The following is a 144,179-nucleotide window of genomic DNA, read 5'->3' on the forward strand; positions in this document are numbered from 1 at the left end:
ATCTCAACAAGAAGGAAGGAGAGTCTAGAACAGAGACTGCCTCAAGGGCAGGCTCTTGGTTAGGGTAGGGGTAGGGGTGCTTGTAGAGCCCATCCAGGTATCCCTCATGGCCCCAAGACAGGAGCAGGCAGAATGATAAAGAACACCCAGGGTCCTGGGCCTGTAAGGTAGAGGGAGAGTCTGGAATTCCTGCCCAGAATACACATAAGTATATTGTACAAAATGGTATGACTGGCTTAGGATATGGTATTGCTGGTTTAGGATATTGAGATCTCACACTTAAGGAAAACTCTGTTAGCAGGCAATTCTCCAATGCTGATTTTAATAAGGTGTTACCTGCTAATTATGTAAAGATGATTGTTTTCCACTGAAGACAAATTAGCATTGTGATATTACTGGAAACAGCATGAAATGGATATCAATTTCATTATTTCTGGGACAGAAATTAGAAATGGAATTAAAAGGGTTTTTTAATGTGGTCATTGCCATGACCACTACAGTTGTTGTTATTGAGCTGCAGCAAGTCAGCACATACACAGACACACACATGGGCCCCCAACATGAATCCGGTTCTGTCTACTTCAGGGCAGGTTCTTTTGCACGTTGCATGATTTGTTCTCAAATTTCTCATGTGCTTATTCAATTCACTCTCCACTTTTTACTTTCAAATTCCAAAAAAACCTAATTTGACCTCATGAGCATAGACACAAACACTGATGCTGATATCATGTGATCATAATCAACTAAAGATCTTCTAGAGCAAAGGTAGTGAACCCTTTCTGTAAAATACCAGATGGTAAATATTTTAGGCATCGTGGGCCATACACTTTCTCCACTATTTTCAGCTCCACCATTGTAGCATGAAAACAGCCATAAACATTACATAAACAAATGAGCATAGCTGTGCTTCAATAAAACTTGCTATACAGGGACCTCCCTGGTGGCGCAGTGGATAAGACTCCACACTCCCAATGCAGGGGGCCTGGGTTCGATCCCTGGTCAGGGAACTACATCCCACATGCGTGTCTCAACTAATAGTTTGCATGCCACAACTAAGGAACCTGCCTGACACAACTAAGGAGCCCACATGTTGCAACTAAGACCTGGTGCAACCAAATAAATAAATATTTTTTAAAATAAGTAAAACTAAAACTTGTTATACAAATAAACAGGTAGTGGGCCAGATTTAGTCCATGGGCCATAATTTGCCAACCCCTGTTCTAGAATATCCTTAAACTATCCTAAATTTTATGTTATAACTAAAATGGTAACATGAAATTTTAAAGTGTTCTTGGAGAACTGTTGAACTCTTGAGAATGTGGATCTATGGACTTGTTTGAGAAAAACTTGCCTGAGGAAGCCAGAATATAAACACACAGACCAGGAATGGGGAACCCTGGCCCAGTTTGAGAGACAAAGTATACACCATGAAAATAACCTCAGGGACTTCTCTGGTGGCACAGTGGTTAAGAATCTGTCTGCCAGTGCAGGGGACGCAGGTTCGACCCCTGGTCTGGGAAGATCCCACGTGCTGAAGAGCAGCTAAGCCCTTGCACCACAACTACGGAGCCTGCTCTCTAGAGCCCACAAGCCACAACTACTGAAGCCCACGTGCCTAGAGCCCGTGCTCCGCCACAAGATGAGCCACCTCAGTGAGAAGCCCACGCACCACAATGAAGAGTAGCCCCCGCTCGCCGCAACTAGAGAAAGCCCGCGCACAGCAACAAAGACCCAATGCAGCCAATAAAATAAAATAATAAATAAATAAATTTTTTTAAAAAAAAAAAGAAAGAAAATAACCTCAGATGGTCCCTGAGGATAGAGGCTTGGACTGGCTATGCCTGTGTCCCACACTAGATTAAGTATAATGTCCTAGCAACAGATAGTGCTCAATAAATGACCATTAAGTGAATCAAGTGAAAATCTAGAGGACCTTCTGGTTCAAACTCTGACATTTAAAGAGCTTGGAAGTCATCAGTCCTGTACTCACAACAAGAAAAAAAAAACTAAGCAAATTGAAAACCAACAACTTTTCTTAGGAACATAAGAGTATTTAAATCACAGGACAAACTATCATCTTGAAATCTGGAGAGACAGGTGCATATGGAAAATGAAAGCTGAGATCAGCATACCTGAAGCAGAAGCCACTAGAAGCAGTGACCAGTAGGAACACTTTAATGGTAATTTTGAGGAATTAATGGAGGCTGAGTGTGGACAATTTGAGATTTAGAAACCCTGGTGAGGGTTGGGGGCAGATTTCGGGGGAAGGAGGTTAGGCTACCTTTTCATGGTTTTTACCTCAAAGATTCCTACCAGGTTCTCACAGTGAAGATTGGAGGACAATTCCCTCCTGTTTCCAGCAGAGGGAGGAGGGAAGTAACCACTTTTAATTATACCAGGGGAAAAGTAACCCTTGTGACGTAAGTCCAGAGCATTCTCCATAAGTAAGACCTGTACTCTAACAGAAATTGACCTAAGAGGGCTTCCCTCATGACGCAGTAGTTAAGAATCTGCCTGCCAATGCAGGGGACATGGGTTCGAGCCCTGGTCCAGGAAGATCCCACATGCCGTGGAGAAACTAAGCCCGTGCGCCACAACTACTGAGCCTGTGCTCTAGAGCCCGTGAGCCGCAACTACTCAGCCCACGTGCCACAACTACTGAAGCCCATGTGCCTAGAGCCCGTGCTCCGCAACAAGAGAAGCCACCACAATGAGAAGCCCACGCACTGCAACAAAGAGTAGCCCCACTCACCACAACTAGAAAAAGCCCACACACAGTAATGAAGACCCAATGCAGCCAAAAATAAATAAAAATAAAAAATAAATAAATTAAAAAAAAAAGAAATTGACCTAAGAAAAGGGAAATTAGCCACCTCTAACCCCCTCTAGTCTTCTTGTCTCATATAAGGGGAGGGAGAAGGCTAAGGAACATTTCTGAAGGCCACAGCCCAGGGACTCAGGCCCACTAAAATCCTGACATTTAATCATAAAATTATAAAACACCTCCCCCCACCTACATCCAATCACTACACCAGCAGGGCTCCACTACAATTACAGTGGCATACAACCAAGAGCTGCAAGACAAAGATTCTATTTAAGAAGTGTTTTGGGAGACATAAAAACAACACGAGAAGGAAAAAAAAAACAAGGAAACCAGAAGAAAATGGAGTCTCTGGCACCTACAGTGGCAGAAGACATTAAACATAAAACAGCTCACGCTAAAAGCCTAATTATCTCAGTTTCTTTACCCAATATATCATGTCCAGCTTTCAGCAAAAAAAGGAGATGACATTCTAGAAAGCAAGGAAAAACATAGTCTGAAGAGACAAAAGAAGCATAAGAGACTCAGGCATAACATAGTTTTTGGAATTATCAGATAGGGAGTTTAAAACAACTATGATTAATATGTTAAGGGCTCTCAAGGAAAATGAGACAACATGCAAGAACAGATGGGTAATGTAAACAAAGCAATGGAAACTCTAAAAGGAATCAGTGAGCTTGAAGATATGTCATCTCTAAAAAGAAATGCAAAGAGAAAGAATGATTTTTTTAAATGGAACAGAATATCAAGGAACTGTGGAACAAGTACAAAAGGTAGACCAAATGTGAAGTGGAAATACTAGAAAAAGAAGAAAGAGAGAAAGGAACAGAAGATATATTTGAAGTAATAATGGCTGAAAAAGTCTCAAAATTAATGACAGACATCAAACCACAGATCCAGAGAAGCTCAGAGAATACCAAGGAGAATAAATACCCAAAAAATCTATATCAAACTACAGAAAGCCAAAGAGAAAAAAAAATTTTAAGAAAAAAAGAAACCTGATCTGTAGAAGATCAAAGATAAAAATTACATTGGGGGATTCCCTGGTGGCGCAGTAGTTGAGAGTCCGCCTGCTGATGCAGGGGACACGAGTTTGTGCCCCAGTGTGGGAGGATCCCACATGCCGCGGAGCGGCTGGGCCCATGAGCCATGGCCGCTGAGCCTGCGTGTCCAGAGCCTGTGCTCTGCAACGGGAGAGGCCACAACAGTGAGAGGCCCACGTACCACAAAAAAAAAAAAAAAAAAAAAAAAAAAAATTACATTGCACTCCTCTTCAGAATACATGCAGGCAAGAAGAGAATGGAGTGAAATATTTAAAGTATTGAAGGAAAAGCCATCAACCTAGAGTTCTGTATCCAGTGAAATTATCACTGGATATACAAAGAACACATAAAACTCAACAATAAGAAATGAACAACCCAATTAAAAAATAGGCAAAATATCTGAACACACCTCTCACTAAATAAAAATACAGACTTTAAATAAGTACATGAAAAGATGACATCATATATCATTAGGGAATTGCAAATTAAAACAACAGTGAGCTACTAATACACATCTATTAGAATGGTTAAAAACAAAACAAAACAAAAAAAAACTGACAGTACCAAATGTTCTACACTAATGCAAGATGTTAATAATAGGGAAACAGTTTTGGTGGGGAGGGACTGCATATGGGGACTCTCTGTATTATCTGCCCAATTTTTGTGTAAATTGAAAACTGTTCTAAAAACTGAAGTCTCCTAATTTTTAAAAAACCAGTACAGGGTAAATTGAGGATGCATGGAAGATTCACAGAGCAAAAGAATGACAAAGATCAAACGGGTTCAGAGCTAGAAGAGACCTTAGGATTGGTCATTCGTTCATCACATATTTATTGGACACTTGCAGAGTGTCACTCTCTGTGTGAGGCATGGCAGGTACAGTGAGAACACGATGGCCCCATAGCAGTAGAGAACTAAGTGAACAAGGTCAAATTATCCCATTTTGATACGTGTGTGTGTGTGTGTGTGTGTGTGTATGTGTCAGGGGTGGAGGAGAACTTTGAGAGGATGGTCACTAAGACATTAACAGTAGTTATTTCTGGATGGGCTTTATTTCCTTTTACTGGTTCATATCATTTCGTAGTGTTTCTATGATATGCATGCTTTGCCGTTGTAATAAGAAAATAAAATGATAAAAGTAATTTTTCTTTTATTCTAAAGATGCCACTTTACAGAATACTCCCAGGCAAAGGTGAATTTGGAGCCAGGATTGTGAAAACATACGAATTGGAGTGGGGTGAGTAGGTGGGTGGAGAAAGGTCCTTTCTTGCAGGGGAAGTACACAGCGAGAGCCCTGGTACTGCACAGAATTGTCTTTGGTGGCCCCAGAGGACAAGCCCAGTGGCTTCTGCAGTGGATTTCACTCATTGGCAGCAACCCTTGACCACCACTAACAACAGCCAGCTTTGTGATCCTGAGAGGTTTTTTTTTTTTTTTTTTTTTTGCGGTACGCGGGCCTCTCACTGCTGTGGTCTCTCCTGTTGCGGAGCACAGGCTCCGGACGCGCAGGCTCAGCGGCCACGGCTCACGGGCCCAGCCACTCTGCGGCATGTGGTATCTTCCCGGGCCGGGGCCCGAACCTGTGTCCCCTGCATCGGCAGGCGGACTCTCAACCACTGTGCCACCAGGGAAGCCCCTGAGAGTTTTTAACACTTGCTAATTTCCACTGAGTTTCCTCTACCCGTGTTTCCCAAAGGGTGTTTCACAGAAAACTAGTCCCCAAGGTATCAGTAGGTGGATTTCCATGGTTAGATGCTTTTGATAAATGCTAGATCAAACAAAGAAGAGCACAATTATTGAGAGCAAAACCTATCAAGGCCCTTTTTATTCTATGATACAATATGTAACTCCAAAACAGAGTATACAGTATTTCCCAAATTTATTTGAGAAGAAAGTCACCCTCTCTACTTTGTTTGTTTGGGTGGGGGCAAGAGAATTTTAAGGAATGGGCATCATCATTTGTTACACACTTTGAGAAGTATTACTCTGCCATACGTCACATCAGTGATTCATGCACCATGATTTATCTTCTTTGTCACTATATCCCCTAGTACCTTCAGCACCAAGCACAGCAGCTAGTACACAGAAGACTCTCAAATATTTGTTAAGTGAATGAATGAACTTCATTAAGAAAAACTGACTTAACAAAACCCTACACCTTCTGTTTCCCTTCCAGATTTTACTTACACTTCCCTACAGAGACCATCCCAACTTGAGCAATCCACATAGGCGTGGAAGAATTAAAAATCTAGACCCTTTCATCAGGACTGTCTTTCCCAGGGGTTTCTGTCACTGACAGATGAAATTCTCTTCCCAGCTGAGAGTTAGGGACAAATCAAGGAAGATGGGTCTGTGGTTCATCTTACTGCTCCCCTTCAACAAATTCAACTTGCTTCACGAGAGTCAGCTGGGCATGGCCTCCAAAGAAAACAACCAGTTGGATTATATGAATGCGTGACTGTCAGAGCAATAAAGCCTTGCTCTTTCCCCTTCTCCTTCAAAAGTTTAGCAAGGACACGCTTTCCCCACATAGCCTGCATAGCCTCATAACAGCTGTCCCAGAGGATGGATTGCATATGGATTACAACTAATTGGGGTCAAGAGAGATTGCCTACAGTTTTGCCCAGAGCTCTTCTTGGGCTGAGAAAGTGTGTGCTCCCTCAGATATTTTCCTACCCGCTATGGTACTAGTTCCTACCTTCTACGGATTTCTGTCATTGAACAACTAAGAAGCTATTAATTTCATTTCTTCTAAGGACTGAAGGAGCTCCTTAGTCCCTCAAAACACAACAGAGGAAAAATCTGTTCAGCCAAAATTCAAGCCTAAATTTAAAATCCAAATATTTGAAGTGATCATGATGTCCACATGCTACAAAATACAACTTTCTTTTAAAAAGAAAATGCTGGTGATTGTACTATTTTATGTAGAATGCTGTTCAGTCTAGAGCCATTTCAAACTCTAAAAACTTTATACATGCAAGGAAAGCAAACTGAAAGTGAAAGTCACTCAGTTTACTCTTATTTCTAAGATTAGTTTCAACCTCCCTGGTTTTCAACATTCATGCCAGGGTCCAGACTACTAGATGCAGCCACAGCAAGGGATTTCCTCAGTCACATAGAGAACCTGGAATAAATTACTCCGGAGGAATGGGTGCCATTTCTAAGTTTGTGGTCGGCTTCACTGTATTTAAAGTAAAGGTTATTAGACACTAATGCTGCACAGATTTCCTAAATACTTTGTATTGCCAATGGCAGAGCCAGATGTGAACCATATCAGGAGAGACATGCATGACAGCATTTTCCTAAATGCCCGTGATGAATTATAATTTGCAAAGGGGAAAATTGCAGCTGTGTGGTGCCAGGGTAATTTCCTCCAAATACCACTCCCATCAGGTCATTTTCTCATCAGGGAGAGCTAGGGCTCTCTTTTGTGTGAAATCTAAAGGCTGGTATTAAAGACCTCAGTCGTCTGCCTGCCCTACCTTGAGACCAGCCAAAAGAATCCATACACCCCAGGACGACCTCTTTATTCTCCTCCTATATACTTTGCTTGGGTGGCTCCCTCTGGAATCCATAGCTCCAATGTCCATCAAAACCTGGCTCAAAGCTCATTAATGTCAAGGCGCCTTCCCTATCCAGCCCGTCTCCGTGCTGATCCTTCTGTACTTGGCATTCCCCATATTTATCTGTAAGTCATCACTATGACTATTGGTGGGGCCACTGGAAAGCTGAGCATGGAATCCGTGACCCCTTAAGGCAAGTGTGTGGAATGGACTCTCTGGTGTGCATTTTCTGCACTTCCTCCTTACCACCTTCACTGTAAGCCTCACCCTTGATTTTGCTTTGCTTGTTCATCACTTCTAAGTTGTTACTTTGCTTTCATTTACCTATTTTATGTGGCATCTTCAATCTTTTCTGGATCGAAGCAGAGGGTCAACGTGATTTTTTGGACCTTATTAGCATGTGCTTTTCCCTTAGTACATGTCCTCTTGGAGGGTCTTACCTCCCACTACATCATATGCTCCTCTGAGGAAAAAATTATCTCAGAAGCAAGTTATCATCTTCTGTTCTTAGTTTTTTGGGGGGTTTTTTTTGTTTTTTTTCTAAGCATATTAAACACGAGGTTTATTTTAAGTACGAGTCCACTATGTGCTATACTGACAGTAGATACAGGGCCAGAATACGTTTGTAAATATTCATACACGTGTAAAAAAGACTACAACTTACACATACTTTTATTTACTTGATTGAAAGCCTTATTGGTACATAAAGTGCTTTCTATAGTTGATCTCAGCTTTGTTCACACGGAAGTGAGCTGTATCTGGGTTTTCTGTGCTCAAGACTGCTCAATTGCTGTTGCTGCCGCTGTTGTTTTCTTTCAGGATCAAGGTGGGTACTTTCATATAAAATCTTGTTTTTAATTCCTTCTCTGGCAAGTCTTTCCTGGATTCTTAGCTTTGCATAATTATACCTACAATGGAACCAGCATCCTAAAGTCACCGAGATAAATCCTCCTACTCCAACGTCACATGACCTAACTCTACCTTCCCGGTCCGGGGCTCCCCGGGCTCCGGCGCAGCTGCCATGGGGATGGATAGTCGGCGCCTCCGCCCCGCCCCGCCTCGGCACTGCAGCTCTGTTCTAGTTTTCTGAAACTAACATTTTTTTGTTGTTGTTCTTCCTTTGATTAAAATATTATATGTATATGGGCTTCCCTGGCGGCGCAGTGGTTGAGAGTCCGCCTGCCGATGCAGGGGACACGGGTTCGTGCCCTGGTCCGGGAAGATCCCACGTGCCGCGGAGCGGCTGGGCCCGTGAGCCATGGACGCTGAGCCTGCGCGTCCGGAGCCTGTGCTCCGCAACGGGAGAGGCCACGGCAGTGAGAGGCCCACGTACCTAAAAAAAAAAAAAAAAAAAAAAAAAAAAAAAAAATTATATGTACAAGATCCTTTAAATATATTATCTGAACTCAGAATTATCATCTTTTGTTATACCCGAAGAACCACGTAATCAGGAAAATTAAATGGTTGGCCCAAGGTCACCCAGCTAATAAAGACCCAAGACTCAAACCCAGGTCTGCCTGACCCCATATCCCTTGGCTCTGCATGCCCTGAAACTGCCCAGCCCCACCATAGGCACTCAGTGCTCGGTACTAATTGATTTTTGAAGTACCACCAGGAAAACATGGTCTAGAAGGCAAAGCTATGGAGAGTTGAACTTGGAAAACTGAGTTGTAAAACAAATTGGCTTCATAAAAAGACTGAAGAGACCCTAAGCAGGTCTCTCTGGGAAAGACAAGTCAGACCTATGAAGGGAACCAACATGTAGGTGAACATAATACTGAAAGAGATGCCATGTGCTGATGTCCAGGTTTGGATACAGAGAAAAGAATGGATGGGGCATACTCGTTTGGATTTAAGTCCAGGGCAAACTGATCCCACTGTGCAACTATCACAAAATTTCTAGGGTTTCAATGAGGGTAACCTTGGTGGTTATCTCCTGAGGGGGTCTGACAAAATGGGATAGACAGACTTTTTACATCTGAAGCCAGAATACAGAATCTTTGTTCACTGAGAGCCTTCACATATGTTATCTTCTCTATAACACTTTCCCTAGCTCCTCCTCTGTTTCATGTTTATATAATATTTACCACATGGTATTATACCAATGTGTCTGTGTCTGTCTTCCCCACTAGACCATCAGCTATTCAAGGACCATAATATAATCTTTTGGAAACCTCATACATATGCACTTCTCCCCAAACTGCTCTAATGATTGGATACAATGCCTATTAAAAAAGTCAAATAGAATTGTTGAGGAATTTGACCAATAATTCTCAAATTTATGTGGAGAAGCCAAGATCTAAGCGTAAACAAGGCACTCCTGAAGAGGAATATCAAGACTTATTACAAAGCTGAAGTAATGAAGACAGTGTTTGCTGGCACAGATATAGACAAACTGCTCACTGGAATAGACTAGAGAACCCAGAAAGAGTGACAGAAAGAGGAGATGGAGGTGGGTGCTTGAGATATGATGGAGAAGGCACTGCAGATCACTAAGGAAACAACGAATTCTTCAGTAAATGGTACAGGATTCACTGGTTACTATATGGAAAAAAAAAAAAAACAACTGTAATCAGATCCTGCTTCATACCATACAGAAAAATCAAATCCTGGTGGGTCTTCAGACTCAGATGTAAAAGGCAAAACTCTAAAATATTTGAAGAAAATGTAGGAGAGTATCTTTAGGACCTCATGGTGGCAAAGATTTCTTAAACAAAACATGAAAGTACAAACTACAAAAGAAAAAAATTATAAATTTGGCCTCTTTCAAATTAAGAATTTCTGTTTCACAACAGATCCATGATGAAAGTGATCAGAAAAGCCACAAACCAGGAAAAGATATTTGCAATATGTATAACCAATAAAACATATGTAAAGAGGATTTCTTTTAATCTTCAAAGTCCAATAATTAAAAGAATAAATACAAAGCCAACAGCCCAGTAGAAAAATGGGCAAAAGACAGGAACAGGTAGTTCACAGAGTAGTAAACTTGAGGCGTCCATAAATACATCAAAGAACACTCAATCTGATTAGTAATCAGGGAGACAAATTAAGACACCAGTGAGATACCACTTTTTGCCCACTGGATTGGCAAAAATTAAGAAGTCGGACACTGTCAAAATCTTGGAGTGGGTGTGAGTCAATCGGAATTTTTATACACTGTTGACAGGAGTCTAAACTAGACCAACTCCTTTGGAAAACATAAATTGAACGTTCACATACTTTATAGCCTAGTAATTCTACCCTAGAGAAACCTGCACACGTGCCTAAGGTTCATTTGATTCTACTTCTTTCTCAGTATAAACTCTAGAGAAGCTTTTGCACAGCATTTATGTATAGGAACATTCACAGCAATATTGTAATACCAACCAGACAACCCTTGTCCAAAGTAGCTGGAGAATGAGAACAATTATTTATTCATACTTGTGCAATAAAATGTTACACACCATAGCAAAAATAATGAACTCATTGCCACATGGATGAACCTTAGAAACATTAATACTGAGTGAAAAAAAAGCAAGTGAAGGGCTTCCCTGGTGGTGCCTGCGATGCAGGGGACACGGGTTCATGCCCCGGTCCGGGAGGATCCGATCCACATGCCACGGAGAGGCTGGGCCCGTGAGCCATGGCCGCTGAGCCTGCACGTCCGGAGCCTGTGCTCCGCAACAGGAGAGGTCACAACAGTGAGAGGCCTGTGTACCGCAAAAAAAAAAAAAAAAAAAAAAAAAAAAAAGCAAGTGAAAAGAAGACTGGGTATGGTATAGTATAATACCATTTTTATAAAGCAAGCAAAATTAAATAGTATATTATTTGATGTTGTATACGTATGGGCTTACTTACTTTTTAAAACCAGGGGTTTACAGAAATAAAATTCAGAATGCTAGTCACTTCTTGGGGTAGGCAGGGCGTGGTACAGGAAGGGAGCCCAAAAGCTGAAACAATGGTATTGGCTGTGATCTCTAAGGCCCACAGATCTTCCTGTTGCTATTCTTATTCATCATTACCTGTGTGATAGTTACATTCTTTTGCCAATATCAACTATGACATAATAATTATAAAAGGAAAAATCAGGTGGCCAGGCTTTTCTGAGAACACGGAAACAAGATTCTTCCAGTAACTGATGATTTTGCCGGTGCCCACAGGCCTGCCAACATCTAATGTTAGAGGTGGCCGGGGCAGCGAGGTCATCTAGGCCCATCACTAACTTTACAGATGAGGAAACTGAGGCTCAGCAACCATAGGCGACTGTTCCGTGATCACCTGGCAGAGGCAGGAGCCACATCCAGCTCTTCTGACACTTCCTGCCTTGCACCAAGTCCCCAGGCCATTCCTTTGGTCTGGTGGATAATAAAAAGAAAAGGAAGCTCTAATCTTCTTTATCTTTGCCTCTCTAAGACCTGAAACAAGGCCTGACAATTTGTTGGCTCTCAAAATATCTGTTCACTGGATATTACGGAATTCTTGATGGATTGTCCACAAGGTGTCTCTCAAGTGGTAAAAGGTAATTCTCTCTCCTGGTTCAAGAGCTTCAAACCAAAAAAAAAAAAAATTCCTGGAAGCAAAACAGAAGAAACTCTCAGTCCTGTCATTAGCAGGCATTCCCGGAACTCACATGTGTGGGCACACGGGAGGAGGCATCTGAGGGAAGAGAGGCCAGAGATCTCAGCAGTAGCCATGGATGGATTTCCCAGCTGGTTCCAGCAGGCCAGCCTCGCGTGACTGACTTCTGTAGCTTGAGGTGTAGATTTCGGAAGAAGCCAAGCCCTGTGAATGTGTCTTTGTTGCCTCAGAGGCAAGGAGTTGCCAGGATCTGTGGTTTGGCTGCAGAATGAGCAGTGGAAGCACTTTCTCTTCCATTAGATCTGCAATAACAGCCTGGCTGATCCCAGTCATGTAAGTTCCTGGCAAGGCAAGCGGTTTCCATCTTACTTCACTGATGGCTTCCCTGAACCTCGGGTTTCCCCAGTCCCAGAAGTCTGTGTGGAGAAAGTCTCCTCAGGTATCATCATCATTATACTTTTTTTTTTTTTTGGAAAAGGTTTATTGAATACTCACCTTTTATTCATTCACTTAAAATATTGTTGGAACCCTACTATGTTCTATATGTTTTAAACGTTTATTTGTTAATATGATTACAACCACAAGTTGATTTTATCCACACATTACAGATGAAAAGGCTGAAGCCATGTGAGTTTTGATAAGAAGTCCGCAGCTGCGGAGTTGAATCAGTTACTCTTGCTGTGGAATAAATTGCCCCGAAATACAGAGTGTTAAGATAATAGAAACACGTTAAGCTTAAAACTCTGTGCATCAACCATTTAGGATGGTTTCGCAGTGTTGGCTAAGTTATGTTGTACGTTGGTGGTCAGCTCTGGGTTGGTTAGGCAAGAAGCTGAATGGTTGACTGGCTGGTAACTGGAGTCCCTCGGGTCTCCTCCACAAGATCGCCTAACTTCCAGGAGACTGACGTGGCCTTGTTTTCACTGTGGATGCGAGAATCCAAAAGCAAATCAGCCTAATTCAAATATCATTATTCTTCCTCCCCTGGTTTTTCCAGACCTTTCCTATCACCAGAAGGCTGAGCCAGGATCCTCGTTTGTGGGGACTTGGCAGCCTCCTTCTCTAACTCAGCAAAGGCTCTTAAAAGCTCTAACTTCCCGTGGATTTTATTTGGTCACTTATACCTGTTTACATTTCAGCAACTTTTGTCGTTGCAGCATATTTCCCCCGATCTTTTGTATCTCTACCTTGGGCTCTTGATTACTCTTGAAATTAATTCCAAAATGTTTTGTCCTAATTGTTTAAAATAGACTCTATTTTTTAGAGAAGTTTTAGGTCCACAGCAAAATCGAGTGGGAAGTACAGAGAGTTCCCTTATACCCCCTGCACTCACACGTGCGTGGCATCCCCACTGTCAACATCCGCAACCGGAGTGGCACATTTGTAACAGTTGATGAACCCACCCTGACACATCATTATCACTCAACGTCCTTAGTTTACATTAGGGGCCACTGTTGGTGTTGTACATTCTATGTGTTTTGACAAATGAATGATGGCACGTATCCACCATAATAGTATCATACAGAATAGTTCCACCACCCTAGAAACCCACTGTGCTCCATCTATTCATCCCTCCCTCCTCGCTAGCCCCTGGCAACCACAGATCTATTTTTCACTCTCACCACAGTTCTTCATTTTCCAGAATGTCATAGTTGGAATCATACAATATGTAGCCTTTTCAGATTGACTTGTCTCACTAAGTAATAATATGTATTTAAGGTTCCTCTAAATCTCTTCATAGCTTAATTGTCCATTTCTTTTTAGCACTGAATAACATTCCGTTGTTGGGATGTACCACATCCATTCACCTACTGAAGGATGTCTTCATTGCTCCCAAGTTTGGGCAATTATGAAAAAATCTTCTATAAACATCAGTGTGCAGGTTTTTGTGTAGACATGCGTTTTCAACTCATTTGGGTAAATACCAAGGAGCACAATTGCTGAATCATGTGAAACTGCCAAACTGTCTTCCAAAGTGGCTGTACCTAACTGAGTCACTTTGCTGTAGAGCAGAAATTAGCACAACATTGTAAATCAACTATACTTCAATAAAAATTTTTTAAAAATGGCTGTACCACTTTGCATTCCCATCAGCAATGAATGAGAGTTCCTGTTGCTCCACACCCTGTTCAGCATTCTGTACTGTCAGTGTTTCGAATTTTGGCCATTCTAATGAGTGTGTAATGTTGTTTTAATGTCATGATTTTATCAGCTAGACTGTAACATTTTTCTGGAGCTTGTACTTTCCTTGATATTTGTTTTTCCTGTTCCTTTCCTTCTTTCCTCTTATAATATCTTTGTACATTACAAGATGTTATGGTGGTTCCTTTTTAATTTCTTTTTATAGAAGCAGGTGATATTTTCCTGTATTAGATTTTTGCTTTCTTATATATGTTACTTGCCTGTGTTAGTCCACCATTTACGCTGAAAATGGTGACGCAGGAGGAAGGGGAGAGATAAGGCACTTCCATAGTTCTTTTCCTTTCAGTCCTTCCTTACTCATCAGGAAGTTGAGAGTGTAGGTAGAATGTGTGCATGTCAGAAGTAAAGTGGGGTACTTCCCTGGTGGCACAGTGGTTAAGAATCCACCTGCCAATGCAGGGGACACGGGTTCGAGTCCTGGTCCAGGAAAATCCCACATGCCGCAGAGCAACTAAGCCCGTGCGCCACAACTACTGAGCCTGCGCTCTAGGGCCCGTGAGCCACAACTACTTAAGTCCACATGCTTAGAGCCTGTGTTCCACAACAAGAGAAGCCACCGCAATGAGAAGTCCGCGCACCACAACAAAGAGTAGCCCCTGCTCACCACAACTAGAGAAAGCCCGCGTGCAGCAACTAAGACCCAATGCAGCCAAAAATAAATAAATAAATAGATAGATAAATAAATTTATTTTAAAAAAAAGAAGAAATAAAGTGAAAAGAGCTGAGCTCATTGTGTGCAGTGTTTCTACTGTTCTGGTAAAGACCAAATATGTCTGCATGTGTGAGCTACAAAATATGAATTGTGTAATTTCAGTAATTGTGCATATAAGTTAAATGCGCCTATATTTAATAACTTAAAACAGGCATTGCACAATATAAGGATGAATGGTAAAATTCACACTAATAATATTAAATTTTAACTTTACTTACAAAAACATTAACCAGTAAATAAAAAAATCATAAGTCGAAAGAGAACACAGGAGAAAGGAAAAGCTTTATATTTTAGGACCTTTAATGGCACTTTTCCCCTGATTTTTGAACAAGGGTCTTGCATTTTCACTTTGCACTTGGCCCAACAAATTAGGTAGCCAGCCCTGCATAGGAGGTTAGTGCTGAAAAGACCCTACAGATTATCTAGCTCAATCCCCTCACTGGACAAGGAAGATGAGGCCCAGAGAAGTGAAGTGACATCTTGCTCAGGAAATGAAAAGGGAAGGGTAGGTTGGGAGGCACTTCATCCATCTTCAGACCTTGAGGAGTGAGCTAGGGGTTTACTGAAACACGCTAAATCCAGAGGGACCCACATCTCCCCATCTGTCCTTGTCCCGGTTTCCTGGTGCCCACCGGCTTCCATGATGATCCGAGGGTTCCCAGAGCCAGCCTTGTCTCCAGGGGTCAAGGGCAGTGGAGCCAAGTTCCCAGCAGTCTTTGCAGCTCTGCGTACTTTGGCCACATTCTGACCATCCTTGATTCCCCCGCTAGGCATCACTCCCACACATTTAACGGCCAGACAATATCTTACATCACCAATTGTGTCCCGCCAACCCTGGGCACCTGGGGACTTTCAACAGACGTGTTCTGTTCTTGGGAATGTTAGGCTTCTAGTAAGTCCATAAGGCTTTTAAAAGTTTGGGAAATGCCGTATAGCACAAGGAACTCTTCTCAATACTCTGTAATGATCTACATGGGAAAAGAAGCTTTAAAAAGAGTGGATATATGTATATTTATAACTGCTTCACTTTGCTGTACAGCAGAAACTAACACAACATTGTAAATCAACTATACTCCAATAAACTTTTTAACATCTTTATTGGAGTATAATTGCTTTACAATGGTGTGTTAGTTTCTGTTGTATAACAAAGTGAATCAGCTATGCATATACATATATCCCCATATCTCCTCCCTCTTGCGTCTCCCGCCCACCCTCCCTATCCCACCTCTCTAGGTGGTCACAAAGCACCTAGCTGATCTCCCTGTGCTATGTGGCTGCTTCCCACTAGCTATCAATAAATTAAAAATAAAATAAAATAAAATAAAATGGATACTTTAAAAAAAAGTTTGGGAAATGAATTGTTCAAGGTGGGGTTTAGGGGAGAACAGGGAGTCCTGATGCCGTGTCCTGAATCTTCCTCCCTTGGATAAATGTCTTCTTTTCTATGAAGAAAAAGCAGTAGGGGAATGAAGAGAGTGCTAGGAGGACTGAATTCGGAAAGATGTGAAGTCTTTTCCTGTTTTTCTGGTAAAATCCTTGTTGTGAGGCTTGGAAACGCTGATTTTGAAAGATTTAACAATTACTTTGCTGGCAACTGATTGAATAACACATGTAACAGGAGTCTTTTATCAGATGTCATGTCATATGATATTCCAGCCGGCACCACACACACACACACACACACACACACACATTTTGTTTTCACTTCTACAGGGAATAAGAAAAAAATGGACGCTTTCCCTCAAATTACAGTGAGATATTTTTTCCCTCCCCTACATCCCTAGAGCCCATGTCATTCCCAAAACACAGCAATGTTTGAAAGGACACCATGTACCATTTCATTCCTTTGGGTGGAAACATGATTTTGAACTCCACCCGGCCTTCCCTCCACCTTCATTAAAACTCTAGAAGTACATTTTCTTCGAATGATATGTTTTCTGGGATTTCCTGATGTTGCCTGAAAACTATTTCTTTCAAAACGTTTTGGCCCTGGCCATGGCTAGCATGCAGTGACAAAGCCGACTGGGACCGGGGTTGCGTAGAAGGGAAAAGGGCCTCCTCAGGGGCCATCACGACCTCTCTCAGCTTTCAGGCTGCTCATACTTTCTTGGGGAACGTCTTTTCCAGCCACCACCAGCCACAGGGTTTACAAACAAGCTCAGAGCCTCTGGCTTCCATGCTGTGGGGAGAGCTTTAGGCTCCACCCCTGACCCTCTGGCCCTGCCTGGATCGCACCTCTCTCACGCAGCCCTCCCACCAGACCCTTCGCTTTGGTCGGGCTCTTTCTGTCCACCGGCTCCTGCGTGCTGGACTTCAGGATTCTCATTCACTTCCTGAGCTTCCTCACCAGGACTCAGAATTCAGTCCTTCCGCCCAGTTCTCCTCATGCTCTTGCAAGAACCAGTTCAAGGGAATTCCCTGGCTGTCCAGTCATTAGCACTCGGCGCTTTCACTGAAGGGGGCCCAGGTTCGATCCTGGTTGGGGAACTAACATCCCGAAAGCCGCCCAGCATGGCCAAAAAAAAGAAAAAGAACCAGTTCAAATGCAATGGCCCCTCCAGGCCTCCCTCGTTGCTCCCAGAACCATCCTAGAGCATCTGAGCAAGGCCAGGATTCTAGCAATTATCTTCACCTCATCTTTGCTTCTCCCACTCAGGAGCAAGGACATATTTTTCTATGCCTCCCCGTCCACCCCAATGCCTAGCTCAGAATATGTAGGTAGGTGCTCAATAAAGACTAGCTGTACACTACCAAATGTAAAATAGATAGCTAGTGGGAAGCAGCTGCATCGCACGGGGAGATCAGCTCGGTGCTCTGTGACCACCTAGAGGGGTGGGATAGGGAGGGTGGGAGGGAGACACAAGAGGGAGTAGATATGGGGATGTATGTATATGTATACCTGATTCACTTTGTTATACAACAAAAAGTAACACACCATTGTAAAGCAAGTATACTCCAATAAAGATGTTAAAAAATAAATATAAAAGATAAAAAAAAAAAAAAGATAAGCTGTACAAATTAAAAGTTCTCCACTGCAAGCACAGAGTTCTTTAACATACCTGCACAAAAACTCAGTAAACATACGTGGTGGGAACTTCGATTTCAGTTTGATAAATGTCTCTCAGTTTTGTTCTCAAACGCACCCACCCACTCCCCCCAGCATCACTGCAAAGGCCATCAGGGAGGTTGTCACACCCCTGAGATCTGAAAAGTCACGTGGGCTGCTCTGCCCAGCTGTAGGGCACTCAGGGCTGCTGTTGAGCTTTGAACAAATCCTGGGATTATTTATAATTGAACATCAGGCTCGGCGAGCCTTCAGAGCCATGAAGGAGTTTATTATTCTCCACCCGACATGCTTCCCTCTGTCCTCTGGCCTCCCCCTCCGGCCTGACATCCTGCCACACTCACAGCAGGCTCTCCGGCTTGCAGGGAGCTCAGGGCACCTGGGCTGGCCAGCGGCCACCTTCCCGCCGGATTGTTCCAGGAGTCCGGAATCGCAGACCACCCGGAACGCCCACACATACCCTTCCGACTGGGATGGAGCATCCAAGGATGAGAATGGCCAGCTGAGGCGGAAACTCCACAAGACTGACTTACTCCAGGCTTATCTCAGCGGGGGCCTGCAGAGTCGGGACAGAAACGGACGCCGCTGGGAGGGCCTGGGTGGGAGCTCGGTCCTGTCCCCAGCCACGTGACCACCTCCCTCCGCATCCCCTGGGCCTGGGCCTACCCCGCCCGTGAACATAGCAAGCTCTTAGGCCTCTAACGTGAATCATGCCCAGGCCAGGGGACTAGGAAAGTGAAACCATAAAGAACATTAGCCCTGGAGAGGCAGGTAAAGATCCTCTAAGAGGGTGAACGTAAAACTATTCTAGCTGCAGAGCCCTTTCTTCAAAAGGATCTTACCAGAAAACCCAATGAGCAAAACGGATGAAACCCCAGGAAGAAAAGCCCTCCGCTTTCGCATCTATGGAGCCAAGGTGTTTTGATTTTATCTCCCTTCCATCTTGACCAGCTGGGGCCCCTGACATCTCGGAGCCCACCTACGGTGTGCCCTCAGAGACTCTAAAGCCAGGCCAGCAGGCAGCCTTCTCTTGCCCGTGCAGGAATGGTGTTTACGGAAAGCCATAGAAGATGGGCACATTGATGAAAGCGTTAGAATGTTCTCTCTTGAGAGTGGTAGAAGCCCAGTACAAACAAGCCTAATTAAGGTGCAGCTTCGTTGTAAAGACCCTGGAGCATCCAAACATGCGTCTGGGCTCTCAGTGCCTAGAATTGGGCCTCGACGCCATGAAGGCCCCTCTCTCTCCACCTCCCCTCTCTCCTTACCGCTACTCGGCTTTATTACTCCAGTGAAGATGGATTTTCTCTGCGTGACTGAAAACATAGCCTGGGGGGCTCTAGATTCCCAAACATCCCTCCAACCTCCCTGAGTTAGGAGGACTTCACCACTAGCTCTTAGAACAGGGCCTCCGATTGGCCCAGATTCTGTCATGTGCCCATCCCTGAACCAATCACTGTGGCCCAAGGGATGGGTACATGCCTAAGCCCTGGCCAAGAGCATGGAGTTCTGGGATTGGCAGCCCCTCAGAACCACAGGGAAGGGGGACTGGGAGAAACAGTTCCCCAAAGAAAGTGGGGTCCCCTGTTAGGTTAGTGATCGTGAACAGCCCAGATTCTCAACATTTGTGACAAAAACTCTCTTGGAAACAGGGCCCTAACCCCAAGGAATGATCCCCATGAGTTCAACTTAAAGCATTAGAGACCGGGGCAAAGAGGGCCTCGCAGAGCCCCCGGAACCACCCACAGAAGGCGCCCGCTACCCTCTCTGCCCACACCACTAGAGCTAAACCCAAGCATTAGCTGGGAGCATGTGTGTTACTTTTCCATTTAAACTTAATTCAACTTGAAAGGACTCTTCATCATATCTTGTGCAAGTGAGCAAGGGAGAGTGTTGGTTCAGTGGTGCAATAAATAACCTCTCGTTATGAGAAACATGATGCCTCAGTCCCTAAGCCATTTGGTAACCATAATCTGATATTACAGAAGCTTTTCTTGTGAGACCAGAGATATCTGAGCCACTTCCCTTCTCAAACAACTTCAGCTAATGGCTTTCCATGCTTTTAGTGGAATGAGTTCAAGCTCTCTTTGATTTGTGGTCACTTGTTTGGATCCTGAAAGGGGAGGCTCAGATTTGCAAGCAGGAATAATTGCCTGGGAACACTGCAGAGTTATACAATTCCTGTGGAGTTGGAGGAACCACTCATTTGGAGAAACTTGACTCCTCTACAGAGATGAAAATATTTGTCAAGGTTTCTCACTCCCATGCTGGCCCCTTCCTCTCTCTGACAGCTCACTTCAGCCCTCTCTCTGTCCCCAGTGTTCCTGATGCTGAGAATGTTTTCTTAGAAAGGAGGGGGCTCTTCTTGGATCCTACTACACAATGCCAGAAGCCATTTAGAAAGTGATGCAGAGGCACAGCCTGGCTGGCAGGTCCAACCACCGTATCCTTAGGCAAATGTCAGTCCTGGGAGTGCACCTAGAACTCTGCCTCTGAATTGCAAACTCCAGTCACTGGAGGGCAGGTAGAGTGGGAGCACAGCAGTGTGTGTGGCCATTAAACAGAGCTTCTCTTTCTAGTAGAAAGAGAGACACCATTTTGTAAAGTTGCCTGACCACCTGCAGGCTTCTGGGCTAACCTGCAGGCCCATTTTAGGAGTCCTTGGTCCCATTTGATCTAAAAGAAAATGATACTAGAACTTGCCACTGTACTAAGTACACTTCACAGGGAGGGAGGGAGAACACCAGTGGGACAGCATTTGTTTTGACACTAGAAACCTGGCTTCATTTTCTGAACCATAACAACCAGAGGTTATCTCAGGCCTGGAAGGGACTTTTTCTTTTTAATAAGCTTTTGATTTTGGAATAAATTTAGATTTACAGAAAAGTTGCAAATGTAGTGCCAACATTTCCCATATACCCTTCTCCCAGTGTCCACTAATGAAAATATCTTTCCTGACCGCGCTGCATTTGTCCAAGTTAAGAAATTAACATTGGTACCCTGACATCAGCTACACTCCAGACATTAGTCAGATTTCACCCATTTCTCCATTAACGTTCCAGAATTCCACGTGGCATGTAGTCATCATGTCTCCTTCGTCTTTTCCAATCTGTGACCGTTTTTCTGTGTTTGCTTTTTATCATGACCTTGACCATTGTGAAAAATTACTGGTCTGGTATGTCATACACTGTCCCTTGATTCAGGTTGTCTGATGTTGTCTCAGAATAGACTAAAATTATGGGTTTTGAGGAAGAGACCCAGAGGTGAAATACCTGGGAGGAATTTTTTTAAAGAACAGGTAGCTCAGAAGTTACAAATGAACCCGCCTTCAAATCAAATCATGTTTTGCTCGTTCTATCTGTATCTTTGAGAAATTTTGTGCCAATTTTGTGCCGAAGTTTTTCAAGTTAGCTTTTCAGCTTCTCTTAAAAAAATAGAAAGAGCTGGTGACTGCGGGCTTCCATGACAGTTAGAGGTGGGTGCCAGGAAGCTATGGCTCGCTGTGGGATGCGTCCTCTCCAGGCACAATCAGTCCTGTGGCCTCCCCAGCTCTGAGCCTCAGCATCAGCTCCCATTGGTCATCATGTCCACAGTGTTGATTTTCTTACAGTAAAGAGGTGGCGTCTGTGTTTCTATTACAGCAGAAATGAACCCAGATGGCCCCATGCTTCAAGAGAAAGAAAGCAAGAGCAAGAAATGTGGTGAGTCGAATCTCAAAGAAACTGCATGTTTCCTAATGACAGGAAAGGGTGTGAATGCACACCCTGAAAACTGCCTGTGACCCTCTGTGACTATCATTCACATGACACAGCCCTCACCACTCATTTGGCAGCAAAAAGTGGGGGTGTGGGTCAAGAGGGAAGCCAATCAACAGGGAAGTAGGTGTACGAAGGGAAAGGATGCTGCCCTGGGTTCCCTTCCCCAAGATCAAATTCATGTCACTGCCCAGGGATGGCCCTGTCACCTACTGGACACGGCCATGCAGTAGGGTCTACGCAGCTGGGCCTACCCTGGGCAGGAATTTCCAGCACTGCCAATTCCACCTCAGAAGAGGTCCTGCTAGCAGAGAGAGGACCTTCCACATCTTTTGTGCCCTCCCTAAACTATGGGCCTGCTGGAGGCACAGTGAGGCTCTGTCTGATTATCCTCTACACTCCACCCTGCTGTCTGTGAGTCAGACATCCTCTGGCACATCAGCTAGAATTCTGAGCCCCAGCCTTCCCCGCTCCCTGACAGGTCCCCCAATCCGTCCTGCTTCTCCTCCTCCCCCCTTTCCTGTCCCACCCCGTCACCCCAGCCTTGAAGGCTTTAGGATCTGAAGAGTGTGACCACACCAGGTGTTGGGGTGGTGACCAAACCAAGTCTCCAAGCGCTCCACTAATGTGCTGAGTCCTACCTGCTGCATCACCAAAGCAAACCTGGGGGGAGCAGGACCTTGAGTGAAAGGAGTGAGCACTAGACCAGGAGTCAGAGGATCTGGATCCAGTCTTGATTCCAGTGCTGTGCAGTGTTGGGCAAATCACCTAACCCCTCTGAGCCTGAGCTATCTCAGCTATCAAGTCCAGTGACATTTCTGTGATGTATAACTATGATCGAGGGACTTCCCTGGTAGTCCAGTAGTTAAGACTCTGCGCTCCCAATGCAGGGGGCCTGGGTTCGATCCCTGGCCAGGGAACTAGATCCTGCATGCCACAACTAAGAGCCCTCATGCCACAGCTAAAGATTCCACGTGCCACAACTAAAAAAGATCTTGCATCCTGCAACTAAAGATCCCACATGCTGCAACTAAGACCCGGCGCAGCCAAATACATAAACAAACAAACAAACAAATAAATAAAGATGATCGAGCCACAGAGTCAGTTTCATGACTTGTTTCCTTTGCTCTCAAGCCCGAGTTATACCCTTCTCTACATGCCCAGAGCAGCTCAACTTTCTCCACCAGTGCTCCAACCTCACATCCCCTGCACCCCTATTCCTAATAGAACTGCCTGAGGACAACATACTCACATTGGAACATGGGGCCCAGCTCATACATGAGGACTCGCCTGAGGCAGGGGTGGGTCTGAGGGCTCCTTTGTGGCCCAGGACAGACCCTAAATCCCAGAGTTGACAGTGGGAGTGGTGACTCCCTAAGCTGACTCAAAGATACTTCTCTCAGATGAGCAGAGAAGGCTGAGCCATAGGCTTTAAAAATATTCCAGAGAAATAAACCTTCATTGTTATCGCTGGAGCTGAGGCCCAATAGTTAGTGGCCAGATCAGGAGGCCTCCCAGGACTCTCCGTGGACATGGGCTGCCTCTGAAGTGCTGGAAATTTACCAAACCAGGAGATGGCCAAGCTCACAATAGGCAAAAGGGCAAACAAATCATATGAGCAAAGTGACAAAACCAAGAGAGGGAGACAAAGCCCACTTTGGGACTGGCCAGCGGGATCCTGGTAAGAAAAGATTCCTCGTCCAGGAACTCGGATGGTGTTTGTCATAAGATTATGAAACACTGTGGAACTTGTTGTTCCTGTAATTTGTCTGCTTCAGAGGAGCTAATGTTTATTGATTTCCTTCTGTAAGAGGCACAATCATCAATTTGGGTTGCTGCTGTTGAAAGTTCTCAGGTTTCTGGAAGAAGCTTGAACAAAAAGAATTAGGCATCTCTATACTGGGTTGTTTTTTGTTTTTTTGTTTTGTGTGTGTGTGTGTGTGGTACGCGGGCTTCTCACTGCCGCGGCCTCTCCCGTCGCGGAGCACAGGCTCCGGACACGCAGGCTCAACGGCCATGGCTCACGGACCCAGCCGCTCCGCGGCATGCGGGATCCTCCCGGACCGGGGCACGAACCCGCGTCCCCTGCATTGTCAGGCGGACTCAACCACTGCGCCACCAGGGAAGCCCTCTATACTGGTTTTATTCTTTTTTTTTTTTTTTTTGCGGTATGCGGGCCTCTCACTGTTGTGGCCTCTCCCGTTGCGGAGCACAGGCTCCGGACGCACAGGCTCAGCGGCCATGGCTCACGGGCCCAGCCGCTCCGCGGCATATGGGATCCTCCCGGACCGGGGCACGAACCCGTATCCCCTGCATCGGCAGGCGGACTCTCAACCACTGCGCAACCAGGGAGGCCCACTGGTTTTATTCTTAATCACAGAGGTTGCTATCGTGACAGGCTTCGCAGACATCCAAATCCTTATTCTTTTTCAAATTCTCAGAGGTTGAAAGTGTCAGAAGGAATTAACATTTGTGGAACACCGAACATATGTCAGGCACTGAGCTGGGCCCTTTAACAAGACCGCAGGAGGACTTCCCTGGTGGTCCAGTGGGTAAGAATCCGCACTCCCAATGCAGGGGGTCCGGGTTCGATCCCTGGTCAGGGGCCTAGATCCTGAGTGCCTCAACTAAGACTGGCGCAGCCTAAATAAATAAATATTTAGGCACTCGGGATCTTCGTTGAGACATGTTTAGTTGCAGCATGCGGACTCTTAGTTGCAGCATGCATGTGGGATCTAGTTCCCCGACCAGGGATCGAACCCGGGCCCCCTGCATTGGGAGTGCAGATTCTTACCCACTGGACCACCAGGGAAGTCCCAGTAAATAAATATTAAAAAAAAAAAAGCAAGACGGCAGGGAATTTAATACGTGCAGGATCTCCAAAAATTATTATTATGCCTATTTCACTGAAGAGAAAACTGAATTATAAAAAATTAAATAGCTTGCCCAAAGTTCCACAGATAAAATGGAGCCAAAGTGAGCTTCTGATCCATGTCTGTGCGTCTCAAGTTCCTAATCTTTCCTTGGCTCATACCGCCTCTTTGTGACTGGTTTTTCTCCAACATTTTACATATTTTATTGTCCTATTGCATTATTTGAAACTTCCAAAACAATACTAAATAACGATACAAGCGGTCAATGCTATTTGTTCCAGATTTTAAAATGGCTTCTCTATTTCATAGTTTGATACAGTCGTCAGCATGTTTAAAAAGTTTTATTCTATCCCTAACTTACATGGAATTTTTATTAGTAATTGTTGCTAGATTTTATCAAATGCTTTTACTTTCTACTGCTATAATAATACAGGTTTTTTCTCTTTTAATCTAACACAGTAAATTTTTTTGATGAATTTCCAAATTTTAAACTATCTTTATAAACCTGAAATAAACATGGGCTTAATTTCCTTTCATTCTTTTTGTAACTTTCCACTGGATTGTCACTAATTCTTACTAACTTTTGTTTAGTATCTTAGCTTCTATATTCATAAGGGAAATTTTCTAGTTTTCTTTTACTATCCTCATCAAGTTTTAATATTAATATTACTTGGGAGCTATTTCCACCTGTTTCTCTGGCCTGTGATAGTTTAAATAGTAACCTACCGCAGTTTCATGGAACCTGGCACAAAACTCCTGGATCAGAGACAAAAGGCAGTTTGTTACTCACAGCAATAGCAGAAGTGACAGATCAGCATTTTGGTGCCAATTTCCTAAGGGCAATGTGAAAAGGACCAGATGACACCTGCACATGCAGCGGTTGGACTACAGGAGAGAAGAACCCTGGGTTTAAAGAACCTGATAGTTTCATAATGGGCACTAAGCATACCTGTCATTTGCTCCACTGCGAGACACACTCTGTCTTCCAAGGTCATAAGTAACCTGCCCTTTATTCTGAAGGGAACCACCATCTCTACCTTCCACAGTTGTTCACCATCCAAACATCCTGGAAAAGATGGCCCAGTAGTTCACTCGCAAATGCACAAAAAGGTGAGAGACCCATGGAGAACTATTTCCCAACAGTGGACAGCTGAGACCAAAAGGACAAAACATTAGTACTTGTTTATTCTTAGACAGTGGGCATGTGAAAGTCATTACATTCTTTTTTATCTTTTTCTATATTTTTTAAACACCCCTTGCAAAAAAAAAAAAAAAACAAGGAAAGAAAGAAAGAAAAAAGAAAAGAAAGAAAAAGGAAGAAGAGCTTTCTCGTAATGGAATCACTACTTCAAGATTTGGTGAGTGTTCCAGCAGAATATGGTGACTTCCTTTTAGGGACATTGCAGAATTCCTGAACTGGATGGGTGGGGCGGGGTAAGGCCCTTCTAATTCAAGGAATCTACAATATTAAGTCAACTTAGAAGGCATTTCAGATCTCCTTAGCTATCTTACTCAGTACCTCTGCATTTCATCATATTCATAGGTGAACAGGGACAGATGATTGGAAATCTCACACACACACATACACACACACACACACACACACACTATTTCCAAATAACTCATGGCTGGGATTATCCACATTTCTTAATCTCTTTAGTCTTTTCTTAATGAGGTCAGTGGGAGGGCTGTTATTTTTGCTCCTAAAGCACTGGTATATGAAAAATGTCATGGTCACAGGAAAGTCAGTGGTGAATAAGATAAACATGACCCTGTCCCACAGAACTTACTATGTACAGGAGAAGAGAAATAATTCAACAGAATAATAAGATTTGATTGGCTCTCAGATTCACAAGAAATTGATTTAGCCCTCTCCCCTCCCACCTCTACTCACCCACTGACTCTCTAAGGAGCCTTTGCCAGAGGGAGTTGGTGTAGTTTTCCTGTGTTTGTCCCATAAAGAGTAATAGAACAGGAGGCCCAGGGAAACCATAGATTAATAAAAGATCCAGTAAGGTGCTGGTTGATAAAAGGTATCTGCTCAGGTAACTCTCCTCTCTTTAGCTCAAATTTTCCTTTTCATAGGAAATTTCAATGTCTAGCTTCACAGCTCAGTTGAATACTTATTGCTTTAAAGGACCCAGCAAACCTAACATACCATTAAAAATCCAAAATTAGGATATTCTCTCGACGTCTTTGCCCAAAATGCAACATCCCACATCCTTGGTCCTTTCCTTTCTTCTGCCCCTCTGATGCCATCCTTGTGGCCATAACAGTATGTCAAAAACACACACACACACACACACACACACACACACGCGCGCGCGCACGCGCGTGTGCATTTGCTTTCTCTACATTTCTAAAATTTCCTCTTATTCACTCCAAAAGGATGTAGGAGTGGCTACTAATTCTGAAATAGGAATAAGATTAGCTAATGAGGATGGTCTTTTTACCCATCCTCTCAGCAAAAATCAAAACACAGCTACAGTTCAATTTAAGCAAATACTTAAATGAAAATTCAGATTTATAGAAAATATTAAATTGAATTAATGTTAAATCCATTGAATAGTCTTTATTTTTGAAAGCATCCAGAGTAGAATTCCTTTACTTCGCAAGCATCCCTCACAGTTATTTCCCCAAAATATTTACTCTGAAAGAGAAAATGTACCTGCAGTTTGGCTTTTTCCCAGATTTGATACCAGAGATACCGAAAGTCAGATAAGCAATGAGCAAAATGCAAAACCAGATTCTAGTTTCCTTCAAAAACTGAAGCGACAATTCTAATCTGCTGCCATCTAAAACGCTGGGCTGCCGCAAATGATTTTGAACGATGGACTTTATCTGCCCCCTGCTGTATTCTGAGTAAATGACAGGACATCCTAATTTAGCAGCAGGAGACAGCCAGACGTGGTGTGTACTAGCACCCCTTACTAGAATAGAAAGGTTATGGCAAAAAGACCCTGCCTGGGCTTCACCACTGTGTCTCCAGAATGAAGTGTAGCTGGAACGTAGCAGGCATGACATTAATATGTGCCAAATGCATGCACATACAGGAAAGGAAGCTGTGTTTACATACTCTGTTTGCATAAGCATAATACCAAGCACATATAGGCCCAAGGGGGAAAAAATATTTTGCAATTCTCTGTTCATAAGTGTTTGAAATAAACTGGTGGCGATCGGGCATGACTGGCGTCCTCTAATAATTCCACTGGGCTAAGCAAAATAATAAATTGGAATATTCAGACTTAACAATAAAGATAGATTTTCTAAATGTTGCTTACTGCCAAGAAATAAATCTTTGAGAGCTTAGGATCTAAAAGCCACAAGGTTAAAAGACCATATGATTATTTCCAAGATGGAGGACTGGTTGAGATATCATAAAATTCGCTGTGTTCTCTCTTTCATCCCTTTCTCCAGAGACCCCTCCTGCTACCAGCCCTCTAGTCATTATCCGTATATCTCTCAAACACTAGTGAAGGCAAGGACAAAAATAATAGGCGTCTTCCTTAGTTGGGGGTGGATTTATTGAATACGAAAGAAGTCACGTTAGGGCTAAGATTTAGACATTTGATATACCTCCATACCTACCCTGAAGGTTAGGCTTCTCCGATGACTCAAAAAATCAGTGTATGCAGAACAGTTCTAAAAGGAAGATAAATAAGTGCCAATGGATGTGATATAGAAGATGTCGAAAGAGAAATGTTTCCACCAGGGGAATCTTTCTACCAGTTGAGACTGGCACTTGGCCATTTCAGGTTCCTTGCACCACGCCACTAAATCAGCAAATAAGATGGGGTGCAGTGGGGAGTGCTGACTATTTCAGCTGAGGTCGTTGATCTTGGGTGTTAGGGAAAATAACAGTGCTTCCTTAGACCGGAGCAATGTTCACAAACTGAGGGGTCCTCCTTGTACCTCCCCACGGAATGCTGCAAGTTAGCAGGACCAGAGCAACCTTAGAGAAGTAGAGGGCCACCAAGAACTCAGATGCTCAGGAATAAAGGTTAGGGTCACTCCACCAGGTAAAGGCAGACCAAGTTGTGGCTGAGGGCAAAGGTAACATGCAGTGGGTAAATATCAACTATAGCCTTATATTTCCCCTTGCAGGTGAGTTATGTTATATAAGAATATATGTTAAATTTTCCCCCTCTCCCTTCCCCACATATATCGTGTATATAGCCTCTGTGGATTTATTTTACAATTTATCCATGGCTAACAGGGCATTAAGAAAAGAGTGTGTTTAAATTAGAAGAATGAACATCAGAATTCTGATTATGGAGCTGAATGCAATCAACTGAAATTTGGGGCTTCCCCTTTTGAGGAGAGAGTAGCATATTTTGTATAAGGGATTGTTGCATTGTGTTCTGCAGGCTAGAGATTTAAGGATGGAGGGAGGGTGTACATTGATGTTGGGCCTCCAGAGGGTGACTGCAGTGGACATCTGTCCCTACCCTGAATCTTTTAAACAGCTTCTTCTCACTTGGATAATTCTCCAAGTATAAATCCTACCTCCCTCATCTGGAATAACTTTTTAAAAATACATTGAAATTTTGAAATTAACACAACAGGTGTGTTAGAGTCTACCAATCAGATATACATGTGTAAGACTTTGTTTTGAAAGTGAATTTTCTGAGAAAACAGAGAAGGTCCAGGCCAGCAAAGGCAGCCAGTTCTGAAGTCAAGTGGTGACGGGACTGTCTCCACCATCCACAGCAGAGTCCAAGTGTTTTGGCTGGGCTCCGTTACATGGTCAAATCTGAGGTGTGGTTCTGAGAGTTGTTCCTAGAAGCTCAACCTAGCTTCTCCAGAAATTCCACAAATTTCTAATCGCCTTTGCGAATCCCTTCCCAAGTAGACTAGCTAGAGAGGATTCTATTGTTAGAACTAAGACGTCTGATTAGAATAGAAAAAGTTAGTAGCTATGTGCCCAAGGCAGTTTGCTTTGCCTCTCTCAGCCTCAGCTTTGTCATCCTTGAAAACTTTCAAGCACTGTTGTAAAGACCAGAAATAATACAAAATGTCTTATATCTAAAAAAAACCCCTATGGAGAACAGTATGGAGGGTTCTTTAAAAACTAAAAATAGAACTACCATGTGACCCAGCAATCCCACTCCCGGGCTTAATTCAAAAAGACACATGCACTCCAATGTTCATTGCAGCACTATTTACAATAGCCAGGACATGGAAGCAACCTAAATGCCCATGAACAGAGGAATGGATAAAGAAGATGTGGCACATATATACAATGGAATATTACTCATCCATAAAAAGAAACGAAATTGAGTTATTTGTAGTGAGGTGGATGGACCTAGAGTCTGTCATACAAGTGAAGTAAGTCAGAAAGAGAAAAACAAATACCGTATGCTAACGCATATATATGGAATCTAAAAAAAAAAAAAAAGTTCTGAAGAACCTAGGGGCAGGACAGGAATAAAGACGCAGACGTAGAGAATGGACTTGAGGACACGGGGAGGGGAAAGGGTAAGCTGGGACGAAGTGAGAGAGTAGCAGCTGCATAGCACAGGGAGATCAGCTCGGTGCTTTGTGACCACCTAGAGGGGTGGGATAGGGAGGGTGGGAGGGAGACACAAGAGGGAGGGGATATGGGGATATATGTATACGTATAGCTGACTCACTTTGTTATACAGCAGAAACTAACACAACATTGTAAAGCAATTATACTCCAATAAAGATGTTAAAAAAGAGAGAAAAAGAAAATGGGGTTAGACTAGGTAGTGGTTCTCAGTCCTAAGTGCACAATAGAATCACCTGGGGAACTTTTAGAAAATGGATAACCAACAAGGACCTACTGTATAGCACAGGGAACTCTTCTCAATGTTATGTGGCAGCCTGAATGGGAGGGGAGTTTGGGGGTGAATGGATACATGTGTATGTATGGCTGAGTCCCTTTGCTGTGCACCTGAAACTATCACAACGTTGTTAAGCAGCGATACTCCAATATAAAATTAAAAGTTGTAAAAAAAAAGGAAGAAGGTATCAGTGTTTATCTCCAACAAGTTCAAAGTATTCAAGATAATTGGTTTTTATATTTTCTAAATTTCTTGCATTTTATAATGAAAGGAAAAAAAGATGTTTTTATTTGGGGGGATTGTTTAAAGAAATGAGTTTATAATATAGTCCCAATTCCCACTGTTCACACGTGGAATTTGGTCTGTCTGACCCAGTCTGTTTCTGGTGACAGGAGCATGACATAGGCCTTGAAGTATTAAGAAAAATCATCCAAAACTTGGAAATAACCAAAAGACAGTTACAGCATGTCCTTTCAAGGTCATACTGGTACATTGTTTAACATGCCTGCCAGGATATTTCTTAATCTAGGGCAGTGGTTCTCAAAATGTAATCTAAGGACCCCTGAGGGTTCCCAAGACACTTTAGGGATTTTGCAAGGTCCTCCCTTTCCAACTACATAACTGTGTGAGGCCAAATTTTCCTCATATACTTCAACCAAAACAACATATTGCAACATATGAATGCAGAAATTGATATAAGGCTTCAGCTGTCTTCTGATAAGCCAATTAAGTGTTCTATTTGCAAAAGTGTAAAACAATGCCTTTTTTCTCAAAATATATCTGAAGTTATTTTCCATTAAAAAATGTTAACATATAGTGGGCTTGTTATTTTTATTTTTAAAATACAGTTGACCCTTGAACACACGGGTTTGAACTGCGCAGGTCAACTTATAAACGGATATTTTTCCTTAGATACCAACTGCTGTGCTACATGATCCATGGTTGGTTGAACCTAGAGATGTAGAACCCAAGACAAAGGGTGGACTGTAAAGCTATTCCTGGATTTTTGACTGTGGGAAGGGTGGGTAACCCTAACCCTCACCTTGTTCAAGGGCCCACTATAACTAATACTTAAACATTTGTGTTTTAGTTTCTAACAAAGTTAATATTGATAGATCATTGGGATCCTCAGTTTTTAAGAGTATTAAGGGATACTGAGAACAAAAGTTTGAGACTCACTGAGCTACATGCTTGACTTTGCTATTCACTTTGGAGGGCTCAGATCACTCAGCACACTCATTTCAAAACACCCTTCCTGGTAGACTGCATAATTCCTGTTCCTCCGATTCTGCTTCAAACCAGCTTTGCCATCTTATCAGTTTCCTCATTAAGGAGGTGAATAAATTTGACTAATACTCATATATGTATGACAGTCAAGTTTGATCTTTTGAAGATTATACTTTGATAGGAGGTGTAATCTCTGCTGATTCATAAAGACATTTACGATTTAGCCCTGGAGTTCTTTTCTTTGCATTCAAATGTGGATGAAGCAAGGAACACTATGAAAATCTCTTACTCTTAAACATTTCCCTAATGAAATGAAATAAGACAACTGCGATGATCAGCTGTGCCTAAAACTACTTTGTTCCTCGAGGAAAGTATTTAAGACAGAACCAGTCCAAAGCTTGGGAAGCAGAGCGGCAGGGTTTTTTTAGTTTTAAATTTTATTTATTTATTTATGGCTGTGTTGGGTCTTCGTTTCTGTGCAAGGGCTTTCTCTAGTTGCGGCAAGTGGGGGCCACTCTTCATCGCAGTACGCGCGCCTCTCACTATCGCGGCCTCTCTTGTTGCAGAGCACAGGCTCCAGACGCGCAGGCTCAGTAATTGTGGCTCACGGGCCTAGTCGCTCCACGGCATGTGGGATCTTCCCAGACCAGGGCTCAAACCTGTGTCCCCTGCATTGGCAGGCAGATTCTCAACCACTGCGCCACCAGGGAAGCCCAGGGCGGCAGTTTTAAAAGAACATCTAAGGTTAAAAATGGGTCTATAATTTGGGAGAGACAATATTCACTTTAATATGGAAGAATATACTTTTTTAAAAAGTAAATTTTATTTTTGGCTGTGTTGGGTCTTTGTTGCTGTGCGTGGGCTTTCTCTGGTTGCGGTGAGTGAGGCTACTCTTCATTGCGGTGCACGGGTTTCTCATTGCGGTGGCTTCTCTTGTTGTGGAGCACGAGCTCTCAGTACGCGTGCTTCAGTAGTTGTGGCTCGTGGGCTCTAGAGCGCGGGCTCCATAGTTGTGGCGCACGGGCTTAGTTGCTCCGCAGCATGTGGGATCTTCCCGGACCAAGGCTCGAACCCATGTCCCCTGCATTGGCAGGCAGATTCTTAACCACTGCACCACCAGGGAAGCCCTGGAAGAATATACTTTTAATCTACTGTTAATAGCTGTCCTTTCCAACACAGGCTCCACCTCCCTCTCAGGTAAACAACATAAGAACATAATTTCAGCTGTCTGCAGAAAACTTTCCTAGTCAGTATAAAATCAGCAGAAATTGATCACCCTACTACCCATTAGGAAACACCTCTCAAATCCTTCAGCTCCAGTGCGCATCAGAATGATCTGAGAGGCCTATTAGACATACAGATTTGAGTTCATTGTACAGTGTGGGGTGGGGCAATACTGTGCATTTAAAACAAGCACTCCGGGTGATTGATTTAAAAATACATAAAACCACACTTTGAGAAATTATCTAGACAATTAAAACCTGCTGAACGGATCTCTTCCATTTTTCTAAGAATCACCGTGTATGCTTAACATCTACATGCCAGGTCTGTCTACAGGGTCCGTAAGGCACTTCACAATCTGACTGGTGTCTCACAACTTCCTCTCCCACCACTCCACCCATCTCTCCCCTACAACCCCCTCCCATCCCGGAGCCCAACTGGCCCACTGCTGCAGTCCTCCTTGCTGTTGACCTCTTCCCCTCTCCCTTCCCCTGCCTGTGCAGGACTGTTTATTTTTCACAGCAGTGCAATAGCGTGGACAGTTCCTGGCTATTTGGACTCTAAAGCCAGTAGACCTGGCTTCCAATCCCAGAACCCTTTGGTAAAAGTGGCGGACCCTGGGGGGGCCTGCCCCTACATAGCCACCGAGTCCCTGTACAGGAAGCACTGTCCTGAACAGGGGAAGCAGCAGCTGGAGTCGCAGGAGGCAGACCTGGCTGAGGAGTTCCTGCTCACTGACAGCAGCGCCATGTGGCAGACGGTGGGAGAAATGGGCTGCTTAGAAGTGGAGGCCGAGGCCAGGATGGAGAACTTGCGAGTGGCAGTTCCAGGTCAGCCCCCAGCTCTGACTGCTGCTGGGGGCCCAAAAGCCAGCCAGCCGGCTTATCACCACGGCAACGGACCCTACAATGATGTGGAGATCCCTGGCTGCTGGTTCTTCAAGCTGCCTCACAAGGATGGTAACAGCTGCAATGCTGGCAGCCCCTTTGCCAAAGACCTCCTGCCCAAGATGGAGGACGGCACCCTGCAGGCTGGCCCAGGAGGTGCCAGTGGGCACCGTGCCTTGGAAATCAACAAAATGATTTCTTTTTGGAGGAATGCCCATAAACGTATCAGGTCCCAGATGGTGGTGTGGCTGCCCAGGTCAGCTCTGCCCAGTGCTGTGACCAGGCACCCAAATTATGGTGAGGAAGGCCGCTATGGGGCCATCCTGCCCCAGGGGGTGACCGCTGGCACCATCACCATCTACAGCCCATCACGTGGGCTGTAGCGCCCACATGGCTCATTGCCAGCAGAGCCCGACCTGACCGAGGAGGCAGTGAGTTGAAGGCCCTGGTGCAGGCCCCACCCGGCTACGCCCTCGTGGGTGCTGACGTGGGCTCACAGGGGCTGTGGATTGCAGCTGTGCTTGGAGACGCCCACTTTGCTGGCATGCATGGCTGCACGGCCTTTGGGTGGATGACACTGCAGGGCAGGAAGAGCAAGGGCACCAATCTACACAGCAAGAGAGCTGCCCCAGTGGGCATCAGCCGTGAGCACACCAAGGTCTTCAACTATGGCTGCATCTATGGGGCGGGGCAGCCCTTCGCCGAACGCCTCCTAATGCAGTTCAACCACTGGCTCACGCGGCAGGAGGCAGCTGAGAAGGCCCGACGGATGTATGCGGTCACCAAGGGCCTCCACAGGTATCGGCTGTGAGATGAGGGCGAGTGGCTGGTGAGGGAGTTGGACCTCCCTGTGGACAGGCTGGAGGACGGCTTGGGTTCCCTGCAGGATCTACGCAAGATCCAGAGAGAAGCTTCTAGGCAATCACAATGGAAGAAGTGGGAGGAGGTTGCTGAATAAGCCTGGATGGGGGACACAGAGTCAGCAATGTTCAAAAAGCTGGAGAGCACTGCGATGTCTGACACACCACGTACCCCGGTGCTGGGCCGCTGCATCAGCCGAGCCTGGAGCCCTCTGCTGTCCAGGGGGAGTTTATGAGCAGCTGTGTGAATTGAGCGGTGCAAAGCTCCACTGCGGACTACTTACACCTCATGCTTGTGGCCATGATGAAGCGGCTGTTGGAGGTGTTCGCCATCGATGGGCGCTTCTGCATCAGCATCCATGATGAGGTTCGCTACCTGGTGCGGGAGGACTGCTACGTGCTGCCCTCGCCCTGCAGATCGCCAGCCTCTCGACCAGGTGCATGTTTGCCTACAAGCTGGGTCTGAACGACTTGCCCCCAGTCAGTCCCCTTTTTCAGTACAGCCGATATTGACCAGTGCCTCAGGAAGGAAGTGACCATGGATTGTAAAACCCCTTTCAACCCAACTGGGATGGAAAGCAGAGACGGGATTCCCGAGGGTGAAGCACTGGATATTTACCAGATAATTGAACTCACCAAAGGCTCCCTGGAAAAATGAAGCCAGCCTGGATGGTAGCTCTGCCTGGAGGCTCTGTATTTGCTCCCGTGGAGTTTCATCGGGGCGATGCAGGCTCCTAAACTCAGGCTTTCAGCCGTGCTTTTGGCAAAAGGGCTTGCCTAAGGCCAGCCGTTTTTCAGTAGCAGGACCTGCCAAGAATGATTGCCTCTAATTGACGGTGCAATTGAGTTCAGAACCAAGATGCCAACCTTGGTGCAGGCTGTAGGACAAGGGGGCATTGTTGCTTGTTGGGTAAAAAGAAAGCAGAAGCCCCAAAGTTCCCATTAACTCAGGCATTTCACTTCTTTTTCCTTTTCTTCTTGGCTGGTTCTTTGCTCTGTCCCTCATGCTCTGATTGCAGTGCCCTAGAAGGGGAGAGAAGTAACGCTCTAAATGGGGTAAGCCTGCTCGGAGGCAGTGGAAATAAAAACAAAGATCCTTTATCTTCTCACCAAAAAAAAAAAGTGGGCAACCTCTGTGAGCCTCAGATGACTCCTCTATCAAAACGGAGGTTAAAATACCCACCCCAAGGTTATTATTACACCAGCACTGGCGGTATTTCGTTTAGATGCTAAATGTGTTCGTTTGGGGGTTTTGCCTCCTGTAAAACCTTCAATCCTCCCTGGAAGAACTAACTGCTCTCTCCTCTGTTCTAAGCAGTGCTAGCAATCCTAGAGATACTCGATGTATATAAAAACCCTTATCTCCTTACTGCACAGGTCTGTAAACCCAATTCTGTTAAGGACTTAAGAGCAGATACTTAAGCAGCTGCATTAGATCAAATCAGTATACTAAAGTTCTAAAGATAATCCAAATCCTTAAGGGTAACCTAACCTCACTCTCCCCCAAAGTTATTATACCAGATACTTCTTACTTAATGATCATGTTCCTTCGCATTTTGAGGCCAAGGGGAAATAATGCAAAACACTGATACTTTCGGGCCCACAGCTGCCACGTAACCACCTCACTCATGTACAGCGGACGGTATATGTTTAAATACAGAAGGTGGGTGAAGGCGATGAAGTTGAACAGTCCAGCCCATGTTAAAATACTCTGAGGGCTTCCCTGGTGGCGCAGTGGTTGGGAATCTGCCTGCCAACGCAGTGGACACGGGTTCGAGCCCTGGTCTGGTAAGATCCCACATGCCACGGAGCAACTGGGCCCGTGAGCCACAACTACTTATCCTGCGCGTCTGGAGCTTCTGCTCCGCAACGGGAGAGGCCGTGACAGTGAGAGGCCCGCGCACCGCGACGAGGAGTGGCCCCAGCTCGCCGCAACTAGAGAAAGCCCTCGCACAGAAACGAAGACCCAACACAGCCAAAAAGAAAGAAAGAAGCTTTCATTAAAATAAAAAAAAAAATACTGAGCATTTACCATATACAAAAATACTAGATAATATGAAAGATTAAAAGATGCATGAAGTATGGTTTCTTCTTTCCAAGGAGCTTAATCCAGTTGAGGAAAAAAGAACTTACTGATATTGCTTTTCTCCATAGACAAAATAACAATGACCACCACCCTCCAAGATTCATCATGTTTTTTCTCTTCAGGAAGCAGAGGGTGTAACATTAAGCGTAGGTATGGTTTGGAAGGATAGATGCACGGTTCACAAACATCATCCCTGTAAAAGGGATTCAGAAGAATGTCTACCAGGATTTTGATACATGTTCTCATCTCATCCTCCTCACAACCCTGAGGTAGGTATTATCTCCATTTTATAGATGAAGAAGGTGAGGCTCAGCTGTTACCTAAGTGTTTGCCCAAGTTCACAAAGCTTGGAAGTGGTGGTGCTGGGAACAAAGCTCTGTTTTTAACTCCAAGGTCCATCTCCTTTTCCTGGAGTTGAAATTCAAGTATTCGTCCAGTTCTAGGTTACATAAGTGTTTAGGGAGTCTTCACACTTTGTGTTTGGGAAATCTAAACTATGCCATTTTAGACGACCTTTCTTGCTTGCTCTGTCAGTAGCTATAGACCCATTTTCCTCCACAATGACCATGTTGTTGGCCATATAAACGTATTTGTCAGAAAGCTTAAAATTAACTGTTATTTAAATAACAGCCCAAATTACTCCCATGACCCACCAAAAAAAAAAAAAAAATCGTTATGGACAAGCTTCAGGAAGTAGTTACCAGCAGATGGAGACTTAAGACAAGCAAAACTGAGTACAAATTTTCTATGCTACCTGCTTCTTTTCATATTTGATTCTCTCACCAATCCTGTGAGAGGGCAGGAATTGTCATAAAAAGTAAGGAAACTGTTAGCAGAGATCCAAGGTCTAGTGCTCTCTCCTCAAAACCCCACTTACCCTCAGAAGGGTCAAAGCAACCATGTGAGCATTAAAGAATTACTTAATGGCCTAGAATGTCAGTTATATGAAAAAAAAATATATCATGTACAGGGTAATTCTATTTTTGTGTAAAATAAAAATTGAGTATGTTTTATGCAATATAGCGACGTGTCAATAAGCACAGGGAAAGATTTCCACAGCACACACACCAAATATATGGTTACCTCTGGGGTGTATCAAAAGGACCAGAAGATTTTCACTTCTTGCCTAATGTGACTTGTTTTTTTAATATAGTATTATGGGTAATTTTCACCTTGTTTCAGTATTAACAGAATCTTTTTTCTCCACATTTAGTACTTTTCAGAATGCAGCTAAGACAGAGCTTTGAGTTAGGAATATTACTCATCTGTGTCTGAAACATTCCACTGACTCAAACCCTTGGAGGTGTGGAGTTGCAGAATCCTGGTTTGCAAGCCTGAGATACCCGAGACACCTTTTTTGATAAAGTGGTTTCCTACCACACGACTGTTGTACAAAAAGTGCTAATGTATATTTAAGTGCTTGATTGAGCTATGCAAAGGCTATAATCCCGTCTTCTCCTAAGCTTTTTTACACTCTTTAGGCACTTTTGACCTGGTCAACTGCTAGCTCTGGCACTGAAGAATCGAAAAAGTCACAAACCTAAAGAGAACATAATAGGAGCTGTATCGCACTCAAGTATGTCAAGGGTAGATCAATTCTTCAGCCTAAATTCCAGCAAACTGCAAACCTGGAGAGAAAAATTCCTAGGATCTGATAGAAGACTTAGGTAGAGAAGGTGGCATTTCTCTGTCCTGCTTGGGAAAGCTCTAATGTAGCTTTGTTTGCCCAAACGCCAAGTGGAAGGATTCTCTCTGACAGAGGCTCCAGACTGAATCCAAGTAAGACAGTCATTTGATTAGTAAACTCTGGCCAAGTAAGATGGCTGCCTGAAACAGCTGCCAGCTCTGCAAGCTGATTCTCACCATCACCCCACAACTAGGACACAAACGGAAAAACATTTAGGTGCACAGATCAATTATGATCAAAGTATGGGAAAATTCAAGCCAGGAATGAAGCTGCTGAAACCTAAACGTGTGTGCAACAGACCCAAGCAACCCGCACTAGCAGAGAAGCAGCTCATCAGAAAGCTTTCCATAAGGCCGTTTGACCTCAGTGGACCACTAACAGCAACGTCAGTGTTTTCTGAAATTTCATGGTATATTTTAATAGGTTCTTAACCAAGTTAAGACCAAAAAAATTTTTTTAATCCCACAATAATGAAACAATGTAACTAACACCAGCAGCACTCACACCTACAGCAAGGGTCAAGTCCCTAGCTAGCCCAATTCTGGAAGTAAAATAACTAAAGGAAGCCCTGCTCCAAGTTCACTGAAAATATAAACCCTCAGAAATTAAATACTGCTTTTCAGCTTCACAAGTAGAATATGTTCAGTGAAGCAAGGATGACTAACTATCTTCATGAGAGACATACAAGGCATACTCAATAGTAGGGTCACAAATGATTGTCCCTTCCACAAAAGTAAATTATTTATGTCTTAATTAGGAAGATAGACTGTTTGTTATTGTTTCTTTTTTAAAAACCTACCTTATAAATTACTAAAAAATTATACCACAGAAAATATACTAACACAAAACTGATTTCAGCAAACAGTTTTGAGTTTGTCTTTATTCCCTTTTATTGCTTCTTGCTTAGCAATGTCCAGAGTCTTCCAGCTGAAACCAAAGTACTTTCTTAGAATCCTTTATAGAATTGTATCTTTGGGGAAAACACTCTTTCCAACAAGAAATACTAAGAAATCCAATGGTTTAGATTTCACAACACTTTTGCTTAAAAATAAATAAATAAATAAATAAATAAATAAATAAATAAATAAATAACCAACCTGTCTTTAATTTCAGAAGAATCGCTATTATACAACAAACTTTTTATTTTTTTCCATTCATAAAAACAGTCTACAGCATTCATAAAATAGGGTGGTAAAAGAAATAAAAAGAGACACATTTCAGGTGGATTCTGTTTAAGAACAGATGAGTTGGTAGCAGTTTAATACAGATGGAAACAAATACAATCCATATAAAAACAGGATTTGAAGCAGGAGGCAGGTATATCAACCAAAGTAAATTTAGAGCTTTCGGCCATGCAACTCAACATCTGAGTTCTCTTCACTTAAAAACCAAACTAGACGCTTTAATAGGTGTTCATAGAAAAGGCTACAAAAGTATTACAGAATGTTAGCCTTACATACACCACAAAAAAGAGAGAAACAAAATTAATAAATCCCCTAGGCTAATCACAAGTTTTCCCTAACAGAGACAGACACAGAAAAATAACTTTTTACAAGCTTAGATTCGAGGTATGAGGTACGATACCTTACAGCTCTCACTTGGGTGTTTCCCACTCATGCTCTTTTCAGTATAAACAAATAGGTTTATGTAATGGAATACATATTGGAAGAATTCCTTAAAAAAAATCACAAGTTCCATTTTATATATACAAATTTTTAATTATGTACTGAAAATAAATTACAGGAAGGAACTTTAAAATGCAACAGAGGACAAAGTCACGATAAACATTCCCATTGAATTCCCTTGGGGGGAGGGGGTGGGGGGAGGGTGGTGAGATTGCAGTGCTCAAGATAAATATCACAAATATATCAAAAACTTCAAATTGTCTATGCATTCACACACTGACATGAGCCACAAACATTCCTTCACAGGGACTGTACTCATTAGCCTACCACAGAACCAGATTTTGTCATAAACTACAAAACTTTTAATACAAAATCGTATTTATATATTTATAATTCATATACATGCCCTACCTGTGATTTTAGAAAATAAAAGCTACACACTGTATAGACACTCTTAACTCATAGCTGTAGGCAACATTTTTGGATGGAATTTCTCCCCCAATAAATTAACGGCATATTTTATGTACATGAAGGCTAAACTGCATAAAGACAGTTCAGTTTCCCAGATATGCATCTCCTTTTAGGGCAGGTTTATAAATTTAAAAAGGCAAGACAAATGTACACCTCAGAATCACTTTCTTAGCTATAAGATTTGTCATGTAATTTCTGTGAAGTTTCTGATACATGCATTTATGTAATACTGGTATTGAAGGCAGTAAAGCAATATATACTTTTAATGTCGTGGCTCAATAAAGGCTTCATTGTCATTCCAATCTGATTCTTGATACAGTGATTCATAACTTCTCTAAAAATTAAAATTTCAATGGGACACTGTGTTAAAGAGACTCTAAATAGATTTCTTAAAATATTTCCCTGAAATATCCTTTACATAAGACAAATTTCACTAACATTAGATTAAGTAAAAAGGGAAAAAAAAGAATTAAACATGGTACAAGTGTGCATGAAAACTAATGCTCCTCAGCCAGTCTTCATGTTTTAGGAGCCATGAACAGAATGCTTAAAACCAACAAACAATTTCACACTCTGTGGCAGCCATCTGTGAAGCCAGTTATACTAAACTACTTCTACAGTTGATTGTAAACTTTGGTTTATCTTTGAGTTCTCATTGTACAGCAAGCATGAAAAAAAGAAAGAGGAGTCCATGAGGAGATGAACTGTCAGTCTGTCTTTAATCTGGCATGATGAGACACCTGGTCAGTCAGGCCTGCTTTGATAGAGTTTGTTACAGACTGCCTTATGTTTTCCTCCATCAAATTATCACCCAGGGGCTTCAATACCTGTGGTATGAGAAATGTGCAAAACAAATAAAAACATGAGGTAAAAAAAGAGTTACATATAAAAATAGATATAAAAATTCAATTCAAAGCAATGAAGAAAATAACCAGGAATGTGGGAAATAAAAAGGTGCTTCTCCCAAAAAAAGTTATGATGCTACAAATAATGCAGTTAGACATTTTATAATGCAACAAAAATTACTTTCCTCCTATTCAAACCATTTACAATTCCTATGAGATGGATGTGCAATTCCATACCCTATATGCAGCATCAAATCTGGTATGTATACAGCATTTATGCAGACCGGCCCAGACGGTCCTGCTTATTGTCCTACATGTGTAAGTGTGAACACTTCGGATAGAGAAAAAAGTTTAAAATACTGTCTAATTTTTCTTCTTGTTATTGTTGGATGACAGTCTCTGTCGCTGTGCTGATGAAAGAGCACGATGAACCATTCGACGTCTAGTAACTTCAAACAGTTTGGAAAACACCTAAAACATGGAGTGATTCGTTAGGAGAATGACTCAGAGTGCCTCGAAGTTAAAGAACTTAAGACTACAAGAAATTGAGACTTTGTAGGTTTCTCACCTTCCTGGGACTCCTCTGAAGCAAAAGAAAAGAGAAATGCAAAAAAATTTAGACAAGTGTTGACACAGCACAGATCTTCTGACTAGTGATCATCTTACCTCAACTATACTGAAAATAATTTTATACACTTTAGATTCTTCCATTTACATGTTTTGTAATAATGGCACCTCTAAAATCCTAGAATCAATGCTGTACGGGAGATGAGTGGTTTTCAAAAGAAGACAATGTACAACTATCGAAATTCATGTTGCAGAAAATTAGTAATGGTCCAACATTTTTAAAGTAGGTAATATTTTAAGTGACATTGTGATAGCTTTTTTTTTGAGGTTGTGATAGCTTTTAATCCATCTTCTGTCAGAAGATATCAAAGGAATATAAAGAATGAGATTTTTAAGACATAAAAATTTAAATTTTACAAACATCCAGACACAAGCTTCCCAATCAGATCTGAATAGAGCATTTCTATAAAGAAGAAATATAAAATCCAAATTAATATAGTGGGTCACTGTATAAAATAATAATGACATTATTAATAGAAAAGTCAACATCCAATCAACTTCTTCAGTCTTTGAATTTAAAGCCAAAACCAACATGGACCTGCATATCTTAGATCTTCAAATAAGCCCAATACTTCATCAGCCCAGAAATGGTATCTGAAAACACCTTTTCTAACTGTCCATCAGTAATAACTGTAGTTTTCATTCTGGTCCTTGACATGATGCTCAAGTATTTCACGATGATCATTTTAATGACAACATCCTTAAATGAAATTTTCTGAACACAGGCAATTCCAGACAACAGTTGGCTGATATACAAGGCTTTCCTTAGTAGATACTTGTCAGGCACAACTGTGAATTCTGGTTTGAGGTAAAAAATCATGATTTGAATTCTGGTTGAGATAATGGATTATGATTAAGAAAAGCTGGTTCTCTGTTTGTGGTGCTTTGCTTTGTTCATTAATATTTCCATAGTATAGAGGTCAAACAAAGTTTCTTTGATGTAAGAATTCCCTATAAGATTGTTCCTTGTAGTGCATCAGTAAATCACTACTAACTTCATGGAAGGCAATGAAGACCCAATATTTTTCCTGGAATATAAGCATGCCTTGGTTCTTGCCAATATTAGTAAGAAACTTCTTTTGCTTTTCTAAAGCAGAAGAATTACACTTCCAAACTTCTTTCCTTACCTTCATAACTCTTGCACTAATTATATTTTCTTTTCTTAAAAAAAAAAAATCCTTAAAGACTCTGGTCCTGCCCACTTGTCTGGTATAATCAGGCCTATGACTAAGAATCTATCCAAAGGATATTACAGATGTAAGCCAACCAAAGCACACTATAATTACAACTTTAAAGGGGAAAAAAAACAGCTCATACTTTATATTCAAATTATGCATCTAAACAAAAAGGAAAATATCCTTTCACCATTCTCCATAAGGAAAAGTAGGTGTGCAAATACTTGGGGTGGGGAATGGGGCACTGGAAGGAGGGGTAGGGAGTCACAGGGATAAGATTAGTCACTGAAAAACCAAAAGAGATACCAACCTGTTCCCATAGTGTTTCAGCAATCTGATCAATCACTGTTCCAATTTCTCTGAACTCCCCAGAGTATTTAACATATGCCCAAGTACAAAGAGATGTCAGTGCTAACCCCATGACAAGGTTACACAAGACGGCTATAGAGTTTAGGCCAACGAAGCCAGTCAGTCCTGAGATTATATACATAGCAAACATGACTGCAAATAGTGTGGCAGGGGTACGAGCAGCATAGAAGATATTTTTGCCATCATTGTGCTTTATAAAATTTGCATAGGTTTCTTCTATTTCAGCCTCAAGCTGGTCCTGATAACGACGGCAGAATTCATCTCCACCCATTTTTTTTACTGAACGAAACTGTTTAATTGCCACTTCCTTGAAATCCAGGTGTCTTCGCTCCAGATCTGAAGGTGCAATGTAAGGCTTGTCCCCACCACATACCTGTACAGGCAGGGTTACATTAGGACAGATTACATGCTGGAAATAAGTCACACTTGAAAGCAATTCCCTGATCATAATTTTTAATCTCAAAAAGTCAAACCACCTACATGGTTTAGTTTTAAATCTGTTCATAATACTTCACCCATTTTCATAACCTACTTATTTCTTATATGTTTAACTGACTCAAGCAAAATGAACTTTCCAAAATTAATTATATTGGTATTAATTATATACCAATAAAGACAAAAAGAATTATACTGCAATCTGTACCTGACTTCACCTGGCCCAGCAATACACCAAAAGAGTACAAAAGATTGCTGGCAAGAAAGTGGGTAAAAGATAACATAAAAAAGGTACTTTAATGTTTGAGTTAGCAAGCTTAGCAAAGAAATTGCTATTGCCCTTAAGCTGATGTTGCTTGCATCAGAAACTACTAATAACAGCACTCTGAATCATGTGTCAGAGAATATTTCAGTGTGGTCTATGTAATAACTTACTACCCATATCCTGCACTCTAACCATGGAAATTATATTTTTAGTTTACTTCCAGCAGAGATGATAAAGGGAAATTTGGGAATGATGTAACATGACAATGTATAAGGAGCACAAATTGGTTCAATTATTTTAAATATAAAAATCTTCTATCTTACTCTAGTGTAAAATTTAAATTTTAGTTACAAACCTGCTCCATACTTTTGCAATAGATCTCTCTTGCTCCTGCTACTGCAGCAAGATTATTAGCTTCAGCTGTTGCCTAAGAAATAAAATAAAATGTGCCAATTTTATGTGAAATACCTGATAACTATGAATTCTGATTAAGACAATAAATTATGTACAATGACCAAGTCTGAAAATGAATCAGAGAAAATATTATCAACTTCCAGTTTTCCTTTCTAATTGAAGGAAACACCAGTATAAAGGATATAATAATTGCTTCTAATAGGACTACCTGCTTAATTTTGTTTTGCTTAGGTTTGTTAAAGTGGGTTTGTAGAAAATACCATATATGCCCAGGAAATTATAGAGAATTAAACAGATACAACCCTAAAATGTGTCAAGTCCCCAGGTGCAAAGAATCAAGAATTACTCATATGGTCCTCTCTCTCATAATCAGTATTACACACAACATACATTTTAAAATCCACAAAACTGCTTATTGTATGGGTTTTATGAAAAAACAGTTTAATCCACTATAAAACTGAGAAACTGCCCAAAGCAGCAAATTTTTTAAAAAATGAATTAGGTTAAATTAACATTGTCCCTAAAGAACACCTTTTTTAAAAAAAGAAAAACAAAATCTACATTCACTAGAACCAGACGCGAATCATTAATATCAAGAGAAAATAAGCCTTATTTCAAACAACATTCATTGTCAAAGACTCAGAAAGCAGAAGCAAGGCTCTTGGTTTGGCAAGGCCCATATGAAGCTATCTTCTGAAGCAGAAATTCTCCTACACTTTTTGAGCAACTGAAGAGAAGGCACCGAGGACCCTCATTTCTGGTGTGCAAGGTGTGCAACCTGGAGTTACAAAAACTCATTAAAACTTCAGGGCCCATGCCTTAAGTATCTAAAATGTATTTGCATGGAAAGAAACACTACCCCATTTCCAACATTTATCTCTAAAACAAAGATTTTTTTTTCTCCTTCGTAAGTAAATGTATGTACAACACACACACTACCTGAAGCATGGACTTTGGATGTGGAAGTTCCTCTCCTTGATAAATTTTAATGTAAGCCTAAAAATACAGAAGACTCATTACATTCATAGGTTATGCAATTTGGCTCCACATCCCCAAAGAAAGAAAAATCATTAAATAGAAAAATGATTCACACTATTATAAGGAAAGTCTAGGCCTTAAAAATCATACACTCTCATTCCAACAGAGTTAACCCTATTCTCAACATTATTGTGTATGTTGCTAAATAATATCCTAGAGAAATGTCTCTGAATATAACTCCAACTTGGCATAAAAGTTATGTCTCATATTTAAACGTTATATATAAAATGCCATCTACTTTATGAAAAGAAATCCATAATTCTCCCCTAATGCCAACATTTCAAATAAATATGTAAGAAAATATTTTAACTCAGTATTTGACTTTGACCAGCTTAAAGTATACTTCAGTTCAAGGGAAAAAAAATTACTGAATTTGTGGTTTAAGAGTAAGAAAGAAAGATGAAAAATTTGGGGGTTTGGGTTTTTTTTTTGTTTTTTTGCAGTACGCGGGCCTCTCACTGTTGTGGCCTCTTCCGCTGCGGAGCACAGGCTCCGGACGCACAGGCTCAGCAGCCATGGCTCATGGGCCCAGCCGCTCCACGGCATTTGGGATCTTCCCGGACCGGGGCACGAACCTGTGTCCCCTGCTTCGGCAGGCAGACTCTCAACCACTGCGCCACCAGGGAAGCCCAAGATGAAAGTTTTTAAGTAAGTTCCATATAGGAATCTTTCACCTCAACTTTCTACTGACTCTAAACTCATAACTGAACAAAGATAGTATGAAAGTGATCAACTGTCCATTAAATAATACAAAAATACACTCTTAGTTAACTGTATTTCCCTTCCGTCTATTTACAACTACAATGAATAAATACAAACCTCTACAATAGTCTTGCTCTGGCAAGCAAGCTATAAAGACTAGAGAACAGGGCTTCCCTGGTGGCGCAGTGGTTGAGAGTCTGCCTGCTGATGCAGGGGACACAGGTTCGTGCCCCGGTCCGCGAAGATCCCACGTGCCATGGAGCGGCTGGGCCCGTGAGCCATGGCCGCTGGGCCTGCGCGTCCAGAGCCTGTGCTCCGCAGCGGGAGAGGCCACAACGGTGAGAGGCCCACGTACCGCAAACAAACAAACAAACAAACAAACAAAACGACTAGAGAACAGCAGAGGGGGAAAAAAGATCTATGCATAATTTACTTGAGCTCAAACCCAGTCTGGATACTTTCAGCTGCTCTTATCAAGTCCCAGACTCCGAGAGAAGGCTTTTGAGAGAACTCAGGATACAGAATTATGCTCCCAATACCTATTATCATCCTCAAATGATAGAGTGGTATTATAATATTATGGTGAATGGTTCTTCTTTCCATATCAGAGTTGGAGAAAAAGTAGGATAACTCTACAAAGAATAAAATCACTGTCTAGAAGATACATGTTGTCTGCTACAATCTTAAATATTCTTAAATACTGATACATCCAATTCAAGGCAAAAAATATATAAATTTTACTTTTTTGCTTTAAAATAAAGAAATTTCTTGTACATACAGATGAGTTTTAAGTCAGCTATATTTCTAACTTAGACAAAGCCATTTAATGTAAGAATTTTCCTACCTTAAAGTATTCTACAAGATCTCTACAAGTGACTTTAGATCCACTTATCTCTTTTTCTACCAAATTTTCTGGGGCAAGCAGCAATGGAACCAGATTTCGAAGCTCTCGTTTAAACTCTTCATCAATATCTAGTGGACACGAAATTAGTCAACATGTTAGTAAAAAAAAAAAAAAGTAAAGTCCCCATTGGTAAGAGTTAATAAAATTCTATTTCATAAAATAAAAATATGCTACTTAAGCATAGATTCATTTCAAAAAACTCATCCAAACACGTCACACTGTCACATCTCCTAGGAAAAAATATAACCACCCCTCCACTCTACTACCCCACTTGCCTCATCTCCCAATAATTCTTTCAGCCCAAATAATAAATAAAACTGTGGCCTACCAGAACAAACTCCATATCAAGTATTTTAACTAAACTATCCTTTCCAAATGGCAAGCAATTCATGAAATTGTATTAAATTTTAATACTAAATTTTGTTTCTCCAGCCATACTGTTAAAAGTTTAGTCAATCCTCAAGCCTTTTGCCATCATGCTCAAAATAATCCTAAAACATATGCAAAAAATTACACCATCACCCCCAAACAGACTTAAATCTAATTACATCAATATAATATATTGGTAATGCTTTTTAGCAGACTGCAATCAGATGAAATACTGAAATGTTCTTAGCCTTCAGTATTTTTAGGACATCAGTGCTGAGCAACAGACCACCTTATAAAATGTTAATCAATATGCCAGGTGTTTGCAACAAACCAATACATTACAATCACACCATTAATAATGCATCAAAATGTCCTCCAGTATAAAAGAAAAAATTTAAGGAACCATGTATTTTTTTTAACTTTCAGCCTCTAAAACTTAAGTTCTGATTTTAGCAAGAATGGGAATTCCCACCTTTCAATCTCCCATCAAAACTAGGATTAGTTGCAACTTTAAGACCAGGATGTGGCAAAAGGAAGCAACCAAGATTTGAGAAACAATTGTGAATGTGCTTCCTTACATTCTGTAGCTCTTCATGTTGATTTTGTTTTACCTGGGGACAGAAGGGGCAAGGTGAAGGTGCAAACGAGAGAAAAACACATTTTTTTAAGAAAACACACATACGTACTCACATGCATGCACACTAACTCAGATGCTAGTCTAGATGTGTGTCTCTTGACAATAAAAGTTTACTGAATACCTATTTCTAACCATTTGATAAGACCCCACTCTGTCTTAAACCAAAAAAGATTTTTCCCCATGTTAGCTGCCAAGGATATGAATAAATACAAATAATAATTAATCATAATATCTAACACCAGAACAACAGGTGTGGTTGTGATTTATAAACCAGTAAATAAATTAAGAATTTGCCTTTAAAGTACTTATAATGGCAAAGAGAAAAACGAAGTACTAATTTGCCTACAAATAAAAAGGTCAGCCCCTGAGCAAACAACAGATAAGGCGAAAAGCTCCAATGCAGTCCAAAGAGACTTAAAAATTTATTAGCATTTCGGCACTCACTCCAAATGATTATTTATGATTTATGCTAGTTTATCAGTGTTTTGCAGAAGAGAGACTGCTATGTATTTCTGGAAGGAAATCCTAATGTTAGATTTTTAGTAACTACTTATCCCAATATAACTCACATATTCTCCCAAACTCTTCTCAAAAACCATTCTAAAAAACATGCACCAGGGGCTTCCCTGGTGGCGCAGTGGTTGAGAGTCCGCCTGCCGATGCAGGGGACATGGGTTCGTGCCCCGGTCCGGGAAGATCCCACGTGCCGTGGAGCGGCTGGGCCCGTGAGCCATGGCTGCTGAGCCTGCGCGTCCGGAGCCTGTGCTCCGCAACGGGAGAGGCCACAGCGGTGAGAGGCCCGCGTACCGTAAAAAAAAAAAAAAAAAAAAAAAAAAAAACATGCACCATTCGTAATCAACAAAATCTGGAAACTACCTAAATCTCCATCAAGAGTAGAATGGAAAACCTGTTGCCTGTTCATACAATGGAATACTGCATAGCAATGAGAATAAGTGAACTAAACTACATGCAACAATATGGATTCATCTCAGAAATGTAAGACTGGGCAAAAGAAGCTGGACACAAAAGAATACATACTGTATATGATTCCTTTCATAAAAAGTCCAAAAACAAAGCCTGTTGGAGGTCAAAAGAGTAATGAAGGGTTTGGGGTTGGGGGGCAGGAGTTAGTGGATACAGGCAGTTGCTTCTGGGTGGTTACATGGCTATGTTCAATTTGTACAACTCCTCAAGCTGCACACTTATGATCTGAGTACTTTTCTGTATCGCTTCAATAATGTATTTTAAAACCCTTATCTTTGAAGTACATAATTCTGAATTTAGTTAGTATGCCTGATGTGCTGTGGGTTAATTTCTTCTGAACAAACCAGGGAAAACGCTGATGAATGAAATTATCTCTGACAAGTCTAGAAATGCCTTTCAAATAATCCAAGAAATGAGGAGTTGGTTTTGATCTCATTTTAGGATTAAGAAAAATTACATTATACCCTAAGTCTTTGAATGTGGCTGCGAAATTAAATGCATTTTTCCATAGGAAACAAACAAAATTTTATTACCCCAAAGAGCTAAACCTCCTACTTATGAATAAAGGTATTTTTATGTACCTTTTGTGGACGTCAGTAGGTAGGTAGTATCTGACCTGAGGGTTTCCCAAAGTACTTCCATGTTATTTTCCAGGAATGACTTGGTGTGGCATTTTGCATAGGCCAGGCCAGGAGTTTGGATATTTGGGTCCTACTCCCAGTTATCAATGATTACTTAAGTGACCAAAGGCAAGTCACTTTTCTGGGTCCCAGTTGTGTGTGTGTGTGTGTGTGTGTCCCAGTTGTGTGTGTGTGTGTGTGTGTGTGTGTGTGTGTGTGTGTAAAGCCTATACTAGATAATGTTTAAGACCCCTTTTTTCTCTATATGCTGCCACTCTACGAGATAGTATTCCTTGGAAAGAGAGTCTCAAATCATCTGTGTTCAACGCATCCACACTAGATTATCCAGCCTGTCCCAAATGCTCAGAAGCTCAGCTGGGCCAGAAAGAGAAATGCATGCAACCTGAGCAGATCAAAAAGTTAGTCTACTTCAAACTTTTATCCTTTGAATATTGATTTATTGAAGGGGCAGTTGGCTCTGGAGAGAAATATCCATTCCTTAACTTCTACTTGAGGGCATTTCTATTGTGCTCTTGCACAGGAGTGCTACCAATTTACTTCTCATCAATTATGTATGCAGTTATCTGGGTTAACTTGGGATACTCAATTTGTTCCAATGACACTTAGAGGTTGGTAGTCTAAGCAGCAGTCCAGACAGTCCACACCTTCACCTGGGGCTTGGTGCTTATGCTCTCCTCTCTAAGAAATGGGGGCTTACCTGCAATCTCTTTTCAAGGAATTGTTTTCCACCTTCCAAACCATATGAATGTTCATAAGGGTAACTCCAGTCTCGAATCAAAAACATGAGTGTCTACAGAAAGGGAAAAAAATTGAAATCATTTCTTATAAAATTTTACCAACAATTACTACTTTAATAACTGAAGCACCCCTTACTCCATAAAAACAATCCTTATCAAAAGTTATAGTAACCAAATGGCTTAATACTACTCATAGTTATATCAAGAGCCTACATAAGCCAACAATACTCCCAGCTCCTATACCAAGAAACTACCTCCATTTCAGAACCTCACTGTATATAAAGAGTCACCACAAGCAATAATACAGGATATTTTAAAAAGAAACAAAAGACATATCAGGGTATACAGATCATAATTTGAAGTCAAGATTGTGTAACTAGAAGACCAACTAACTTAATTCTAGACCAATTAGTTCTTTTCACAGAATTTTTTATTCCTATATGCTTAAGTTCCTCAACTCAGCACTACTGACACTTTGGGTCAGATAATTCTTAGTTGTGTACGGCTGTCCTACATTTTGTAGGATGTTGAACAGCATGTCTGGCTTCTATAAACTAGATGCCAATGGCATGAACTTCCTCCCCAAAACTGTGACAACCAAAAATGTCTCCAGACACTGGCAAATGCCCTCTGGGTGGCAAAATTACCCCAGTTCAGAAAAACTGATAGAGGCCAAATAGAGTATATTTCATCATATACACAAAATTACATGATAACCTGCCCAAATATTTCATAAAAGTGATCACCTGAGCCAGACAAGACTGAGGCAGAATCAATGTAACCCACTAACAGAATCACCAGTGATGCTATCACACAGGAAGGACTTCACACACTGATGAGCAAACAGGGTGGAGTCATTCTCACCTACTATAACACAACTAACCAAATAGTACGATGTCTACTTACAAATTACACTCATTTCAAAAAAGAATCTATCTGAAATTAACTCTGCTTTTTTTAAAATCTCTAACAATAAGACTCCACAGAAGCAAGCAGAGCATATGCTTCTCAAACCAAGGTTAATTTCTGACTTAATATTATGTACCTAGCATTTAAAAGTAATGAAAAAACACATGGGGGAGAGATATAATAAATTCTGAAACTTTTCTATTTGAAACAAAAATAAAGAATTAACAGGTCTAACCTCAACTTGTAATATACCACACACACTCACACACACACACACGCACATGTACAACCAATAATATTTTCTAGTAGTTTACCACATATAAAAGAAATTTACATGACTGTCTCAAGTTTTGGAAGTAATATCCAGTTAAGAGAAATGTTATTAACCTCTTTAAGTAAAAGTATTAAGAACCAGTCTATATTCATTTGTTCTATTTCCTACCCTGTAAGCTGCTACTGATAAGATGGTGATGACATTACCATAAATTAGTTTCAATTCCACTAGATCTGTTGCTAAAAATGAGTTTCACATAATGTCCTCATATCTCCAGAGATACAAGATGATAGCTTTTCATAGATAAATTTTTTTTTAATGATAAAATATTTATTTACCTGAAATGGCTTCTGGTAGATTTCTTCCATTGCAAGTCTGCCGTATTCTGTAAATAACTATTAAATCAAATTGTTTAAAATAATGCCCCCAAAGAGGTTGAAAGAAGACCTGTGTAAAGCTATTCTATATCAGACGACTAGATGTCAGAGCCTTTAAAATCATTTGAAAGCCAAGCATTTAATTTTTTAAGACTGTGTATACTTTAAAATTTCTTCTAGTTAAGAAGTTGTACATCTGTTTAAAACTATATAATGGTCAATCTTCTTACAATATTACAGGTTCTTGGTGTAAAGTCACAACAAAGTGGGAATTAAATTTTCAATACTTTGGCACATATTCTTTGAGACATACATACTTGCAAGTGTTGAAGATCATCTTCTTGAATATTTTGAGACAAATTATATACCTGTTAAAACAAATTTTTGTTTTTATTAGTGTTTTACTTTGAATACCCAGCCGTGAATAACTTTACTTGTGGAAACGAAGGCTATTTTACACCTGAGCACAAATGAATGACTCAGTCACTATCTTAACCAGTGGTCCATGAAAAGAATTTTCTTTTTTCTTAACAGTCAGGATAAAACATTAAGGGGGAAGCAGTGGTGGTAAACTATGTAAAAATCATGAATATACACATATGGGGCCAAGAAGGCAGCAGACATTTCAAAAAAAAAAGTATATTACATAGTAAGTTTCTTTAATGTTACGACATGATTTTTTTTTTTTTAAGTGAAGAGTTTCCCCAACTACCCAACTGTTTTTCTAAGTCAATGAATGTGAAGGGCATAGTTCTCTTGGTTTGGCCAGAAAGTTCGTTCGGATTTTTCTCTGTAAGATGTTACAGAAATCCCAAACGAACTTTTGCATTCATAGCATATAGTTTATGGTTTATTCAATGGGTGCCTCAACTAACTTGACTCTAATATTACGGTTATCGTTTTACTTAAGCAAACTCAGTCTAAATAACGTAACATGCAAATTTTACCTAACACACACACACACACACACACACACACACACACACACACACACACACACACACACACACACACACACTTAGGTAGCACTCTTCCACCTTCCAAGGCCCATAGACCAGAGCTGATAACGGAAACTTAAGTACTCTCAAGAAACAGCAACCGGAGAAAAGATTCACTAGGTCCAATCCTTCTGAGTCAGGTCTTTAAAAGATGACCTAGACCACCAAAGGAGAAAAGTGGATGTCCACAGTGGTCACCTCTGCTAGGAAATAACTTATATCTAAGAAAATAGGGTTATTCCAAATATAGAACAATTTGTTCTAACAGCAAATAAGTGATAATCTACCTTAATCACTTGGAGGTCAAGAATATAAACAGCCAATATAGCCCGGCAAACCTAAAATGATATTCTCAGTTGACTAATTCCAAACAGGTTCTTAAAAAGTAATGAATGATGAGGTGATTAAACTCTAGATTTAAACTTAAAAACTGAAAGAATAACCAACCTATTCTCACCCATATGGGCCTTAGCTTTTAGAAAATAGGACCAGATCCCTTCATTGTCAGGGCCAGGTTGTAAATAGCAAACAGAAAAGAAGATTTGTTTATTGTAGATCATTAGTACTTAGCATATTGTGTTGTACTTAATAGATGCTCAGTAATTATTTTTTGAAAGAATAAATGACAAAGGGATCAATTTGTCATTGATCTATCAGCCAGATAACTTATGTAAGGAAGGAGAGAAATCTAGCCTCAAGAATCAGGAAAGAAGCAATAATAAAAACTAATTTTAGGGACTTCCCTGGTGGTCCAGTGGTTAAGACTCTGCAATCCTGGGACTTCCCTGGTGGCGCAGTGGTTAAGAATCCGCCTGCCAATGCAGAGGACACAGGTTTGAGCCCTGGTCCAGGAAGATCCCACATGCCACGGAGCAACTAAGACTGTGCGCCACAACTACTGAGCCTGCGCTCTAGAGCCCGTGCTCTGCAACAAGAAGCCACCGCAATGAGAAGCCTGCGCACCACAATGAAGAATAGCCCCCACTCGCCGCAACTAGAGAAAAGCCCACGCACAGCAACACAGCCATACATACATACATACATACATACATACATACATACATACATACATAAAAAGACTCTGCGCTTCCAATGCACGCGGGCACAGGTTCCATCCCTGGCTGGGCCGCAAGGTGCGGCCTTAAAAAAGAAAAAAAAAATTAATCTTCTTGATTATTTAGTTTACAAACCGCTTTCTTATGCATTATCTCATTTGGATCTCATTTCTGACTGCCCACAAAACCACATGTGAGATAGGCAAGATGGGCAAAATCTTTGTTTTACGATAAGAAAGTGGCTGAATGGCTTTACGTGTTTGTCCAAAACCAGTTCTCTTGCTATCATAAAGTTGAATAAACAAGAGAACACCATGGTATAAGTTTTAGGACAGAGAACTTATAATTTAATGCAAGCCACAGAGCCAGCTAATCTGAAGGGCTATAATGCGATAATATAAACACAAAGATGTGGCTTCTGCTTGCCTCAAGAAAATGGCAGTTGTGCTGCCCTGCAAGATCAGAGAAAAAGAGGTAGGACAAACTGAAAAAAAGAGACTCTGAGGGTCCCCAATAACATCACTTAGTTTGTAGTGACATATTCCCATCCCTATAATAAAAAGAAGCCACTTCTCTTTTATCTCATAATAATTCCAAAACTTGTTTCCACTCTGACAGCTAGATACACTTCAAATTGAGGAAGAAAGGAAATGGGAACTTTAATAGAAACTGGTCATACATTCCAGATATTAATGGAAAGCACAAAGATTCCAAGACACTGTGATGGTATCACCTATAATCTACCATCCATAAGAAATATTTATCTCAGGAGAAGCACATACTTTTTAAAATATCTGCAAATATACATCTTGATACATCACCAGCTGGACCTAACCACCATAATTCAATAATTCATTTTTCAGCCAGAGAAGTATCAACCACAGATGAGCTCAGGAAACAGAAAGTAAAGAAATAAAAAATGACCTGTGGTGGTTTAATTCAGTGCAATTAGTCTAAATTATACAGAAAAGAGATGGCCTAGCTTGAAGAGACTAGAACTTGACAGAACCCAAACATAACTCTAGGGTACAGCGTAAGTGAAAAAAACAGAAAGGATTTTACCCCATTCTAAATGAAACAGGTGCTCTAAGTCCTTAGTTTATTATATAAACATCATTAAGGTTTCCTAAATACGAATTATTATGCCTCTACCTCCATTAGTTCAAATAATCATGTACTAGTTGTCATACATATCGAGTAGAAAACTAAATTTAATTACTTGGTTTTGTTGTTTGTTTGGCTGGTTTAGCCAAAAAACAAAGAAACACTCTATATTTTACTGTATATGACTGAATTCAATTGAATTCAATATCAACTGAATATCCTTGAATTCAATTAAGGATAACATGCAATAATATATATTCCTTTAAAAAGAAAAAAGCATAGATGCTATGATGAAATACCAAAGGGATTGGCTATTTTTTTTTTTTTTTTTTTTTTTTTTTTTGGCGGTATGTGGGCCTCTCACTGCTGCGGCCTCTCCCGTTGCGGAGCACAGGCTCCGGATGTGCAAGCTCAGCGGCCATGGCTCACGGGCCCAGCCGCTCCACGGCATGTGGGATCCTCCCAGACCGGGGCACGAACCCGTGTCCCCTGCATCGGCAGGCGGACTCCCAACCACTGCACCACCAGGGAAGCCCAGGATTGGCTATTGGTTCACTGCTTCCCTGGTAAGCACTAAAAGTATGAAATTTCACATTGTAAGCCAGAACAGCAAGCATAGAAATGTAAATGACCAATACTAAATGTAAATAGTTTCTCTAATTTTAATCCTTTTTTTTCCTTCAATCAAAAGGCATTCTGAGGAAGAGCAAAGGTATTAGGATTGTCTGACCTGATCATACCACAGCATCTCTGTATCTCACCTGGACAGAGCTAGTCATAGTGCTCAGAGCAAACACTGTTGCACAATCTTTGATAGTTGACTGGCTATCAAAGGCACCCTGGGTATCCATTAGCAGCACAGCCACCTAGGAATTTAAAAGTTTAAAATACTAAGTAAAAAATTCACCAATAGTGACTATAAAAGTCAAATATAAAATGGTTAATATCAAAATCAGTAATTAAGTCAAGAAAAGTCCTCTAACTTAAGTATCTCACACATTTTGACATAATAAAATCCACATATGTTAAAGTTATCAAATATTAATAGTTCTGTGTTGTTTTGCTCAAGAAAGAATATGGAAGAAAAAAACAGTACAAAACTATAAAGAGAATCTCACTTTTGTTCCATTAGGTCTGTCGATCACAAACACTTCGTTCCAGACTTGTATGCCTGTTGTTTCTCTTTCGCAACCACCTCGCCACGTAAAGCCAGTCAATGGTTCATTGTTTCCACCAATCCAACTTTGAGAATCCTGTTAAAGTCAAGCATAAATAGAAAATAAAACACACAAAAATAAGAACTCAAAAGGAATATAAGAAATCACCCGCTCTTCACAACACTGTAAATCAACTACACTTCGACAAAAATTAAAAGAAATCATCCATTCATTTTATAGATGAGGAAGGCACATCCAGGGAGATAAAATATACTGTAACATTACACAAGTACTTACAAAAACAGTCCCAAATCCCATCTAGGGCGTTTTGACTAAGAGAGATGTGGTCTTCCTCCAAACCTGAACCTTCTTGAATAGCTCACATTTTCATACTCTAGGTTTCTAATAAGTGGGGTCACACCCACTTCCCGCATTTTGGGAAGATTTCCTATGTTTAAAAATCATAAAAAATAGATACTAGGGCTTCTCTAGTGGCACAGTGGTTGAGAGTCCGCCTGCCAATGCAGGGGACACGGGTTCGTGCCCCGGTCCGGGAGGATCCCACATGCCGTGGAGTGGCTGGGCCCGTGAGCCATGGCCACTGAGCCTGCGCATCTGGAGCCTGTGCTCTGCAATGGGAGAGGCCACAACAGTGAGAGGCCCGCGTACCGCAAAAAAAAAAAAAAAGATACTAGCTATTTTGATACCTCCTTGTACAAAACTAAGTTCCAGACAGAATGGCTGTCAAAACAGCGTTGCTCTCTTAGAATAGCTTATACTAAAATGTTTTCACACCGCCTTAATTTTCTCTTTAAAAAATATCAACTTTAAAAATAACCACAAGACTTGTTTGAAACCTGATTCAAACAATCTAGTTATAAAACTCTTTTTCGAAATCAAAAGGGAAATCTGAATCCAGACTGGGTATTATATTAGATGGTGTTAAGTTGGGGTAAAGATGATTGCTTGGTGTGATAATGGTTTTGTGGTTGTATTAATAATAACAATAAAGTCCTTAACTGTTAAATATTCAAGTATTTATGGTGAAAGAATATGCTCAGCATTTGCTTTAAAATATTTCAGCAAAAAAAAAAAGAATAAAAGGGCAGAGAGAAAAACAGATGAAACAAGACCAGCAAAATGTTGATAGGTATACTGGGGTTCATTATACTCTACTATTTTGGGGTATATTTAAATTTTTCCATAATAAAATGTTTTAACGTACCTCACAGGGCTAGACTGTTATAATTAAATATCATAAAATTATATAAAAGTTACTATACCATAAGGTAATTTATCTAGAAAATTAAATCTGGACTATAATAAGTGAGTTAACTTTGACATATATTAAGAGCCCTAGGGAATTCCCTGGTGGCACAGTGGTTAAGAATCTGCCTGCCAATGCAAGGGACACGGGTTTGAGCCCTGGTCTGGGAAGATCCCACATGCTGCGGAGCAACTAAGCCCATGTGTCACAACTACTGAGCCTGTGCTCTAGAGCCAGCGAGCCGCAACTTCTGAAGGCTGCATGCCTAGAGCCCGTGCTCCACAACAAGAGAAGCCACCGCAACGAGAAGCCCGTGCACCGTAACGAAGAGTAGCCCCTGCTCGCCAAAACTAGAGAAAGCCCGCGCGCAGCAACAGACCCAACACAGCCAAAAATAAATAAATAAATAATTTTTTTTTAAAGGAGCCCTATACTTTAAGTATACTTAAAGCCCATATACCCTTTTCTCAAAGTACCTCTCCCCACAGGAAAAACTCCTTTGTTTCAGAAATACTTCTAATAAGCTTTACTAGATAGTCCAAAATAGATATCAAAGCTCAAATTAGGGGTGGAAAAAAGATGGGTATGGTAGGCTCAATGAGGGATGAAGCAATTTATGAAAACGAGATACAAGGTGGGGGAAAAAAGTGTTGTCCAGACCATCACTACCTAATGTGAAGATCCGTCTTAAACTTCAAACCATCTATAATTATTATTATCCCACAAAATTCCCATCCCCAGTAGGTTACCAATCCTATTAACTACAAAATTCTCTTGGATTCTCTTCTTCACTTTCAGTATCTTCAACTTTTGACCCTCATCACTCTGTTGGTCACAAGGCTGCCTGCCACGTGGCACAATTCTATTCACATTATATACTATGCACTTGTGCTTCAGGAGACACCCTTAACAGGGATTATGGTCTGCCCCTGGGCTATACTTTAGATGCCCCAAATAGCTTGGAACCTCCCTGTCGCACTCTTCAACCCATCCTTCCCATAGTCACTTAATTTTCTCAACAAGAAATGTAATCTTGCCACTGCCCTACTAAAAAGTCATCTGTGGCTCCCCATTTATTTACAGGACCATCTAGAGACCTGCTGCATACAATCCACCTTTAATTTACTTTTTCTATCTCTGCTCCTGATAGTACTCATAAGTTCCCCCAACACACACACACACACACACACACACACACACACACACACACACCCCTCGTCCAGTTTCTACCACTCCAAAAAGGTCACTATTCCCAAATACGTATGTTGTTTAGCATCTCTATACCTTTGTTCCACCCGCTGTCTGCCTAGACTAAGCCAGCTGTCAAGAAACTCCCTCGCTTTGTCACAGCTGTGACAAAGCGAGAGAGTGGCATGGACATATATACACTACCAAATGTAAAATAGATAGCTAGTGGGAAGCAGCCGCATAGCACAGGGAGATCAGCTCGGTGCTTTGTGACCACCTAGAGGGATGGGATAGGGAGGGTGGGACGGAGGGAGATGCAAGAGGGAAGAGATATGGGAACATATGTATATGTATAACTGACTCACTTTGTTATACAGCAGAAACTAACACACCATTGTAAAGCAATTATACTCCAATAAAGATGTTAAAAAAAAAAAAGAAACTCCGACTTTTGTGGACTCTTAAAGCATATTACCGACACTGCAGGTGGTTATCTTTAAATAGCTTTGCACTGCAGTTCTTGTGTGAATACCGAGAGCAAGGGCTGTAAACTCCATTTTTGTTTACAAAACTGTTCCTACCAAAGTGCCTTGCCCTATTCTAGGCTCTCACATGTGGCATTTCATTCCCCAACAATGTCAAAGTGGTATTTAATGAACTGATTATTTTTAAAAGGTCCAACCTACACAAGTAACTTAAAAGAATCTACCCTATTAGAGAAATGTTTTTATTCTACATCTTGTTTCCCTATCTCTCCTATGAGAATGTAAGTTCCATGAAGAAAGAAAGTTTTGTCTTTTTTTTTTCTCTCAAAACATAGAATAGTACTCCCAGAAGAGAGAATAGTGTCTGGCTTGCAGTAGGCACTCAAAATATTTGCTCAATAAATAAATACATTAAAATTTTTAATTATTAAGCTTCAATGTGTTCCCTTTTGAGCATGTGTAAGAGATACCTAAGAAATATGATCCTTTTGGGGACTTCCCTGGTGGCGCAGTGGTTGGGAGTCCGCCTGCCAATGCAGGGGACACGGGTTCAAGCCCTGGTCCAGGAAGATCCCACATGCCTCAGAGCAACTAAGCCCGTGCACCACAACTAGCCCGTGTGCAGCAACAAAGACCCAATGCATATATACATAAATAAATACGTTTACTAAAAAAAAAGAAATATGATCCTTTTAATTATTCCTAGAAACAATTACATGAACAAGAGAGTAAAAATAAATTTTAAAAAGTATAGATGACTGATATCATAGGCTAAGATGTTTGTAAACCTTTCCCTCTCCAAAGAAACTTTAAAAAGAACTGGTGTCTCATTTAAAAAATCTATTGACTATATATCATCTCTTCTTAGTTTACCCTGTAATGGAAATGTTTACTAAACTGATGAGTCAAAAAAAGGATGAAAGAAAAGGTAAGTCAGAGAACCTAGCTAATTAAAACCACTAAGTTTTGATATTTCAAAACATGAAATTAAGAAGTCTTGCTATTTCTCTAACATATTGAATACAGATAAATTTAATATATTCATATATACTCATTCAACAAATATTTATTGAACCCCTACCATGTGCCAGCCACTGTTTTAGGTTCTAGGGATACAGCAGTGAAAAAGAACAAACATTCCTGCCCTCAAGGAGCATTCTAATGAATTCTAGAAGCAGCCTTGCTGATAACAGATACTATTTGCTGTCATAAGTTAGTAAAAGCAAACTTAAGAACTTGAAAAACAGTAATCTGATACCATTTACTACTGTAGGGACAAAAAAGGCCTTAAAACTCGAAATTTCTAAAATGATTTTAATCCTCCAGTAAAATTAAAAAATCTTATTGAATAAATCTCAGTTGCAAAAGGCAATATGAAAACACCTGAACTTTTTTTTTTTTTTTTCTTTTTTGCGGTATGCGGGCCTCTCACTGCTGTGGCCTCTCCCATTGCGGAGCACAGGCTCCGGACGCACAGGCCCAGCGGCCATGGCTCACGGGCCCAGCCGCTCCGCGACATATGGGATCCTCCCAGCCCGGGGCACGAACCCGTATCCCCTGCATCGGCAGGCGGACTCTCAACCACTGCGCTACCAGGGAGGCCCCACCTGAACTTTAAATGTAGTCAAATATTATAGTGAATAAACATAAACCCTTGCCAAGAAGACTTACCAATGTAATATAATTATCAACAATAAAGAACCCGGGCTTCCCTGGTGGCACAGTGGTTAAGAATCCACCTGCCAATGCAGGGGACACAGGTTCGAGCCCTGGTCCAGGAAGATCCCACATGCCGCAGAGCAACTAAGCCCGTGAGCCACAACTACTGAACCCACGTGCTGCAACTACTGAAGCCTGTGCCCCTAGAGCCCGTGCTCTGCAACAAGGGAAGCTACCGCAATAAGAAGCCTGCACACTGCAACGAAGAGTAGTCCCCACTCGCTGCAACTAGAGAAAGCCCACGTGCATCAACGAAGACAACGAAGACCCAACACAGGCAAAAATAAAATAAATAAATTTAAAAAAAAATTTTTTTTAAACAATAAAGAACCCCTACCTACTCTAAATAATAAGAAACAAATTCTTATTTCACCATAGGAAAGATAACATTCTCTAGCAACAAAGTGAAACAATAGCTGGTAAACTTGAAACACAGACTTGGTGGTCCAACCAAGGTCTACATGTATCAGACCATATACCCTGTTCCCAATCTTACTGACTCCAACAATGGGCAGGCCAGAAGAATAAAGGCCCATTCAAAAGCCATAGTAACTCATCACAGCGAGGAGGAAAAGGGACAAAAAGGATGAAATTACAGACCCAAGTAACTATACAATAAAAGACCAGATCCTTCCTAGTTATGAAGCATTCCCCATAAAAACATAACAGATGGAACTTTCCTGGTGGCGCAATGGTTAAGAATCCGCCTGCCAATGCAGGGGACACAGGTTCGAGTCCTGGTCTGGGAAGATCCCACATGCCGCGGAGCAACTAAGCCCGTGTGCCACAACTACTGAGTCTGCGCTCTAGAGCCCATGAGCCACAACTACTGAAGGCTGCGTGCCTAGAGCCCGTGCTCCACAACAAGAGAAGCCACCGCAATGAGGAGTCCGCACACCGCAACGAAGAGTAGCCCCCACTCGACACAACTAGAGAAAGCCCGCACACAGCAACAAAGACCCAACAGAGCCAAAAATAAAATAAATAAATTAAAAAAACATAACAGGGCTTCCCTGGTGGCGCAGTGGTTGAGAGTCCACCTGCCAATGCAGAGGAAAACGGATTAGTGCCCTGGTCCAGGAGGATCCCACATGCTGCGGAGAGGCTGGGCCCGTGAGCCATGGCTGCTGAGCCTGCGCGTCCGGAGCCTGTGCTCCGCGACGGGAGAGGCCACAACAGTGAGACGCCTGCGTACCGCAAAAAAAAAAAAAAAAAAAACCATAACAGATGAAAATCTTAATCTGTATAAAACTAGTACATAATTCTGGAGATAGGTTATTAACATTAAACACACAAATCAGTGGATAGAATGAGTTAATATACACATTCTGACCACCAAACATAATTTACAGTTTTCATTTGAATAGGTAAGAATACTCTACAAGTCCTGGAACAAATTAAGCAACACTAGACTCTTAAAACAGTTTTAAAACTGTCTAACATCTTAACCACCCTCATGTCCAACTCCTCCCTTTTGGGGCTGGACAAACAGATGACATTATGACTGACCCAAGGCACTAGCTCAAACAAGGACAACTATATCAACTTAGGTACACACCAAAGTAGTGTAAATAACCTTTTTTTTAAGGTTCTGGTTAAAAGGTGACCTTGACCTGGAAGACATTATGCTAAGTAAAATAAGCCAGATACAAAATAACAAAATTGTATGATTCTGCTTATATGAGGTAACTAGAGTAGTCAAACTCATACAGAAAGTAGAAAAGTGGTTATCAGGGGCTGGAGGAAGGGGAGGAATGAGGAGTTTAATGTGTACAGAGTTTCAGTTTGGGAAGGAAAAAGCTCTGGAGATGCAGTGGTGATGATGACTGTACAATAATATGAATATACTTAATGCCACTAAACTGTACACTTAAAAATGATTAAAATGGTAACTTCTGTTATGCATTTTTTAACCAGTTTTTTTTTTAAGTGTACTTGAGTGCTACTAGAACAGAAAGGCGAAACACCTCTAGTTATTAAATTAAGGTTTGGCATGGAGATTTGACTTCACAGTCTTCCACTGGACTTCCAGCCTCAGTGCTCCCATATATAAAGCTAATGTGAAAAGCACACCAGCCTCACAACAAGAAAAAAGCTCAATACGAAAATCAACAAACTTTCTTTCTTAGATCAGAGAATTGAGGTCACAGGGCAAACTGCGCACCAATATCTGAGAGACAGGCAAATACAAAGAATCACAAGCTGAGGTCAGTTACCAAGGAGCAGAAGCTGCTGGAGCAACTGGAAGAAACACTTAAATGGTAATTTGGACAAACTGCTGGAAGCTAAGAGTAGACTAGCCTGAGACCTAAGACCTCTCGTGGAGGTTCAGGCTTCATAGGCCCCCACTTTCTTGGGTTTTACCTCAAGGAGCTCCCTGAGGTTTTTTTTGTTTTTTTTTGCCATGGCGCACAGCTTGCAGGATCTTAGTTCCCTGACCAGGGATTGAACCTGGGCCACAGTGGTGAAAGCACTGAGTCCTAACCACTGGACTGCCAGGGAATTCCCTGCAACCATTTTCAAATAAATTCAGGAAAGTAAGCACTGATAGCAGTCCCCATTAACAAAGGCCTGCCCTCCAAGACAAACTACCTTATCAGAGCTTTATCTAAGCCTGGAAAGGGCAATTCATCAACTCCAGCCCCCTCTATCCTTCCTGTCTCAAGTAAGGGGAGAAAAAAAATTGTTAAGGCTAAGAAACACTGCTGAAGGTCACAGCCCAGGGACTCAGGCCCACTTACAAAACTGAGACTTAATCATAAAATGATATAGCTTTCCTCTCCCACACCTTACCACCACATCAACCAGGCTCCACTACGATGACAGTGGATTACAACTGAGAGAGCTGCAAGACACATTCTATTTAAGGAGTTCTTAGAGAAACCCATGGATAATGGGGGAGGGGGAGAAAACTGAAGTCTCTGGGACCTAAAGCAGCAGGAAACATTAAACACATCTCTGAGCTAGAGCTAGATTAACATAACACCTCACACTAAAAACTTAACTGTCAGTTCCTATTTTGATATTTCATGCCTGACTTTCAACAAAAAAATTACAAGCCATGCCAAAAGGTAAGGAAAAACAGACTGATGAGACAAAGCAACCATCAGAACCAAACTTAGATATGATGCAGATTTTGAAATATGAGGTAGTAAATTTAAAATAACTAGGATTAATATCTTAAGGGCTTTAATGAGAAAAGTAGAAAATGTGCAAAAACAAGTAATGTAAGCAGAGAGATGGAAACTCAAAGAATTAAAAGAAAATGCTAGATATAAAAAACACTGTAATAGAAATAAAGAATGCCTTTAATATACTTATCCACAGACTGGACACAGCCAAGGAAAGAATCAGTGAACATGAATATATATCAATAGAAACTTCCCAAATTGAAATGAGTAGACAAAAAAGGATAAGAATATCAGAACAGACCACTCAAGGACTGTGGGACAATTGCAAAAGGTGTAATATAGGTGTGATGGAAATACCAGAAGGAGAAGGGAGAAAAGCGTAAAAGAAACATCAGAAGTAATAATGGCTGAGAATTTTCTAAAATTAATGACAGATACTAAAAAACAGATCCAATAAAGTCAGAGAACACCAAATAGGATAAATACCAAAAGAACTATACCAGGCATATCACAGTCTAACTGCAAAATAACAAAGACAAAAAGGAAATCCTGAAAGAAAACAGAGACAAAAAACACTTTACCTGTAGAGGAACAAGGAAGGATAAGAATCACTTTGGACTTCTCACACACAAACAGGAAGAGAATAGAGTGAAATATTTCAAGTGCTGAAAGAAAAAAGCCACCAACCTAGAATTCTGTATCCAGCAAAGTTATCCTACAAAAGTGAAGGAGAAATAGTCTTCCTTAGACAAAAACTGAGGGAGACTGTCACCAGTACACCTGCCTTGAAAGAAATGTTAAAAGTTCTTCCAAGGGAAAGAAAATAATATAGGTCAGAAACTCAGACATATATATAAAAGAATGTCAAAGAAAGACAAGAAAGTAAATCTTTTATTCTTCTTTCTCTTAATTCATCTAATAGACAACTATGTGTATGAAGTGCTAATAGCAACAAGGTATTGGGTGATTATGGTACATAACACAGAGGATATTAACAACATCATAAGACATAGGAGGGAGGCATTGGGAATACTCTGTCATAATGTACCTGCTCTACCCATGAAGCAGTACAGTAATATTCTAAAGCAGACTTAGACTAGTTGTAAATGTATATTGCAAACTCCAGGAAACCAGTTTTTTTTTTTAATGTTTAAAGAAGTATAATAGATATACTAAGAAAGAACAGAATGTGGAATCATATAAAATAGTCAATTAAAGCTAGAGAAGACAGAAAAAAATAAAAAAGAACAAACAAGTACAACAAATAGAAAATTACAAACGTAAGAAATAACAATCCAATCCTATCAAAAATCACTTTAGATGTGCATGATTGAAATAAACCAATTAAATGACAGAAACTGTCACTGTGGATTAAAAAAAAAAGACCCAAATATTTGTTGTCCACAAAAAAAACCAGTTTAAACATAAAGAAAAGGAATGGAGGAAGATATACCATACTGACACTATTCAAACAATAGCTGGAGTAGCTATACTAATTTCCAACCGAGCTGACTTAAGGACAAGGAAATTATCAGGATAAAGAGTGGTATTACATAATAATAAAGGGGTCCAGAAAAACTTAACAGTTATCTTTAATGTGTATGCACTTAACAACAAAGCATCAAAATACGTGAGGCAAGAACTGAACTGCAAGAAACAAGACAAATCCACTATTATACTTGGAGACTTCAACACACCTCAATCAGTAATTGACAGACCCAGAAGACAGAATATCAGTAAGGATATAGTTGAACTGAACAGCACCAACAATCAAGTGGATCTAATCGACATTATATTGGGTTGGCCAAAAGGTTCATTTGGTTTTTTCCATAAGATGGCTCTAGTAGTGCTTAGTTGTCTTTAACTTCATTCGAAACAATTTTGTTAGACTGTATTGTGACAGCTGTCATACCAGCATGCCTTTAAAAAAAAACTTATCAAAGTTGGTGAATTTTTGTGTAGCCATTTTAATACTGAAGATGGAAGAAAAAAAGCCACATTTTTGGCATATTATGCTTTGTTATTTCAAGAAACGTAAAAATGCAACTGAAACGCAAAAAGATTTGTGCAGTGTATGGAGAAGGTTCTGTGACTGAGCTGACGTGTCAAAAGTGGTTTGCGAAGTTTCGTGCTGGAGATTTCTCTCTGGACAAGCTCCATGTTCGGGTAGACCAGCTGAAGTTGACAGTGATCAAATTGAGACATTAATTGAGAACCATCAACGTTATACCACACGGGAGATAGCCGACATACTCAAAATATCCAAATCAAGCAATGAAAATCATTTGCACCACCTTAGTTATGTTCATCTCTTTGATGTTTAGGTTCCACATAATTTAAGCAAAAAAAACCTTCTTGACCATATTTCTGACGTGATTCTCTACTTAAACATAAGGAAAATGTTCCGTTTTTAAAACAAATTGTGACAGGTGATGAAAAGTGGATACTGTACAATAATGTGGAACAGAAGAGATTGTGGGGCAAGTGAAATGAACCACCACCAACCACACCAAACACCATTCTTCATCCAAAGAAGGTGATGTTGTGTATATGGTGGGATTGGAAGGAAGTCCTCTATTATGAGCTCCTTCCGGAAAACCAAACGAAAATTCCAAAAAGTACTGACCAAATGAAAGCAGCACTCGACGAAAAGCAGAATTAGTCAACAGAAAATACATACTTTTCCATCAGGATAACGCAAGACCGCATGTTTCTTTGATGACCAGGCAAAAACTGTTACAGCTTGGCTGGGAGGTTCTGATTCATCCGCCGTATTCACCAGACATTGCACCTTTGGATTTCCATTTATTTTGGTCTTTACAAAATTCTCTTAATGGAAAAAATTTCAATTCCCTGGAAGACTGTAAAAGGCACCTGGAACAGTTCTTTGCTCAAAAAGATAAAAAGTTTTGGGTGGATGGAACTGTGAGGTTGCCTGAAAAATGGCAGAAGGTAGTGGAACAAAACGGGGAATACGCTGTTCAATAAAGTTCTTGGTGAAAATGAAAAATATGTCTTTTATTTTTACTTAAAAACCGAAGGAACTTTTTGGCCAACCCAATAGACTCCTTCATCCAACAACAACAGAATACACATTCCTCTCAAACTCATACAGAACATTCCCCAAAATAGGACATATACTGGGCCTTAAAACACACCTTAAAATAAATTTTAAAGAACAGATCATACAAAGTATGCTCTCAGACCACAACTGAATTAAACTAGAAACCAGTAATAGAAACATAGCTGGAAAACCCCATAATACTTGAAGTTTACACAACACACTTCTAAATAACACACGGGTCAAAAAAATCTCAACAGAAATTTAAAAATATTTTGAACTAAATGAAAATGAAAATACAACCCATGAAAATATGTAAAATGCAGTGAAAGCAATAGTTAGAGGAGAATTTATAGCATTGGGTGCATATATTAGGAAAAAAGATCTAAAATCAATCATTTAAACTTCCACCTTAGGAAACTAGAAGAGTAATATAACCTAAAGAAGCAGAATAAAAATACAGCAGACACCAATAAAGCTGAACACAAGAAAACAGCATAACAACACAACAGGGAAAAAAAATTAATGGAACCAAAGCTGGTCCTTCGAAAAGATCAATAAAATTGATTTGACAGAGGAAAGACAAATAATAATATCAGAAATCAAAGAGGAAATATCAGAAATCAAAACTACTAATTTCATGGACATTAGAAAGATAGTAAAAGAATATTAAGAACAACTCTATGCCCAAAATTTTGATAACTTAGTTGAAATGGACCAATTATTTGAAAGACACAACCTACCAAACCCACACGAGAAAAAAATAGATCTGAATAGACCTGTATCTACTAAAGAAATTTAATCAATAATTAATAACCTTCAAAAAAGAATGAACCAAATTCAGACAGTTTCACTTGTAAGTTCTACCAAACATTTAAGGAAGAAATGATACCAGTTCTCTCTAAGCTCTTGCAGGAAATAGAAGTAGAAGGCACACTTCCTAACTCATTCTATGAGGTCAGTGTTATCTCAATACCAAAACCAAATAGAGACATAACAAGAAAGGAAAACTAAAGATCAATATATCTCATGAACATAGATATAAAAATACTCAACAAAATATTAGCAAATTGAATCCAACATTGTATAAAAAGAATTATACACCACAACTAACTATTCCAGGGACACAAGGTTAACTCAACATTCAAAAAATTAATAATGTGATCCATCACATCAACAGGCTCAAGAAAAATCATATGATCACATCAATAGATGCAGAAAAAGCATTTGACAAGATCCAACATCCATTCAAGATTAAGAAAACAAAAACCCTCTCAGCATGCTAGAAACAGAACTTCCTGAACTTGATTGAAAAACATATACAAAAATATTCTACAGCTAACAACATACATAGTGTGAAAACCTAGATGCTTCTCCCTAAAGATTAGGAAAGAGATAAGGATATTTGCTCTTATCACTTTGTACTCAACATTGTACTGGAGACTCTAGCCAGGACAATTAGCTAAGAAAGAGAGAGATAAGAGGTACTCAGATTGGAAAGGAAAAAGGAAAACTGTATTTACAGGTGACATGATCTTATATATAGAAAACATTAAAAAGTCCACTAAAAAACTATTGGAACAAAAACTTCCTTGGGGTGCAGTGGTTAAGAATCTGCCTGCCAATGCACGGACACAGGTTTGAGCCCTGGTCGGGGACGATCCCACATGCCGCGGAGCAACTAAGCCCGCGTGCCTAGAGCCCATGCTCTGCAACAAGAGAAGCCACCACAATGAGAAACCCGCGCACCACAACAAAGAGTAGCCCCTGCTCGAGGCAACTAGAGAAAGCCCATGCACAGCAATGAAGACAAAACGCAGCCATAAATAAATAAATAAATAAATTTAAATAAATAAATAAAAATTGTTCACTTAAAATGATTAAAAAAACACTACTGGAATGAATAAATGAGTTGAACAAGGTTGCAGGATACAAGATCAATACAAAACAATCAACTGTATTTCTGTAAACTTGCAACAAACAATCTGAAAATGAAATTAAGAAAACAATTCTGTTTATAACATCAACAAAAAATGAATAAATTTAACAAAAGAAGTGTAAAACATACTCTGCAAACTACAAAACATTTTTGGAAGAAATTAAAGAAGATCCACATAAATGGAAAAACATCCCATGTTCAAAGATTGAAATGCTTAATATTAAGATGGCAACACTACCCAAACTGACCTTTTAGATTCAATCCAATCACCAACAGAATCCCAGCTAACCTCCCATAGAAACTGACAGACTAAGTCCAAAAATCATATGGAATTGTAAGGGACCTAGAACAGACAATCTTGAAAAAAGAACAAAATAAGAGAACTCATTTCCTGTTTTGAAAACTTACTACAAAGCAAAGGTAATCAAGACAGTCTAGTACTGGCATGAGAACAGACATACAGACCAATGAATGCAACAGAACTGAGAGTTCAGAAATAAAGCCACATATCTATGGCCAACTAGCTGTCAACAAGGGTGCCAAGACCATTCAATGGGGAAAGAATAGCCTTTCCAACAAATGGTGCTGGGACAACTGGATAGGCACATACAAAAAAAAATGAAGCTGAACCCTTACCTCATACCATTATCATTCATTATTATATATTAATGTATTATATATAATTAGTGAATATATGTTACATTAACATATTCATAGAATTATAGTATTCATAAGCCAAAAGGTGGAAACAACCCAAATGCCCACTAACGATGAATGGATAAATAAAATGTGATATATGTATACAATAGAATATTATTCAGTCTTGGGCTTCCTGGTGGCACAGTGGTTAAGAATCCACCTGCCAATGCAGGGGACACGGGTTCGAGCCCTGGTCTGGGAAGATCCCACATGCCACAGAGCAACTAAGCCCATGCGCCACAACTACTGAGCCTGTGCTCTAGAGCCCGTGAGCCACAACTACTGAGCCCATGTGCCACAAGTACTGAAGCCCACGTGCCTAGAGCCCATGCTCCACAAGAGGAGCCACTGCAATGAGAAGCCCACGCACCACAACAAAAAGTAGCCCCCACTCGCCACAACTAGAGAAAGCCCACACGCAGCAATGAAGACCCAACGCAGCCAAAAATAAATAAATAAAATAAATAAATTTATTTAAAAAATAAATAACCGATTAATTCCAACATGACATGAAGGAATTTTATTCTAGAAAAACTTGTAATTCACTTCTCAAGTTTACAAAAGACTGATTTCTTTCCTTCTATATTTCAAGCAAAAACAACCTATTTTCATAATACAAGTAGCAGCTTAAAAAAAAAACTGTGTAGGAAGCTATTTACTTTGCAAGAAAATGAGACCTAAAAATCAGAATTTCCCCTGTAATTTGGAAATGTTTGGTAACAACCTCAGAATATTCTTGGTTTTAAGAACTTAGCTACTGAAGTTTTTGTTTTTATCCAACAGAAAAGAGCTCACATTCAGCTGTTATGATTCCTTTACTAACTAATCAAAATTAAAACACATATCTATTTCTAAATCATGAAGTAAAATATTTACATTTGGCTCCTTTAGTGAACTGCTTTACATAAATTGACTCAGGTCAATACCGAAGACATACGAAATCAGTACAGTAGGTCCTCCTGATGTGAAACCCACAGATACAGTGGGCTGACTGTACTATGCCATTTTATATAAGGAACCTGGACATCCAGGGATTTTGGCATCCACTGGAGGTCTTGGAATCAATACCCACCCCAATCCTGCCCCCACTCTGGGATACCTAGGGACGACTGTATAAAGCCACTGTTCATCTCCTACCTTCTTCAACTACCAACCCATCTTTGCAGGCATATAGGTTAATGATATATTCCAAAACTATCCCACTGGTTTTTCTCCTTTACTTTCATCTCCTAGGAAAAGCATGACCCACCACTAAGTCAGTATAAGTAGAAGCCTGTTATTCCTCCAAATCAAACACTGTTTAATGTGATTTTCAATTGACAGAATAAGATTATCTACATCAGGAATCCTATATGGAAACCTTATGAATGAAAACTAATAAAGACATTTAGCTTAGAAACCACTAACTAGGTGTGTAGCCTCAGGTCCTCCTTAACATTCTGTGGCTTCAGTATCTTACCCACAAAGGAGGAAATTCTATTAGTTCAGAGATTACAAATATATGACACGTGTGGGCTGCTACTCCCCCTCTGAACAGCCACTACTAATTGATAAGAGATCAAATAAGAAATGGCACCTGGGCTTCCCTGGTGGCACAGTGGTTGAGAGTCCGCCTGCCGATGCAGGGGACACGGGCTCGTGCCCCGGTCCGGGAAGATCCCACATGCTGCGGAGCAGCTGGGACCGTGAGCCATGGCCGCTGAGCCTGCGCGTCCGGAGCCTGTGCTCGGCAACGGGAGAGGCCACAACAGTGAGAGGCCCGCGTACAGCAAAAAAAAAAAAAAAAAAAGAAAAAGAAATGGCACCTAAGGTGAAACTTGCTAGACAAGTGATCTAAGCTTCCTTCCCCTTCTAACATTCTGTCTGTGACCTACTTGGAATCGAATACATTTGCAGTGAACAGCTCAGACACAGATAGAAACAATATACACAAGCTAACTTAAGGAGTTAGAGCCTCAAAATACAGAAATTCTTTATCATCTTTAAACGTACAGACTTTATTTTTTTAAAGAATAAGTCACTATTTATACATTTCTCTATTTCAGATGTAAAATTCTGGAAAATAATCAAGTCTAAGTGGAAAAACCTTAAAATACTATATCTTTCTCAATTTCCAACTTGTGTAAAATAGTGTTCTTTATCATGAACTACATTCTTGATACTCAGGCATGCTTGAACATGCCTGAAGAGATCCCTATGGAAAGAATATTGAAAAGCTTCCTGAAAATCAACTAGGAATGTTTGCCTTATTACTTATCTCAAGTAGGATGCATATCCAGTTACAGATTTACACAGAACTTGTAAAGGTGAACACCCTGACAGACATTTAGACAATTATATAATTCTGTCAAAGTGTTATTTCTAGCACCTTCATGTGGCCTTCTGAATGTCTAAAGCCTCCTCCTATAAAGCCCTTCCCCCTAAGTGCTCCACTACAAATTTCCAATTCCTCCTTCTTGGTTCCTATCAAACTCTCATTCCCTCAGCCCAACTTTCAACTGTTAGAAAACTACTCTGCCTCCAGCGGAAAAAAAAATTTTTTTTTTTTTTTGCTTTTGTTCAGGGGAGAAAGTCAAAGTCAGGGAGGGGGAGGGAAATAATTGTCTGGTACCATCAAAAAGTGAAAATGTGTAGAGAAAGGGTGATTCATCAGTCAAAATAGAAAATAAGTTCTTACTATGGGCCAATTATCGTGCCAGGCATGGGAGATATGGTAATCAAGATAAGGCCCACTCCTGACAGTAAACTAGCCAGGAAAAATAAGTAACTAAAGTAGTATCAATGAAACATAGGACCTGTGCCATATGGTCATAACACAGTCTTAGAAACCAAGGAAGGCTTCCTACGAAAAAAGATTAGCCAACAGTACAGCAACATTTGACAGATAACACGACATACTCGAGGAACTGCAAAAACTATAGTATACCTGACATACACAGACAAGGGATGAGACTCAGAGATCATGGAAGACCATGGAAGTCACTTTAAGGAACTGAACCTTATCTCAAAAAGTAAGTCTCTGAAGGAGACTTATTTGAGGAGCATAAGTATACCTTTACAGAAGTCTCTATCAGCATACTTCACCCACTGTTGTAAAGGCGATTGAGAAGGGGAAGGTGTGAGGAAATAACAAAAAGCAAGAGACTGAACAGTGCTTCAGAGACTTTAGAGTATACTCAGACATCTTAGGTTAGAGCTACAATGCTTGGAACACAGGTGCTCAATCATATGCCTCAATATGTACTACATGCAAAAAGGAATTATGGAGCTGAAGAAGAATCAAGAGCTCAAACAAACTTACATTACTGTCTTAACTGAGAAGTCTTATCAAGAACTGTATTTTCGTAAAATTAAAGATACAGCTCTTACTGTTTTTTGTCTATTATTTTTAAACAATATTGGTTGGTAATTTTTGTTTTTAACTCAGTTCAATTTAAAAGACACTATTCACCTTGTTATACATATATCTAAGCATGAAGTCCAGTAGAAATGATTTCCCTTTACGAAAAGCTCCTGCCACGGATACCACTACTATGTTAAGATCTCGTATGTGCTCCTGTAGCAATATCTGCTCCAAAGCTTCTTCATCAAGCTCAAAATTATGGTCATCTTCATGTGCAAGAACAATCTGTACTGGACATGGTTTCTTCATAACCTCATCAGAGTTTACTAGGTCATCATCTTCATAATTCTCACCTAGAGTTAAAAAAGAGAGAAACAGGTTACCTTAATTCCTGCATTCTAAACTTTTCCTAAAGGATCACAACTAAAGCAAAATTTCAAATAACTTCTCCTCCATTATAGGTCATTTGGAAATAGTTACAAAAAGGGATGCTCAAACACACACTGGATTTCTCACTTCCTCTATAATAGGACCAAGAATACCAGTCAGTTTCCTACTATATATAGAGATAAGCAGGAATACTAAGTAAGGCCTCTATCTCAATCAGGTCTTAACAGCTAAATGTGAGCAGCAGCTGTTTTTGAACACCGTATTATTCTATAAACAACTTTTGCTACTGTATGCACACAGAAACCAGATGTAGTGAGTGGAAAATCAATTTCATCTAATAATTCAGATTCCAATTTCCCTATAGGCATCACCTGGAAATTACTCCAAGTTACAAAGATTAAAATATACATATAAATTGTAAACATTATTTTTCATTCTGAAACTTCAAGGGTTAAGGTCCTAAGAAATTTCCAAAAATGACACATGATAAAGCTAATGGTTCCCTAATTTAATAAGAGTTACCTAAAAGTATAGCATTCCTTATTAAAACAAAGCACAGGATTAATGTTTTAGTGGAAGACATAAGAATAGTCAACGAGGTGCAGAGATTCATCTGTCTCTAGGGCCCTTTTTCACCAAACACCACAGACACCCCTTCAAAATTATATAGCTCCTGAAAAACAGCTATATAAACTCTTTTGTTCACCCAGCACACCAAAAGAAGTTAACCTTTGCAGAAGAACTTTACTGAATAGTGATGAAGAAATAACTATAGAATATGTAACAGGTGAGAGTTTTTTAAAGTTTAGGTTTCTGTTTTTTTGTTTGTTTGTTTGTTTTTAAACCCACTTAATAGCTAGTTTCACAGACTATGTACCTTGTCTGCCTTTCTTCTCTATCAATTGCTTGATTCCACTAGCAACACTCCTGGGGACTTTATCCTCTCCCACATCAAGATTTTTAAGACTCTCCCCTTGAGGTTGTCTACTAAGTGCCAGTCTCCAATCTAAGGAGACATACAGTATCTACTGTGTTCAATGCAATGACAGCCCCTCCTCACTGAGGAGACAGCCAGTCCACTGAGGAGTGGCACATTATTAGTGCACCAATACCTTATCCACACAAACACTATTCTCAGCATGAAGATTATATACCTACATTAATGAATTTTTAATTTCTTTACAGAAAGAAACATCTAGCTTATTTGATTTGCAAAGACTATTAGAGCCTTTACCTTCACATCACAAGGCACATTTAACTGTACAAAGCAAAATCAACACTATTTCAAAAGGTGTTGCAAACAGTAATATAATGTAATATAAAGAGCAGTCAGTTTCAAAGGAGAATTTTTGAAAGTAAAAGCAATCAGTATTTAATTAAAAAGGATATTATCACTGCTTGTTTCAATGCTATACAGATACAGCCAGGTATGCTATTTGAATGCACAAAAAGTAAACCTTCCAGGAAAAGCACAACATAGTTAAATTCCAATTTAATATATTACCAAACAGTATGCAAATTGTGTGATTAAAACCTTCCAAGCCTAATTAGTGGTTAAGAATGAACCAGGAGGGGCTTCTCTGGTGGCGCAGTGGTTGAGAATCCGCCTGCCAGTGCAGGGGACACGGGTTCGATTCCCGGTCCGGGAAGATCCCACATGCCGCAGAGCAGCTAAGCCTGTGTGCCACAACTACTAAGCTTGCGCTCTAGAGCCCACAAGCCACAACTACTGAGCCCACGTGCCACAACTACTGAAGCCCGCGGGCCTAGAGCCCATGCTCTGCAACAAGAGAAGCCACCGCAATGAGAAGCCCGCGCACTGCAACGAAGAGTAGCCCTCGCTCGCCGCAACCAGAGAAAAGCCCACGTGCAGCAATGAAGACCCAACAGAAGCAATAAATAAATAAAATAATAAAATAAATTAATTAAAAAAAAGAATGAACCAAGAAGCAAAACTGCCTAGATGCGTGTCATTTAACTTCTCTATGCCTGCTTCCTCATCTGTAACATGGGAATAATAATAGCACCTACCACATTAAGTTGTCATCAGGATTAAATGATTTGAAATATGTTTGATACATTGTAAGCATTACAGGTGATTGTCATTAAGGTGACAGTAATTTTAAAATAATCAATCCTACAGAAAAGCTTTTATTTACACCTTAAAATGCTAAAACTCTACAGTGACCTTCAACTGACCAGTATAGCTGTGTAACAACATCACCATCTACCTATTTGCAGGCACAAACCTGAGGGCTGTCCATGATACATCCCTCCTTTTCCTTACCCCTAAATCTAACCAATAACGAAGGTTTTATATTTGTCTTCATTCAAAATCTTCTGATACCATCCCTATTCTCATCACCACCATCTTATCTCACTTAAGGTGGTATTGAACTGTTCTCCCTTCTTGCCCCCTCCTCCAAACCAATCCTCACAGAGTAGCAACTGAATAATACGGTTAAATGTAAATGTGATTAAGTTACTCTCCTTAAAATCACTGCTACAGAGCATTAACAACTAAAATCCGACATGTGCCTCATAAAATCCTGTACTCACTGCCAAATCTCTCCTGTCCCATTTGGTGCTATTTTCCCCTGTGTAAACTACAAATAGACAAGCTAACCTTTTTTCAGATCCTTATGCTATTAAGCTCTTTCTAGACTCTTATTTCACCCATGTTATTCCTCTGCCTGGAATACTCTTTCCCATGTTATTCCCCTAATTAATTCCTTAAGTCTCAGTTTAAACGTCATTTTCTCAGGAATATCTTCCCCCAAGGTTCCTAACCAAATTTAGTCCTCCTACACTCCCCCAATCTTAATCCACCCATCATTTGAATATTTATGTAAGTACTTATTTATTACATGTCTCCCCTCCTAGACTGCCAATCCTCTGCTTAAAACCCTCAATTAGTTCCCCACCATAACCAGAAAATAGAGGGGAAAAAAAATCTTCTAAATTCCTTACCATAGCCTCCACAGTTCTGTGTGATCTGGCCCCTGCAATCTGCCCCTCTTGCTGTTCCTTGAACAGGCCAAACCTGTTTCCCACCCCAGAATCTTTGTCCTGTGTTCTCCCCTGTCTGGAATGCTCTGTCCCTAGAAATTTACGTGTCTTGCTCCTCCATCATCTAGGTCTCAGTGCAAATGTTATCTCCTCCATGTGGCTTTCCTCAACCACTCAGTCTAAATTACAGACCCCTCTCCATCACTTTAACAAAACAGGGGTTTTTCCCACAGCCCTTTTCAGTATTTAAAATAACTTTTTTCATTTGTTTACATGTGTGCCTTATATCTCCCCCTTCATAGAAAGTATGTGCCACAAAAATAAGGATCCCAATCACCCTACTGACCACTCTCTTAGTACTTAGAACACGCGTGGCACCTAGCAGGTGCTTAATAAACATTTCTTGAATGAATGAAATTTACATATTTTATTCAGGAGTTTTACACATGTCCCTACCTATTTTATAAGCAAATTTGACAATCACATAATTAGTTTGGGGAAATACTTCCAGCAACTCAAGAGTAGTATATTTATCACAAAATTACAATTAAAAGTATGAAGTTCTACCAAGCAACAAATTTTAATTAAAAAGAACTCAAAAGTAATAAGTGCTAATGTATCATAATGACCAAATTTGGAGATTGCTGATTTTGTTAAAACCAACAAGTAGTCTTATTCTTAATGTAAAGAAAGCATTAGTTGGTTTCTTAAAAATAAAAATAAAAACAAAAACAAACCATTTGGCAGGAAATCTTTGCTACCTTAAAATTTCACCTAAATTAATTGACTATAGTGGCCAGTTTTCTTTTATTAGCACTAATAAAGATAGATACTGCAGATATACAGGCAGCATATTTGTCACTATTTCTAGTCAACAAACCTCTAAAGGGAAGTGTAGCGAATATGTTTCATGGGTATCATGGAGTACAATGACATGATTCAGCTAAATTTACTCCCCCATCATAATTTCCCTACTAAATTTGGACTAACTACAGATAAAGTACTTCATTCATCAAACACTGATATAGGCCACCATATAAAAGAGAATTATATGCAAATTTCTTTAGAATACCTATAAATATTAATACTCTGTGATCACCTACAGTTGGAAGTCTTTTTAAATTTAGCATTACTTAAGATTTTAAACTGGAGTTAAATTCTATATAGAGAATAGTGATTTTATTTCCACTCTTTAATGCCAAGAGATTGCTGGAAAAAGAGATTTCAGTCCTCCAATAGATTTTCCTAATTCACTGTTCCAAGTCAGTTCTCCCAGACATGGATCTTTCAGGGTCAAAGCTGAAAGACACCTACAGACAATCAACTGTTCCTCAAATATTTCTCCATACCTTAACACTAAGTATACTTAACCTATTTACCACAAGGCCTACAAAAAGACACCGTCTTAGTAAAAAAGTGGGGAAAGAGAGATGACTAGGTGGAACACAAGAGGATTTTTAGGGCCATGAAACTATTCTCTATGATGCTAATGGCAGAGCTGTATCATCATACATTTGTCAAAACCCATAGAACATACAACCCCCAAAATGAACCCTAATGTAAACTACGGACTTTGGGTGATAATAATGTGTCAATGAAAGTTCACTGATTGTGACAAGTGTACCACTCTGGTGTGGGATGCTGACAGGGCGAGAGGCTGCAGGTGTGTGAGGAACGGGGGTGGGGTGGGGGGGTCAGGGGTTGGGGGGTGCGCATGCGTGCGGCCAGACTCTACTTTGTGCTCAATTTTGCTGTGAATCTAAAACGGCTCTAAAAAATAAGTCTATTAAAAAAAAAAAAGAAAAAGACACCTGTCTTTTTTTATTGCTATTTAATCAAACTTTATCTTAACTCATACATTCAGCACATATTCCAACAGGAAAATTTACACTTCAGGACTGACTAGGTACATTTGCAAACTTCAATCTTAATCATAAACTATGACAATAAAAAGGTGCTACAAATCTGCATTACAATGTTACTAACATTAGATTACATCAACCCAAAACTAAACTTGTATAAAGAGAAACAAAAGTATTTCACTTTTATTATTCACATTCCAAATAAAAACTTGTAACAAATTTTTATGGATAGTAGCCTGGACTCAGTGCACTCAGTCTATCTATAAAAATTAGCTATTCAGGGCTTCCCTGGTGGCACAGTGGTTGAGAGTCCGCCTGCTGATGCAGGGGACGCGGGTTCGTGCCCCGGTCCGGGAGGATCCCACATGCCGCGGAGCGGCTGGGCCTGTAGGCCATGGCCGCTGAGCCTGTGCTCCGCAACGGGAGAGGCCACAACGGTGAGAGGCCCACGTACCGCAAAAAAAAAAAAAAAAAAAAAAAAAGCAAAGTGATATTTTGATGTCTGGTACTTGGACCTCAACATTTATACTCCATAACAAAATGAAAATAGTATCTAAGTATTCAAAAGTTTAATCCAGCACATATTTTAAAAAGGTTATACCATGGTAAACCTATTTGTAGATATTTATTATAAGAAACAAAGATGCTAACACAGATATATAAGTTGGTTTATCAGTGTTATTTATGGTAGTGAAAATTAATGTTAAATGTCTTTTTTAATATTTATTTATTTATTTATTTGGCTGCGCCAGGTCTCAGTTGTGGCGTGTGGGATCTTCATTGCAGCATGTGGGATCTTTTTTTTTTTTTAGTTGTAGCATGCGGGATCTAGTTCCCTGACCAGGGATAGAACCCAGGCCCCCTGCATTGGGAGTGCAGAGTCTTAACCACTGGACCACCAGGGAAGTCCCTAATGTTAAACTTCTTAAAACTGGAAATTGGCCTAATATATTTTTTTAAAATAAATTTATTTATTTATTTTTGGCTGCGTTGGGTCTTTGCTGATGAGCGCGGGCTTTCTCTAGCTGTGGTGAGCGGGGGCTACTCTTCGTTGCGGTGTGTGGGCTTCTCATTGTGTTAGCTTCTCTTGTTGTGGAGCATGGGCTCTAGGTGTGCGGGATTCAGTAGTTGTGGCCCACGGGCTCAGTAGTTGTGGCCCACGGGCTCTAGAGCGCAGGCTCAGTAGTTGTGGCGCACGGGCTTAGTTGCTCCGCGGCATGAGGGATCTTCCCAGAGCAGGGCTCGAACCCGTGTCCCCTGCATTGGCAGGCGGATTCTTAACCACTGCACCACCAGGGAAGTCCCGGCCTAATATCTTAACTACATGTTGACATGCAGCTTTAAACCACACACACACATTTAAAATATCAAAGATAGTCTTCAACTCAGTATAAAATAAGTGGGGAAAAGGCAAATCACAAAGTAGTACAAATATTCCCCAATTCTGTTTTGCCTTGTTTTTAAAAACACAGGTACACTTGGGAGTTGGGGGCGAGAGAGAAACAACATTTGAGGCTTCTTCTTCCAGTCATTAGAGTAACTGCTACCAGACTGGCCCTCTGCCACAAACTATAAATCTAAACAAAATATATGAGGCACCTGTTTTCAAGCACTGGACAACAGGCAGAAGAGAGTAATCCTTGAGAAAAGGTCACACACACACACACGCCTCCCATCCACTGCCACACTCTGCTAAGAACAATTTCTTAAACACAGCGTGGGGAACCAAAGCACAAGCAAAGATCTGAGTTCAGGACTGCTAAAAGCAGTTGGAAGCTGTGCAGCAGGACAGAGAAAAAGGAACTATGCAGAGGTAGAGCCCAGAAATCCTTGGCCAAGGGTGATGAGCTTCACAGGTGCAGGGGAACACACTGTGCAAGGCTTACCAAAAAATAGCAACTACAGGGTTGTAAGAGGAACAGAGATACCACAAGTCAAACAGTACTGGGACACTGTGGCATTTTGGCCCAGCCATGATGAATAGATGAACACTTCAGGCATCAAGCTAAAACACCAGAAAGGCCACATCTTCAAATCAAAGACCATGTTCTAGAGTAAGGACTACTGAAGATTCACCCAAACAAAGCCTAATACTAAGACTTGAAAAGAGGGGAGACAGCTTTAGTCCCCTTTAGAGATGTAGTCCCCTCCAGAATCTCCACAATGTGTAACATAAAGTATATGAACAGAAATTATTAGAAATGCAAAGGAAGAAGAAAATGTGGCCCACAGTCAAGAAAAAAAAGCAGTTGATAGGGTTCCCTGGTGGCGCAGTGGTTGAGAGTCCGCCTGCCAATGCAGGGGACACGGGTTCATGGCCCGGTCCGGGAAGATCCCACATGCCGCGGAGCGGCTGGGCCCGTGAGCCATGACCGCTGAGCCTGCGCGTCCGGAGCCTGTGCTCCGCAACGGGAGAAGCCACAACAGTGAGAGGCCTGCATACCACACACACACACGCCAAAAAGCAGTTGACAGAAAGCAATCCTGGGACTTCCCTGGTGGTGCAGTCATTAAGAATCCGCCTGCCAACGCAGGGTACAAGGGTTCAATCCCTGATCTGGGAAGATCCCACACGCTGCGGAGCAACTAAGCCCGTGCACCACAACTACTGAGCCTGAGCTCTAGAGCCCGCAAGCCACAACTACTGAGCCCACGTGCCACAACTACTGAAGCCTGCGTGCCTAGAGCTTGTGCTCCACAAGAAGAGAAGCCACCGCAATGAGAAGCCCGCGCACCGCAACAAAGAGTTGCCCCCACTCACCACAACTACAGAAAGCCTGCTCACAGCAACAAAGACACACACAGCCATAAATAAATATATAGATAGATAGATAAATAAATAAATGCAATCCTGCAATGGCCCAGATGTTCAACTTAGCAGATAAAAGCTTTTAAGAAGACATTGTAAATATGTTCAAGGATTTAAAGGAAAATAAGTTCTTAATAAGTGAATACTTAGGGAGCCTCAGCCAATAAATAGACTATTAAAAAACAAATGAATATTCTAGAACTGAAAAGTACAATAATTAAAATGAAATATTCACTGGATAGACTTAACAGCAGATTGTAAACAGCAGAACAAAGTGTCAGTGAACTTGAAATCACACCAAAGTTCTCTAATTCAAAGAAGAAGAAAAAAAAGAATGAAGAAAAACTAACAGTCTCAGGGACCTGTAGAGCTACATCCAATATGCAGTTAGAGTCCCAGAAGGAGAACAAAGAGAAAAAATACTGAAAAAATATTTGAAGATATAATAGTCAAAATGTTACTAAATTTGATGACCGAGGCTTACAGATCCAAGAAGCTCAGCAAACCTCAAGTAGGGTAAACACAAAGAAAACCACATCAGTCAGACTGCTAAAAACCAAAGGTAAAGGGAAAATTTTTAAAGAAGTGGTGTGGTGGGGACTCCCTGGTGGCGCAGTGGTTGAGAGTCCGCCTGCGGATGCAGGGGACACGGGTTCGTGCCCTGGTCCCGGAAGATCCCACATGCCGCGGAGCGGCTGCGCCTGTGAGCCATGGCCGCTGAGCCTGCGCGTCCGGAGCCTGTGCTCCGCAACGGGAGAGGCCACAACAGTGAGAGGCCCGCGTACCGCAAAAAAAAAAAAAAAACCTTTAGTCTTTTAAAGACACAAAACATTCATACAATCTGTTATTTGCTTCAAAATAGTCTGGTAGGGAGGCTGGCTATGGAAAATAGATATAACAAAGTGGCCATTATATTGATAATTGTTTAATTTGGGAGATGTATATACACAGGGTCCTTATGTTGTTCTCTTTACTTCTGTACATATTTGAAAATTCCATAAGAGTAAGTGTGTGTTTTTTTTTAAGTGGTGAAGCTAACAAAGGCTTTATTAGGAAATGAAGTAGATCTAAGTTCGAAAGATAGAGATACAGGCTACAGCTATTAGAAGCGAGTAAAAGTCTCTCAAATATTCTAGAACACTGCTTCTCAATCTTTCTTCTGCTTCCACAGCATTTTAGCGATTGGGAGGGGCAGGAGGGTGCTGTGAAGGATCAAAAGAAAATGTTATCAAAATATACAAGGTCAAGTGACTATAAAATTCTGAACCCACCCCATCACTCCCCTCACCCCACTTCTCCACAAATACAGTTCTAAACACATATCAATTCTTGCCTCCTAAAAGCTGGAAGAAAAAACCCTATTCTAAGAAATGTATTATTAGTTGGCTAACTAAAAGAATATACTCAGTCTTTAGAAGGGAGAACTGAAAAAAATCAGGTTTAAAATCAAATGCATTAAACCCCTAAAAAGAAAACTTTAGGCCCAGATGGCTTCACTGGAAATTTGGTGAACTACCAACCATTTAAGAATGAAATTATACAAATTCTACACATACTTTTACAGAAAAAAAAGGAAAGGAACATTTTCCAACTCATTTTATGTAGCCAATATAATTATCCCAATATCAAAACCAGACAAAGACATTACAAGAAAACCAAACTACCGACCAACATCCCTCATGAACAGACATAAAAACCCTTAATCAAAATCCAGTATTCAGAATACATAAAGAACTCTTACAACTCAATAAGAACAATTTTTAAATGGCAAGAGATGCTTCAAAGAAGATACATGAATGATCAATAAGCACATGAAAATATACTCACACCATTAGATGCTAAGGAAATAAAAATTAATACCACAATGATATACGACTACATACTCACTGAAATAGCTAAAATTTACAAGACTGACAAAAACAGAATTGGTGTGAAACAACTAGCACTCACATATATTTCTGGTGAGAGTATAAAACGATACAACCAGTTTAAAAAACCTTCTGGCAATACATTATATAAAGTTAAACACATACCATACAACCAGCAATCACGCTCCTAGGCACTTAAAAGAGAAATTAAACATATGACAACAAATAACTCAAACACAAATGTTTGTATATTGGAGAAGGGGATATTTTTTAACTCCTACAAGAGTTTTAAGTTTTAAGCATCGAGAGACTATGCATACGCTCCCTAGAATGTCAAGAAATTTTAGGACATTCAAGTTCTAGTACAGATGCTTGAAAATTAGCCTCAATAGAGCTGGAAGAACTGAGGCCTGGATATTGCCCCACACCCGCCGAGGTGACCCAGCAGATCTGTGACAATGTGCATGCTGTGAGCCACAATAGTGCTTGAGTCTCAGCCAGTCTTCCCAGCGTAAACAGGCTGCTGCTTCCCTTTCCACCTTCTAAATCTCGAATACATTTCTCTTTCAGCCAATTCCAACTCAAATCATTCAAGGAAACATGTTTCTGGCTCAGCTGATCTCACACAACCCCAAGTCACCATAGTAAGTAGCAGATGTTACAAAATCCTATAATCCATAGTCATAAACGTATATTTCTTTGAAGCTCATTGATTCCAGATAAACCTGGGTACTAATTTAGACTTTACCGCCAACCAGCATGTCAACTTTAGGAAGTCACTTAAACAACCTGACTTTAAGATACTGCACTGGCTAATTAAGGACATTTCGATGATATCTCTAAATTGCTTTCCAACTCCATTATGTCCTGACTCTAAGATCTACCTTATTATTTTTTAATTTAAAAGAACTGAGTATAGAAAATTCAACCAATAAACATGATCTTTGATCGTTGTGCATACCTGTATGTTAGTTCTAAATGTATGAAGTTTCACAATACTTATTTTTTAGAGATACATACTGAACTCTTTGTGGAGGAAAAGACATGATGTGTGGGATTTGCTTCAAAATAATAAGTGAAAGAAGGAAGTGCCAGGGAAGAAAGGGAGTAAACATGAAACATAATAGGCCATAGGGACTTCCCTGGTGGTCCAGTGGTTAAGACTGCACACTTGCACTGCACGGGGAGCAGGTTCGATCCCTGATCGGGAACTAAGATCCTACATGCCACACAGTGTGACCAAAATAAACAACAACCAAAAAAAGGCAAAACAACATAAAAGGTGAATTCTAAAGGGCTTCCCTGGTGGTGCAGTGGTTAAGAATCTGCCACGTCCGAGCCCTAGTCTGGGAAGTTCCCACATGCCGTGGAGCAACTAAGCCCGTGCACCACAACTACTGAGCCTGCACTCTAGAGCCTGCGAGCCACAACTACTGAAGCCCGCGAGCCTAGAGCCCGTGCTCCGCAACAAGAGAAGCCACCGCAATGAGAAGCCCGTGCACCAAAACAAAGAGTAGCCCCCGCTCACCACAACTAGAGAAAGCCTGCGCACAGCAACCAAGACCCAACACAGCCAAAAATAAATTAAAAAAAAAAAATCAATAGGCCATAAATTAATAATTGCTGAAGCTCATAACTGTTGAATGTGGGTAATGGGCTCATTACACTATTCTCTCTACTTCTGTATATGTTTGAAATTCTCCATAGTAAAGTGTTTATAAAAAAAATTAGCCTCAATACTTAAAATTAAATCTAATATATCACTCACAGGGGCTTCAGAGATTATGCAGCCAAATTCACTCTTTTTAAAGATAAGGAAAACACAAGACTAGACCACTGTTTGGAGGGAGAACTGGGCGTGGTCTTATTAATTTAATGTTATTTCCTCTACATTAGTGCTTCTCAAACTTTTAAAATGCATACAAATCACCTGGGGATCTTGTTCAAATGAATGTTCTGATTCAGGAAATCTGGGATGGAGCCTGAAACTGCATTTCTAAATAACTTCACGGTGATGCCAACATCAATGGTCCTCTGAACAGAGTACCAAGGATCATGATATTTTACAGGTATTTAGTACATAAAGATCGTTCAGTTAATTTTACTTCATGTAGTTTCTAGTGATGCTGTTTTCATTGAAGGAAAAAGAAAAGTTTTCAAGCTAAACTATAGTCCTCCATTTTTCCTAGGAGACTGCTAATACTCTGATAAAACTAACCACTCTATTCGAAGTACTGTGGATTCTGTATAAAGTGAAAAGAGGCAGTGTACATAGACATCCCTAATTTTAGAATATAAATGTACAAATTTGGTCTGGAGTCATCATCAGTCACCTGGGTGAGCTTTTAATAGCAGGCTTCCCTCTCCCTGCCCAAAAAGATGCCACCTGGAATAAGAATACTGACAAAGACACAAACTTGGACTTCAAAAAAATTTAAGGAGAGAAGCACCTACTACAAGAAAGGGTTTAACTATCTGCTCCTATAAAATAATGTTATTAATAACTTATAAAGTTAAATTTCTCTCATATAAAACTGGAACTATGATGCAAACTGCAAAAATAAAAATTATAAAGACTCCAGAAGACCTACTAATAATGTCAGATATCAGATACTTTCCCCCATCAGTTTTGCCCACTTGACCAACAAGACCATCCTAAGTAACCAAGCTTTAAAAATACTTTTAAAGAGCATATAATGTAGTTCATATTTCCTTCCTTCATTACTATCAAATCAGGAGATAAACAAAAAGTTGTTTTCCTATAAGATTCAAACATTTTTCACTTGAAATCTACTCTGTTTCCACAGTAACCAGCACTGATGTCACAGAATCTTTGCTATTCCCATTTAAAAAATACTGAAGATAAAAATGCTTTTATGCATTTATCTAAACAGATGAAGAAAATTGTAAAATAGATTACAAAATATTTTTCCCAAAGTTTATCATCAAATATTAACTAGCTCTTAAAGCATACATTTAAATAAGAAGTAAGTATACTCCATAGAATAAATAATGGCTCAGGAGACTCTAAGCAACAAGACAGAAATTCAGAAAAATTCTATTTAGGTTCCGCAACTTAGAGTCCTCAGTAAGGTTCTTCTCTATTTTCTTCTAAAGGAAAGTCTTGCAGAAAATCTCACCCAAGTCACCCAAAGGGTCCGGCATCTTTTGTACCTTTTTTCAAAGGCACAATACTGAAACTTTTTGAATTTAATTTTTAGATAAGTTATTTATATGCTAGAGGAATTCTTACACAAATGCACAGAAGAGACAAGGTTCCTTGTTCACTGAAGTATTGTTTGTAACTGCAAAAAAAAAAAAAAAAAAAAATTGGAACCTAAATATCCACGGATAAACCATGAAATAGAGAATTAAAATTAATGAATACGATTAAATGTGTACACATAGATAAAACTCAAAACCAATGTTGAATGAAAAAACAAATCAAGCCACAAATACACAGTTTGAGCCACTTTCTAAAAATTTTTAAATATAGCATTATACCATATATTGTTTATGGAAAAAATAAATATATATATTATAGGACTATTAAAAAATCAGGAAACACATACTAACTTCAAGATAGGTGTATATCTACGGAGGGAGGGAAGAGGAAAAAAGAAAGATGTCAGGAGAACACTAACTTAGAGTAACATTTTATTTCTTTTTTAAAAAAGGATTCAAAACAAATATGGCAAATATGATGTATTAGATCTATGCAAGGGCACTTGGGCATCTATTATATTTTCCTCTGTCATTTTTGTAAGTTTGAAAAACATTACAATTGTTTCTAATGAAGTATTTTAAGTTGCTTAAGAATTTACTTCCATAGGGAAAGGAACTTATTTATTGAATGACTCTGTAACTTTATGCTGGGCACTGTGAGAGGAATCCTCTCAACAACACTGTGACTTAGCAATTATCCCCATTTCAGAGAAGAAATGTGGACATTCAAAGAAGTTTAAAAAAAAAATTCTTCCAAGACTCTACAGCTAAAAAGTAGTATAGGAATCAAGATTTCTATTTAAGTCTTTTTATTAAGCCCATGCTGTTTCCTCTATACCAAACTGCCTTTCAATGTTACAGGATAATTCTTATAAAGATCAATCTTTGTCCCCCAGTGGTATAGCCATAGAAAGAAGATGCAAATCAGTCCGTATTTTTAAATGATGCTTATCACTTAAAGTAAATCCCTGATATTAGCTCATCTATTCTTATGAGTAAAAAATAACAAGTACAGATTATGTATGGGTTTAAAGGGTTTGGTTTTGTTTGGGAAAGGTGGACTGATAAGCATCCTGTATTTGAGATTTTAAGGTCTGGATTAAACTGGATTTCTGGACAAAAACTAGAGTAACCAAAATAATCAAAACTACAAAAACACATAACTATTCCTTGACATAGCAACAGGAAAAAAAATGTTTGCTACAGAATAGTCGATTCATCTGAAATTTAATTATACATGGGTCTGAAACCAAGTTATACTGTCAATATTTAATAAGCCCCAGCCACATCGTAAAACAGTGAGTCCCATGCACACTAAAGCTTAAAAGAACCACCTGGGTGGCTTGTTTGGAATACAGACTCTTGATTCTCATCTCCAAAGTTGATTCAGCTCAGATATGGGGTCCAGGAATCTACATCTGTAACAAACACCCCACTAACAACCACCAAGGCAATTCTGATGCAGGGGTGAAAGGACTAGAAGTGGGGATGCATAAGCCTTTTATTCCTTCAATATTCACTGAACACCTACAACATGGTTCTAAGAACTGCAGATTCAGTATCAAACAAAATAAACAACAAAGAAAATCCTTCCCTTAGGAATTTACTGCATCCAAAAGGTGAGGAGATAGAAAACAAATATATGACATCCGCTGGTGTTAAGTGCTATAGAGAAAAATAAAACAGGTTAAGGGAAATGAAAGCCGGGGTTGCCATTTTACAAAAGAACAGTCAGGCAAGCCTTCTCTAATAAGGAGACATTTGAACAGAGAACTGAAAGAAGTGGCTATCTGGGAGAAGAGGTGAAAACATTATTAGGAACTTTCTCATTCCTTGAAATAATTTACTGTATGAAATAATTTTAGGTGTTGTTCCTTTTACTATAGAAGAGAGAAAAACACTTAGAGTGCTTACTCTATACTACTGACTATATAATCCTCAAAATCACTTTGTGGGATTAGCTAAGAGTTTCCTTATTTGTATAAAGGAGGACACTGAGGTTTAGATTAAGCAGTTTGCTTAAACAAAATTTAACATTTTGTAAGTAATCGGATCATGATGTACATCCAGGTCTTTGTAACTGTCAGATCCATCATTTTCCAACTATGCACGTTCGTTAAACAAACTCAGAAGTGAATTCTTATGTGTTCAAGATTTTTAGAAAGCTTAAAAAAGTTATCAAAAATAGTTTGTTTAAAAGCAGAGAAGTTTATTTCTCATCTTTATAACAAATCTTGGCAACAGCTATTTTTCTCTTTATTTTTTCCAAAAATCTCCTTGTCAAAACTTAAGGATTTATAGTCAGCAAATCATTTATACAGTCCCCCAACATTTGGGAAACAATTTTTTCTTCATAAGCTATGTAGAAGGGCAGGTTTTAAATTGCAGACTTTTAAAACATAAGATGCAATAAAATTATACTTTCCCATATTTAGTAAGATATGCATATATATGTAAATAAATGTGCAACTCATTGTTTCATATTCACTGATTCCAACAAGGCTCAGCACACCTATACAATGTGTCGTGAACTGAGGAAGGTTCTCCCACCATATCTACTTCAAACTAGTAATCAGAGAGCAAGGCACTATGCTAGATACTAAAGTAGTACAATTTGCTACTAATAGTCCTTACTCTCAAAGTTCTGACACAAACAAGTATAAAAGGACAGTACAAAGAAAAAGAGCTATATTGGATTATTTAAACTAGGTTTATCAGTGAAGACACCCTGGAGAAGGCTGTATCCATGAGACTCAGATTAAGCTAACCTTAAAAGTTTAGGCTAAGAATGCGAGGCATTATCCTGAGGAGAGCCATGGAAAATTCTGAAGCAGAGTGATAGGATCAAAGCTGTGCTGCAGAGATAAACTGAAAGTGATGAGTGAGTAAGAAGTATAATGAGAGTCTAAAAACAGGGAAATCAGATATAAGGCAAATGGAAGAGCCTGAAGGTAAGGTGAAAAGCCCAAAGTCAAGATGTGACAATAAAAATAGAAAGCGATGCATACAAGAGCTAGCTAGTTCTTCAACATCCTTCTTTGGAGTAGTCAACAGATAACACTAAATTATTCCGTATACATTCTCTTTTCTATAGGCCTTTATAAAGCGACAATGTACTAAATTTCCATTTCCAAAAGTATTGTTGGTACAGTGACTCCAACGTTTTCTAACACAGCAATCAGGAATCCAACAAAACCAGAGTACATACATTGCCTCAATTTAGGCAAATAGTTTAACCATGCTTTCTGTGGCGCCCAAATTAACTCTGTAGTAAGTTAAAAGATATTAAACTCATAGAAGAGCTATTGAAATTTGGGATAACCAGTTAACAAAGGAGTTATTTTTAAAAAATACATACAAGCTTAAATTTAGAATAGCGTTTTCATGACAAATCTCAAATAGGTATCTGCCAAGACTCTGGAAATAAGACACTAAGTTCCACTTTGCTCCAGCTCTCAACCTCAGATGACTTGTTACAACTGCAGTTTAAAAAAAAAGGAAAGAAAAGTAGAGTATATACTCAAATCCCAACCTTGGCTCAATACAGGCAAAATTCCTACTAAGAGAGCAGTTGTAAAAAAGAAACAGTGCCAAAAAGAGACAAATAAACATCCTTCCAGCTAGATAAAATGTGACTAATTTGAAAAAAACAAATGGGATAAGAGAATCAGAGGTTCTCACTATACTCTCCTTTTGTCCTTTCCTAAGTTTGGCAATTCTAGAGTATGTGTCAGGATTCCTTGTGGCGGAGAAATACACATGCTCAAAAATAGGGGCAGGGAGCACACATCTTTACAGTTTTTAGTCACATTTGGGGGACTATTCAGTTTCTCTAGGAATTATTCAGTTATTTAAATCAATTATTTGCTCTACTTGGCTACAGGAAAACTCATATTCCTTTTTTTAGTAAACATGCTCTAACACATTTGATTTTTCAATTGCTTCACCTAATTGCTTTCAAATACTTTTTAAGCATCCCTTTTAGAAATATTCTTAGAAAGCAGGAACAAGGGCTTTAACTAAAGCTTCCCAACATACTGCCTATCTTTCTATCTTCAAACAAGTGGTATATCCTACGGCTCTGCTAAGGCCCACCCATTCTTCAAGGACTGATAAGCCCAACCTCCCCCATGAAATCTTGCTCAACAATAATAACACACATTAATTTCTACTTCTGAAATTATAAACTTAAACTTTACTCACAAATATGCATAAGGTCTATCTGATCTCCCATCTACATAAAAGCTTAGAAACAGGGATCTGTTCTACACTTTTCTACGTAGGCATTAATTACAAGCAACAGAGAAGCCCTTTTATAAGGCAGGTGCTCAATACAGCAACAAAACATCAAGGGGACAAAAAAGGTAGTTCTTTGTCCAAGTATGGTCCTCTATCTGCCTGTCCTACTCCATCTCTTTACTCCCAAAAGAAAACTAATCTCAGCCCCTTCACGTTCTCCTTTACCCTTGAGAAGGAATAACTTTCTTTGTACATTCAATACACGTCAGGTGTTTTAAGACATTATCTTTTAACCTTAAATTTCTAAAGTAAATTTTTTTTGTTAAGGAAGCCAAAGCTTGGTGGTGGTGGTGATTTGAACCCAGCTCCTCAGCTTGGAAGCTTCTACCACACTACTGGGCACTAAAGCAGATGCCCATACTCTGGCATTATAAAGAGACAGGAATAAATAATCAATATCTCACAAAGAATTTAAAACAATAAAAACAGAAAAAGAAAAAAAAAAAAAAGAAACTCCCAACAGCATACCTAAATATTCAAAAGAGACTAGCACTAAGTTAATAAGTTGAGAGTTGCCAATTTATTTAAGAAAAACACCCATATGGAACCATTTTAAATATTTTTAAAACAAATTATTCTATTTTTATATACTAGTATACTATTTTTAAAATAATAAATAATATACAAATAATAAATATAATAATAAATATACCATTTTTAAAACATACTATTCATATGTTTGTTAAAAAACAGACACAAAAGAGAATTTCTTGTATACAAAAGAGCTTTCACAAAGATAAGAGAAACACTGAGAGCTGGTCAAAGAATACAAAAATGCAATTTAAAAAAGAATTCACGTTCAATTACCATATTAAAATTTCAACATCAACTGTAATTGAAGAAATGCAAATGAAACAAACAGTGAGATCCCCATTTTTCCTATGTGTTGGCATTTATTTTTAATTAACACCCACGTGTGAACAAGCACAAATCTAACCTTAATGGAGACAGAATAAATGGATACAACCTTTTTGAATGGATTTGCTGATGCGTGTCTTCAATTTTGAAAATGTACAGGCCATTTTACCCAGAAATCTACTTTTAAGACCTTACCCTATATGGTCAAGGTTTATCTATAAAGATGCTTAGCTAGCATTATTCACGAGAAACAACTCCATAACCAAAAGGAAGATCAGTTAAGTAGTAGAATAATGCCATTTAAAAAATCATGTTGTAGGGCCTCCCTGGTGGCGCAAGTGGTTGAGAGTCCGCCTGCCGATGCAGGGGATACGGGTTCGTGCCCCGGTCTGGGAGGATCCCATATGCCGCGGAGCGGCTGGACCCGTGAGCCATGGCCGCTGAGCCTGCGCGTCCGGAGCCTGTGCTCCGCAACGGGGGAGGCCACAACAGTGAGAGGCCCGCATACCGCAAAAAAAAAAAAAAAAAAAAAAATCATGTTGTAGAGATTTAATCATATAGAGAAATACGATATGAAATGAAAAAGTAAATTATAAAATTACAGTAAGGGGCTTCCCTGGTGGCACAGTGGTTGAGAGTCCGCCTGCCGATGCAGGGGACACGGGTTCGTGCCCCGGTCTGGGAAGATCCCACATGCCACGGAGCGGCTGGGCCCGTGGGCCATGGCCACAGAGCCTGCACGTCCAGAGCCTGTGCTCCGCAACAGGAGAGGCCACAGCAGTGAGAAGCCCACGTACCGCAAAAAAAAAAAAAAAAAAAATTACAGTAAGATACTAATCTAGGAAAAATTAAACTATGCATGTTAAAAAGGATGTATACTAAAATGTTATCAGTGGTTACCACTAGTTGGTATGATTTCTACTTTCTTCTTTTTTCCTTTATTTGTATTTTCCAAAGTGTCTACAAAGATTTACTGCTTTTGGAATTAAATTTTAAACTTTTATAACAAAGCATAAATTATCGTATTACTCAATTAGGTTAAGAGCTGTGATCACAAGTCCTGTTAAATCACAAGCTTAGCTGTAACTTAAAAGGCAGTAAATTTCTGTCTTAATATCCAGTTGTAAGACATTTGGTATCTGGTATATTGCTCAACCTTCACAAGGACTTTTAGCCTACTTCAGGATTTTTTGAGAAACAACATCCAAGTGTATGCAATAAAAAGCTTCTTGACTCTAAACAAAAATTCCACATAGCCTGCTCATATTGTCAAATCTATCTTAAAATTAAAGGGCTATAAAACAGCATTTTCTGATGATTAATAACTGTTTTTGTCAAAAACACTAAGAAGAGGGGTGATTTTCGTGTCAAAATTGCTCTGCAACTTATCACTCAAAATTCAACTTCCCCTCCACCATTTCAATAAAAGTGAACTTAATCCAGCTTTTAATATCTCATAAACCCATTCATTCAAATACAAAAAGAGCAGCTCGCTGAATGTGCCAATTTCACCCCCTTTACAGAGTTTCTTTGTAGAAGGCTTTGAAGTTTCTAAAGTGCCTTCATAGATTATTATCTATTTAATAACCCCAAAAAAGACCTACAAGCTTGCTAGGGTAGATATTAACCATCAGGAAGGAAAAAATGTTATTCCATTCTGAAGGCCATAGGAAGTTTACAGTACTCAAAATTAAGTCTTTAGTTAAAATAAGTATGTTCTTATCACTACCCATGACTCTTCTATAAATGACTATTACAAGAAGGGGAAAAAAAGCTTTTTATGGGATTCATGATTAGTGTGGTTTCAAGTCAATCACTTTTTTAGGCATTCTTGTGCATAAGAGACGTAAATTAGATTTTGTACCTTTATTGTTTGAAAACCCAATGTTCTCTACTGGAAAACTGCCATGACCTTAACTAAGAAATTAATTCACATTGAATCCTGTAACTGAAAGACTATTTTGCCACATGATTAAATGATTCTCTAAAATGAAAGTTTATTAAAATAAAGATAGCTGAGAAGCATGAATGCTTATTTTTATCTTATAAAAACTGAACGAAGACCTTTTAAATCACCTATTTTAAAAATTAAATGTTTAGTTCAAAATCTCTTAAATAACCACATATTATAGTAATAAGTACCATCAAATAGAATGTTTGCCATTGGGTTAAGCACTTTAATCACATTTAATACAATAACTCTAATCATTAACACATTATCAGCATTTTACAGATAAAGTTAAAAATTTACCCACCATCCTTACCCACATTAAACCTTTGTCCACATTATAGGAAAAAAAAATTAGAAGAGACTTTCTGATTGCAAATATACACATATATAATAGAACAAGTAGTCAAACTGGCACATTCTTACATATATATTACTGTGTCTTACACACAGCTCTACAATTTACAAAACACTTGTACCCTATCACCTCATTTGTTTCCCACTACAGCCGTTATGGGATTATTATCACTACTGTATGTGAGGGGTTTCAAGCTCAAAGAGTTTAAACCAAATCACTCAGCTTTTGATTCCTCATTCTTTTTCTACTACACCATCTTGATTCCCTGTGATTAAAGAAACACTGCCCCCACAATCAGAGTATTACACAATAAACAGGTAAAATGTGCTACAGAGCCTAGATAAACAACATCAGTTACATATTTCCCCAAGTTATTAGTTACTGCTTATTCTGATGCCAATCACAGAAATACAAGTTATACAAATAATTTTATTAAACTGGTACCTTAGCAAGGGAACCCCCTAGATTCTACTTGTATTGCCCAGATTAACCCCAAAGCCTACTTTATTAATTCTTCTACTTCTTTCTACAGTAACCATCTTTTGCCTTCCTACTTTAAAATTTCCCACTCCACTTAGTGACCTGCCCTATCTTTACTTTTTAACTGTCCCATCTTCTCATTAGTATGATTTCAGACTCCATTCAACAAAGTTTTTTACCCAGTCATCCCTAATGATATGCAATAATTTGCAATGAAGAAAGGCCCATACCCTCCTCCAAGTCTGGTGAGGAGCAGTAAGAGTTCCTCTGAGTAGTTTCTGTGACTGTAGACCAGTCACAATCACTCCCTTCAATGGGAATAACTTAATTCCCTCACAGGAAGGTTTTAAGAATAAAATCAAAGCAAGGTGTTTAAAGTGCTTTATAAAGTATCAAGTATTATCCTACTGACATATTTTCAGGTTGGTCTTTTTTTCTGGATATCCACTTTTAAAGCTATGGGGAAAACCCTCAATAGTTCTTCTGTATTATGGGTGGTGAAAAAGAGTAAAGGATAGGAAGAAACTTACATGAGTAATGAATTAATTGGGGGATCAAGTTTAGTTATTCTATATTCACATCTCTCTTCCTTAAGTTAAATAATACCCAAGAGAGTAAACAATACAACCCTAAAATGGCTAGACAATCAGAATACGATTACACTTAAAAAAAAAAAAAAGAAAGAAAGAAAAACAAAAAAACTGTTTCCCTGCACCCACTCTGGAAAAAACTCCTTCTGTAAAGCTATAAATCACTATTACAAAAAAGTTTAACTTCTATTCCCATCCCTTACATTTCTGGCTCTTTGACAGCCTGCCAAACAGTTTGCTTACAATCCTGTGTGTCAAAAAGGTCTTCCAATTGAGCATAAACAACTTTTTAAAATGTATCTTACTACTAGGTTTCACAATTTTAAATATGTCTTGAACTCCAGCATCAAACTACATGACAGTCCTCCAGGTATACTCTTAGCAGCTGCTTAATAGCAGATGAATGGAAAAGACACAATTTTGGAAACAGTCTAACAATCACAAGAAAGTTACTTTCACTTGTGAATACTCAAAAACTTTATCCTAAAGTTAAAACACAGAGGTAAACTAAAAATGAATCCGAAAATAGGTGCCTTGGACTTAAGGCCAGAATCTCATTTTAACTCATGGTTTATTTGCCCTATAATAAGTACCTATTTACTGTAAGCTCTTTCTTCCCCAACTAAAGAATTTCAAAGGATTTCAAAACACTTTACTAAATACTTAAATCACATCCACAGATTCTTAGCATCCGACAAAGTCATTAGAATAGAAGAGTTCATAAGTGCTTTATAAAGGTCTTACAATATAACCCTAGAAAGAGTAAGTAAGCACTTCTCTTTGAGAGACACAAAGCACCTTCCTAAGACTAAACTACTAGAGTGGCACCTGACTCACCCCAACTCAACTCTTATGACTTTATCCAGAAAGCAGAGGGAGACAAAGAGTTTCTTCAGCCAAAATCAGATGAGTCCCTACTCAATCACAGCCTGTTTGCTCTTACTTTAAACACAAATCTCAAAAAGTTTACTTGGTTTTTAATGTATTAATGGGTGACTCAGAGCAAATTAGCAGGGAGAGGGACTATTTTAGGCAGTCATTTGATAGGAATGGCTATCAAATGAAGGACTAACTCCACACACACACAAAGACAAAAACCTGTGAGTAGCAGGCGGAGCATTTAATAAATGATGACCCCTATTTATCAAGTCTTAAGAATAGCATCTCGGGGCTTCCCTGGTGGCGCAGTAGTTAAGAATCTGCCTGCCAATGCAGGGGACATGGGTTTGAGTCCTGGTCTGGGAAGATCCCACAAGCCGCAGAGCAACTAAGCCTGTGCGCCACAACTACTGAGGCTGCGCTCTAGAGCCCGTGCTCCACAACAAGAGAAGCCACCGCAATGAGAAGCCCACCACCACAATGAAGAGTAGCCCCCCTCGCCGCAACTAGAGGAAGCCCGCGCGCAACAACAAAGACCCAACTCGGCCAATAAATAAATTAATTAATTAAAAAAAAAAGAATAGCATCTCTTCTCACTGTGCCACAGCCTAAAAACGATGTTCATAACCCTGAGTCATAAAGCAATGCTTCTCCTAATAAGGCAAACACATAAAACGCTTTGAAACTACATCTAAAACGGCATAAGTAGATAAGTAAATAAATACGCACCACCCCCCCTCTCCAGGGTCCAAAAGGGCTAAATTAACCAATCCATCAGCATTCCAGAACAACTTATTACTTGAGAATTCCAACCAGAATAGGTCTCAGGCAAACCTCTCTCCTCTGGCAGCATTTTCTTCTGTGTAAACAGTTCTGTCAAGTGCTTTGGTTGGCAAGCAATAATAAAACCAGCTTTATTTCCTGTCTTTTCCCTTAGCAAAACTTATAGTTTGTCATCACCTCTGACATACATTCCACACGTCCAAGGTCTACCATGAATGACCAAGTATATTTCACATAAACTTTTTCTTTTAAAGTGAGTCTTTTATCAAAATGTTTTACATTTTACCTCACAAAACCTTTATCAGATTGTGGAGAGAAATTTGAAAAACACAGTTCATACTTAGTATAGTTAATAAACTCTTATCTATGCCATGGCCATACTTACCTAACCGTAGGCTTTTACTATTTATAAGCCTTGGAAAAACTTTATGCCTTTAAGTAACATCAAAATTCTCAATCAGGATTTCAGGCGTTCAATTCACACCACAGTGAAGGATCAAATGCTAAACTCCTAAAAATAGGGCGTTGTGAGTGAGAGGGACACACAACACTCCGCCGCCAAGGCAAATGCGTCTTCCAGGGGGCAGGGGCGCTCCTTGTACACGTACAGTAGGAGCTCACATTCAGCAAAACCGGGGAGCGAAGGATCAGGTGACTTCACACCACGGACACTTTCAGTCCGATCGGACCTTACTGTGATCTCAATATTAGTAAACAGCTCATAACCCCAGTTTTGACAATTAAATCTGAACTTGCATCCTAAACACGCGCTATCCGCATGAATGGGTTCGGCAACCAAGGGTCCCCGGAACCCGAGCCCCCGGACACAGCCCTGGCCTGCGGACCGCGGTTCCCTCCTGGAAGGGTGTCTGGAGAACCTTCCAACCTGGCAGCGAGGTGTCTCCTCCCCCCGCGAGCTGCGCGTCCTCCTCCTCTGCTGGGCCCATCACGACCTGGTTAACCCTTCCTCCCTTTCCGCGCGAAGGACAGAGGACAGCGAGTGCCGGCCGGGTGACAGGTCGCCCGGAGCTCCCTAAGACCTCCCCGCGCCGCCGCCAACCTCCCCGCGCCCCGGGTCTGCGACCCCTGCTCCAGGCCGCCCCCTCTGGGGGGGAGGACGCCGCTACAGCCACGCGGCGGGCGGGAAGGCAGGGGGCCGGGCCGGGCGCAGACGCGCGCGCCGCCCGTGCACCCGACAGCTGCTGGAGCCGCGGCCGGAGGACCGCCCTTTCAGGCCGCGCGCCGCGGGAGCTCGGGGGCGCGGCGGGGGCTAGGCCCGGCGACCAGACGCGGCGGCGGGAGGAGAGCCGAGCCAGAGGCGGACGACGACCCCACAGCCTGCGGCCGGTGCCAGCGAGCCCAAGCGGCCCGCACCCTCTCCCCACCCGGGCCCTGCAGCCTACACCTCGCCGGCCCGTACCTAGGAGGGTTGTGGACGAGACGTGGTTAACCCCGGTGTTTGGGTCGCTGGTTCGCCTCCGGCGCCGCAGCCCCTCGTGCGACTGCTGCCTCCGCGCTGCCTCGTCCCCCTCCGCCATCTTGTACCGATTTAAAATTAACTCCCCACTGACGTCAAACGCCGCCGCCGCTTTATCAACCTCCCGGGAGCCGGCGGGGCGCCGGCGGGTCCTAGTGCCGCCCTCAACAGCGCCTCCTTGTCCTCCCCACGCCCTCCCTCGTCCCGCCCCTCGGTGCCCTCGCTCCGCCTCCGCCCTGCTTGCCTTGCAGCCTGCCGCTCGGTTTTCCCAGGCTTCCACCTTGGGGAGAAATTGGGCGGCGGCCCCACCGCAATCATCTCACACTCCCACCGCCCTAAGTCCGGGACCACACCCCCTTAGCGCTGAGCGGGTCTGTGTAAAAGCCGAAGGGCTCTCCAGAGAACCAAGTCCCTCCTTCCCAATCGAGTAACACAATTCTCTTTGCAGCTCTTCATAATCGTTGACTCGTGCACTGCACGTGAGGTTGCTTTCATGCTCCTTTCCTTCTCTCCTTTTTATCTCCTCCTCCACTGCTATTCTCCCCCCTCCCTCCTTCGCTCCCCCCGCCCTGCACTCCCAAGCTATTGCTGGTGCCCTGCTTTTCCTTTTGATCTTTTTTTCGCACAGGTCTCTAATATTGTTTCCCATCTAGAGACCATCCTATGCTTTGTTTGGCATAGCTTCCTTCTACTTATGAGGCCCTCCTCCTGTCTTCTTACTGTGCATACCCTTCCCCTGATGCTCCTAGCCCCTTACAGGTGCAAACCAGAAAGCACTCTAATCAGAAAATGAATTGTAGCTGGTCCTTTCCTAACTGTGATGAACCTTCTTGTGGGGATCCAGTGACATCCTATAGAAAGTTCAGGTCACTTTTAAAAATAAATATCTGCCTGTGGAAGCTTCTGTGAAACATGGTCCCTATTCTTTTGGATTTTTTCCATTATCACCAGCTGCACTAGAAATTCCTTCTCTCTGATAAAGGCATGTGTCCAGGTGTCCAAATCGCTGCCTTGTGCAGGTCTTCTCACAGACTTTCATCCAGCATGACCTCTAGGAAAGCACTGTGTGTCACCAAATCTTGCAAGGTGCCATTCTAGAGGGGTTTTGGGGGCTGTTTATTCATCTGTTTTCTGTATTATTGGAAAGGGATTTGGAGCTCCTCCTGGACTTCCTAAGTCCCTGCATCCTGGTTTGATGCCCCGGGACAACCTAAGCCCCAAGCCATAAGCCCTGCTTGATGATGGATTTCCTTTCTTAATCTCCCTATGAGACATCTATTTAATATTGCCACAGTCTGCTTTATGCAGGGTATCATCTAAGGTGTGAGACAAGATGCAAAGATGAGTATTTTTGCCATCAAAGAATAAACTTCCAGTTACAAATTAGCAGTTAACTTAGCCCTGAGCACACCCCATTAGGGACCCCCCAGAGGGTTAAGGCTGCACTACTAGTCAAGTGACCTCCTAACCAGTGTCCTTTCCACTATCAGACAGTTTATCCCATCTGCTACTACAGTGCCCTGACAGGTCCAAATCTCCTGACTCCAAGGAGGGTAAAGAAGCCAAACGCAAATACAGTCAAGAGATTGAGCGTTGTCCCATGGTCACCTCAAATCCATATGTTTAAACGGCCTTCCTCCATTTTCCCCCATCAGCCATCCCTCTTCAATTTCTTATCACAGTGAAACCTCAGTGTTACTGCAGACTTCTCCCTCCCTCTACACCCATCAAGTCCCAGTGAAGTCAATTCTGACTTCTAAATTTCCCTCCAGCTCATCTCCTCTCCATCCCCTCAGCTTCCCTCTTGATTCAGACCCCATTATCTCCCACTGGACTTATTACAACAACCTCCCTGCTGTTCCCCCTTCTCCTGTGGGTCCTCCACACAGACTGGCTTGAGTTTTCTTAGATGCAAATCTATTCATGTGATTTCTCTGCTCAGGATAAAGTCCAAGCTCTTCAAAATAGTTGACAAGACCTTTCATGATTTGGGCCCTACCTATGCATCAAGCCTCGTTTTTCACTACTCTGTCATTTATTCCTTTATTTTTTCATTTAACAAATGAATTTTGACACTGTTGTGTGTGCTGAACAGACAAGGACAAACAAGACAGACAAAATTGGTTTCCTTGGTTTTTGTTTCTTTCCACACCCACACAGGCCGCCCCACCACAAAAAAGTGAGCATCCAAGAGCTCAAAGATCTGTCTTGTTCAGGCTATACCTCCAGCACCTAAGCCAGTGCCTAGTACATAAAAGGGTCTCAAAAAATAGTTGTGGAATAAATGAATGAATAAACGAATGAATGAATTAATGAATGAATGGGTTACAACCTGATTCTACCACTGATTCACCTAATGTTTCTAAACTTCCAGGTCCTCATTTTTATAACTAACTATATAACAGGATTCTTATGGGATCAAATCAACGTATTGAGAGCATTTTCTTGGCTCTAAAATAGCCAACATTTATGGAATGTTTACTGCTCAAAGTACTTTACATATGGTAAGTCAATTAATCCTAACAGTAATCCTAAGCGGTAAATGCTAATGCTATTCTCATCTTACAGATGGAGAAACTGAGGCACCAAGTGGTGAAAAACTTGCCTAAGTGGCAGGACTGGCATTTGAAGGAAGGCAATCTGGGTCCAGAGATTATGCTCATATCCACCATAATAGTGTTCAGCTTATAGACTGTGAATTCCTGGAGGGCAGAATCCATAGCTTATCCACAGCCAGGTCTTTGGGATTCTGCTTTCAGTTAATGTAAATTGTATTAAAAGCTATTTCTACCAAATAAACAACTTAAAAATTTTTCAAATCCTATTAATAATTGGGCAAAGACATCCACAGACAATTCACCAAAAAGAATTATCAAAGTGGACCTTAAACATATGAAAAAAGGTTCAGTTTTACTCATAATAAGAGAAATGTAAATTAAAACGACACTGAGACACCATTTCTCACTCGTCAGGTTGGCAAAAATTCAAAAGCTGACGATTACACTCTGTTGGCAAGGATATGGGGGAATGCAGGCACTCTCCTACATTGCATCCTCCCTGGGAATGCAAAATGGTATAACCCCTGTGGAGAAGAACTTGGCAACATCCAACAAATTTCATTCCCATTTACACTTCAACATGCCAATCCCACTTCTGGGCATTAACCCTGAAGGTACAACTCCAATAATCAAAAAAAAATTTTTTTTGCAGAAGGTTATTCACTGCAGCATTATTTGCAGTTGCAAAATATTGGAAACTATCTAAATATCCAAGTGTAGGTGATTAGTTATGTAAACTATGCTAATTACTCATGATGAGCACTTTTTAACTGTAAAGAAAGAAGAGGAAGAACTCTATGAACGGATATAGAGTGATTTCCAAGAGACATTCTTTTTTTTTTTTTTTTTTGCGGTACGCAGGCCTCTAACTGTTGTGGCCTCTCCCGTTGCTCCGGATGCGCAGGCCCCGTGGCCATGGCTCACGGGCCCAGCTGCTCCGCGGCATGTGGGATCCTCCCAGACTGGGGCACGAACCCGCAGCCCCTGCATCGGCAGGCGGACTCCCAACCACTGCGCCACCAGGGAAGCCCCCAAGAGACATTCTTAAGTGAAAAAGCCAAACTGCAAAAGCGCCTATGTAGAGCCTACCTTCTGTGTGAGAGGAATACGAAAACATACAATATCTACTTGCCTATCCAAAAAGAAACTCGGCGAGGTTAAATAATAAAGTTAGTGGCCTCCAAGGAGTTGGGAGTGGGGGGAATAAGATGGAAGTAACACAGAACACAGTACACCTTTTTATCTCGTGTTGACTTTTGGAAACACGTTCTACATGATAAAAAAATAAAATTAAATCAACAAGAAAGGGAAGGGGGTACTAAAACTGAAAGCAAACCAAATAAATGTTAACCGTATTTAAATGAATAACAGAACCAAACTGAAGAGGGAAGAAAAGAAAGCCAACTAATCCAAGTAACCTACACACATAGTATTGAACTACAAATATTTCTTGGTCCTGGTCAGGGTGGAGGGAGAACAGCAAACAAGTCCTGAACTCTTTTTAGTGGGCTTGTTTTTGTAGAGGTATGGGCAAAGCAATTCGGAACCTATTTTCAACGTTTTATAGAAGTAAACAAATGAGTAAGTGTGTTTTATTGTTGACAGCCAGGGTTCTTGATGGGAAAGAAGGGACACCCAAATAACAAAAGGGGGAGGTAAGATAAACTATATGGGATGTATTAAGTTGGAGGTATTGATACTGACCAAAGGTTTCTAAAATATGTGTCTGAATATGTGTGTGTATGCAAGTGTAAACATTCATGTATATGTGTTGCATATGTACAGATTGTGTATATACATGCATATATTTCCTAGCTCTGTCCACAGAAAAGGCCTAAGCAAAGACACCCGGGTAGTAATGATCATACCTAGTGCCCACTCTTGATCTCTAATACTATTCCCTTCTAAAAAGAAGTGGAGTCATGGGAGAAACGGCTGGTTCCACAGCTGGGGTAGGGTGGGCACAAGGCGAACCATGAGCATCAACTTTGTGGCAGAAATTAAGGAGGCAGTCAAAAATATGATGGAGCCTATCTCAGAGAGACTTTCTTTCTGAGTCTTCTAGGGAAGGGAAGCACAGGGTACTGGGGATGTGAGATGTGACTGGAACCAACCCTAGGATCTTTTTCACCTTTGTGGAAATGGTGTAAGATAGAAGGAATCTTCTCCCCTGTAAGAGGTAGAGATTTGGGTATCTATTAATGGAAACTATTACCTTGATTTAGGGGCATCAGATGGATAGGGCAGGGTTAGAGTAGGGGAACAGGTAAACAAATATAAAACAGTGACCACCATAGAAAAGATGTTGAATATTGCTGTGGCTAAAAGATAAATTGCTCTCTGAGAATGAAAAAGGTTGTGTTAGGGGCAAACTGCATCTCTGTAGGCCTTAGCCTTTCAGTGATGTGTTTACTAGAAGTATAATTTAAGGTACCCACCATGTTTGCATACCATTGCTCCTTTGTGTGAAGAGATGTGCTTTTTTGTCCAAGAATGGTTGACAGAAGATGAATGAGCCATTTCCCGGAAGCTATGTGAGACCAGATCTGGGCACAGGCAGGACTGCTTCAGGGGCCAGTAGACAAAAAGAAGAACAAGGCTGGGAAATTCCCTGGCAGCGTTGGGAGCACTACTGAGCTTAACCCAACCACCGGCATCTCTTGGTGGACTTTGCAGGCTCCTCTCATTGACCTCGGGGGCAGTGGCCACTGATTGATCCCAGAAGTTGTACAGTGACTGTGGCTAACAAACCGATTTGCCACATTGGCTTTGGCTTTCTTTGGGATTACCATTTTGAGGGAGGGGCCAAAGAGGAAATTTTTTGCCAGGAAGGAGGGAAATCAAAGTTCTTACTGGAGTAGTTGTGAACAAGAAGAGGGACTCTGAATTATTGATTGGCCGGGAAATTTTATTTATATACAAAGCTGATAGGCCAGCGTCATTGAATTACATCTTATAAAGCAGATCAAATCCAGAACATCAAGGGTTCCTTGAGGCTAATACTAGTAGCACCCCGTACGTGGGTGCACGCCTCTCTGACACAGCTGTGCTGAACTCATGTAGAGAATTGTGGACATCTTGGAAGGCACTTGCTCCATATGGAACACTGTGGGCAGATGGGTTTCCATCCAGCTTGCTGCTTAATATTAGGTGTCCATTGTTCTCTGAAGCAAGGGACAGCTGTCCCTCATGAATGTGAGAGGGAAATAATGACCCTTCCAATCCATATTCATTCTCAGACGTAATGATCTGAACTGGGTACATAAGCATCAGTGTCACTTAGTGAAAAGAACACCAACTCTGGAGTTCAAACCCCAGCTATGCCCCTTGGTTTTATGACCTTGAGAAAGTCAAGTAACCTCTTTGATCCTCAGTTTCCTCTGCTGTAAAGTAAAGGTCTCTTCCTAGCATTTTTTCATGATGACTACAGATAATATAGATAAAGTATTTAGCTCAGTGGCTGGCACATGACAGTAAATGATAACCATCATGATTATTACTCCAATCAAGTCTAAGAAGAAATTGAAGAACGGGAGCATAATTAAAAATGATAATACCTATTCATAATTTCATTTAATCTATAAAATACCTCTATGAGGCAAGCATTATTGGTACCATCAGCCTTTTACAGAACAAGAAACTGGGGCTTTAAAAGGTGGCATAATTTGTTCAAGCCCACATGATTAGCAAATTGAGGAATTGAGATCTAAATGCAGCTCTGTCTGCCTCCAGAGTCTATGTTCTTAACTATCTATCTCCGGATAACACATGGTTTAAGGGCTAGATGCTGGAAACGCTATAATCATAAGAACCATTTATGCTGACCACAAAGTAGCTAGAAACAGCTTCTGGATATCCAGGAAACTGTTTCAGGTAGCTGGAGTGGAGGTAAACATCACTCAAAGTCCAACCCCAAAGGACTTCCCTGGTGGCGCAGTGGTTAAGAATCTGCCTGCCAATGTAGGGCACACGGGTTCGAGCCTTGGTCCGGGAAGATCCCACATGCCACGGAGCAACTAAGCCCGTGCACCACAGCTACTGAGCCTGCGCTCTAGAGCCCACGAGCCACAACTACTGAAGCCCGTGCACCAAGAGCCCGTGCTCCGCAACAAGAGAAGCCACCGCAATGAGAAACCCGTGCACCACAACGAAGAGTAGCCCCCACTCGCCGCAACTAGAGAAAGCCCACACACAGCAATGAAGACCCAACGCAGCCAAAAATCTACATAAATACGTAAATAAATAAATTTATTTTAAGAAAAGTCCTGCACAAGGGCACCCATGAGCACCGTGACAAGCACTCTCCTTGAAACAATGGAAACATTACTTGCGTGATCGACTTCCATGGAATTCAAGGGTATCTTGTGGTCACTAAAATAGTCTAGTAGTGGGAGTAACAAAAATCCCAATTCGTGAACTGGACTTGCTTGAGAACATTTTGAGAAGTAGATAGTGACTGGGTTTTTTTGTTTTGTTTTTTGCGGTACGCGGGCCTCTCACTGCTGTGGCCTCTCCCGTTGCGGAGCACAGGCTCCGGACGCGCAGGCTCAGCGGCCATGGCTCACGGGCCCAGCCGCTCCGCGGCATGTGGGATCCTCCCGGACCGGGGCACGAACCCGTGTCCCCTGCATGGCAAGCGGACTCTCAACCACTGCGCCACCAGGGAAGCCCGTGACGGGTTTTTTAATTAAGATCAGCATACAAAAGAACACTGGCGAGAACTCTTCAGGAACTATATTCAATAACACCTTCTCAAAAATAACGATGAGGGAGTGAACGTAGCCACTAGGATACCGAAAATGTGCTAGAAGCTTGAAGCAAACACTGCCATGTGCTTTCAACTCCTCTGAGAACAGGGCAGTGAATGATATCCACCCCAGACAGCCCATCCAGACACACCTAACAGCCCCCCCCCGCCGCCCCCGGCATCACTCCCGCCCTCAGGAATGCCTTTGAAGTTACAGTGGGAAAACCATGTTTCACAGAAGGAACTACACATCTTAGCCTCTTTTAAGATTAAGACAATATCCACTTTGGCCTTATTAAAATCAACATATTGTATTTGTAACTGGAGTGCAGCGAAATCTTTCTTTCTATCTCACACCCAAGCTTAATTCCAAACTCCCCAAAACTGGCTGGCTAGTTGGCAGGCAAAACACTCCACCTTGACGATACCCTTAGAATTAATTGTCCCTGTAGTAACCTACTTAATCCTTGGATTCACTGCCACCAGTGTAGTTTCATCATCATATTTTGACTGTTAAAGCTGCACCTCACCTCAAACACGTCCCCCCAGCCCAGTTCCATTTCTCCACACCCCCAATCTTCTTGAGGTCTGTCTTCAGGTATAAACACTTGGAAAGGGAGTTCCTTCTTTCTTTTCCCATAACAGTTCCTTGCTCAAGCTGATATATCTGCAGGTGATACCACTGCCACCTGATCTGACTGGCGAATATTTATCTTTCAAGCTTGTCCTGATCACCCTCTAAGAAGGTGAGCTATTATAAGACATAATGAAATGATTGTTATTTTAACATTCAGTTTTGGGGTAATTTGTTATAAAGCAATAGATAACCAGACTACATGCACAGAGTGTACTACCGATGTGTGAATATGAACATATATACATAGAAAAGTATAAACTTCAATACATAACAATAATAAACACTGAATTCAGGATAGTGGTTATCACTCTGGTATAGTTACTTGTTTGCTTTTGCTGTCTAGAGCAGTGGGTTTGTTTTTTTTAAATAGATCTTTATTGGAGTATAATTGCTTCACAATACTGTGTTAGTTTCTGTTGTACAACAAAGTGAATCAGCCATATGCATACATATGTCCCCATATACTCTCCATCTTGAGCCTCCCTCCCACCCTCCCTATCCCACCCCTCTAGGTCGTAGCAAAGCACTGAGCTGATCTCCCTGTGCTATGTGGCTGCTTCCCACTAGCTAACTGTTTTACATTTGGTAGTGTATATACGTCGATGCTACTCTCACCTCCACGGTGTCCTCATGTCCATTCTCTATGTCTACGTCTTTATTCCTGCCCTGCCACTAGGTTCATCAGTACCTTTTTTTTTTTTTTTTTTTTTTTAGATTCCATATATATGTGTTAGCATACGGTCTTTGTTTTTCTCTTTCTGACTTACTTCACTCTGCATGACAGACTCTTAAGTCCATCCACCTCACTACAAATAACTCAGTTTCATTTCTTTTTATGGCTGAGTAATATTCCATTGTATATATGTGCCACATCTTCTTTATCCATTCATCCGTCAATGGACATTTAGGTTAGAGCAGTGGTTCTTACTTTGTTGCTGTTGTTTTGTTTTATTTGACAGTGATACAGATAATAAATGGCATTCATTTACAGGTCGTGTTCCCGTAGGCATGCACAAATATCCACTGTTGGCCACTGTCAGTTAGACTACTGGCTGTGCAACTCCCAACAGGAGCAGATCCAGGATTTGTGGGGTCTAAAGCATCTACAAATTTGGGGAACTTCTTTAAGAAAACGAATTATGAATCAAAAGTAGATTTGAAAGTAAATATTTAGAATAAGAAAAGAAATCCCAAATTTTATAAAGTTAACATTCCACAAACGTACAGAAAATTTATATTTTTATTGATTAACCTCATGGCATACATCTCATACTTTTTTTCTGACTTTTTTGGCTGCATGGTCTTTGATTGGCTTTTCATATTATGTGAATTGGGATATCATTTTCTGAAGAGAAAATAAAGACAATTTAGTTTTTCCTCCAACATAGTTAATAAAATTTTCATTTATTGATAGCTTAGAAAAGTCTCTTTTAGCTTCATAACGTTTTATTATTGATATGTAAATTTTTAGGATTATTGTCAAATTTGGGAAAATCTCTATCAGGTCTCTTTAGCGTAGGAGCTTCAGATTTCAGGGCATATCAAGTTTTCTTTTCAGTGACTAATCTCACATACTCTTTGAATTGAAAATGCATGGGGCATTTATAATTGTATGCACTGCATTTTGCAGTAGAGGCTTAACAGGAGAGAAATTCCATTTTTCCTCATCACTGATGAGTACAAAATCCTCTTTTTACATTTTTACCCATCTAGTGGTTGGAAGAATTTTCCAGAGGCTAGTTTCTGGCTACATACTTTTCAAACATTATTTTCCCTCCACTCCCCACATATACACTGTCGACACTTTTACTCCTGACCTTGCACATGTTCCTATCTCCTTTGAGTCTGAGAGCAGGAAGAGAGACAAAGGGGACATGTGATCTGGTCTGCCCTGTTAGGGCTTATATCAGGAAGTCGCTGTTAAACAGAAAGCAGAGAGAGTTTGTGCCCTCTCCCCCATTTAGTACTCAGGGAGCAAACTGCTCCACTAAGTGTCCTTGCTCCTTCAAGAAATGGTCATAGCAGATTAAAAACGATGGTGCGGGACTTCCCTGGGGGTCCAGTGGTTAAGACTCCATGCTTCCATTGCAGGGGGCTCAGGTTTGATCCCTGGTCAGAGAAGAAGATCCTGCATGCCGAGTGGTACAGCCCAAAAAATAAATAATAAAAATAAAAACGATGGTGCACGGAGGTTAAATGGAAACAGGCCTTATTTATCCCTTCTGAGCTCCCTTTGGCTGGGGCCTAGAGGCCACCACATACACCATGGAGGACTAGGAAGGTAGCTGATTTGAGAACCAGAGGTCATCGTTGTGAGTACAGAGTGTTCACACTAAGCTAGGAGTCAGATGGAGGTTGTAGGCAAGATTCAGACAGGTATGCCACTCCAAGGTGACCTGAACCAGCAAGAAAGAGCACTGGGTCCTGGACACACCAAAGAACAAAGCACAGGCAGGTCAGCTCCAGCTCCGCAGATGAGTGCAAGGTGCCTAGGGACCAGACTAGCCAAGCCACCTCACAGCAGAGTCCAGCAAGGCCCCGAACAAGAGCACTGGGATCCAGATGTGTATCTGGGACCCTCCCCTTGCCAAGTGGTCAACCGAATAAGCTCTCCACTCTGTCTGCAACCTTGTTTGTTCCTTTAGCTAGTGCTTTAGGAGCAAGTAGAAACAATGGAACCTAACATACTAGAATTAGATTTCAAGTCACAGGGGAAGATCCCTGGAATCCTCTACTAAGACTTATAAGAGCACAAGGAAAAAAAATTTTTTTCTATTTCTTTAATTTTGTATCTATATGAGATGACAGATGTTCACTAAACTTATTGTGACAATCATTTCATGATGTCTGTAAGTCAAATCATTATGCTGTACACCTTAAACTTATACAGTGCTGTATGTCAATTATATCTCAATAAAATTGGAAGAAAAAAAATAAAGTGCATTTCTTGTACACAGCACACAAAAAAAGTAACATTTATCAGGTACTTGTATGTGTCTGGTAATTCATGTTACCATAATAAATATATTTATATTATATTACTTTTTATTTTTAGTTAAGTTTCACAATAACTCCAAAGCAGAGGTACTATTACTATTTCCATTTTATACCAAGAAGCCTGAAGCCAAGAGAAATTAAATAATTTACCCATGGTTACCCAGCTTATAAAATAGTGGAGCTAGGCTTTGAACCCACTGGTAGAACTCAGGAGTTCACACTTGGAACTACTAAATTCTGTTCTCCTGTAGCAACTTGAAGAACTCCAGGTGTATGATACCACTAGCTCCTTGGGGTTGGCCTGACTATCCCCTGCTACATGTCCCTTCCTTGTCACCACGTGACATCAATGGCAGATCTCAGAATATAAGATTGCTGCTCCAATGTATCAGGTGTAGTCTGCTTCTCAAATCCAGAGCCCAGACTGCTTTGGAGGAGGGTCCCCTGTCGCTGGAGAAGAACGACACAGCAGCTGTCACCACCCTGTGGATACCACACCGGGGCATGCTGGCAGTGGCTGACCACGCCTTCCATTCCAGAAGCTTATGGTGCATTTTAAAGACACACTCACTTCCAGCACAACCATGTTTTAATCCATGGAAATTCATCCTTAAAAATAACCACACTTGCTAAGGATACCCCAGAAACTGGAGCAGCAAGGGGTCTAGATTGCAATTCTGACTCCGTGATAAGAACCCTTGAAAACATATTTAACCTTTATGGACTTTCATTTCCACCAAACTGAAGGGGATGCGACATACTACTATCATTTATAGGCTGGTTGATTTGTTTTTTCTTGAGCAAGTATTCGTGTTCAGGGTTCTTCTCTGCCCAGCCTTGCCACCTCCTCCATCACTCATCAGCATCTGCTTTCTTCAGAGCTCTTGAGGACAAAGCCATATCCTTGCTGGCAGGGAGAGCTAGGATCTGTGCCAAGCCTGCAGACTGCTGATGCTCCTAGAGCCTCTGGTCTACTGGGTACCATGGCTGAAAGATTCCATATAGAGACAGTGAGATCAGGCTCCAACCAGCCCTGCCATGCTTTGCTCTAAGCAGTTCTGCGTGTGCCTAAAGATTCCCAAAGTCTTTCCTGAAGGGAGACTTTGCAGTTTTTTCCTCCCACCTCTTGCTGCCTCAAAGTCCCATGAAGCCATTTCCTCAGTTTCTGGTCTCACCCCTCTAACCAAGGTCTCCAGCAGCTTCCAAGAAGACAGGCAGGGAGCAGATGCTGTGCCTCTCCTCTACCTCCCGCCTCTCAGGCCCTACTCTCAACTAATCCTACCTGTCCTCCCATCAAGGGCACTGGAAATTTGACCAACCCAGCACAAAACGATGCACATTAGTGACGACAATGGGTGCAAAGCTGAAAAGGATTTGAAGGAGAAATATTGTCCTCACTAACTATATTTTGGCCCCAGCTCTGTACGGCAAAATTGTCCTGTAACAGATGTTAAAAATAAACATACTTAGGAATTTCAGCATGGATTAGATACTTTCCTCCTGTTCTTGTTTTACTGATACAGAACCAAAAGAGGGTATGTCCATCTGGGAAACATCATTTAAAAATTTTAGATCATGGACATATTTAAATCTGAAGGTCATGACCAACAGTACCCTGGATCCCATGCTGGGACTCTCTCCTCGAATACATTCATGTTTTCTTTTATTTCTTCCTTCACTGATGATGACTGATAGGATTTATCAAATCAGGTCAATGAAAAAAACCATGGGAAGCTCACCATGACTGTAGGTAGGGTACTCGTTCTTTACAAGATAAGCAGGTTATTTCCCACAATAAATGTTGCAGTTGTAGAAGAGAACACAAAGCCTCTCAGTGTAATACTTTAACAAGGAAAATGATTACAGAGTGGTTTTAATATCTTTCGTGATGCTTATTTGAGGCCTGAGGAGCTGGTAGTCATTCTGGGGGGAGGTTAAGTAGTATGTGCAGAAGACTAATACACGGCTATTTTCCAAATTAAGTCAGGAGAAATTCCACGTGCACACACAGACGCTTTGGGGAGAGTGGAAGGAAAATAACGGGCCTCTGGTGAAGAGAAAGGAAAAGGGATATTATGGGATAAAAGAGCTAGTTGTAAGCAGTCAAGAATGGGAAAGTGAGGCTAAGAGGAAGTTAGACTTATAAAGGTGAGAAAAAGCCCATTGTGGGTCAAGAGTGAAGAAAGAGAAATTAGGCAACAAAAATTCAGGAACCAAAAAGGAAAAGAGAGAGTGTAAGTGGGATATACTGGAGTCCCATATGAGTCTGGTCGATCTGCATCTGCTCACTAAATGATGGTGTTCCCAAGCCCCACAAGCAAGGAAATGAAGAATAAGAAGATCTTGGTTTCTAGTCTATCCTCTCCAACATCCACCAAAGCAATCTGGCCAGCTATTCTCTCTTGGGTGGCAGGGGAAAGGAGAAGGATGCAGACCGCAAAGGTGGGAAGGAAATATAAAGGACAACAGGCAGCAAATATTTTAATAAGAGAGACTTGGGAGGCGCTGCTGGGGAAACACGGAGAGAGACGAGTGCAGGATCTACAGTGAGCTAGGATCTGGGAGACAGCCTCAGGGCGTCTTGCACTGGGCTTGCAAATGGAGATCGCAGCCAAAAGGCAACTTCCTGGGCTCATCGATCCTTTGATAATTTTTAGATCATTTGCAGTTCAATGAGTGAGGGGGATTTAAATCTAGGACAAAAATTTCCCTTAGGCTTTCTCTCAATCTCAATGCTCAGAATTGCTACCCATGCTGATTTCTAAACTAATCTCTGATAAGGAAAATGGACTCACCATGACTGGTTTGATGTAATTAAGATCCACCCTGCTTTGGGCTGGGAGCAGATTTCTCTGAAGCACATAAATTGCCGGATACCTGAACAAAGCTGGGATATTGTTAGCAAGGATGAAAGGAGGAGTGGTCAATGGAGAAGCAGCTCTGTCTGTCACAGATCAGAACATGGGGCATGACTTCCAAATACACCCTGACCAGCAGCTCCTCCTCTTCTGCTCCAACAATCCACTTGCCACAAGGAAAATAAACTTAGCCCCACATCCCCCAAATTTGGGCATAACTGAAGTAATGAAGGCTAGGAGCAGCCTGGAAGCCCTGAGACTCACTCGAGAAGTCTACAATTACCAGAGAAATTAATGTAGTCATAGGCAGCTTATATTGAAACGTGCCACCAATTGAGAAGCGTAAGTTACACCACTGATGGTGACAAAGAACCTTCCAATTCTCAGTAAGTACCAGTTATGTGCTGTTCCTCTTCAGCTCTTGACCTGGCATGTTTATAGAGTTCTTGGCTTTCTATGAGACCCTGCTGCGTGGTTGAAAACCCTGTTTATCTTATTGTCACACATATCCTTATAATACAGATCTTCTTCCACTCATGATGGAATAAATCCATGATAAACCCATAAATCTATCTTAAGTTGAAAGTATCATTAAATTGTAAAGGCATTTAATACACCTAACCTACAGAACATCATTGCTTAGCCTAGCCTACCTTAAACGTGCTCAGAATCCTTATATCAGCCTACAAGTTGGGCAGAATCATCTAACATAAAGCCTATCTTATAAGAAAGTGTTGAATATTCATATAATTTATTAAATACTGGAAGTGAAAAACAGAATGGTCGCATGGGAACAGAACAGTTATAAGTGTATCGGTTGTTTACCCTCGTGATGGTGTGGCTGCTTGGGAGTTGCAGCTCACTGCCACTACCCAGCATCACCGAGACAGGACGGTCCTGCACATCACTAGCCCAGGAAAAGATCAAAATTCAAAGTACGGTCTCTACTGAATGCATACCACTTTCACACCATCATAAAGTCGAAAAATCATTAAGTCAAAACATCACAAGTCAGGGACCATCTATATAGTCCTCTATAACTTGAAGTGACTTGAATAAGTTGGCTTTTTCCCACCAGAAAATCAGTTTAACCTGGAGGTTGAGGCTTGGAAACTGGATAAGACCTGCAGATTTGTTTTGTTTGTTACACAGTTGGCCTGCAAAATGATTTTTTAAAATTTTGAATTAATTATAAATATTGGAAAAATCAGCAAATTACACTTTTTAAAAAAAATCTGGATTTCAGGCTCTTCTTGAAAAATCAGAAGATCTGGCCCCCTGGGCCAGCCTACCTACATAGTTACCGTTGTCTGATGCTGACTAGTGTATCCCCCTTTGGAAGAGAAATAGATTCTCCAGCTTGCTACAAACCCCATTTCATATTCATGCTGCCTGCTTGATCCACCCCAAGCATTTGAACTTATGGCACCTGGCTACCTAACAAATATACCCATGGAGTAACCTAATGGACCTGAATTTAATAAACCCAAGAGTCATAGCCAGTTCAGTCTGAGATTGAAAAGCAAATACACACACGAAGGGAGAAACATATATGTATGTGACATGTGATCTCCTATCAGGAGATTTGAGACATGAGGCCCATCCCCAGAGGAAAAACATTCTGAAACTCATAGCCCCCCCACCTCCCCACAAATCTTGGGAAGCTGCCCAGCCCGGATAAGAGAGAGTCAAACAGCCCATTGTTTTTGAGTCTAGTCTACAACAATCGCTGTGTCGTGGGAGGCCCCAGAGCACTAGATCTGATTACCTGCTGATCATGATTGCAGATTGCAGAACAAGCCTGTTCCCATTAGTGACTGTATACAATTACAATCTGATGTGCTTTGGGGATCTTACCACAATATTCTTTTCAGGGATTTCTCATTTCTTCCACCATCCCCCAGACACAAGCACACACACTCTCTACCTTGATATGCCTGACAGCAGGGGGCCCAGATGGAGTCTGGAAAACTGGCTTAGTTTGATCAGCACGCTATACATGTTTCTCAAGATCCATATTTTCTTCCTTCTTTCATCCCCCCTTCATGACCACGCCCTTTAAAACCCATCTTCCCAATGAGAGAGTCCAAAACTGAAAGAAAGGGGGTGGAGGGTGGATATTTCCACCAATTGTTCTCCATAAGTGCCTAATTCCAAACTCAATCAGAACAGTTAAAATGTACTAAGGTAACATCTCAGGATCTCTGTCAGAAAGAGCCAGTATTCAGTATGAACAAAAATGTGCATAATGTGACACACTGCTGCGTGTTGAAACCGACAACCGAGCACGGATCCTTCAGCTGATGAGATGACAGAAACAGTTCTTAACAATTAGGACAGATTTTTTTTAAAATCAGCAAAAAAAGGAACTAAGTATCCTAGAGATTACTGTGGCCTGTGGAGAAATTTCTTTCAAACTGGATGCAGCCATAGGGAAATCAGGTTAGTGTAATAAGATCAGACATTTTGAGTCCAAAGCACCCCTTCAAGCATGGAAGGGCACAAACAATGCTCTCTCCTGACAACCCCGGGTAAGACAGTCTTCTGTCTGTTCTGCTTTCTAGTGGACTTAGGTACATGCCTCAGGAAGATCCTGTTGAAAATAGAGGGGCTCATTCTACCTAAAAAGTTTTAGCGCTTGGAATGCAGGCTCTAGAGGAACATGAAGGAATTGGATATTTTCCAGAATTCCTCTCTCTTGGTCCTTTTATCACCTAGGAAATACCTGAAAGTGGAGTGACTAGGCAGGGAACCATGAATAGAGAGACATTGGTGGGTTTGCCTCCATCACTTAGTTCACCTCAATTCCATCAGAATTTACTGGGCGCCTACTCTGTACCCAGCACTGTGCTAAGGCTATAACAACTATGAAAGGAGTCTATGACAAAGCCCTTGACCTCCAGAAGCTTGTCATCTTTTGGGTGGGCTGAACCTACATACATGAAGGAATTAGGGAACAACACAAGAATATAACTGAGCATTAAAATTGATCTAAAGTAGTAAATCAACTCTACCTCAATTAAAAAAATTATTTTTGATCTAATGTCTACCTAATCTCAGGTTCCTTATCTACCATTTCACAAATGTATTTACAAAATTATAACAGATTAAATTAATTATAGTTTAAATATATTAAAATCCATCATAGGTCACATTCTAGCAGAGCTAAAACAAGAAGATAGATAACGCCAACTGTTAAGAAGAACGTGGGGACTTCCCTGGTGGCGCAGTGGCTAAGACTCCGTGCTCCCAACGCCGGGGGCCCGGGTTTGATCCCTGGCCAGGGAACTAGATCCCATATGCATGCTGCAACTAACAGTTCACATGCCACAATTAAGGAGCCCACATGCAGCAACTAAGACCTGGCACAACCAAATAAATACTAAAAAAAAAAAAAAAAAAAAAAAAAGAAGAACATGGATCATTTGGACATCTCATACATCAACGATGGAGAATAAGTTGGTAAAACCACTTTGGAAAACTCTTTGCCTATATCTACGAATATATCTTATGATCCAGCAATTATACTTCTGGATTTATGTGCAAATGAAATCCATATATATTTTCACCAAAAGACATGTATAAGAGTGGTCACAGCAGCACTGTTTATAATAGCCCCAAACTGGAAACAACTCAAATGACCATCAGTAGTAGAATATATGTGCAGCACAGTCAGGCAAGCAACTATTATAGAGCCATGAGAAAAAACAAACTACAACCGTATGCAATAATATGGATGAGTCTTACCAACATATGTGGAACAAAAGAAGCCAGACAGAAAAAGATGACGACATACTATATGATTCCAGTTGTTTAAAGTTCAAAAGCAAGTAAAACTAATCTACTGTGGTGGAACTCAGGAGAGTGGTTACCCTAATTCCGGGGGAGTAGTTATTGAGATGAGAGCCAGGAGGAGGATGCTGGGGTATTGGTGATGATCTATATCTTGAGCTGGGAGCTGATTACATGAGTGTGTTCACTTTGTACAAATTCATTGCACTCTATATGATTTGCATATTTTTGTATGTAATTTGTCAATTAAAAAATCCATACGTCTCATCAAGAATCACAAATGCATCAACATTTTCCTAAAGATTTCTATTAGTGGAGAAGTAAAGCCCAAAAGAGTTCTAGAAATTGACTTTCAATAGTCTCTGACGAGGACCAGGAATTTCAGGATTCTGAACTCCCTGTTCTGTCACTGATTCTCCAGACAGTTTTAGGAAAACATTACTTCCAATGCCTCTGTTCTAAAAAACAGCAAGGTTGGCTTTCATTCTTCATTCACCATCTAATAAATTTACCTTTATGGGTGAGATATGTGAAATTGCCCAGCAGTCAGTACTTTTGACAATAAATCAAAATGAAAATTCAAGTCCCTCATCATTTTCATGATAGGTAACAAAATTCTACTGCACCTAAGGGATGTATTGTTACTGTCCAAACTTAATCATTATCACTACATAATAATTGTCCTGATTCTCTGCTGAACCCACAGGTGAAGACTGGGCTGTCTGCCATGAACCTTTACGTGGAAGCCAAATCCTTTCCTCCTTCCCTCTCAGAGGAGTGGGGAGAGGTGTTGCCTCATTCCATACATGGATAGATTCTTTGGTTCTGAGGGGCCAGGAGAAGTAACAAGTCTTAGGAATACAAGCCAGCATGGAAAGAGAGTTGGTTTTGATGGAAAGAGACCTTGTGCTATCCCTTAACAGCTAGAAAATTTTAGACAAGTCATCTCACCTCTCTAAATTTCAATTTACTCCTCTTTAATTTGGGGCCATATCAGTCCCTCTCCTACTTACCTCCTTGGGTTGTTTTGAGGTGGAAGTGACATTACGTATTTAAAATTTTTTTGGAAACGAGAAAGTGCTATACAAAGTATTAGAATTATGGGAAAATGCTCTCAGTAAACTCTGTTGGGTTCTTTTTAAAATGAGTGTCTATGTGAACCACTGCAGGATATAGCACAGTGAGAAAGACAAACAAGGTCCCCGCACTCAAGCAGCTCATGTTGGGGGAGAGGACAGACAGGAAAATGGCAAAAAAATAAGATGACTTTGATTAGTAAAAAAAAAAAAAAATGCTATGAAGAAAATAAAACAAAGCCGTGTAATAGAGAGTGACTAAGAGGTTTCTTATTTGTTGATCAGGGAAGGCTTCTCTGAGATGGTGGCATTTAAGCCGTGTCCTGAATGTGACAATGAAGTTCTGGGGAGTGTTCCAGGCAGAGGGAACAGTAGATGCAAAGGTGCTGAGATGGGAGGGAGCTTGACAGTCTGAGGACCAGACCGAGAGCCAGTGTGGCTGGAGCTGGAAGAGAGGCTCGAGATGGTCAGAGGGCGGCCAGGGGCTTGACCACAGAAGACGTGGTGAGGGCGCGTCCCCTAGGGAAAGGGTGTAGGTAGAAAAGAGGGCACAGGACCAAGCGCTGTTTATAGCAGAGGAAGAACTGGCAGCAAAAGACTTTCCTCCCAGGGAAATAGCTGTGAGATCATAAAATCAGGCCTGCCTTCTGCCTTGCACAATTTAGGACAAACACCACGCAGGTTCCAGAGGTGGCGTCACTAAGAAGCTGATGAGTATAAGCTACAGGGCGCCTCACTTGTACCAGGCTCTTCCAAAGCCCTGGGAGGCACCCTGGCGTATTTGGCATCAAATTTTATACTCTTTTTCTTTAAAAGATCTCCCCAACGGGCCTCCCTGGTGGCGCAGTAGTTGAGAGTCCGCCTGCCGATGCAGGGGATACGGGTTCGTGCCCCGGTCTGGGAGGATCCCATGTGCCGCGGAGCGGCTGGGCCCGTGAGCCATGGCCACTGAGCCTGCGCATCCGGAGCCTGTGCTCCGCAACGGGAGAGGCCACAACAGTGAGAGGCCCGCATACCGCAAAAAAAAAAAAAAAAAAAAGATCTCCCCAAATCTTCCCCTACCACTGAGTGCATCCAAATGCCATGGCAAATTTCTAGAATCAGAGCTGCAGCAACAGGTCAGGACCCTGAGGGTTGGAACTGTCTCCCTTTGGTTGCCTCAGGGTCCCCCGTCCAGTCCAGGAAGTCTGAGATGCTATTTCGCCTCTCTTTTCCTTACGAGGCCCTGGAGCCAGCCTTTCCAGAGTCTGGCCTCACTTAGCCTTTCTAGCCTGGTTCCCTGTGGCTTCTCCCAGCCGCCTCCTTCCTCCACCTCCACAGCCTTCCCCGAGCCTGTGCGAAGCTCTACCAACTGATTCCTCTTCCAGCCTCACACAGGTCCTCTCTTGGCTCCATCTCTTTGCACGAGCTCTTCCTCGTGCCTTGAAGGCTCTTTCCTCTCTCTTCCTGTCACACTCTTGCTGAACCCTCATGCTCTGTAAAGCAACATGGTTCAGCTTTAAAGCTGTAAAGCATGAGGGTTCAGTCATGTCTTGTCCCCCTCGTCTGATTGCTGCTCCCAGGACACCATGTGTATCACTCGATGAAGGCACCGATCTCACATAGTGGGGCTCTCATTTCCACGTCTGTCCTCCCCCGGATGCCCACCCTACACTGGACGGGTGGATTCCTTGAGAACATATTCTGTTCATCTCCTGCTTTCTCCTGCCCATCCCAGGACCCGGTACAACGTCAAGTGGTGAATCAGGGGATGGCAACTTCCCAAATTCTTGGCAGGAGAGAACACGAGGGTTTGAGGAAACTTCTAGTTTTGCCAACAGACCTCTAAGCATGTAACACATTTATTTCATTTCATTTTATTTTTTTATAGATGCATGCATCCCAGCAAGCCCAATATCTAGTACATACTAGGTGCTCAATAAGTGGCTATTGACTATTTGGTTGTGCACTTCCTCTCACAGGCGAGGTTGTGGGCACTCAGCACCCCTGCTCCTGGGAGGAGCCCACACTCCAGTGCCAGGTGGAGCACGACGATCATTCTAAAGAAAAATAAGTAATAAGATCATCTCAGATAGTGGTGAGTGCAATGAAGACCATTTTAAAAGGACTACAGGTCGGGAAAGGGAGCTAGTTTGGAGAGGGCATAAGGGATGACCTCTCTTGAGGTGTAAATGATAAATGAATCTTGTCCTTGGGGAAACTGTCTGCTTCTCTAAGGGGGTCTGGCTTGGTGAGAGCTTGTTCTCCTGGAAGCTTTTCCTGACGTCCTGCAAGAGGAACAAAGGTTTCTTTTCCAGAGCAGTCACTGGCCATTTGTCAGGCCTCCGGATTGCCGAGCTGGCCTCAGTGTTTACTAAACAAACCAATGTGATTATCCTGTCAAGATCTGAAAGAGAAAGACAAAAAAACTTAGCACAAATACAAGGCCACCTATTCAATTAAAGCTGCAAACCAGGGCAGCGAAAAGACTGAATATAAAACAGTCAGGGAGAGTTTTAATAAGAGTGAGTTACATAACTTGAGACTTGCTTGAGACTCGAACAAAGGCGTTCCTATCTCAAGGTTAAAGAAAGGGATTAAGACTAGCAGCAGTTTCCAAGCACTTTTCCTATATACTTTCTGCCAACAATGAAGCTCAGCGCTGGGAACTAGGGGTGACAGAGGCTACACAGCTAACCATTCCCGGGGGTTAATTAGGGCATCTTCTGGGCAAGGCATGGTTCCCCCGTGGTGGTAGAATTATGGGGTTTCAAAATCTTTACCATTCCACAGTTACTACAGGACTGGACCCGCTGACGTCCAGGCTGTGGTCACTTCCCCTCCACCACACTACCTGCACCTTCTGACACCTCCATGGGCCGGCGGTCGGCAATCGATGGCTGAGGTGACAACTGGGTGTGGCCCCTGCCCCCAACAAATGACGCTAGCCCCCAACCTGCCCACCTGAAGCCTTCTCCTTCCTCCCTTTCCTTTCTCTTCACCTTCTCTCTTCTTTCTCCTCCTTCCCTTCCCCTGGCTATGTCCTCAACCCGCTGGTGGCACAGAGGCACCTTAGCCATTGCTTTCTCTTCTTGGTGGCGCTGGAAGGCAGTGTAGTCCGGAAACAAAATGTTTCTTTCTCTTTCAGCCTCCTCTTCTCTCTCTCTTCCGGTCCAAGCCTTGCCCCACCTAGTGGCCCTTCCTCTGCCCCCCGGCCTTCCCCCCGCCTCAATTATCCGTACAGTACTAGAAAACCAGTCAGGTTTAAGGCAGAACCCTCCCCAAGATAATTGCATTTTAATAGGGCACTCTTTAACACCCAACAGCTTTCAACAAGAAACAGAGTCCTGACACTGGACACATTTAACAGATAAATACGTGGAGACTGGGCTGTGCTGACCTCCCTTAGACGATAGCTTAGAGGCAGTCCAGTCTCCGTCCCGCTGCTCGAAGGGCAATCAGAGCTACCCAATGCCCCGCACCACCTCCTTCAGAGACCAGTAAGCCCATCCTGGGGTCCATCACCTGCCCTGGCCAGACTCTTCCTTTAGTGAAACCTGTATTTGCCATGCTGTAATCCGAGGTCATGCCTTCTGATGTTATTCTCCTTGGGGACATACAACACTGGTCAGCTCAGAACTCCTGACTTACACAAAGAGAAAAGGGCTACTTCTGAGCCACCTGTGCCAGTAGGTGGGTGGCTTAGTGCTTTAAATCCAGCAGAATGGTCCAAGCTGGTTCTATGGACAGTGAAGTGCTTCTTTGTCTCAGGGACCTGCCGGACCAGGTTACTGTAGGAGGCAGGCTGTGGCAGGACCGGTAGTTTCCCAGGGGTGTTGGGAATTACACAACCTCTTCCTGGATGGACAGGCCGAACTGGCAGGCTCCCTGGAATGGAATGAGGCCTTGGGAAAGAGCTTTTTCTCTGCAACTCTGCCAGCATCCCTAATCATTCTGGCTCCAGATTTGGGGGCCTTAAATGACAAAATGATAGGTCTGAAATTTACTTTGCCACTCCAGAGAAAATTGTAAGACTCCCCATAGGCTTCAGAATTTTAGAAGACTTAGTTTTGAATAACTGGCTTTTCCAAAATCCTGCCACATCAGCAAAGCGCACCGGAGAGAATGACAAGTTGCATTTCTGAGGGACCAGGTCCTGCGCTGCCCCTTTCCTCTTTACTGAGCAGTGGCCGTCTTAGATTTGCATCAAAACAAAGGGTACAAGCCTCAAACTGGGTGGCTGTTGCCGGGTTGTTTTGCATTTTTCCATCATCTGATTTAGAAAGCACTAAGACCTTTCTCGTTCCTTTTGGCTCCCTCCAAGTGGAATGGTCTTTTAGGTCCAGCGTATTTCAAAATAAGTAATGGGTCAGAGAGAGCGTGTGTTTAAATTTCTAGTGCTGCTTTTAGAACAATCAAAGAATGAAATCTTCCCAGGGTGCCCAGTGTTCCCGGAGGGCAAACCCATACTATGAGTCCGCCAGGAAGAAGGGATGGTTAAAACAGGGGGAGGGCTGCTTCTTCAGCACCATCTGAGCGCAGCGCCTGATGGTTTCTGATGGAACTTCTGAAAACTGCCATCCACCTCTACTGAGTGTAGCCATAGGAAAGCGCCACAGAATATCTCCATGGTGTCTCTTGCATGAATGTCATTGAAGACATGGTGTATTCATCGTGCAAGACCCTCTTTTTGAGGATCCTCAGGACAAATTTCATTCTGGTCCTAATACTGAGGATAGACGTACATCTCTTGAACCATAATGCTACCTTATGGGATTCTGTGCTTTCTTGCAAACAGTCTTCAGAACCCAGGTATATATCCTGCATGGATCCTGCATCTGTGGTTTATCAGAGCTGCTCTGGGGAGAAACTGCCTGCCCAGACTCTCAAATCGCAGAGGACACCTCCCATGGACAGCCAACCCAGACCCAGGGCTTCAAGAAGCCTGACCTTAGCCCAAACATATCCCTGGATCTGAGTTTTTGTGGATATATCATTCATTAAATAACAAATAGTTATTTGACAAATATCTATAGAGCACCTACTATGTGTCAAAGGATATGGCCATGAACATGACAGGCAAAATTCCTTATTCTCATAGAGTTTGCAATTTGGTAGATTTATCCAGCTGGATCCACTTGAATTTATAGATACACCAATGAAATTAACAGGCAGCTAAGGTGGAAACCTCAGAAAGAGACCAGAGGAGCAAAATAACAACAACAAAAAGCTGATCTGAGCCAGAGTGAATAAGAAAGACACTTAGAGGAAGTGAAAGAATTATATTTCTATTTGCTGTGTAATCTTGAGCAAGTGACTTAAACTTCCGAGTCTCAGTTTCTGCATCTAAAAAAGATAACACCGTGAAGGCTTATTATGAGAAATAAGTGAGATAATATTGATTAAGCTCTTAACACATAGTGATAAAGCTCGTGAATGTGCTCCATAAACACTGGCTCCCCCCACCTCTAATATTATCCAAGGAGTGCTGAGAGGAAAGGGGCCCTTTGCATGGTATTTTGGCCACATGACCGATTTCAGTCCTACCAGTGGTAGAAATGGAACGGTGGGGAGGAGTGAGATGGCCATTCTATAGGGACCACGCCTGTGATGTCACCCAAAGCCCTATTATTTCCAGTACACTCACACTTCAATTATTTCTAATCACGATCCCTCTTTTTAGGTAAGAAGGTAACTTCCATTGTCCTTTCCATTTTACTGATGAGAGCAGTTTCCATCTTACTGATCTTGGCCAATGTTAGAGAATTTTAGCACAGACAGTCCAGACCTTCTAACTTGCACCCCTGTTTGTGTGTTATTTCTTTCGAAGGAAGGAAAAAAATCAATTTGCGTTACCTTTGTACTTTTTAGGCAGTAGCAAGCAGTGTCACATGCCATGGACAAAAGTCTGAACAGTGCACATTCTAATTTTGGAGTTCTTTGCAACTGGCTTTCATTATTACTTCTATAAAGTTCCTAGTCAAAATGCCTCATTAAATGTAACATCTAAGGGACTGTTGGTTGCAGCCCTGGGACACACAAAAAGGAAAGTTAGGAAAATTCCAAAAAGATATGGTTCCCTCTTTGGCTCCCATCTCAGCCTCAGTGAATAGCCCACTTCTTTAAATATTTATTTATTTTTTATTTTATTTATTTGGGTGCAGCGGGTCTTAGCTGCGGCACTTGGGATCTTCGCTGCAGCATGCAGGCTTCTTAGTCGCGGCATGCGGGATGAGGGATCTAGTTCCCCAACCAGGGATCGAACCCGGGCCCCCTGTCTTGGGAGCATGAAGTCTTAGCCACTGGACCAGCAGGAAAGTCCCAGAATGGCCCACTTCTATTTCAAGGGGTTGATCTTCAATATACAATCTGGGCAATGAAAATCACATTTTGAATCCACAAGATCCTAAAATCCCAGGATCTTGAAAACCCAGTCTTCTCAACTTCTGTGCTTCAGCATACCCACTCACCCCCACCCACACTCATTTCTCCATCCCTCCCACACCTTAGTGGCCCTGAAGAACCTTCTCCAAGGCCAAGCAGAGAGGAGCTCTGCAAACAGAGTGGTGAGTGAGAAAAAATACCCACATGCCCCACCCCACCCCCATCCCCCCAGGAGCTGAGGGACACTTAAAAGAAATGGCCTTACTGCATGCAAACCAGGAAAGGCTAGAAGATGAGGGAGAAACAGCATGCCACCAGTAATTTCTACTCATGTAAGACGAGTAGGCTAGTGACATAAATAGGAGAGGGACAAGTTTCAAGCCCTCATGCCTTTATTCTCCATAGACCTTATGAGCTGATCATGGCCTGTCCTCTGTTAGCAAACAGGCCAACCAAGTGCTGGCCTCTCTCAGCTGGCTGAGTTCGGGTACCTTACAGCAGAGGACTCAAGGAACCCCAAACATCCACTGTCTTACTGGGGCCTGAAGCTTGGAGCAGTTCCTTCCAGTCAATGTGCTGGAAGGCAAAAGTCAGGGCGCCAGCTCTAGATACCCTTGGCAAGCGCTTGTCAGAGCTCTCGAGCAGGGATCTGAGCCTAGTTGTCAAGTGCACGGGAAGAGGAGAAAACCAGTCCCAGGAAACAGGCCTCTAAGTTCTCCAATTTTACACTATTTCTGCTCATCCGGTGGCTCTGAGTTCGGCGTGAGCATTGTGCTGTGTCCTGTACTTCTGGTCTACTAGATATTATACAAGACAGTTCTGTGGCCTAATCTGTAGCCCATAGGAGCTGCAAAACCTCCCAAGTGTGTGTCACCTTATATATTGTCCTGCCTATATGCCCTTGTAGATGTACCCAGGCTTATTTCACCTAGAAAGATTATATTATAAAAACTTCTGGGAAATCTCAAAGAGTATTATCACGTTGACCTAGGTGATCTTATAACTGCTATACACATTGCTTTTTGAATGCAGAATGTATATTGAATATTTTTTCACATCCAAAGCTCTGAAAGTTAGTCTCTATTTGTTCGCATGCTTTAACTATCATGTATTCTAATTAAGTGTGAATCTGACCTGAATCTGATTCCCTTGATATTACCCTAACCAAAGATCATGAAAAATATTCTAGCCCCCATGAATTGAGTGTCTACTCTGTACAGGTCAGTAAATGTCTCAGGTACTTTACATACATCATTTCATTTCATCTTCACAAAAGACTTGTAGTATTATCTCCAGTTTACAGATATCAAATCTAAAAGGCGGGAAGTATAAGTAACAACCAAGAGCACAGTTGCAAGTGGTAGAACCTAAATGCAAACTCAGATACGTCTGATTCCAAATGCAGTGATAGGACATACTGCTTCGCCTGAGTAGGAACAGCCAGGACATGGAAATTCCTTCAACCTCGCTTTCTCCACGTAAGTACTGAAAAGAGGGCTACCCTGGTGGCGCAGTGGTTGAGAGTCCGCCTGCCGATGCAGGGGACACGGGTTCGTGCCCCAGTCCAGGAGGATCCCGCATGCCGCGGAACGGCTGGGCCTGTGAGCCATGGCCGCTGAGCCTGCGCATCCAGAGCCTGTGCTCCGCAACGGGAGAGACCACAACAGTGAGAGGCCCGCATCCCGCAAAAAAAAAAATAATAATAATACTGAAAAGAACTCATGGAGCCTTCTTTCTGAAAAAGGCTCATGGTGTCCACAAGATGATCCTACTCTACTCCACACCAGTGAGGCCTCATCTGTGGTGTTGTGAACACTTGTAAGAGCCACAATTTAATAGGGATACCAGCGAGGGAAGTTGACAAGTCTAGGCGGGTCTGAAAAATGCAAGAGACTATTGAAGGGGAATCATCCTGTTAGAAAAAGGCAAGATGGGGAATAGGAGAGAAAGTCTAACAACTGTGTTGTAATCTTTGAAAAGCTGTCATGCAGAAAAAGAAATGAATTTTGTTCATTCATTCATTTAGTCATCTACTCATCCAACAAACATTTCTCACACACCAATCATGTGCCAGGCACTGAGCTAGGGGATGGGCAACAGTGAGAGACAAGCCAAATATACCTACACAGTGTAGCAAGGAAGACAGATTTTAAAGAAATCGTTGCAAGTATAACAATTTGCATGGTAGTAAAGGAAGATGACAAGGAGTCTGGGTCTTAGTCCTGAGTAAGACAGAATGAGTCTTCACGGGTAGAAATATCAGCGGGTAGAAGTGAAAGCGAGGCAGATTCCAGGGCAGAATAAGAAGAGCTGTCCTGAGCTCCCAACAGTGAGGCAACATCATGAAGAAGTGAGTCCCTGTCGCTGGGAGGGTTCAACTGGAGGCTGGATGACCACCTGACAGAAACACTCCACCCGGGATGCCCACATAGGGTAGGAGGTTAGCTCTACCAGCTCAGATTCTCAGGTCCTGTAGTCTTGGACTTCACCCCCAACAGAGTGAATAAAAGCTCTCTGAAAGAAGGGCTTTTTCACACTTTCAGGGGATTGGTGGTCCCCTCCGACCCATTGCTGATGAAAACTTGGATGAAGGAAAACTCATTGGGCATAAAATGTAGCATCCAGGACCTGGAGTTAGCTGTGCCTATTGGCTACAGTTTGGGGACAGAGACAATGTTTTTAGGAAGCTACTCTATCATTGCTCTGAACCAAAATTCAAGAGCCCCTCCCTCCTTACTTCTCTTAATCTCCTCAGCCTTGCCTCTTAAGAACCACTGAGTGTTCATTAACTATTCATTCTGGTTGAGTGATAAGGAGGAATGCTCTTGTCTTCTATGATAAAGCCTGTTTTCTGTTTCCCCGACTGGGTAAGTAGCCACAAGCCTGGGAGATTCATCAATTTATTATTCATGCCAATTTTGGAAGCTCACAACTTAGAATCAAACTAGGGATCTCTACTATTATACAAACCTAGCTAGCCACTGTGGAAACCTCAGGAGAGAGAGAGAAAAAAATATATATATATATATCCCCTTTTACCAAGTTATTCAAGTTGGCATCATCTCATTTCACAGATCAATTGCCCATTTAATCATAATGCCTTGTAGTCACATGACATTGCAGGGAGAGCTTACAAAGCATGTTCTCATTTGGTATCTCGTCACCCTCTGAGTAGTCCTCTGCAATGGGCTTGGCTGGTGCTATCACAGCAGGCTCTGGACTATGAGCTAGAAGGACGGGCTCTGGCTCCAACCACTTCCTTGATTGATGTACTTAGGCAATTTCACTTAAGCTCTAAACTTTAAGTTTTCCTTTCTGCACAAAGGAGCTTAAACACCTAGAGACAGATGAAGCCAACGAAGCTTTAGATTTAGGACATGCCACTTGCACAGGCTGTGAACCTAATTTTGAATTCAGTTTTGTGTCCTTTTTCTTTTTTTTTAAATAAATAAATAAATAAATTTATTTATTTATTTATTGGCTGTGTTGGGTCTTTGTTGCTGTGCGCGGGCTTTTCTCTAGTTACGGCGAGCGGGGGCTACTCTTCCTTGCGTTGCGCGGTCTTCTCATTGCAGTGGCTTCTCTTTGTTGCGGAACACAGGCTCTAGGTGCGCGGGCTTCAGTAGTTGTGGCACGCGGGCTCTAGAGCACAAGCTCAGTAGTTGTGGCACACGGGCTTAGTTGCTCCGCAGCATGTGGGATCTTCCCGGACCAGGGCTCAAACCCATGTCCCCTGCATTGGCAGGTGGATTCTTAAACACTGCGCCCCCAGGAAAGTCCTGTGTCCTTTTTCTTTAAAAGGGGTCCCCAAATTGTAATAAGCTTCAGGCCCCACAAAACCTAGATCAGTCTCCTAATAATAGCTGCTCAGTCTATTACCAGAAAGCAGGACTATGACAAGCATCTCTACGACTTCAGCTCTGTCAAATGGCCCTTATTGATCACCATTCATCCCTGTGTAGTCAGTGGGCTCTGTTGGTGCCCTGCTGGATGGCTGCAAAGGCTCACAGCTTCCCCTTCTCTAGAGAACTGCCCTCCACTGCATGGGAGCCCCTCATCCTGGAGGCTGTTCCACCACCCTCAAGCTGCACAGCGAACCAATGTCTGAGTGATGGAGAGTAGCCCCCTCCCTGTAACAAAAGGCTGCAGTCCTGTCTCAGGGTAGGACCAGCTCTGTGGTGCAATCCATGCTTCTTCTTCTTCTTTTTCTTTTCTTTCTTTTTTTTTAAATTGAGGTACAGTTGATTTACAATGTCATATAAGTTTCAGATATGGAGCACAGTGATTCACAATTTTTAAATCTATGCTTCTTTGACTGAAGCTTGACTCCATCTGAGGTATCTTTGCTTAGCTTCTCCCTCTGTCTCATTCAGCTTCTCTCACACCCTTTCTCCTAGAGCATTGCCCCACCAAGACACGCACACCTGAACCCCTGCCTGGGGCTTGGCTTCTAGGGTACCTGACCTAAGACACAGAGTGATAAGAAAAGTGTCATTTCTTTCCTATCTCAAAACCTGTCTGGTCCACTTTCAAACACAGTCAAAAAGCCATGAGCCTCCAAGACCCACTGCAGCTGATGCTCAGGTGACTGCAGAGATGTGATCCCATGACCAACATCCAGGCATGAGGCCCAACCTGGGCCCTGAGCAAAGTCCACAGATTAAGAGCTGTATGTACCTTTGGACTTAGGCAGTGGTAGAGTGAAGTACTGAGTACTTCACCGAGTACTTGGTAAAACCCTACACTGTGACCATATCACCCTTAGTATCTTCTCTAAAACATTTGCTTTGGATGTTAGAGAAGAAACCAAGAGATAAGAAAAGAATGACTGGTAGCATGGTGTCTCTTTTGATCATTTTCTTGACACTTTTTACTGCAGGAGATTTATAACTAGCTCTTTGATCCCAGCTGAATAGAAGAAGGATCCAGACTCTCCAGTGTTGTCTGTCATTTTAGAGAGAGACAGAGTTTAGGAGTAAAGAGATTTACAGCCTGTTTCTGTCTCATCTCTGACTTGGTCTGTGACTTGAATGGAATTCATCATCACCTTTTAGCACTCCCACGTGTGGCATGGAGATTTACTTACACATCCCACAAAGAGCAAAGAGTCTCTGAGGAGGATCATCATTATAACCACATTTGGCCCATCTGTCTGACTCTCCTCTACCATAATTTCTGACTCCAGTTCCCTCTCCAGCTCCCTACTGGGTCCAGGGCCCATCCCTGAACCTTGGTTCCCCTGGCTGTGGCCCTGTTCATTCTAGTCTCTTCCCCAGGACAAATGGACCCTTGGATAAACACATTGGATACACACAGGGCACCCAAACTCTCCTTAGAAATGCCACCCTGTGCTCTGCCTGCTCAACGCAGATAGAATCCCCTACCAACCAGCCCAGCCTGGATCAGACTCAGCCTCACTCCCCAAGCTTAGTGGTTTGGACCATGGATTCTGCTCCTGGTGGGGATAGGTCTGCAGCCATCTCCCCCCACCCCCCAGCTAGTTCCCCTCCACCCTCAACTCAACATCAGTTGTAACTTTTTCCCTCCTCCCCTTTTGGAAGCCTACAGTATGTACAATGACAGTTTTTAATACCTTTCCCTAAAACTATCAGCAAAGACAAGAAAGGCACAAGATAAAAAGCTCAAAAGAAATATGAAGCATGTACTTTAAAATTTTTCATCCTTCAAAGGAAGAATCAAAGATAATTAAAATATTAGTGAAGGGAGCACAGGTAAATAAGAATTATATTTGCATATTCTTTAAATTATAAATTAGTGTGTTGCCCCTGAGCAGGGGGAGAAAAAAGCTTTCTACTTCAACAACTTAGCTTATTGAAATGAGAAAGTTTGCAGAGCCCTGAAAGCCTGTCAAATAACTGCACGTTGTAAGCACTATGCGTATCATTGATGATTTTATATTGTATAAACTCCGTTGAGATGGTGGGTGATCCTCAAATAAGCACAAAGAAGATAACAGGCTATTAGGCCAAACAAAAGATGGCTTTTGTTATTCACCTAACAGTTTGCAGATGTGGCATGTGATGGCTGTTCCTCTGCTGGGCCAGGCAGGAGTGGACTGTGGGTGGCTGAGCGAGGGGATGGAATGTCCCTCAAAGTGTTGTTTCTGGAGCAGAGGACAGTGATCCTGGAGGCTTCATCCTGAGACCTAACCCCCCCACTGATGCCAAACCAGGCTGGCTGGAAACCAAGTGGCAGTTGGTGATAAGTAGCTTCAGGACCTTGGATTGGACACTTGGGAGGCAAACTAGGAAGACGGAGGTAAGTGCAGAGACAGGAAATTGTCTGCTTGGGAGAAGAGCTGGAGCACCTTTCGACAAAACCTTTGTGGCCTCGACACAGGGCCAAGAAGGGAGCCATTAGGCATCAAGTGGGTCTGGATCATTTCTCTTCCTCCTGGAATAGTAACTCAATCTACTTATGTCTAAAATTCTCCAATCTTGCAACACCAGGGAGGGACACACCCCAAAACTTAGAATATCTAAGCATCTGGAACAGGGATTCACACTTTGTTTTCTTTCATGGGAAGTCTCTACTTTTTTTGGGAGGGCCGCACCGCACAACTTGTGGGATCTTAGTTCCCCAACCAGGGATTGAACCAAGTCCTAACCACTGGACCGCCAGGGAATTCCCTACTTTTTTTTTATCTTGACCGTAAAGGAATGTGGTTGACTATTTGGGCCAAGTCTGGTAAATAAAGCAGGTAAATATCATTTGGGACTCAAAATCATGCACTCTCTCTGATGTGAGCACGCGGTGATTAAGCTGACAGAGGTGGAACCAGCATAAAAGAAACAGGAGACCAGGGTCCAGGGTCCTGGCTTTTCCACTGACTACCTCCTGTGGAATTAGGGAAAGTCACTTCATCTCAATTCCTTCAGCTTTAAATGTAAACGATAAAGTGTTCTTTAAAATAGTAAATAAACCAGAAATTGATCTGCCAGTGTAAGGTACTGTTAGGCATACATTGACCAATTTCCCAAGAATGAGCCTCAAAGATATTATATTAAGCAAAAATTCCACCTTTCTTTGATGATTCAGAAGGTATTTCAGCAAGTGCTTCAGGCTCATTATAAACATTCTTTACCATTAAACCATAAATCTGTGAAAATACCAGTTAATAGAAAGCTCCAGTTGATAGAATGGTATGTAAGCCAACTTCTGAATAATACCTTATTGTTTTCAAACTGACACACCATGGAAAGATCTAATGAGTTTATCGCCAAAACAGTGTTAAGGTTTCACGAATTAAATGCAGACTTAGGGATGGAAAGGTTCATTCCAGCTCTGTCAGTTTAATCATCGTGTGTGGGTCCCCAGTGGGTTTAAAGGGATGGTATTAGGCTTTACGATTTATGGTCAACGATTCACATGCACATCATTGTTTTCAAGCAGGAAAGTCGAACATTTGGGCAACAAGCCTTGTAAGATTCTCAGTTACAGGGAGGTTAGGCAGCCTTGGTGATGAGTCTCATCGAAAGAGAATTTTTAAAGGCTTTCATCACCTGCAAGTCTGAAAATTCCTGTTTACCACAGTAACACAGAAACTGCATTCTAGGGAAAACATCTGTCTTCCTCCAGACTTTCTGGAAACCATATACTGTGGTGACCATTACTTCATGAAGAAGTGGTGTGGGAGCTGCACAAAAGCTGTCTCGCCAAAGCCATAAACTGAGTCTCATCTAAATCCATCCACTGTTAGGAGATTCCATTTGAAATTTTTCTCTGAGGCAGGACCAGAAAGAAAAGGTGGAAGCCTGTTCTTGGTGCAAGGGCTGTGCATTAAAATCTCTAGAGAAATAAAACCAGCTGTGGTAGTGGCAGGAGGACAAGAGATTTGATGTATGAGTGACTCAAACCAGGAAAGGGCTGGAAATGAATTCGAGAAATAAGAGTCAGGCTGCGGGGGAAGGAGAAGCTACTGGAGGGACTTTGAGAGTGAAGGTGACTCCCATGCAATGTTGACAGAAGCTTTGTAAATGCTTCCTCATTTCTGACACAAAGACAAAAAAGCATCATTAGTGATGAAGGAGGTAATTAACAGGTGTGAGAGAGAAGCAGCGTAAGAATAGCAGCAGTGAGAGAGCACGCCTTTCCACCAGTTCCAAAAAGGTACAACCCAAGCTAGAGCCTTGCTTCTCAAGGAAGGTCCATGGGGCTGCAGCATTGGCCTCACCCGGAGCGTGCTAGAACACGCAGACTCTCGGGTCCCACCCCAAACTTACTGAATCAGAATCTGCACATTGACAGGATTCCTAGGGAACTGGATGCACAGTAAATCGAGCCCTCGTTTTTTTAGAGCCCTTGAAACCTCATCTCCTCCTTTTCTTCGTTCTCCTTCTTTTCCTTCTTCTCCCCTTCACCTTTCATCATCTTCTTCCTCAAATTCCCAAAACAAGTTATGTGTGAAAGTCGGTATCTACTTGTCTGCTTTGTCCTAATTCAAATATGTAAATACATCTCTACCTGGTCCTCATTCAAATCACAAACCAGCCTCAATCCATAAACATGTGAACAAAACAGTTACACTGGGCCCCAAGAGAAAGAGCAAGCAACAGCCCTCCCCAACAAGATCTATATTTGTGTTATTTATTTAGACAGAGCCTTAAGTGTGCACAGTGCTTTGTGTGGGAACATGCCAAGGAGACACTACAATCACTGACCTTTAAAAACATATTTTTCTTTTTCTCTCACAGCCCCAGGGAATAGCCAGGGTGGGGACGGAATTACGAAATCTTTGTACCAAAATGTATGAAATGAATAGAAGGAAGCCATAGGTATTTGTTAGGGCCTCCGGTCCTCTCTAAGAAGAAAGCAAGACTTTCCCAAACAATATGATCTTTACTGTGTGTGGTAGCAAGCCCTCGGTTACCTGAAGGAGGCTCAACCACACACACACACACACACACACACACACACACACACACACACACACAACAGAGAAAGGTAATTTTAAAGGTATTTTGGACAAAAATATCCATTTATTTATTATTTTTTAATAAATTTGTTTATTTATTTATTTTTGACTGAGTTGGGTCTTTGTTGCTGTGCACGGGCTTTCTCTACTTGCGGCGAGTGGGGGCTACTCTTCCTTGCGGTGCGCGGGCTTCTCATTGCAGTGGCTTCTCTTGTTGCAGAGCATGGGCTCTAGGCACATGGTCTTCAGTAGTTGTGGCACTCAGGCTCAGTAGTAGTGGCATGTGGGCTCTAGAGCACAGGCTCAGTAGTTGTGGGGAATGGGCTTAGCTATTCCGTGGCATATGGGATCTTCCCAGACCAGAGTTCGAACTTATGTGCCCTGCATTGGCAGGCAGATTCTTAACCACTGCGCTACCAGGGAAGCCCCAAAAATATCCATTTAGAAAGGAAATTTATAAAAGGAAAATTTTTAAAAAGGAACAATATTTTATGATACTTGTAAGAAAACAGGTGATAAAATATGATAAAATATTATGTAGCCACTCAAATCAGGATTTCAACATCTAGTGCAAAACATTAATAGCAAGTGGCAAAGCAGGATACGAAACTTTTATACTCACCGTCATTCTACTTTTACGTAAATTTTTTTTTTTTTTTTTTTTTTTTTTTTGCGGTATGCGGGCCTCTCACTGTTGCGGCCTCCCCCGTTGCGGAGCACAGGCTCCGGACGCGCAGGCTCAGCGGCCATGGCTCACGGGCCCAGCCGCTCCGCGGCATATGGGATCCTCCCAGACCGGGGCACGAACCCGTATCCCCTGCATCGGCAGGCGGACTCTCAACCACTTGCGCCACCAGGGAGGCCCCAGCTTTTACGTAAATTTTTAAAGGGCAACTAAGTAAACCGAAATGTTGGTAGTCTGTATCTCTAAAATTGATATTATGAGTGATATAAATGTTATTCTTTGTACTTTTCTGTACTTTCCATATACAAGTAGTACATGTACTTTTCTAAACAGTCACATTTGTTTTGGGAAAAGTTCTTTCTTAACCCCACTAATTCTCCCTTTCTCTCTACTGCCTTACCCAAGTCCACTTAATTATCCCTCCTAATCCAGAAAAGATTTGGTTCAGAAGCATGGTGATTCTCTCCCCTTGAAAACTCATGCTGGCTCTACACACTAAGAAGAGAGTAAAGCAGAGTTGGAAGAAGGCAGAATGAGGAAATTTAACAACTTCCCAAATCCTCCTATATCAGCCCTTTGATATGAGACTTCCAGACTTCATTTCAGAGTGTTTTGAATTCCCAAACACACCCATTATTGCTTGATATGGAAATGCATTCTAAAGTCCAAAAACATGGTTTCTGCACTATCCAAAAGCTCGAGAGTGGAAATTCTCAGTTTTGGTGCACATTGGAATCACCTAGACAGCTTGAAAAAAAAAAATAATGCTAGAGTCCTACCCTCGGAGATTCTGATTTTATGGGTCCAGGGTGTGCCCTGGGCATCTGGGTTTTCTTTTTTTTGAATTTATTTTATTTATTCATTTATTTATTTTGGCTGTGTTGGGTCTTGATTGCTGTGCGCGGGCTTTCTCTAGTTGCAGTGAGCGGGGGCTACTCTTCGTTGCAGTGCACAGGCTTCTCACTGCAGTGGCTTCTCTTGTTGCAGAGCACGGGCTCTAGGCGTAGTTGTGGCACGCAGGCTTCAGTAGGTCAAATTGAGCAGATTGCTGCCGTGGGAACAGCAAATGGAACCCTCGCACAGCTACTAGCTGGGGGGTCCTGGGCAAGGCACCCGCTGCTGCAGCTCATCTACGGAATCTGTAATTTAGGAGACTGGGGATTGAGGAAGAAGACAGACGCTAGAGCCTCTAAGATTTCTGACTTAGGAAAGAAGTGAGAGAGCAGGCACGTGGTCCAGAGGGATCTACTTGGCAGAAAAGAGCAGAACACACAGATGGCCATTGCTCCGGCTCATCGGACACCCTGGACATCCAAGCAGGGCTAACGCCTCAGAATTGCCCTTAAACACCTCAGTCCTAATTTTCTCATATGAAAAGGGATCTTAATCACCAAATGGTTCTAAGCCTGACTACACATTAGCATCATGAGGGGGCTTTAAAAACACCAGGTGCCTGAGCCCCACCTCGGGAGGTGCTATTTAATTAGTCAGGTCCGGCCATCAGCGCTTTTTAAAACTCCTCAGCTGGTTCTAATGTGTTGTCACGCTTGAGAACCCCACGGCAAGTGAGATCTAAGATTCCACCTCTGACATCCTATGATCCTCTGAGAAACAACAGGTAACCGTTTTTTGATTTGGCTTCTCTGGACAGAACGCCGTTCAAGTGCTCCCATTAAAATGACTGTGAGTTTCAAAAAGGTTAAATGTTTTTAATTAAGTCCTTGGCCCCCTGGCAGACGGGGGTTGAGCAAGAGACAGCCATGAGGACAGGGTTAATGGGTAAATTTTCAAATAGAAACTGCTACAGGGGCCCACGGCCGCCGTGGCAGCCGAAGTCCAAATTGCGTTGCTTCACATGCTCAGGAGCCAGTGGGTCTGACCTTGGCCATGGCCATGCCGCCCTAATGGTTATGCAGTTCCTCAGCTCCCCGCAAAGTGGATGCGAGGCCTTGGGTAATCAGCCGGCAACCTCAGCTCAACCTCCTGGGAGGACACCAATGCCAATTAAACTAGAGGTCGCCTGAGCCTGCTGAGGGCGGCAGCCAGCCTGGCTTCCAGGAGTGGTAACTGAACAGTAGACTCTGCTGTGCAGCGGCTGTTAGGGCCTCAGTAAACTGGTCACAGGCTGGCACACGGTGACCGAAAGGTGCACGGAAGGCTGGGCAACAGTGGATTGCAGGACCAAAGTCCCAGGGCAGAGGTACAGACGTACCTCACAGTAGATAGTCCCGATAGAGGTGCCCAGTGTATTACAACAGGCAGGCTCTTATCCAGAACAGAAACATTCTTTGCATTCCCTTCCTACTTTTTATTACTCCCCTCTGGACTCTCCACGTGTACCGTGGATGCTGAGTGCAGTGAACACCAGCTGATGCTTTTGAAGAGACTGCCTCCTCTGAGAATGCCATGAGAAGCTTTCTGGGGGCCTAAGGGGGCAGTTCTCAACTCCAGCTGGCTTTAGCTGGTCTGGAGTGGGGTCTGGGTATCAGTATATTTTTCAAGCTCCCCAAATGATTCGAATGTGCAGTCAAGGGAGTTCCCTGGCGGTCCAGTGGTTAGGACTCCGAGCTTTCACTGCCGAGGGCCAAGGTTCCATCCCTGGCTGGGGAATTAATATCCCACAAGGGGTGCAGGACGGCCAAAAAAAAAAATTAACATCTAATGTGCAGTCAAGGGTGAGAAGAACTGGGCTAAGCCTTGCTTGGCCAGTTTTCAGAAATCACCGACTGATGTCTTTTAAACCTAATGCTTTTCAGTCACCCATTCACTCACCAACACTGATGGTAGCTGGTTCCAGGGATATAAAGATGAATGAGATCCAGTCCCTGCCTTCAGGGAGCACACAATCTAGTAGGGGAGACAGACACATAAATGTAACTGTATAACAGAAGTTGGTCGTGGACTTTGTATTAGTCAATTACTAGGCCCCAAAAAGGCACCCCAATCTGTGGGTGAGGGTCAGGCTCCCTCCACTGTCAAGCATGCTGGGAAGAGGCAGAAACTACCATATCCAAGGAGAGCTTGGAAGGAGGGCCTGGGACAGGGAAAGGCAGGAACTCCCTGGCCTTTCTGGGCTTACTCTCTAGAGCCTGTATCCCAAGGAGTCTGGGAAATAGGTACACTCAGAGCTACTCTATTGAACAACTCCAGTGGGTGCCATTCGTGTTGTATTTTATGAAAAAAACGCCTGCTAGGGTTGTGCACTGAGCTGGCCTTGCCAGTGGTGGTGAGGGGAGCTGGCTCTGAGCAGGGAGCCCACGAGGGGAAGGCTGGGAGGTCTCTCTGCCATTTGACAAGGAAGCCTCTATAAGGAAACATGAAAACAGATCCGGGCCTGTGGGCTCTGAGAGCCAACATGTCTAGAAGCCAGGAGGAGGGCTGTCTATTTTCCTTCCCATTCTCCCAGAGCTTTCAGCGAAGTAGAACTAAGGACAGGTCTATGGCCACCCTGTGGGCTAGCATGGTACCCAGCACCAGCATCCCCTGGGGCCAGGGCAGTTGTGGGTTCCCCAAAACTGCAGGAGGAGTTACTGCAGCACAGGCAGTGACCCAGGGTGATGGTCCCATGACACCTCACCTGAAGACCCACTGAAGAGACTGGGTGGAAGGGGACCCAGCAAGGTGACCTGAGGTCCTGCCGCCATCCTGGTGGGGCTGGGCAGCCCGTGGGCTTTGACTTTAAATATTAATGTGACCTCATCTGTGCCCATAACCTAGTGAGGCTGGGGAAGTGTGGAAATGGGTTGGGGACATTCAAGTGACAGTTAAGTACTGCATGAGATAATAAAGGACTGTGTATGAGCAAGGAGAAGCCCCAAGGAGAACGGTATCCCTGGGCAAAGGGTCAGGAGAGTCAGGGCAAGCCTCTCAGCAACACGCTCCGAGTCGGGTCTTAAAGGATGAATGGATCCCAGCAAAGCAGACTGAGAGAAGCAATCCAGGGACAGCATGCTCAGGGCATGCGGCAAGAGCCTTCTGTGGCTTGGACCTAGAGAGGCAGGTGGGGCCTCACTGGGATGGAAGCTAAGCGAACGCCCGCTTAGTAGCGTGGACCTTGCAGTGGATGAGGACCCCCAAAGAATTCTAATCAGGATCCTGATGTAACGTGAGGGGTGGAAAATCTGTCCAGCAGCCGTGGGGCCCTGTGCCAGGTTAGGTGGAAGACTCTGAGAAACACCCCTTGCCACCTGTGCTACATCCTGCTTTCGGAGGAAAGAGGAAGAGAAGTGGGTGTCTGCTGACTCGCCGACCAGCTGCTCTTTCTCCACAGCTGACAGAGGGGTTGGCCGTGGCCTCTAGTGCCCTCTCCTCTGCTCACTACCATCAAACAAAGGATGGGGCTTCCCTGGTGGCGCAGTGGTTGAGAGTCTGCCTGCCGATGCAGGGGACGCGGGTTCGTGCCCTGGTCCAGGAAGATCCCACATGCCGCGGAGCGGCTGGGCCCGTGAGCCATGGCCGCTGAGCCTGCGCGTCCAGAGCCTGTGCTCCGCAAAGGGAGAGGCCACAACAGTGAGAGGCCCGCGTAGCACACACACAAAAAAAAAAAACAAAAAAACAAACGAAGGATGGCTTTCAATTTCCAGGCAGCACAGAAACCTCGCCTTCCTTCCCTCGGATGCATCTTATAAACTACCTATCAAAAGCAGCTAAGCTTTGAACATCAGGGGTCTGCTTCGCACATAGGAAGTGAGGGGCCGGCTGAGTGCGTTCCTCATCCACCTCCCACCAGCGCACTTTGACTTTCCCTTGATGGTCAAACCCATTTCTCCAGACCTCCAGAGTGACTCCCATCACTGTCTGGGTCAACCTGTTGCCTCTTTCCCCACAAGAAAGCAGCACGGAGGCCCTGGGTTTGTTGATTCAACAACCATTTCTATACTTTATTTGCTCAGATCAGGAAAAGACAAAAAACAAACTAAACTCTTTGAGACACAGATGTAGAGAACAAACGTATGGACACCGAGGGGGGAAAGCGGCAGGGTGGTGGGGGTGGGGGTGGGACGATTTGGGCGATTGGGATTGACATGTATACACTGATGTGTATAAAATGGATGACTAATAAGGACCTTCTGTATAAAAAAATAAATTAAATTTTTAAAAAAAGATTTTGAAAACTCCTTAAAAAAACAACAAAAACAAAGACTAAACTCTTTGACTGTGGAAAGACACAGACACACAGACACCATGCTGGATACAGTGAATGTCAGTGAGAAGCATTATTTATTCAACTGTCTTGATGAGTGGGTGCCAGACAGCCATTAGAACAAAAATCATGCTTTGGGGCAACTGTGTCTATTTATGTCATGGTGAGCCTCCACAGAGAGCCCAGATAATGCTTGTTATCTTCACCCACACAAGCCAAATATTTGGATAAATAAAGATGTTGTATGAAATCCCCTATCTGTCACTTTTACACAAATTGACATATAATGGAACGCTATTCGATTGTGTTCCATTTCATGGCTGCACGGCTTCCAAGCCAAGGAAAGGGGAAGGAGGGGCTTCCTGGGACTAGGGATCCATGGAAGAATCTGTCTGCTTAACCTGCTGCCCTCATCTCTGCCTTCTCTGTGTGCACCCACCAGGTCCTCCCCCAAGTCCATGGGTCCTTGTCCATTAGGTAACCTAATCCTGAGTGGGTGCTAGAATTGTCCACCTGCAACCAGTGTTTTAATCTAAACAGACCTATAGGGAATTCCCTAGAGGTCCAGAGGTTAGGACTCCGTGCTTTCACTGCCGAGGGCCCTGGTTTGATCTCTGGTTGGGAAATTAAGATCCCACAAGCCGAGAGGTGTGGCCAAAACAAAAAAAAAACAAACAAAAACAGACCTATATACACGGGTCAGCGTACATCAATCAAAGGGAGTCTTGGGCACACCAGTCCCACTGGCAGCCACTTTCTTAGATGGTCTACCTTTGTTCCATTTTGGTGTCACATCTTTTTTGAGACCCGTTGGGTTTTGTGTCTTGTTCCTGGATCCCTGGAGAATATGATCTAATTCAGCTCCCTTGCTTTGACTGCCAGCACTGGACTTGCACTAACCCCGAAGCTCCCCTGGGAACACACCCCAGCCTACAGGCACCAGTGAGCCCCTTGCTGGGCAAGTTCTAGTTTCCCACGTGGAGGGTTGGACAAAAATGGAAAGTAAGTCAATTGTTACAACCAGAAAGGGCAGCTACTGAGCCCTCCTTACAATCCCACCTCATTCAGATATCCAGCTACAACACAGAGAACCAAAAGTAGCCAACCTCTTTCACCAGTCAGGCTACATAGACTAATGAGCCCCACTAAGGTAAACCCTCTTTTTGAAAGCCAGCTGCAAACATGGCATAAACATGTCCTCTTGCTGAGAGTTTCCCTACTCACCTGTTTGAACCTTTATGTGTAGTTGCCCACACTGAGGTGGTCTTAGCACCTAGTGGTCACTTTTTATCTCCCCCAAATCATTCTCCTTTTGAAGCTAGGGGCCAATTACTATCCAGAGAATTGGGGGTGAAGTTGATGAATTAGTTAGGACCAACTCAAACTAGCTTAAATGAAGAACAGCTTGTATTAGAAGGATACTGGGGGCATTTATAGGATCCAAGGAAGAATCAAAGAATCTAATCTTAAGAAAGGCTGGGATGCAGCTGAGCCTCAGAAACAACTAAAACCAAGGACCCTATCTCTGCCAGTCTCTGCTTCTTCCTACAGGAGATCAAGTTCCTATTCCTCTCTGAAGTCCAGCTCTCTCCTCATGGTAGAAAACCTGGCCACCAACAGCTCCTAACTATTTCATCTCCTGGCCTCCTCCACTGGAGAGAGGACCTCCATCCTACTCCCTTCTGGTCTGCCATCCTAAATCTTCAGAAGAAGATCATCAGTCCATTTTGTAACATGGCTGCTTCCACTACAGGCCTTTGATGGGGTTGGGGGCACGGCATGGCACAGCATGGCACAATAGCCCCCCCCAAAAAAGGGAACTGCCACAATTGATTAGAATAAGTGAGGGTTATCACCTCAACTTGTTCCTGAGCTCTACCAATCCCAGCCCATCTAGCAAAATAATAATTTCTCTGTTGTGTCTCAGCTACATCAAAAGATAGAGGCTGCAGTGTGTTTTAGATAAGCCACTGTGGAATCCTTACCACTTATTGGCTTGTAATACAGAGGATCCCTTTTCTATCATTATGCGATGGAGAAAAAAATTTGAGCTGCCCAGTCTGAAGAATCCCTGTGTCTTAGACAAAGAGCTTGTTTTGTATTCTGGATGAGGCCAATCCTCGACAAAAGGCAAAAGCTCATTGGTTCTGAAGTTAATTAAGGGCTGAGTTCAAATGCCTGCTCCAACATGTATAGCTGTGTAAGCCACAGTCTCAGTTTTACCATCTATAAATGAGGATGGTTGATACCCACCGCCTGGTGCTGGTGTGACGATTTGAGACAGTGCATGAAGAACACGTAGCACCTGGCACACAGAAGGCTTGTCATGACGCTGGATAGACTCGGTCTTCAGTGATGTTCTCTGTCCCTTTCTGATGTCTTCTTCATTCCCCCTCTGGCCACTCCCCAGGGTATGCAGGGCTCTGCCTCCAGGCTTGCTCCCTATCTACTTTTCCTATGTATGATTTTCGGAGGTATCTTTATGAAATATACATCCCCCCCCAATTTAAAATCCTGCCTGACTCATTAAAACAGTCAAGCCAAAGTTAAACTCTTTAGCATGGACCCCAAGGCCATGCTCAGTTTGGACCCTGCCTACCTCTCCCACCTCACCGTGTCTACTCTAAGCTCTCACCAAGCTAGACCACTTGCTATTACCCAGATCTGCCATGCTTTTTCACAGTAATGCATGTCCACACATGCTGTCCCCTCTTCCTGCAGTGCCTTTCCCTTGGCTGTCACCAACTAGCCTAGCTAACTAGTTTTCAAGATTTGTGTGATCAGGAGATCCCTGGAAACTTTTGCTGACCCCAGCCCCCATTCTGAATTAGATGTGCTTCGCCTGGCTCCATTTATGCCCATGTGTGCCTCTATCAAAGTCCTTATCACACTGTATTTCCTTGTTTGTCTTTGCTATTAAATCCTGAGTTTCTTGAGGGCAAGACTACATTTCCAGCACCAAGCACAGAGCCTGGCATAAAACAGATGTTCAATAAAGTTTGATTGCTGAAACACCAATGACATATTTGTGAAACCATGTGCACTGGAAGGAATGAAGATGAAACATACAGTCCTTTTCTCCAGGTGGCTAAGTGAGCCAGCTAAGCATACAACCCATGACCTTGGCCATAACAATCCAGCTGGCACATCTAGCTGCTCCACAGGAAACAAAATCCAGCATCATGTATAAAATAGTGGATTTAAAAGCTGGAAACCTACTTGTAAAGTCCCTATGTCTTGTGATCTTGGTCGAAATGCTTAATTTTGTTTTCCTTGCCTACAAACAGAGTTTATAACTCTGTAGAGAATAAATGAGACAATGCCTATAAAATTTAAAAGTATCATTCAAATTCTTCCTGACATTATCATGATTACTTTCAGAAGATGCTGAATATCCCCATGTCTAAGCAAAAGTTAGTCCTCGTTCCTAAATATCAAATCATTGTCTGTTATAAGATAATGCTGGGCATCATATGTTTGTCTCGTGTTTGGGTATTGCATCTCAAGTGGAGACCTGGGTGTACATTTTACACCCCTCATGACTTTTAGACTTTACAGTATTCTCTGGAGCCTGATTGCGGCCCAGCACTGTCCTTAGGGGCCATGCTGTGGGATCAAGGCACAAGTAAAACTCCTATAATGAGCTCTTCCTGGTATAGCCAACAAAAACAACCCTCAGATAAGATGTAACCTGTCCTGACACAGATTTCTACCCTTTCACAGGTCACCCTCTAGTGAGATGAGTAATAAAAGAAAAACCTGAAATTAACCATGAGAATAAGCTGTGCTTTATTCATCTGTAAGGATTATGTATTGGGTTTTAACAGTACATGTATTAAACATTGCTAAGCCTCTTCCTGCTTATAATTATTAATAAGTTGCAGAGGGACTCATGATAATTGTCATCTGGGAATACCACTCAGAGAGTGCACAACTCTTAAGAAGGTGAACTAGGACTTCCCTGGTGGCGCAGTGGTTAAGAATCCGCCTGCCAGTGTAGAGGACACGGGTTTGAGCCCTGGTCCTGGAAGATCCCACATGGCACAGAGCAACTAAACCTGTGCACCACAACCACTGAGCCTTTATGCCACAACTACTGAAGCCCGTGTGCCCTAGAGCCTGTGCTCTGCAACAAGAGAAGCCACCACATGAGAAGCCTGCACGCCGCAACAAAGAACAGCCCCTGCTCGCCGCAACTAGAGAAAGCCTGCGTGCAGCAACGAAGACCCAACGCAAAATAAAAAACAAAAAATACATTAATTAATAAAAGAAAAAAATTTAGGAGCACATATCTTAAAAAAAAAAAAAAAAGGTGAACTAATTCCTAAGGTCAGGTGATGTTGAGCAGGGATGTCAAAGTAGGCAGTGTAGAAAATAATGAATAAGGTAACCACGAACGACGAGGCCATAAATTCATGTAAGGGGTCTGAATGCGCCCAGAAGAAAGAACCACAGCCTCATTAGGATTTGCACATTTCTAAACTTCGTTCTGTTACTGATGGTGCAATTTGGGGTTAGCGTCCCCTAGGTAACCAGCATATGGCACCCAGGGTGTCAACCTGGGGCAGAATGGAAGTCAGCAAGCCTTTGTTCATTGCATAAACATTTAGGAAGCACTCACTGAACACCTGGCACCGTAGCAGGTCTATTAAGTTCCTGGCCCCAAGAAGGAGGTAACAGTGCACATCAGTATGATAAGGGCAGTTCCAAGTCTGCACAGAGTACCAGGAGAGCCCAGAGAAAGGAGTGGTTAGTTCTTCCTGGGAACATCGGAAAGGGTATCTTTAAGGGCGTGGCTTTTAAGCTAAGTCTTGAAAAGCTCCTCTGGCTGAGAAGTGAGGAAAGGGCATTCCAGGTGAAATAGAAAAGCTAGCGCTGTTGAATCTCTGCTGGCCTGGAGCCAGAGTGGGCCCCTCCAGGGCGTGGGGCAGGCAAGCTGGCCATGAACCTCGAAGTCAAGCTAAATACGGAGTGGGGAGAGCCAGGGAGGAGTGCCAGCCAAGCCCTTTAAAGAGTCGGGAGGTCATCACCGACAAAGTCCAGATCGGTTGGCAGCAGAGGCAAAGGGTCAGAAGCTGGCAGAACAGGAAGAGAGAGGAGACCTAGAAAAGAAGCAGACTCCTGTTTATTAGCGGCAGCCACTTAGTGGGTTGGTCTGGTTTACAAGTGCGGGACCAGAACAGACAAGTTTCCAGGCACAGGGGTGGGTGTTTGGGGAACAGTAAGCGTCCAGCAGAACAGGAGCCTGTGTTCTTAGGGAAGTGAAGAGGCGGAAGGACAGCCCAAAAGGTGGGGCAGGAGCCCATCATGGCAGGCCTTCCTGTTAGCTACGGAATGTGGGCTTCACCTTGTAGTCAACTGGAAAATATTATGGTATTGTAAGCTGGGGAGTGACAAAGAATACCATTTTAGAAAGATCACTTGGGCAGCACTGTGGAAGACAACAGCCTTTCTTGAAGGGTAGCAAACCCCTACCCGTTTCAGAATACCCTGGATGCTGCTTTAAAATGAATAAGCATCGGGCTTCCCTGGTGGCGCAGTGGTTGAGAGTCCGCCTGCCGATGCAGGGGACGCGGGTTCGTGCCCCAGTCTGGGAGGATCCCACATGCCGTGGAGCGGCTGGGCCCGTGAGCCATGGCCGCTGAGCCTGCACGTCTGGAGCTTGTGCTCCGCAACGGGAGAGGCCACAACAGTGAGAGGTCCGCGTACCGCAAAAAAATAAAAAATAAAAATAAAAAATGAATAAGCATCATCTTAGCTGCGCCCTAGATCTACTGAATTTGAATTCAATGGAGAGACCTAGGAATCTGCATTCCTGGTCATTTGGGGGCACACTAGAGTCTGCAAGCAGTCACCTGGGCAAGAGAAGACAGGGCCCGTACTGAAGAGGAGACTGGTAAAGAAACATGTAAGCAAACACCCTGTCACACAAAGTAGCTGCACAATAATATTTATGGGATGGGTAAATGAATGAATGCAATATAAACAGAGATTGATGGGATGGAGAGAGGTCAACTCCAAAGTATAAGGTAGAACCATATAACACAGCTATTTTTATGGGTCAAAACAGGATGAATGTTGGCAATTCATACAGCTCAATTTAATGGTGTAATCAGTAAAAGCTATGTCCTTATCATTTAAATTTGTTTCTACCAGTGTAGTCATATGTCACTCATTCTTTGAAACCAGTGAAGACTCCAAGGGGAGACTAGAAGGGCTTTAGTTCCCTTCTGTAATCTCTAGG

At 41.8% G+C, this 144,179-nt stretch overlaps 1 protein-coding gene and 1 pseudogene across 3 annotated transcripts; one reads left to right on the forward strand and one right to left on the reverse strand.

Annotated features, from left to right (window-relative positions):
- Positions 1-19,149: 19,149 nt before the first annotated feature.
- LOC132501320 (DNA polymerase subunit gamma-1-like) lies at positions 19,150-35,271 on the forward strand (annotated as a pseudogene).
- A 4,247-nt stretch (positions 35,272-39,518) lies between these two features.
- On the reverse strand, positions 39,519-98,217 carry ATL2 (atlastin GTPase 2). 3 transcript variants are annotated; one of them, XM_060117165.1, is made up of 14 exons: positions 98,088-98,217; positions 73,418-73,662; positions 56,439-56,573; positions 56,082-56,186; positions 52,481-52,531; positions 52,125-52,181; positions 50,564-50,656; positions 48,077-48,215; positions 47,176-47,303; positions 45,531-45,587; positions 44,533-44,604; positions 43,419-43,850; positions 41,875-41,889; positions 41,309-41,777 (listed from the first exon to the last, which is right to left on the reverse strand). In XM_060117165.1, the coding sequence occupies exons 1-14, from the start codon at positions 98,203-98,205 to the stop codon at positions 41,670-41,672; spliced, it is 1,755 nt and encodes a 584-aa protein (XP_059973148.1). In that variant the 5' UTR covers positions 98,206-98,217; the 3' UTR covers positions 41,309-41,669. The 3 variants fall into 3 exon arrangements, with proteins under 3 accessions (XP_059973146.1, XP_059973147.1, XP_059973148.1); XM_060117163.1 differs by lacking the exons at positions 41,309-41,777; positions 41,875-41,889 and adding an exon at positions 39,519-41,288; XM_060117164.1 differs by lacking the exons at positions 41,309-41,777; positions 41,875-41,889; positions 73,418-73,662 and adding an exon at positions 39,519-41,288 and having other exon boundaries at positions 98,088-98,165.
- Between the last annotated feature and the right edge of the window lie 45,962 nt (positions 98,218-144,179).

Source organism: Mesoplodon densirostris, chromosome 14 (assembly GCF_025265405.1).
Source record: "Mesoplodon densirostris isolate mMesDen1 chromosome 14, mMesDen1 primary haplotype, whole genome shotgun sequence".
Classification (NCBI taxonomy): Eukaryota; Metazoa; Chordata; class Mammalia; order Artiodactyla; family Ziphiidae; genus Mesoplodon; species Mesoplodon densirostris.

Excerpts from the sequence above, each read along its gene's own strand:
- ATL2 (XM_060117165.1), bottom strand. The coding sequence starts at position 98,205 with ATGGCGGAGGGGGACGAGGCAGCGCGGAGGCAGCAGTCGCACGAGGGG. Across the intron at positions 48,216-50,563 it reads TCCTTGAAAAGAGATTGCAG|GTAAAACAAAATCAACATGA; the intron begins GTAAGCCCCCAT and ends TTCTGTCCCCAG. Across the intron at positions 45,588-47,175 it reads ATCTTGTAGAATACTTTAAG|GCTTACATTAAAATTTATCA; the intron begins GTAGGAAAATTC and ends CTGTATTTTTAG.